Source organism: Vipera ursinii (assembly GCF_947247035.1).
Source record: "Vipera ursinii genome assembly, chromosome: 2".
NCBI lineage: Eukaryota > Metazoa > Chordata > Lepidosauria > Squamata > Viperidae > Vipera > Vipera ursinii.
Genome location: NC_139513.1, coordinates 267176115 through 267320293, shown reverse-complemented (window position 1 = coordinate 267320293; position 144179 = coordinate 267176115). Strand labels below are relative to the sequence as shown.

At 37.8% G+C, this 144179-nt stretch overlaps 1 protein-coding gene across 5 annotated transcripts; it reads left to right on the top strand.

The window, feature by feature from the left end:
- Positions 1–81039: 81039 nt before the first annotated feature.
- Positions 81040–143791, top strand: KIF2A (kinesin family member 2A). 5 transcript variants are annotated; one of them, XM_083352902.1, is made up of 21 exons: positions 81040–81268; positions 97571–97665; positions 99530–99646; positions 104324–104378; positions 106916–107038; positions 108071–108171; positions 111866–111961; positions 112873–112927; positions 122813–122975; positions 125079–125169; positions 127540–127603; positions 129992–130083; positions 130264–130406; positions 130933–131137; positions 135727–135837; positions 136403–136470; positions 137336–137449; positions 138024–138174; positions 140146–140247; positions 141723–141858; positions 143015–143791. In XM_083352902.1, the coding sequence occupies exons 1-21, from the start codon at positions 81205–81207 to the stop codon at positions 143098–143100; spliced, it is 2232 nt and encodes a 743-aa protein (XP_083209028.1). In that variant the 5' UTR covers positions 81040–81204; the 3' UTR covers positions 143101–143791. The 5 variants fall into 5 exon arrangements, with proteins under 5 accessions (XP_083209028.1, XP_083209025.1, XP_083209026.1 ...); XM_083352899.1 differs by lacking the exon at positions 137336–137449 and having other exon boundaries at positions 106916–106981; XM_083352900.1 differs by lacking the exon at positions 137336–137449 and having other exon boundaries at positions 122813–122903.
- Positions 143792–144179: the final 388 nt, after the last annotated feature.

Sequence of the window (144179 nt, the reverse complement as noted above, 5' to 3'; positions counted from 1 at the left end):
TATGTACCAAACAAACAACCCAACACCAATTTGGATCCCAATTTGGCAATTTGCAAACTTTCCTCAGACTGATTAAAAAGCTGTTAACTGAAAGTATGAATCCAAGTCTCACTTCAACAATCTGAATCTTACAAAACATTGTAATTTTATGCTATTCATAAACAGCATTTTCAGCAATAATGGCAACTTATTAGGAGATGAAATTTCCATAATATAAGAGAGAAAACTGTAGAGGGTAATCTAGATGTGCTTAAATGTTTACATTTTAAAATAAAACTATGGATATTTTTTTAAAATTTATTGATAAAATTGGATGAAATCTGATGAAAAAATTAATCTCTTGAATTTGAAACAACCCCTTGAAGATTGAAATTATGTACCTACAGATAATTATACTGTCTGTCATTTTATTTTATTTTATTTTATTTTATTTTGTTTTGTTTTTGGCAATAATACTTTCATTTGGGTTGATCTACACAACTTCCCATGGTTTCATGGATCACTGCAATGAAAAATTACATTTGAAAATAAATTAATTCAAAAATAAACTTCAAATCCAAACACAAATATTTTTATTAGGTACGATCCCAGAGACTCTAAATGAAAGGCATGGCTTTTTTTGTCATAGAACACACCGGAACAGAGTTCCAGCACCTTTTTTCGACAGATTTTCCAGAGTTGCGTTCTTTTCCTATTGTTGTCCTTCCTATCTTCATTTGCTTTTGAAAATTTACCTTGAACAAAATCCTAGTCTTTTAGATACACTAAAATTGAAGGGTTTTTTTTTCAACTACAAAGGTAAGCCTTGTAGTGTAGGCAAGGTGGGTTGTATGACATGTGTGAGTTCTGGCATCTTTTTTTTTTTACAAAAAAGCACTGATGAAAGGCATCATAATTTATTAAGCTATATGGTAACAGCAGCAAGAATCAGTCTGACACAAGACTGAAAAAGAGAAGCCTTGCTGTCAATATAGAATTGGGAGACTAAGACTTCCGGTTCCTGTTGAGCAGCGAAGCAGTTGAGGGATTCGGAATGCCGAGCCCTTCAGCTGAATTTCTTTCTGTTTGGGGACCCTAAATGGGCCAGGAGCTGCCTCGGAGAGGTGGCAATGAAGGAAGGAAGTCCCAGGGACCTAGGAGAGATGGTGGTCTCCCCGAATGGTCCAGGAGAAGCCTTCCAGAGACCAACAGAAGAAAGGCAAGCCTAACTTCAGAAAGAATACTTTAAAAAGAAGCATTTGTTCGAATATGGTTAAAAACAGTGCTTTTTTTGTAAAAGAAAAAGGTACCGGAACTCACACATGTCATACAACCCACCTTGCATATCCTACAAGGTTCCATTCAAAAAAAGGTGCCGGAACTCCATTCTGAGCGTTCTATGAGAAAAAAAGCCCTGGTTAAAAAAATAGAAAAATTTTGAGGGATGAATTTTCCAACTAATATGTTATGCTTCTTTCCTTTCTGTAAATAAAGGGGGGGAAGCTGAAATGACTTAAATAAAGCAAATTTTAGGTACTTAAATGTGACTGAATTTAAGAAAAGTATAAAAAATGTTTTGAATTAGAGTTAAGGGATTAGATGACTAGATCTATTGAATAGAATGCTTAAAGATTAAATAGGTTAAATATATTCTTAGCTATGGTTAAAAAGAATAAGAAATTGAGGAAATAAATATATATTAACTTAGGAGGGATATATATTTTAAGTAGTATGTTATTCCTTATTTCTCATTGCTTTTGTTTTTTTCCCCTTCTCTTTTTCCCCACTCTTCTCATTCTTTTATCTATTTCTCAAGAAGTATAAAAATGTGAGAGGGCTTATATGGAAAAAATAGAATTAAATCTGCCAATGTAAATGTAATTAATCGTTGAGAAAATTGTCACTAGGATTTATGATAAGGCAGCCAAAATGACTAATAAGAAAAGAAATATTATACTAATATGATTATTATTCTTTAGGGATATTGGAAAAACTATATACTCAACTGTTAGTTATTAAAATAATAAGAATTATATTAACCTAATGTTTGCAAAAAAGGATATTTTGGGGAAAGAGGAAATCAACTAAAATTAACATATGGAATATAGATTATAGAAATTAATTGTTAAAGACTGTTCTACAAATGTAACCCAGATAACACACTGTTTACCAATTATTGAGTTTTATTGAATCAATAAAATATATATACAAAAAAAATTGGAAGAGTAAAACTGACAAATACCTGTCAATGAAAAAAAAATGACTATAAATATGTTCACTGTAGAAGCCTAACCAAATTCAGACAAGAATGGTTCCTTTTATTGAGTCATATAGTCATAGGGCTGGAATGGACCTTGCAGGTCTTTTAGTCCAAATCCCAGTTCAAGGAAGGAGTCTTTATATCCTGCTGGAGAAATGATTGTCCAATCTTTTCTTGAAAACCTTCAGCAACGGAGTACCCAAAACTCCTGGAGGCAGCTTGTTCCACTGATTAATCATTCTCACTGTCAGGGAATTCCTCCATATTTCCAGGTGGGATATTTCTCTGCTTCCCTGATAGCCCTTCAAGTAAAGAAGACTGCTGTCATGTCTCCCCTAAGCCTTTTATTCATTAAACTAAACATACTTACTTACCTTAGCCATTCATCATATGGGTTAGCCTCCAGACCCCTTATCATCTTTATTGTTTTTCTATGCATTCTTTCTAGGACCTCAGGTCAGGATTTTTTTTGTCATGGTGACCAGAACTGGATGCAGTATTCCAAGCTTGGCCTCACCTGTGTAGTATAAAGTGGTATTATCACTTCTTGTGATCTTGATCCTATCCCTCTGTTGATGCAGCTTAGGACTGCATTGGCTTTTTTGGCAGCTGCAACACACTACTGACTTATATTTAAGCAGAGATTCAATAGGGCAGATATGTCAAACTCACGATGTCACATGACGTTGCGCAACGTATCAGGATGCTTTTGCCATTGCCGGCAATGGGGTGGGTATGGCTCCTGGATGATGCATCCGGCCCGCAGGCCAGCAGTTTGACACCCCTGCAATAGAGCATGTAGATCCCTCTCATAGGCATTACTGTTGAGCCAGGTACTGTCTATCCTGTGCATTTGATTTTTTTCTGTCTAAGTGCAGGACCTTACTTTTCTCACCACTGAACTGCATCTTGTTGGATAGGGGTCAATGCTCAAGTCTGTCAAAATCCTTCTGAATCTTGAGTCTATCTTCCAAAGAGTCAGGAATTCCCTCCAGCTATGTGGCATCCAATCCATATCCTTCATTATAACTCTTTTTCCAACAGTGGCCAAAGGCAATTCTCTATTCTTTTCTGTGGTACAAAGTATTGTGGGACAATATGTATACAATTCTGTTTATCCCACAGACTGTATCTGTGAATCCTTGTATATGTGTATGCTGAGAGAACAAACAGTATCTTCTAGTTCCAAACTATCTTCTAGTTCCTGACCAAAAAAGGTATAAAGACTTACAATGCAACATTCAGCAACATTCTGAGCTAATGCCTCACTGCATGGTAGCTGGGGAAATCTGGGAGTTGGTCCACATATCTTAACGTTGCTAAGATTGAGTAGCACTGCCCCACTGCCTGACTCACAGAGATTCATTGAAGACACTCTATCACGGGTCTGCAACCTGCGGCTCTGGAGCCACATGTGGCTCTTTAAGCCGTCTCCTGCGGCTCCCAGTCCTCCTCCGCCATGTGCAGTTCTGAAAAAAAAGTGGGAGTAAAAAAGTCCCATTGAGAGAATGGGGCAGCAGAGGTTTGGAGAGCTGCGGCAGAAGTTTGGAGAGCTGAGGTTTGGAGAGCTGTGGTGGAAGTTTGGAAAGCTGAGGTTTGGAGAGCTGTGGCGGAGGTTTGGAGAGCTGAGGTTTGGAGAGCTGCTGCCTTTGTCCGCATTTGTTTCAGGGCCGAAAGAAATGCGGAGGTAGGCAGCAGCTCTCCAAACGGGGCGGCGGAGGTTTGGAGAGCTGCGCAGCTCTCCAAACCTCCACGGCCCCGTTTGGAGAGCTGCTGCCTTAGGCAACTCTCCAAATGGGGCGGTGGAGGTTTGGAGGCCCTGGGGGGAGGGGCAGGGCACTTGGGTGGCTCCGGCAGCACCCAGGCTGAAGGCAGTGCTGAGACCCAGCACCCATCACCAGGGAGACCCACTGCCACCACCGTGCAGGTGCCTCCCAGCTTGGGGGAGACGCGCTGCGGGAGATGCTCACAAGGCTTCCTTCAGCCAGGGAAGGGCCCATTGCCTTGTTATGCACATGAGCGTGCGTGCACGCATGTGCGCGCACATTTTGCGGCTCCTAATTTTTTGTGTGTGTGACGGAACCGGTTCTGAGTGGCTCTTTTGATGTTTCAGGTTGCTGACCCCTGCACTATATGAAGAGAGCCATTGAGTTTACATAAGCTGACAAAAAATCAGAAGGAACCTGGTAGGAAAGACATAAGCTTTCATGAGCTCTAGCTCATTTCATCAGATTGAAAGGTTCATTCTAGGATTGAATCTCTCCCTGCATGAAGGGTGTCATTGAATCAATATCACTGCTGATGTTGAACTGCCTATTGTACATTTATGTTGCTCTGAATTAATATAATCTGTCCTTTTCTCAGCTGCTCTGTGGAACAGAGCTGTAAATTGCTCAGCCGTTCAATGCAACACATTTTTCCTATTAGTCAATAAATCCTTAGAAACTTTCCAAAAGGTTTAGTTGTTCAATTATGACCACTGGAAGGAAAACTAGGTATAATTTAGGTTGATAATTGTTTCTAAATTATGAGGCAATAAGATGTAAATTAATCCTTTAAATATTTTGGTTTATCATATGTTTTGGTATTTGATGTTTTATGCAGAATACTGGTCTATAACCATAAGTAATATTGGATCAGATCTCATTGGAAAAATAAAAAGTATTGAATTCTAGAATAGCCCTTATTTGTTACTTCACATTAGATCTGCTTCAGAGGAATCCTGCTTTGACTCAGATCCCTGAAATCTACTCGAATATCTCAATTTAACTGAGAATCAGCTGAATCCAAAGGTGCTCCTGAGGTTAAAAAAAATAAAAAAATAAAAACACCTTTTGAAAATTTAATTATAATTTCTATCTAGTCTTTCTCTAGAGGGCAGAGCAAGGGAACTCAAACATCAAAATGTGAGAACATAAAACCAGAAAGTATAAAATACAATAACAGAACTAGTAATTAAAATAAGGCAGAAGCAATAAAACAACAAATCCCAAATTGCCTTAATTAAAAATGCCCGCTCTAATCATAATACATATTGAAGTGCCTGAAATGGGCAACAAAGGCTAAACACACCTCTGCCCAGAAGCTGTTCCATAATTTGGGCGCTGAAATCAAAATTGCCCTCTCCTTTGTTCCTGTCTAATTGCTTGGCAGTACTAATTATTTTCACATTGAGTTCCCAGCTATCAGTCTGGGCATTCTTTCTAAAAGATTGCAAGGGCCAGTCGAGTGTAGGCAATACCTGCACTGCACCCACTCATGGAGAGAGAGAAAAAGGACGTCAGAGAAGGCTGGACCTGATCTCTGGCCTCTTCTGACATCCCTAATCAAAGTGAAAAGCAAAGTCTCTACAAAGCCTGTTTCTCTGCATCACAAAACGAGCCACTGTATTCCATCTCCAAATGCAAATTACTGTTTTCACAATCTGCGTCAGTTGTGAATAGATTCACTCACAACTCCTCCCTGTCCCATTTCTGAATTACTCTCGGATGTCAGACAAAATATCTCCATGATCATTTCTATTTCAGTATGCACTTTTGAACAGATTATTTCACATAGTATGTCTTTTCTGGTAAGCCTGTACCTCTAGATCGACTGGCAAAAGTTGTTCTCAAGATGAAAATTGTAGAAAAGGTTGAGAAGGAATGCAGGTTTAGTGTGGAGCTAGGCTCATGGAATGTGGGATAAAAACAAAAATCAAAACTAAAATCCCAATAAAGAATTTATTTATAACAACAAATGTCATTTTAGACATTAAGAACCGCTCTATTAACTATATGTAAATTAATACCTAAATTCATTATGCTTGCCATTTGCCTCATGATTGGTCACAGTAGCAAATCCCCGATTCTGTAGATTCTATCCTAATATGTATTTCGTTCCCTTCTTTTCCCCCGATTGAAAGAAATGAACAAGCCTCCATTTAACACAAGAGACAAAGCTGGGCCAAATCATGCTAGGGTACAGGTAGTCCTTCACTTACAACAGCTCATTTAGTGATTGTTTGAAATTACAATGGGACTGAAAAAAAGTGATGTATGACTGTTTTTCACTCTTATGACTGCAGCATCCCCATGGTCACATAATCAAAATTAAGATGTTTGGCAACTGACTCATATTTATGGTGCTTGCATCTCCCAGGGTCATGTGATCTCCTTTTGTGACCTTCTGACAAGCAAAATCAATGGGGAAGCCAGATTCATTTAACAACAGTGTCACTAAGTAAACAACTGCAGTGATTCACTTAACAAATGTGGCACAAAAGGTCATAAAATGAGGCAAAACTCGCTTAATTGTCTTGCTTAGCAATTAATTGTTGGGCTCAATTGTCACTGAGGCCTACCTGTAATGAGGCAGCTGTCTGTCACAGTGGAGGCATGACTCTTCTATCACTAGCCACGACCATCAGCCTCTCTCAGATGGAATAGGGCAGGCAAAGCAGCCTGTATTGACAAGTGTAGTCAAAATTGCAAGAATGGAAGGGAGGAGAAAAGTTTTTTAATGGGTTTTACCACAAGACCATTGGGAAAATAGTCAACCTGTAGAATTTTCATGAGGACCCAGATTGTTGGGAGTAACTCTGTAATCCACTTAGAGAAAGTTGTAAGATAGATAACCTTTATTTTTATTTTTTACTGTGAGCACATTGGCACACATTAAAGATGAAATTTTGTTGCTTGCTCTCAAAGGTGTACTCATACATAACAAACATTTAAACATGCTATATACAACATACATATAAACCTACATCTTTACACATATATGTGTGTGTGTGTGTGTGTGTGTGTGTGTGTGTGTGTGTGTGTGTAAATTACTAACAAAGAATTTAAAGGGAAACTGAGATGCATTTCTAACTCTTTAGTCTTCATCAGTCAGCTATACCCTTCTGAGATTCGAACCTGGGCTGATTGCATACAAGGCAGTGTTATTTGCCTCTAAGCCACCAGGTCTCTCTCGCTTTTTGTTAGATTAATATATATATATATTAATCACTCTCCATCTTGTCCATAGTAAAGCACTATGAAGCAATATATACTGTAAGTCTAAGTGCTATTGCTATTGCTATTTTCTGTTCTGTCTAGAAAGACACACTAGCTATGTGCATCATTGAGCAAAACACTTTTCATTAGGACCTCTATAAGGTTACAATTTCATATATTGCTCTAGTTCTCAGTAAAACTGCTTTCCAGAAAAAAGATCCAATGACTTAAATGGCTATAACCTTTTCAGTACAGTGGTATCTTGGTACTCAACTGCTTTGAAACTCATCAAATTTGGTTGTTGTTGTTAGTTGCGAAGTCGTGTCTGACCCATCGCGACCCCATGGACAATGTTCCTCCAGGCCTTCCTGTCCTCTACCATCTTCTGGAGTCCATTTAGGCTCATGTCTACTGCTTCAGTGACTCCATCCAGCCATCAAATTTGGTACTGAACACATTTTGACGTGAAAATTTTCCCTTGGTACTCATCATTTGTTTGGTACTCAACACAAAAAGCTAGAACTTGTCAGCATTGGCTGCCTTGTAACTCACTACATTACTCTTTATGGGAAAAATTTGTTTGGTATTCATCATTTTTGGTACTCATCACACCTCCCAGAACCAATTAACGATGAGTACTAAGGTACCACTGTATTTCTTTGTAGGATTTTTGTCTACAACTAGTCAGATTCCAATAAAGCTTGAACAACCTGGTGTAATTGATATGGGTATTGCTGAATTCAGCTATGACTCATTCTGTCTTTGGAGAACATTTGAAGGCATGTGGTGGGCTCACTCCCACAGTGCCATAGACGATTTGCCTATTAAAAATGGCTATAAGGGTGAGCACTGTCATAAGACATCCATTTAATAAAAGTTGAATGCTAGAATGATCTCTACCCATCTAAATGGGAACTTTTGGGGGGCTCAGAGCATCCCTGTAGCTAAATATGATGCTAGAGGTAATTCTGTTTTACAGCATGCCAGCTTCTTTTAAAATAAAACATAAGCATGCAATGGTTCTATTTAAAAGAACTTTTGGAAAAAACCCTGGTAGGACAGGAATTTGATAAGCCCAAAATGAGTTGCAGTATAGAATCTTGGGATCTGTAAGCACTACTTTGCCTACCACGGGTTCACTCATTTATTATGATGATCATTTTAAAAAGTTTAAAGATTAAATTTCTTGTGTTTGTGTTATAAAAAGAATTGAGGGTTCCTTAACTCAGATTATTTAATTATCTTATGTTTATTAAATTATGATTAAATTATTAATTATTATTAATCAGTTTATGCTTTTAATATGCTGTAATCTGACCAGGGTCACTAGACAATGAGATGGACAGCATATAAGTGTAATACTATTTTACAATAATAATAATGATAACAAGTACCTGACCTTACGGAGTACCTTAGGGAACACCTGCTGCCGGCATCAACTTCGCCCTGTGCGTTCCCACAGAGAGGGCCTCCTCAGGGTGCCACGGGTCAGAGAATGTAGATTGGTGGCCCCCAGGGGGAGATCCTTCTCTGTGGGCACCCCGGAACTATGGAACCAGTTACCGGTTGAGCTCCGGACGGTGCCCGATCTTCGCTCCTTTCGCCGCGATCTAAAAACATACTTGTTCGAACAAGCCGGCCTGGCCTGAGGGGGGATTGGTGGGGTTTTTACTGTCATTTTATTGGGGGTTTTATTATGTATTAATTGTTTTTAGTGGGCATGTATTTAATTACTTTTTAACTTTTGTAATTCTGTGTTTTTTATTCTTGCCCTGTACACCGCCCTGAGTCCTTCAGGAGAAGGGCGGTATAGAAATATTAATAAATTAAATTAAATTAAATATAATACCCCAGACTTAACAATTTTCAATAAGAAAGACAAAAAAATCTAGTTAGTGGACATTACAGTACCTGAGACAGTGGAACAGAAGAGAAAGAACTGAAGAACATCACACAATACAAAGTCCTGCAAATAGTTAAAGTGTCAGGTGAGGAAGCAGGAAAGTATGAGTTCAAGTCCCACCTTAGCCATGAAGTCAGCTGGGTGACTTTGTGCTCACTGTCACTCTCAATCCAGCCCACCTCACAATATTGCTCTTGTGAGGAAAATAGGAGGAAGAAAGCGTGTTGGATATGTTCACTGCCTTGAGTTATTTGTAAAAACAATAAAGATGTAATATAAATTAAAAAATAGAAATAGGATAACTATGACAAAAAGAAAGCAAAGATAATACCAACAGTAATAGGTGCCTTAGGTGCAATCCCAGACATCCAAAGATAATTCTCATTGCAGTAGCTACAGGTTACTAAGAAAGAATGAGAAAAATAGCAAAATAGAGATTGAGTAAATATGGGGGGGGGATAGTAAGGATCTCAATCGATGTGATCTCAAAAGATTAGGAAAAACACTTGAACACAATAGGAAGGGGTAAAATCTCAACTCACCAGTTACAAAAAATGTCTGCATTACTTGAAACAGTGTATATTTTAGAATAGTATGTTTAGCTATCCTACATCCTTGGGCAGATCTGATAGACAAAATCCCAAAACTCTTAACAGAAGCTGTAAGAAGCTATTTCAGTCAAGCCTTGTCAGAACATTCTAATATTTTCCTGGCCAATTGTTTTGCATTATTTTGTGAATAATTTTTCCTTTCTCAGCACAGCAGCTTTGAGTTTAATATACAGTCAAGTATGACCTATAAAGCCCTAAATGGCATGGGCCCAGATTATCTAAGGGAGCACCTGCTGCCAGCGTCAATTTCCCATCGTCCTGTGCGCTCCCACAGGGAGGGCCTCCTCAGGGTACCGCCAGTCAAGGATTGCCGGCGGGTGATCCCCAGGGGGAGGGCGTTCTCTGTGGGCGCGCCTGCCCTATGGAATCAACTGCCAACGGAACTCCAGACTGCCCCTGACCTTCATTCATTTCGCCGGGACCTAAAAACCTGGCTCTTTGAGCTATCTGGTCTGCACTGAGGGGTTTTAATGTTTTTAAATTGTGATTTTAATTTTTGGGGGCTAGACTTAATTTTATTTTATTTTAATTTTATATTGTATTGTTTTTAAATTTTGCCTTGTAAACCGCCCTGAGTCCTTTGGGAGTAGGGCGGTATATAAACTGAATAAATAAATGAATAAATAAATAAATAAATAAATAAATAAATAAATAAATAAATAAATACTTAGCATATAAATAAAACTACTACTTCTCTATGAATTAATCCAACTGCAGCACTATAAGTTAATAGTTGCAGGTACAAAGAGAAATTCTTGGTTTCACAATTGTCATTTTACTTTCATGGCTTGCAATCTGTGTGTGTGTGTGTGTGTGTGTGTGTGTGTGTGTGTGTGTGTGCTGCAAATGACCAGACAAATAATGCTTGTAAAGAGGAACCTTCACTGGAGTGCGTATCAAAGCAGATGTAGATGTGCCATCTCGACTTTTGTTTATGATCTCTCCAGCAGCTGTCAGTAAATGTATTTTATTTCTTTTTCATATGATGTGGGAGTAGGGGAGTTTTTGTTGTTCCAGGTCAAAGTACCAATTGACTAAAATTCTAATGTCTAACAACAGTAACAAAAATCTCAGTTTGGCAGTATAGAATTGCGAACAGATCACTTTAGTTGTCCAGTACAGCTGACGCAGTGAAACACAGGGATGCAGAGCTGCTTTCACCCTGATGCAGAATCTTCATGTGGGCTTCCTTTGCTAATACTACTATTCTCCATTCCTATTTATATCAGACCAAGACTACATTTAAAGTATCTTCATGTTCCTCCTTCAGTTCTACCTCAATTACTTTTTGATGGATAAATTACACCTTTGAGTTTCTTTTTCTGAAAGGGTAAGTCTTCCCACTCATCAGTTTCTTCACTTTGGGTTTTTTTTACTCCTTCTTATCCTCTGGAAAGAAAATTACACACAAACACACAGATGAGAAAAGCACTGCTTTGCAAGCAGAGAGGGGCTCGACCTATTATTTTTAAATGGCCTTAATTTGGAGCATGTCTTGCATCAGAGTTAGCTCTCCTTATCCATCAAGGGGCTTGCTCTAAAGGTTATCCAGAAACTGGTAGCTCATTCTTCCAAAACAAGATTGAGAAAATGGTTCACTTAGCTTTCAGAAGAAAAAGAAAGAAGGGGTGACAATATGATAGAACTCTTCAAATATCTATAGGGATGTCACAGAAAAGAAGGTCAAAGACTGCTCTCTATATGATACAGTGTGGAATATAGAATAAAGAGTTTATGAAGATCTCATTATCTTGAGTGACTCTGGACAACAGTATAAACGCATAGATATAAAAACAATAATGTTAGCAACAATTAAATAGAAGGCTAAAAGTAAAAGTGTGGATGGTAGAGGGGTGGACTTTTGTCTCTCAGTCACTCAACCACCTCCAACATAGTGGACTCTTGTTGGGGGGCCCAAGATAACTGGGAGAGCTAGATTTTAAGGCTCTTTTGGAAGGTCAGAAAGCTGGAAGTGGATCTCACATCAGGAGCCAAGGTGTTCCAGAGCATGGGGGCCATGGTAGGGAAGACTCTTCTCCTTGACCCCACTAGCCAAAATTCCTTGACCAATGGGGTTTGGAGAAGGACTCTTCTGCTGGTGTGAGTGGGGTGGGCCAATCCCTTTGGAGTGAGATTGTGCTTCAGATAACTTGGTCCCTATCATGACGGGCTTTAAAGGTGATAATCAGCACCATGAATTGAATTGTAAATGCAGATTTCAATAAAGTAGGTTATGATGGAACTAGGTTTTCTATGGCTCAGGGCACTGGGACAATAAAACCAATTATCTAAGTAGCTGGCTTACTCCCCATTGTAGGATGCATCCAAACACTGCCGGGCCATCTGCCATGGACATATGGATTCTTCACCAAGCAGTGGACTCTTTTCAAAGGGGTAAGTATCCTCTTCTAGCCCTATAATACTTTTTTGGAATTTTGCAGACTCTCTGCTATTCATCTGATTCCTATCTTCTCTGCACTGCCTCTCTTTTCCTTTGGGTTCTTTTCCATCCCCCCTGTCTATGACAAGAACAACACGAAGCAGCTTCTTAATGTAAGGTGATGTGAATTTGTCTCTCTGGGTCTTCATCCTCTTTTAGTCCAGAGAAAAATCCAAAGCCACTGGAATTTAAAAGAATGGCTATTAGTTTTATTCCTGACACTGCACAAAGAGCAGGAGGACAAGAACCAATTATTCTCTAATGTAAATAGCAACTAAATAAAGTGTCCAAAGGCTATTTGATCCATAGATGAATTAAATTTAAAGGCTAAAGAAGTACACCAGTGGAAATTTCAAAAACATGTAGCAGGTGAAATCCTCTTCAGCTTCCCTCCCCCTCCCCTTAACTAAGATAGTTATTTACTAAACCAGTCTTGCCTTCCAAACTTTTTACAGTAATATAAATGCATACAATTACTCATAATAATTTGAATTAAAGTAACTGCTGATGCCATAACATCCTAATTGGATTCCCTTCCATAGTTCAATTAATAATTGGACAGTACTGGCTTGCAAGAAATATTATATCACATACCCTTTCCCCTGGTTTTTAAAATGATCTTGAGCTGCTTTTTTCCCATAGAAGACAGCTCTGGTGCAGAGCTGAAACAGCTGAGCTCAGGGACAATTATCTCCCTTTGTAGACCAAGGTGTCTGAGAAAGGATATTTCTCCAGCATAAGCTAGGCCATTTATGTCATCAACTGTACCAGGTAATCTCAGTTTTCAGAAGTTATGGCAAGTGGATACAATAACTTGACTGTGCTTTTTTTAAGGGGTACCCTTCCCACAAATTTATTTGTTTCTGTATTGGATTGATCCTCTGCCACAATTGTAACACAAACTCTTGATAGTGGTGACATCTATATATTTACTATTTAAGTTCAAATGAAATATTATTTTATTTTCCTGAAGTCAGTGTAAATTGCATTGTGACCATCTGATAATTATGTTCTGGTAGCATTTGTATCTCGGTCTGTTTGCAAGGGTTTTGTTTTACTAAAGATTAATGACTCCTTTTAAATTTCTATAGCATAAGCTACCTTCTGCTGTGAAACCATTTTTGATTCCAACCTACAGTAAGCTGAAATTCCCCTGACTAAACTACACAAGCAATACATTTAACTAAAATGAAAAGGAATACTACACACTTCTAGAGAGAAAGAAACACAAAAGTTGGAATGTGATGTAGACTTATGATTGGTGATTGAGCTTCAACATCTCTTTCTCTCTCTCTCTCTTTCTTTCCCACTCTCCGTAATTTCTCTAAAACTTCTGAAAAGCCAACTATAATAGAATAAGGCATGCAAGCAATGGAAAAAATTGAAGACAGGGAATATAGAACTGCTCTCATTCAAGCTGCACCCTCTAGGGATTATTGGGAGCTTTTAAAACATTACTGTAGTGGTCTGATCATCGAAATTGTCTAAAAAATAGGAAGATAAAAATATGTGATGCTGGACTCAGACTAAGTGTTGTAAGCTAAGTTGGGAGTCACTGTGGTCACTGTGGAGATAGCCTGGAGGGGATTCAAAGAGGTCTTTGTAATAAATATTTCATCCCTCTCTCCCTTCTCATTTTCCATAAATAACCAATATGCATCATCTCTCCTCAGAGATCCAGAACTACAGCTTGGCAAGTCATTGAATGGAAATGACTTGCAGTTTCCTGGTCTGAGACCATTTTTGAGTTCCTGTAGCAAAATCCTAGCTGAGGAATAAGGAATAAAACTGCAGTGCCTGAATCCCAATTGCTTTTTTCAGATTTTTTTAAAAAAATATAGCCCCTTTTAAAATTTTTTAGAAATGATGTTTTTTCCCAGTAAAAACACATTCAACCTGCAGTGACAAAAGACGGATCAGGTTATTTCTGGAACCAAAGAACTGATTGAAGCCAAGGAGCTAACTGAAGAGAAAACAGGCAAATCAGATCTGGGAAACCCATGTCAAAGTGGGATGGGCATTCCAGTAAAGCCATAGAAATCATTATTAGGCTAGGGTCATGAAAACTAGATATGTATATTGGTAGGCAGGAAAATGCCTTTGGCAAACCTGGGAAAAGTAACATGGGAAATTGCAAAATATATGTTCCAAAGAACTTGCAACGCAAGCAGTGATAGAATTCTGGTCTCTTTGCTTTCTACCTCCAGTAAACAGTTAAGTGCCAAAAGTTTAATTAAATTGTAGCATTTCCCCCAGTTTAATTTTAACTACTTAATTAATTTGTATAAAGTCAGCACTGTTAGGTCTGGAGCTGGGCCTGCCATTTATTATTTACGTAATTCAGTAGGGACCCCAACAGATTGTGGAGAAGAAGGCTTACAATTATATCTAGTTAAATTGTTATAAATCTGTTTGTATAAAAGGCCAAACAAGGGTGTAACATCAAAGGTCTGAAACTCTATCAGGTTACACCTGTTCACATCATACCTTGCATCTGTCCCTCGGGTTTTATATTCATAGGATACATAGATATTTATGTGGTTAATAAGGTTAACCTTTTAAAACTGGCTCTGTGTGTGTGTGTGTGTGTGTGATGTATGTTATGTGTACAAATTACTCCAGGCAAGGTACATTCTCTGGATTTCTCTTGGGATGAGACAAGAAGTATTCCATAAAGCAATTTGACGCAGCAATTAAAAACAAGGGAATGAATTACACTAACAACTGTCAAGAAGAGAAAATTAATTCCCTTCTAACTACACTGCTACCATACTTAGAGTACCCTGGGTGATTATGAGTTGATTGCAACTGGAGTATTGCCAAACAAATGTAGGGGGTGAAGGTGCTATCTTCAGCCACTTTTAGAAAGATGAAATAAGTTTTGCATGTGCTTTAAACCTACTGAGCTCTTACATGCCTTTTATTTATTTTTTCTTATGGCTTCCAAAGATGGTATATCTGTGTTCCAATACTTACTATGTTATTCTATATTTTCATGCATTTATTTATGTTATTTATGCTACATTTTTTACTAACTGTTTTGAAATTCCCATGGATTACAGTGGACATTTCTACATACAACTTGCCTACTAGATTGTTTATAAATTTTCCATTGATATTGGAACGAGCATTTTATCCTCCATCATAGTTCTTTGTTTGCTGATGTAAGATAGCCTTCCTCAATTTGAGACCCTTCAGATATATTGGTACTACAACTCCAAGAATGTGCAGTCAGCATAAATTTAAAAAATGAGTAATTCCACATAGGAAACCATTCTGTTATCTAAAAATACTACTTGATAAAACAAACTTATGAAAGACAGAAAAATTCTCTTATATTTCTCCCTGTCAGTTTTTTATTGACTTTGAAGTTCTTTACAAATTCTTTCAAAATAAAGGAGAATTTTGCAGAAACCCCGATGAAATATGGTGTTCTTGTCTTTGTTAAGTTCAAAAAATCAAGAACTAACTGGGAGCCACTTGTATTTCCCTTTTACTTTCATCTCTTCTGCATTCAATAGCCTCATTGGCTCCCCACACTTCCACTGAATCTCAAGGAAAATATATAAGAGAACTCCACCCGTTGGGGATTTTCAGCAGTGTTGATACTACCATTGTTTGGTGAATAGTCTATGCTTCAAAGAAATTCTTTTCCTTAGATAAATTCAAATAAATCATCCACCCATTATTTTTACCATAAAGGAGTTCTAGAAGGGTATTTCACCATTCAGCTTTATTAGCTGAATATGGACCTAGCACAGTCTTCATCAGCCTGAGGCTCTCCAGATATGTACATTTCAGTTTCCAAAATCCTTGGCAAATATGACTATTTTTGAAATTTCTGAAAGGCAAATAATTTGGAAGTGGATCATAATGTGGAGAGCCTTCTTCTATCAACCTGGCTTACATCGTACTACATATTCTACAGTATTTCCTCTAGCATTAATATCCCAAATGCCTTAATCTTTTTTCTCATCTGAAGAACTCTAAATATTGTAACTTTCTCAACAATGTTGCTCTGTTACACTCAGATGCCAAATATTGAGATTAGTTACATAACATGCCTAGCCTCTTTCTCAAATTATTCAATTTTGGGTGCATAATACATAGAACCATTAATTCCAGTATTTACAGAATGTACTAAATCACATGTTTATTACTGGCTTAGTTAAGCATGTTAGTGATAATTATAGGAGTTCAAGAATTTACTCTCAGTTGACATTATTCCTTCTTTTGTACAGATTTCATTCGCCGTCTCTGTTTTAGCAATTAAGTCATTTTGCACCATTTTCTGTCCTCATTACATTTTTATTATAAAGAATTAATATATTTTACCATTTACTATTCTGGTAAAATCAGAAGAGAAACCGTGAGAATGAATATATTTTGTTCCACTTGTCCTCTTTATAATTTTAAGGTATTCTCAAGAATGGATTAACTCAATGCCACTTTTCCCTTTTTATCATAAGAATAAAAGCTAAAATAGTTATGAAACTCCGCCAGGCATTTGTAGGAAACTATTCTCAGCTCACGATGAAGCTGCATCAAAAAAAGGGATGAGGAAGAGATGAATATTTAAAATGTTATATGTGGTTGTATAAATTTATATTAAAAGATTGGATGCTTTTGAGACAAAGCTAAAGAAGGAAGACAATGAAAGACTTGAGCCAACACTTGTGACTATCTCAGGATCATAATTTTGCTCTTATGTTCAGCACACCATTATGACTTTCATTAAATATTCGTTCCCCAACGGACCATAAACCTTGTTAATAAATGGCTGGATTTGTTGACATTAATTTAATACCATGCCATTCCATTTTACCCAAAATATTTTAGGATCTCAGGTGTTAGATACATTTGCAGAAGAAATGTAATTCATAAATAGTATTTTAAGAAACAGCATTGAAATTACATTCAAAGGACAGTTTAAATGCCTTGAACTAATTGCAGAAGAACCAGAGGGGGTCCGAAGAGACCACAGAGTAAAGACTACATTTTAAAAGTTTAAAAATTTAAAAGTTTAATAGATAGCCAAAATATAACAGAATTAGCAATGTTTTTGAAGGGAAGCTGAATGGAAAGTAAATGCTTTGCATGTCAAGGATCTGCAATTCAATTGTTGTCAGCTCTCAATGTCATGGGTCTGAAGCCATAGAGAGTACCTGCCACTTGGTATCAGCAATACATAATACTGAATGATATGATTCAATAAGTCATCCACTTCAGGTCTTCTTAAAGAAACAGCTTTCTGTGATAATTCTAGTGTTTCCTACTTACACTTTTCCAATGTAGGAGAATATTTCTAAATTGTTGATATAAGAAAAAAACTTTATTTGTTTGCATTTTCTGCATAATAGATATGTGGACTGATACATAATAAAATATCCATGAAATCTATTAACATTTTTTAAAAAGAAAAATAAGAAACAGAGCTGCTAAAACCATACAATAAAATGTGAGAATAGCATTTAAATCAGAAAGCAAATTGTACAATATTAAAAGCATGTTGATATATAGCAGAATTTATCACTTGTCAAAATGAAAATAAATAGCACAGCATTCTCAAGAAGATAATGCATTGTTGGAATGCTACTTCTCAATGGAACCGTTTGTGGCACTGATTATTCAAATTTTCTTACCAGTCAAATATACACCGCACAATTAATTATTACATAGGGGTTTATACGATATAAGTACTTTGAATATCCTGATCCCAAGAATTAGCAGAGTGAAAACTGGCACCTTGAATTGTTTCGGGAAGTGTCAACCTGGTTCAATTCTCCTTCTCCTTTGCCTTTTCCCACAAATGCAGGGTCTTTTTTTTGGATCAATGAATGCCATTTCAGAGTCCTGCCACGACAATATATGTGGCTGTTAATCCATTGATTGTGACAGGAATTGACCGGCTTATTGCAGGAGCCTGATGGTGGTTTGTCTATGTTCAACTGAGCATCATATTTATGGGAGAGCAGTTTCCAGAAGCACCAATGAGGAGGAATGAACCTCATCACCAACCTTATTCCATGGCTGATGTATGGTAATTTACAAAGCATATGCTTCACAAAACTCTAGCTATTGTATCTTTCTCTACTTGGATTTCCTGAATACTTTTCAAGAATATGTATTGTATTTTCGAATGTTACGTATGAAAAAATGGACATACTGGAAGCAAGTGTACAATGCCAAACTGTGTAGTTCTTTATAACATGATCCTAACTATGTCAGTCAATCACAATTAGCAAGTTCAAATTGCATGTGTGCAAATATAAGCACTTGAGTCTAGACTCAGTTTCCAAAATCAGAAGGGTTTTAATGAAATCAGTTGTTTCTGACTTCAGCAAGGTTCAGATAATTTAATCCAGATCCAGCCCAATGTTTTATTCAATCTACTAGAAAATAATATTTCATTGGACACCAAAGACAATTTTTCCTAATTTTATCCTCAGTCTAAAGTAATTCTGCTTAGCATAAAAGCATCAAGCTTTACCAACAGGAATAGAGTTAGTTGTGTCTCTTGGAGAAGACCCATAACTCAGTAGCTGAATATTGCTACTGCAAACAATCAAGTTCAAATTTATGTTATTGTATTCTAGTATTTCATTTCTAAATTTGGGTAGTAAACGAACATTGCATTAAAAATTGTTCTTCGGTATCTGGAATTTTTTCTTCTCTTGCAAAGGTCACTTCGGGTTTTCTCTCTGATTCTTGCAGTCTTTTAAATTTTATGTTGGCTTTTTATTTTTTGTAAGCAGCATTGTTTCTGCTATGTGGCAGATGGTTCAATCCTTACTGTTATTTTCTATTTTACATCTCTCTCGATAATTCTAAAGTAAGGAGCTGGTGGGCTTATTTAAAACAATCAGAAATAAAAGTTCAGTTTACCAGAATGCTATTGGAAGGAAATGATTTAAGATTAAGATGGCACAGCTATTTGTGCTATGGCAAAGTTAAGACAAATGTAGATTTTAAAAATCATTTTAATAGATGCACTATATTAAGAATTTGGAATAGATTTACGGCTAATTTGTCTCTTCAAATCCATTTATGGTTGTCACCCCAAGAAGCCTTCTTTAGAAGACAAATGATAGCTAAACAAACATGATTAACTTATGCTGACTTACTGTATTTTTTTCAAGTAGAATTTAATTTAGAACAACAGAAAACTTGGAGATGAAGGTTTTACACATACTTGTTTCCTTATGCTCAGCTTATCAAAAGATTTAAGTTGGATAAGAAGAACTATGGATTTGAAAAGGGTAAACCTGAATCTGATATAGTTTTGTAGAAATGATTATCATATTATTGCTAAGATGTATAAACTTGAACTATGGATGAACAAGGTAACGGTTGTATGATAAAATGGGGAAAAAATGGGTATAACACATAGTTGGAAAGAGTATGGCAGAGAGTATGTGGAAGAAATAGTTGAAGTTTATATTGAATTATAATCAAAGGCAATTGTTATAAAATGATGTACAGTTGGTACACGACACTGGATAAATTGTCAAAGATATATATAAGGGAACTTCAAATATTTGTTGGAAAACTGAAGGATTTTTTTTCATCTTTGGTGGGCATGTGACAAAACTAGAAAATATTGTGAACAATATGTATTTTGATGCAGATTTTAAAAGTAAATTTATAATTGAAACCACAGGCCTTTTTTCCACACATAATGGACAAACAAATTTTAGAGAGCTTTGTTTTTATACATGATAATGGCAGCAAGACTTTAATATGCTCAGATATGGAAGGACTAACAAATACCTTCAATGGTGAAGCTGGTAGAATTGGAAAGATGATGAGACTGACACAGCCTTAAAGAAAGAAAAAACTGACAAATTTTATTTCTACTTGGAAACCATTTTTGGACTTTTTGCAAGAAACTGAGAAAATGAATATTTGGAAATAATGTGTAGAGAAATGTTAATCTTAGAGTAAGAGTTAGATGCATTTTTGTACTTATGTGTGCACCAAAGAAAGTCATAAGTCATTCTTTTTCTCTTTATCTTTTTCTTCTCTTTCTTTTTTTTTTTTACTTTCTTCCACTATTTCTCTTTCCTGAGCTTTTCCTTTTTTCAATTTTGTTTTTCCTGGTTATCTTTTAATTTTCTATTTTTTAAAAAAATCTCTCTCTTCTTTTTTTTTTTCAGTGTTCCAGTTGCAAGCCATTGCCGAGTGAAAACACGAACAATACAAACAATAAACTAAGAGATGAAAAAATGACCTGATTCATAATTGAAAATACAAAAGAGGGTTGTTAGAACCATAAACAAACTCCCAAAGAGGGAAAGAGAGAAAATTTGGATGGAGATCAAATCCTACAACAGCATCTTAATGAAGCAAAAGATTAAGAAAGTTAAGAGCAAACTAAAGGAATATAAAGTTGACCTGTTTGATTAGGCTTAAAAAAGAAATACTTTTATAAAATCTGGGAGCCCTTTATGGATTTTTTGGCTAATCCTGGAGAGAAATATTAATGATTTACGGATTTGTGGATGAATAGTGGGTGAGATGTGGGAAGAAGTGACTTAGGTAGCATAATTTCAAAGGGGGGGTATTTAATATTATGTTAAATAAATCACCTCTTGCTTGTAGTTGTTGAAGAGAAGATTGGAAGTTGCTTCTTTAAATATTTCCTTTTCCTTTCTTCTCTTTTATTTCTCTTTGGTTTTTGTTTGTGTTATTTTTCACTATTGTTAAAATCCTTAATAAAAAGTATTTGTTTTCAAAAATGAAGATTTCCTATATATATTTTTAGGGATGTCTATGAAATATGGAAAGGCAAAATGGCTGTAAGTCATTCTACAACTGGTACAGTATTTGCCTTTCTCCACCATTTAAATCAGATCAGGAAAAGAACTTTTTTCCCATCCAGGAGAAGTAAAAACAATTTATTTTAATTAGAAACAGAGACTGTTGCATTATCCCATCTTGAACGCTCCGGAGGTCATTAACACGTACAACTAATGGCCACTCAGTACTAGAACCTGGCCTGAACTCAGACTGAAAATGGGTCCAGATAATCTGCTTCATCCATGACCTTCTGCAGTTATCTGCCAACCTCACTCTCAACCTAGAAAGGAAAAGATGGAGACTAGACAAAGTTGTCCAATTATGTTGGGTTCAAAGATGACCTCTCGAGAAGGGGGCCCACCACTCTTTCAAGACTGGTGGCCCCATACCCTTCCACAACGAGACACCAATCACTTCTTGGAGCCAGCTTGTTCAGAAAATTGAAAAGAACAACAACAAAAAAAAACCCCACTGAACAACCCAATTTCTAACAGTTGCTCACCCCACCATCAGGGCAAATGCTTTTGCTCAATGCTGGTTGAGCAGATGTGGCAAAAAGAATTGAAATCCAAGCTTCTGAAGTGTGAGGCTATCTCTCTGGGGAATTGTTTCCTCCCTTCTTGATTCTTTGCCATCACTTATCAGCTCTTTCAGTCACATGCATGCAGTCATGGGACAGTCAGCGTGCCATAACTAAATCAACAAAATCTTCCCTCCCTCAAAGATGTACATTGCCCTATGAAGTTAAGGAAATGACTGTGTGTTCTTAGGAGGGTTTTCTGCATATTTCACTCCCCTTAAAAGACTCCATTGCCCTGGAAGAATGGCTGGGTGATGTCTCCTCCATTTGAATTTTGTTACAGGCTCTGTAATTAGCAACTAATAGAATCCCTCCCTTCTCCCTGTAGGCCAGCAGCAGGTGCTCCTATTTTCAGATATATATGAAATATCTGCCAAATCATTTGGCAGATTTCAGGAAGAAATGTGCCAAATTACCTGTCATAGCAAAAACTGCCTTTTTAAAGAAAAGATAAATGGCCTTAGCTCGCTGCTTTTACTGAACAACAGTGCCCCCCAGTGGTTCCTCATCTTGCTCGTAAATCTCTGGATGCTCTCAATTCCTTGAGGAGATCCAGGTCATGCAAGGAACATGCACCTTAGTTTGAGATTGCACATTCGTATTGTCTGGCTGCAGAAGACAGTGTTACAGACAGCTTCCATGGAAAGCTATGACATCCTGAAGTTTTGTCATTTTGAAGGATGAGAAAAATTCAGTTCAGCTTATTTATACACATTTTTTACCTTGTTACTTCTCATCAGACATTTGGCTTTCTTCTTAAAAAAGTGGTCTGCTGCAGATACACCTGTTTTATGTTCTCTATGTCTGATTAAGTGCATGTCTGTTTATTGACCCCAAGAACTAATAGTAGAGATGGACCAAGTTGAATTCAAACTAAAGGGGTCTAACTTTAGTGTTCAAAGTTTAAACCAAGGGAATTTCTTCATTGAAAAACAGAAAACATACAAGACTGAAATTTAGCATCCTTATTTGCACTGATAGATGATCGTGAGATCTAACCTTTGCGTGGAATATCTTAACCTAAAAGCAACATAGGCTTGTAATAGTGGTCTCAATGGGGCTGTCGCTTGTGGTATCCAGATTCTAAAAGTTGTATCTTCCAGCTTAGGAACCCTTAGAAGAAGAAAAAGGATCTAAGAAGCTTTTCTGCATTTCAGGAAGCAAGAGGATGACCAAGATTTATTGATTTCTATCTCTTTACCACATTATAGCTCCTCTAAAGCTGGTCTCCAGAAGACTCCAGAAGATGGTAGAGGACAGGAAGGCCTGGAGGAACATTGTCCATAGGGTCGCGATGGGTCGGACATGACTTCGCAACTAACAACAACAAAGCTGGTCTCAATTTACAGCAGGAATGGCACAAGCATTTCTGGAAAACTTTTTGTTCTGCTGTATTCCCATGACAATGTGTTCATTTTGTTCCCAGCCTATAAATGAGACAGGGGCCTGAGTTATTCTTAACATTATTAGTGTTAGAGTAGTATTTTCTTCCTTATTTGAAGATAATCAAAGGTAGCCTCAAAATATATAATATGGTAGACTTTGCCATCGTAACCTTCGTGGGAGGTCAAGTGCCTGTAGCACTTCGAAACAGAGGCAATAAAGGCAGGATAAGGATTGGCAGTAAAAGAAATGTCAAGCTGGTATTTGTCTTCTGCTGACTCAAAGATTTCAGTTCAATAGCTAGGGGACATATCTGAAAACACTTCATCAGTTCACTTTTAATTAATAAATTGTGGGGACTGACCACATTATAGCAGCATTTTGTGTGTGTTCTAAATATTCCAAATATGCTCCTTGACTCAAAAAAAAATCTGGAAATACAAGTAGAACAATAGTGGCAAAAGAAAGCAAAGACAGTAGCAGTAGTAATGAATGCTATGGATGCAATCCCAAAACACCTGGAACCCTTGAACACCATTAAAGGACAAAATCACCATCAGTCAATTGCACAAGGCAACTTTATTTGAAATAACTTACACCCTACAACTATACATTTAACAACAATAAACAACAATAGATGTAACAGATGGAAAATATGTCATTCTCAACATCTGGTTATCTGACCAAACATAATAATACTAATGCTTTTCAGGACCTAAGTATTAGAACATGTGAAGTTTTATTGTAGGTAGATCAGAAATAAATTAGACACAAAAATTAACTGTCTACTCTGGGATATTATCTGTACACTTGACCAGTGACATTTCAGAGTAGCTTTTAGCATGAAGCTATTTCTTTAGATGGAAGGTAATCATTAGAAGCAGTAAAGTAATTTAAGACCACAGTTCCCCTCAATATGAAGAACCAAAAGTAAGAGAAAAAAGAAATAGATATAAGAGGTGAAATTGTAGAATCAATTGTAGAATTGTAAAAAAAACCCAACTAGGTGAAATATTGAAATGGGCTTCTATTCTATTCTGTTCTGTACCATTACATTACATTCTATTATGTTCTTATTCACTGTGCATTTCAAAATAGTGGGAGACTGATGGCTGCAACAGTGCACAATAAAAACATGCATTACCAGAGAATAGTTAAATGCATGAATATTGAAACCTGGCATACTGCTGAGGGGGAGATCATTCTGCAAATAGATACCATCATGACCAAGGCCTCTTCCCGTTGATGCCTAGAAGCAATCAGTAAACAACATGGACAGTAGCTGTTCTCCTGATAATCATATGCTAGTGTAACTTGAGTAAGGTCTTTAAAATATCATCGTTCCAAATTTAGGCTGTTGAATACCAATACTTTAATCTCAGTTCAGTTTAAGCACACATGCAAGATATGAACAATAAGACAATCTAATCAGTATTGTTTCTGCTACATTTTTATTCATTTTAGTTTCTAAAATAGTACCAAGCTACATCAAGGTTATCAACTCATGTCCAAGCTTATGAGGTAAAAAACAAATTAAGGACATATCCTGTTCAATGCCTTGGGCTTAGTGAAATCTCAGAGTGCCCACTTAGTATGACCTCAAATTGAAGTCACTGTAGAAAATTGTGCTGGAGATTCTCAACGCAATTTCCAAGACCATTTCTACCAATTCCGTAAGGCAAGCTGTGGTTATGTTGGCTGAAAATTTGGGGAGTTACAGTTCTTATATATCTGAAAAATAGCAGTTTGGGAAAAGCTGATATGTACCATTCATTCTTAACTGCAGCAAGTGCCCTTAAACATTTTGTGGTTCACAATTCATATGCTTAAGTCTAATCATATTATTTCCCAATTCAAATGAGTCCAGGTAATCCACAATGACGACAGTTTGGTGTAGTAGTTAAAGCATCAGTCTAGAAACTGAGAGACTATGAGTGCTACTCCTGTCTGAGGTACAAAGCCAGCTAGATAACCTTGAATCAGTCAAATTCTCTCAGGCCTAGGAAGGAGGGACTGGCAAACAACTTCTGAAAATCTTGCAAAGATAACTGCAAGAAAGAACTGACTTGAAGGCTGAATGAATGAATGAATGACAATGAATACCCCATTCTGAAATTTTTAAAAAGGCCTGTTACTTTTGATCCTCAAAACAGAAAAAATATATGGAGATCCTTAAATAAGGCCAATGGGTCTCTAAGCTAGTATAATATTTGTGTGGTGCACTGTTAATCCATTTTTTCTTCAAGAAGCACCAGCTGGCATTTTAGGATTCAGCACTGGTTCAACTTTGAAAACACTTTGAGATTTAACAAAACTAAAATGCAATCTTTAACTTTCAACTCGAAAGAGAAACAATCTGGAAAATATGTATTGAAATTATATGTGAAGTAAGAAAGACATCAAAGAAAGGGGAGGAAAAGAAATACTTTCTGATTAGGTATTTTCCTCACCCAAAGACTTAGATTGTGCTAAGCGTTCATTTGTCATAAGATGCAAAGTTTGTCCATTAATTTGGTGCTCTTGGAGATGATATGACTTTGTTCTGGAAACAAAAATTCCTGAAGCTGGATTTATCATTGCCGGTTACCATATAGCAACAGCATGAAAACATTTTGCCCTATTACCCTCCTTTGGACATCTGGATGGCTAGATTCACAAACTATACAAAGCTAAATCAAGGTCTGTTAATTGAATATGCCACATCAGTCATTACAGTATATTGCTTATTATTATATGTGAACCAAATCATTTTGACTACAACAAATCGTGGATTAGGCTAACGTGTGAATCCAATCATTATGGTTTAGTATAATGTGTGAAGTCAGCTCTTGGATATGGCTGGAAACATTACTGCCTAAATGAACCTTGATTTGATAAGAAAAATTCTTTCTATGTTTGCAATTTTAAAAAAGAGAACTTGAAGTTTATGAAATTTGTAGGCTATCATTTTTTGATAGGAGTATTTTTCATGTAATTAATATAACGTATAGTATTCTACTAAATCCAAAGACGCATTTCAAGTAAACTGATTTTGCAATGCTAAAAATACATAGTAAAATAATGTAAAATAACAATTTATACGGTATAAAAAGTTTATGAACAGCAGCAGATAGCCGAGGTAAAACAACAGTCTTGGGATTTCAAAAGATCATGTAATAATATTGGAGCAGTTGTGCTCAGGAATAATTATTTCAATCATATTCAGCTAGTGTTAAAGCTTTTGAAATTAAATAATTTATAATGTATATTAAGTTAAATAATCCTAGACCATCAACCCAATGCACTCCATTTGGAGGAAAGCATATATTAACCTTATGGGAATAACTGATTCTCCTACTTAACTATCTAGAGCTGCTCGAAATGCATTTAATGTACATTATTGCTGTTGTAAATTGAAAAAGGAGATAAAAATTCTAACATTACTGCTGACCATGACGGACTTGGGATAGGACTGTTTTGAACTGTAGGATATGCAATACTTAACTTCTTTAAAAAGGAAGTTCCAGATTATAGAGTCTAAAGCGGAAAGCATTTTCCTAAATCTAAATATACAGAGGGAATAGCATTACTAGAACATTAATTTTAACAGATGGGAGTTAGCACAGTGAGATAGAACTCAGTGCTACTTCAGAAATATACAGCCCAAAGCTGATATTTATACACACACATATCCAGTGGTGGGATTCAAATATGTGAACAATTGGTTCTCTGTGTGGATGCCGCTTCCGGGAGTCCAGTCTGGGCCTGGGCAACAAAACATTAGGTACCAGTTCTGCTGAAGTGGTGTGAGCCAGCTGCATCCCACCACTGCACATATTCCATATTTATAGGTATCAGCCTATATACAAACCATAGGTCAGTCTTTATATAGAAAATGCTCTTGAAACTCTGTCTGTTATCACATAAAGGGCTACAAAGTCCAACAAGATTGGTTAATATGCAGAGTTAAAACCAGGAAGTCGTTCATAAACTAAAAACATATTGTAATGAATAAAATAAAAAAATGTCTGTGAATTTATAATAAATAAAAATGTAAGGAATCCAAAACTAGATATATGACCCAAAGTAACATATGACCATCAAGTAAAAAAATATACCTACCATTTGTACATGTGCATATGCATGCATACATGTGTATATGTAAGTACACACATACATGCACAGGTACACACACATAATATATAAAATAAAAAATGGCTAGTAAGATAATAGATGGATTGGTTGACAAAAAATACCAAAGAAGAATAACATATTAATTGGTAAATACTATAAAATAGAATAATGGGAACCAGTACAACAGAACAGAATGTTGGAATGGTCAGTTGACCCTCTATATCAGGGCTTTTCAACCAGTGGTATGGGTACCACCTGTGGTACATTGCCACGTGGCAGGTGGTATGCATCCATCCTAGAAAAGTGGTAGCGGGGGAGGGGAATGAGCTGAACCAGTGGCAGCACCACACAAGCCTGAGTGAGAGACAGCTGGAGCTGCAGGGCTGTCAGAGCTCAGCGGACGCACCAGTATCAGCACTTCTTCAGGGTTGTCAGGGCTCAGTGGAAGCACCAGGATCAGTGCCAGTCTCCAGCTGGAGCTCAGCACTGATCCCGGCACGTCTGCTGAGGCCAGAAGAAGCGCCAATCAACTGGAATGTTGCAGCATCTCCAAGGTCTTGTGATTTACATTCAGATGCTTGGCAACTGATTCATATTTATGATGGTCAGTGTCCCAGGGTCATGTGAAGTGACCAAAACCTGCTGCAACTACCCAGCAGACGGGGGGGGGGAATAAAAACCAAACACCCACCCCACCCCCACTGCCAATCCTCAACAGAAATGCTGACAACAATGGAAACCTCGGACACCCCAGAGTGCTGCTGGGTGGGCAGGCAGGTGTCTTGCTCGGCTGTGGCTTGGGGGGCACTTTTTCAGTTCCATTGTAAGCGAACTGTTGTAACTTGAGGACTACCTGTACTTCAACACTTTTTTCTTTTTTTGGTCATCAAGTTTTTGACACCTTGACTGGTGGTACTCGGATGTTGCCATATTCTAAAAGTGGTACAAAGGGTGAAAAGGTTGAAAAGGTTGAAAAGCCCTGCTCTATATAACAGCAAGAAAAAGTCAATATCCATACAAGGCATCATTAGAAAAAAGAGTTGAAAATAAAGTTGCCAATATTGTAATGTAAGGACTTCCTCAAGCTGTCTATGAATCCTCTTGACTACATATATCCAAGTAAGTTTGGGGCAATGATATGGAAGTGGATTGTGTCATTACATACATACTATGAGGTCAATTCGATGCAGCCACATATATCAAAACTATAGAGGGAACTATTCAGCTTATGAAAATGTAGTTATTATTCCACAGTAATTATGTTTATGTTCCAAAATAACATGGTTTTCAAAACAATAAACAGGGTTTTTAGAAGTCATTGGCAACATATCCAAGACTTTAATGTAATTAAGATTGCTTATATTATAGAAGATATTACTTTGCACAGAGAAAATGCTTCCTTTGTTCAACACACCTCTATCTCTCTTTGTTCTCCTTCACCTGGCTGGTAGAATTATCCTAGTTCCATGAGCTTTAGCTTAATGAACTGGCTAATATTTCAAGTGTGTGTGTGTGTGTGTGTGTGTGTGTGTGTGTGTGTGTGTAATTTTTTATGCATAATAACTTTTCAACAAAAAGACTTGTGCAGAGAAAGCAGCTAATTCTTGCCATTCCATTTGACCCTCTGCCATTTTTTGAACCAAAGAATATTTTACATGCAATTTCAGGGTCACACATAATATGCTGTGTGAAGCTGCATTATCTGCATAATAACACTGTGAAGATTCAAGCAAGGTATCTATTGTGTAGTGGGTTCTTGGAGAAATTAACCAGACCAATTTAATGCAACAGGTTTATTTGCAGCATAACAAAGCATTTGCAGCATAACAAAGCATTTGCAGCATCAGAAGAGCCTTGGTGGAGCAGTGGGCTAATGCCTCCTTAAGTAACATCAGCTGCCTGCAATTAGTGCAGGTTCGAGTCCCACCAGGCTCAAGGTTGACTCAGCCTTCCATCCTTCCGAGGTAGGTAAAATGAGGACCCAGATTGTTGGGGGCAATTAAGCTGACTTTGTAATAATGCCGCTTGGGGGGGGGAAAGCCCTAACAAGCAGGCATATACATAGAATGAAGGCTACTGCTAAGCTTGTAAGCCGCCCTGAGTCTTCGGAGAAGGGCGGGATATAAATGCAATTAAAATAAATAAATAAATAAATAAAATAACAAAACTGAACTCAATCGACAGACTGACAGCTATTTATACGTGCTGCCACTAGGTGGCGACCAATCAAATTGAAAGCTGGTTTCCCGCTCAAATACAAGCTTCAGTTTCCCTCCAAAACAGTTGGAGACACATTTTAATCAAACACATTAACTGTTAGTATCAGTACATAACAGTATCAAAGAACTTTTTCTTTCTGAATTAAATAAGCAGTGTGAGTCCTGTCTTTCTGTCTTTCACCAGCAAGATTTAGTCCTTTCTATAGATGCCACAAATGGTTCTTTGACATCCAGAAAAGCATTTTATACCTATAAGCAAGGCCTTAGGTCAACATGTCTCTTAAGAGCCATGGTGGCGCAGTGATTAGAATTCAGTATTGCAGGCTAATTCTGTTAACTGCCAGCAGTTTGATTCTGACCTGTTCCAAGGTTGACTCAGCAACCTTGGGGGCAATATGTTCACTCTGTAAACCATTTAGAAAGGGCTGCAAAGCACTCAAGCTAAGTGCTATTGCTATTTACATCTCTTTTCTATTTTACTAGTTTTGTTTTGAGTAAATATCCACTAATTAACAGCTGCTTCCATATTATTATTATTATTATTATTATTATTATTATTATTATTATTATTATTATTATTTATCATATCACAACAACAACAACAACAGAGTTGGAAGGGACCTTGGAGGTCTTCTAGTCCAACCCCCTGCTCAGGCAGGAAACCCTATACCATTTCAGACTGGTTGTCCAGTCTCTTTTAAAAACTTCCAGTGTTGCAGCATTCACAACTTCTGGAGGCAAAAAGAATTCTGGATGATTTCTCTCCTGTCCAGAAAGGGTCTCCAATCAGTTGGGGCCTAATAGTCACTTCTTCAGCATTTCTGGCTTGAATAGGAAGTCATCGATTTTATTCTTGATATGGTTATAAGTTTAAATTACGGTAAACCCAAGCTTTGGCCAATACACCTATTAAATTAGAGCTAAAATTTCTGAGATTTTTTTTAAAACCATATTTCTAAAATGTGTTGTCTTTCTTCCCTTACCAATTTCCTCTGAAGATCCGAGCATATTATTCAGCAAAATGTGTGCATATAAAAATGTCATTTCCCTTTCTTTCCAAAAAATTATGAAACAATGAGAACTAAATATATTGTGAACATTGCAAACAGTAACTCAGATGACTACACAGACAATAGAGATAAATAAAAATAAACAAAAACTTGGTTTGGATAGAAACCCCCACCTCTTTCCATTCCTTCGATGACTGAGAATTTTTCCATTCCCTGGAAAATAATGTTCTTTGATTAAAAGGTTGAATAATCTTGACAGAGCTATTTGTGAAATCTGATAAGATCACTCTCATGTTCCTCTTTCTTAGATTTATGCTTTAACAAACCCTGATCAGTTTTCATCTCATTGATTAAAATGTGATCCCATTGTAGTTTTACTGAAGTTTTTTAAATTATTAAATTGTGAAATATCTAATTTGAGTTTAGGAAAAGTATTGTTATATATTACAAATAAGGTGTTCTGTCCCAGCCTACGTACATCCTTGTTACTTCACAAGGCAACCCCTCTTGTAACAGTAGGCTGGAAAAATAAACCCTTTTTTATTCGAGTTACTTTGTCCACAAACAAAACGGATCATGAGCCAAAACAGGAAATAACTCACTGGTAAAATAAACAGACCATCATCTCTTGACACAGAAGTTCTTTACAAACGGTTGCCTCCAACAACCAGCCCTGCCCACACATTCCCTTTTTGTTGCGCAGCCCCCAAGGCGTGGCTTCTCACTGCTTTTTCTTTCTCCCCTGGAGTCGCCCCATTGCCTCCCTCTGATTTACTTGTGTGACCTGTCTACATTTACGTGCGTCTCTGAGGTCTTCCAGCCATGCTTCCTCAGCCTCCCAGCACAGCTGGCTTTCAGCTTGATCACAAGTGGAGGGGCCAGGTTCTTCCTCACTTTGTAAGTCTTGTAACTCATCAGAGCCTTCCTCCGACTCTGATGGCTCCCCAGGCCCCTCCTCCTCTGATTCCCCGGACTCAGCTGCTGGGATCACAGGCTGGCACGGAATCACAACATAAGGCATCTTTTCTCTGAATGCTGCTGGAAAGTTACAGCTACATAAAAAAAGAAAAGAATTCTAAAATAATGCATCTAAAAAACAAAAATAAGATTACCGTCTTCCGTACAAATTTAAAAACAACAGCACAAAAGAATAAATGCTGGAGATAATTACCTTAGCCTGCTATATGGTGAAGCTAGTCTTGAAAGTGATTTTTCTGACAAATCATATTTTTTCCTGGTTTGATTGTTAAGCCATGTAGCTCAAGTAATTAATTCCTAATTATTCGTGTATTGCATTTTTTTATTCTCCCTCGCCTTGTAGGATGCTTAGAGCATTGTACAGAGTTCTCTCCTGTCATCCCAATAATCTTATATAGTAAACGAAAAAGAGGATTGTGGCAGGGCTAAGATCAACCAGTGTAGGAAATAAAACAAGAACTAATTCAGATCAGATGAAACTATTGATTAAATATGGAGTAATATTTCCACTGTTGGTAAAAGGTGGCTTGAAAGGCTTAAATCTAAACCCTGTCAGTGTTGGTGGGAGTGGCCTTGGTGGTTCTTTAGCTAATAATAAGCAGGCCAACCAAAGAACCACCAAGACCATCCCACCAACATTGACAGGGCAAGCCACGAGAGTATGAAATGAGAGCAAACCCTACACTCAGTGGTGGTATTCAGCCAGTTCGCACCAATTTGGCAGAACCGGTAGCTAATTTTTTGTTGCCCAGGCCCAGAGTGGACTTCTGGAAGTGGCATCCACACAGAGAACCGGTTGTTCACATATATGAATCCCACCACCGCATACACTCTACTAGTCTGGATGATGTTACCTAATTTGGGTGATGAAACATCTGAAAGAAAACAACCAAACTCAGACAGCACCGAGGATATATTAGGAGCTAGAATTTTCCATGGCAGGGATACCAATTATGTCAAGAATTAACTGCTACCTAGCACCAAGCCTAAAAAAAGCAAATCAGCCTGTCTTTTCAGAAAAAGTAGCATCAGGTTTAAAAATGTAGTGCATTTTGGTGGCTGCATCCTCATGTTGACAGAAGGCAATCAGCTGCTTTCAGTGGGTTTATCCTGCTATGCAGTATTCTTATCTAGATGTAACATGTAGAGTGTTGGAGTCCCTTCTGTTTGAACCACAAAACCTCACAATCACTATTTCCTCTGCAGCAAGAACAAAATTGACAAACTGCCCAAATAGGTTAAACTGGCCAGATTGGACAGTTCAGAGGTAGTTAAATATGTTGGGTTTTAGTGTTCTCCAGACATGGCTCTTTTCTTGCAGATATTTCATTACCAGCCTATTTCATCAGTGTGAGGAAAAGTGGGGTTTGCCTGCTATTAAGATTGCCCTCTATTCTAGATTGCCTTATTGATGGTTTCTTGATTAAGGTATTGTTTTTCTTTTCTGTTTGTTTATTAGATACTGTTTTGTGCTTATCTGGGTGTTCATTACTGGAGAGAAAAACTGTTTTCTTCATACGCTTTCAAGTATATCTTTTATCTCTGTAGGACCATTAATGGCTGTATGATCTGAATGCCAGGTTTCCATGAATTTCCTAGAATGTTTGGATTTGGCTAGATCTACAATGTTAGCAGTTTCATGCATTGTAAAGAGCTGGCAAATCCCTTTGCTTCCAAGTTGCTATAGTGGCCACATAAAGAATATAATTTCTGGGCAGTAGTGTTAAAATCACTAGCTTGAGATTTGTATGTTTAACAACCACCTGATCAGGATGGTAATTTTTAGTCATAATTTGAACATTGGGAGAAAGGGTTTTTTTTTCTCCTGCAACTGATTTGAAGGGCTTATCTTACTTAGTATCAATTGATATTATTATACTATATTAGCACACAATAAGGTCATATTAATTTTTTATACATCTCTAAAAGCAGGACCCTTTTGAACTAATATCTCAATAAGACCATTTGCCCAGCTACAGGTCAGGTCAGTGGTAATCTGAAATGTGTTAATATAATACAAGTCCAGTTAGTACTTCAGTGTTACAGCATTCCTACTGCTGGCTCATAGAAAATGTAATAGGTTTCCTGCACTTTTCAAGATGCACTTTTGACCTTGGTCTCTGAAGGGAATTCATAGAGGCCAGTCATCCATGGACAGAAAGAAATTAGTATTTCTGCTCTAGGATGAACTGCTTTAGCTGGTATATATCTAGGGATTGTATGGGGGATGCAATATATTCTGAAAGCTAATGTAGTAATGGAAGATAGATTTGCATGGCATCCTTTGAAGGACTTGGGAAGGAAAGAATAATTGCAGTTTGCTGCCCGAAAGAGATGAAGCATGGAAAGATGTATGATACATTTTTCATCAGATAGCTATTTCAAAGTAGCAGCTCTTGAACTTAATAAGAATATCTGCTATTCCCATTAATTTTTTGCTATGGTTGTCAGTGGTGGTAAAGTATTTTTCATGGATATGCTAGCTGGAAGAGATCACCTTCTTAACCATGTTAGCAACAAGGTTCACAGAATTATTAGTGGGACAAATCCTCTTACTTGAACAGTTGTACATTCGAGCTGTTTATTCATATAGTGCCAGATTGAGTGGGATGGAGAGACATTTCCTGCCTCGATAGGGTCAATTTCAAATAAAATTCTTAACAATGTATGCTCTCAAAGAAATTAAATAAAATCTATCCCTTTCTCTTCAATCTGTGATGTTAATTCAATCTTTGGTAAGGCCACACTTGGAATACTGCATACAGTTTTGGTCACGATGTAAAAAAGATGTTGAGACTCTAGAAAGAATGCACAAAGAGGAAGTCAAGCTATTTTCCAAAGCGCCTGAAGGCAGGACAAGACTAATCAAAGAAAGAAGCAACCTAGAACTAAGGAGAAATTTCCTGACAGTTAGAACAATTAATCAGTGGAACAATCTGCCTCCAGAAATTGTGAATGCTCCAACACAAGAAGAGACTGGACAGCACCATGGTGGTGAACCTATGGCACGCGTGCCACAGGTGGCTCACAGAGCCCTCTCTGTGGGCACACGCGCCATCACCCCAGTCCTAGGCCTTCAGCTGGGTTTTATAAAACCTTTTCACTTTAGGCCTCTGCCATTGTGTGCAAAAAAAGGTTTAATCAATCAATCAATCAATTTCAACTTCTCGTGGGAAAAAAAAGATCTCAAAAAGTTGGAATTGATTGATTGAACTTTTTAGTCCCACCCAGTCTGCCATTACCACTGCAGCCACGCCCACCCAATGGGCCACCCCCACCCAGTGGGCCACGCCCACCTGGCACCCGACAATACATAATTGGGTTTTGGCTTGCAGTTTGGGTACTTGGTGCCTAAAAGGTTCACCATCACTGGTATAGGGTTTCCTGCCTGAGTAAGGGGTCGGACTAGATGACCTCCAAGGTCCCTTCCAATTATTATTATTATTATTATTATTATTATTATTATTATTATTATTATTATTATTATTATTATTATTATTATTAATTTCCCAGACTTCAAAAAGTTATTTCTTTGAATAAATTTGGCCACCTTCAAATTTTACTAAGTTGCAGAATGCAACAGTTTAAATAATCCCTATCTTCCCCTGATGTCACGCAAATGTTATTAGCATCCAAGTAGTCATTAATTAATTAACTAATCAATCAATCAATTCAGCTTTATTAGAGTCCTGTCTCATGTGAAAATCAGTATCACTTCATTGCTCTGGATTGGTTTTCATGTCTTCCATTCATTATATCTTATAGAAAATTGATAGATCAAGGCAAGGTCCAGGGCAGGTGGTTGAGTTTATACTGCAGAAGCTGTATCTACTTTAAATGTCCCAGAGCAAACACCTGATCTATTTTTAAATACTTTTTATTAAAGGGTTTTACAATAGTAAAAGATAATAAAACTGGAATCAGAAAAAAAAGAATAGAAAGAAAAAATATAAAGTAAAAAAATACCTCCTCCATCTTCATCATCATCATCATCATCCTACTACTTCTCTAATATAAGTGATGGCAGACAGTACCTAAAGCATGGAAACAATGTGGGGGGGGGAACCACAGGAAGAGATAAAATTGCTTGTTGCACCAAATCACTGGAAGGAAGAGAGGTTGTCTTTTTTGTCTGCTGAAAAATGAAATACAGATCAAGTTACATGTGTTCACTAAGTAGTCTGTCCTCTCCTTGAACATCTCTCAAAGTACAATACACTATTTGAAGGTGTCCTCTGTCTGAAGGGATCTGTATTACAGTCTGGTTTGCAAGTTAAGAATTATAACAAGGGACAACAATGCATCAGCAGTAGACTGAAGCAGAACTTAAGTCCAATGTTCCCTAAAGTAGATGTACAAATGATATGCAAATCTATTTTATCATCTTTGGTCTCCTTGTGTTTTAATATATTGTGCAAGGGGCGGAGATTTCAGATTCCAGCTTCCTTCGAGCAAACATTTGCTGGTGTATTAGGCTAATAAAGGACTTTTAAGGTAAACAATGCCTCAGAGTCACTTGAAAAGCCCATACGTCAGAAACTTGACATCAAGCTGGAATCTACCTACTTTTTAAACTAATTAGGGAGTCCTGACCTCCCCGTCGCTGTCTCCAAGTTTGGGAGGCAGTCTGGCAAAGAGTTGGGAAAGATCCCACAATGGAGGAAGAAAAATTGCCTGAAGCCAGCTCTCCAGCACTGGCAGCCACCCCTGTGGGGGAAGGGCCAGCGAAGAAGCTGGCAGGGAAAGAGCTCCAGCAATCCTCCCAGCTGAGAGCTAGACCCAAACAACCAGGAGAATTGGTCTGGTCGTCAGAGTGGATTAAGCCCAGTGGAGACTCCAGGAGCCTTGGAGCAGCCTTGCCATCCCCAAGGGCTTCAAAGGCAGAGGAGGTAGGATGACAACAAAGAGAATCCTGTACATTTTATTCCCCAGACTGGTGGGGAGCAGCCAGGCCAGCTGAGATTGAAGACTCGGTCGAGTGGAAATATCCGTCCACAGCCCAAAGCCAATCAATTGACAATTTAGCAGAAAGGTTTGAAGAACTAGAAGTGAGAAGCACAGAACAGCTCCTGCCAAACGAGGCCCCCAGCCCCCTTTTCGCAGAGCTAATGGCCCTCCAACTCCTGGAGTTCCCTGCTAGGCCCTCCAGTCCCACAGAAGAAGAGGAACTAGGGCCCCCTCAGCAGTGGGCACTGTGGCAGCCCCCACAGAAGGAGGGACAGCAACCTCTGAGCCTAAATCAGTTGATAGAGGCCTTGCAGCAGATTGGGGTGTTGCAGAAGCCTGGAGAGCAACAGCCAATTGGGGGACGACAATCCCAGGGAGACTGGTCACCACCCCTGAGTGCCAAGCAACCACTGAGGGGGCCGCAAGTGAGGGAGGCACCACAGCCTTTGAGACTAACACGACTGTTAGTAGATCAGCAGCAGAGGGCGCCACCATTCCCTGCAGCCAAAATCCAGAGTAGACAACAGCAACCCCTGCCCATCCAACAACCATTGAGGGGCTTACAACAGCAGATGGTGCCAACACGTCCCACCAACCAACAGCACCCTCCCCTCAGACAACCACAGCAGGGGAGGCAGCAGCAGGGCCCAAATGTGCAACCCCTGGGCCTACAGCAGCACCAATGGGGTAGACAGCATTTGGGAGTCCAACAGCAGCAGTGGGGGCCCTGGCAGCCAATGAATCAACAACCAGTAGGGGGCCAGCAAGGTGCCTTTTAAAATATGGACAGATCACAAAAATTTAGAGGCACTAAAAATTCCTCGCAAATTGTCCCCAAAACAAGTACGATGGGCATAGTACTTCAACTGTTTTAACTTTACTCTAAAGTACATACCAGGAAGGAAAAACTTGCTAACTTATGCACTCTCCCAATTGCCACAGTACAAAAGCGAACACAAAGAATTTCACGAGGCAATTATCCCCGGTCCACAAACTGCGGCCCAACTCATACCTCGCAGGACCCCTAATCCTGATGACCCCAGGGTAAAGAAAATAAAGTGAGAACTCCTCACTGATCAATGGTTTAAAGACAATCAGACATCCCTAACATGCAGGGATGGTCTGGGTTACGAGGGGGCGGAATTGTATTTGCCTGAAGCTCTTCGTCTTAATGCCCTCAAACACAGCCATGAGACATAGAAAACTATGTCAAGAGCTGTACTGTATGTGCCACCATGAAAAGAATCCCAGGAAAGACCCCTGGGTTACTGCAACCGGTGGCTGAACCTTCTCAACCATGGGAAGAAATAGCTATGGACTTTATAGTAGACCTACCCGACACTAGAGGAAATACTGTCATTTGGACTGTGATAGACCTATTTTCAAAACAGGACTTCCTGCAAAGGACTTCCATCGGCTCAACACCTAAGTTGTTCCTAAAACATATCTATCGACTACATGGCGCCCCTAAGCGAATAATTTCGGACAGAGGGGTGCAGTTCACAGCGAAATTTTGGAGAAACTTTCTTAAATTAATTGGATCAGCTCAAGGCCTATCAACTGCTTTTCACCCGGCTACTAACAGAGCCACAGAATCCGCCAACAAATGGTGGAACAATACCTTAGATGCTACGTCTCTTACCAACAAACAAACTGGACCGACCTCCTCCCTTTTGCAGAGGTGGCTTACAATAATTCAGTACATAGCAGCACCGGCTACACTCCTTTCCGTGTAGCCACAGGGAAAGAATTCAACCCCATACCGGAATACCCTGTTACCCTCCGCTTCCCAGACTCTTGATCATTGGGTGAGGGGTTGGGAAGAAGTTTGGAAAAATACAAAGGTGGCCTTAAAAAAGACTTTTGAGACCTACAAAAAGCAAGCTGACAAAAAGAGAGCTCCCCAAAGAACATTCCAAGTTGGGGGAAAGGTGTATTTGTCGACCAAATACTTATGCCTTAAACTACCCAATAAGAAATTGGGACCAAAATTCTTGGGGCCTTTCCCCATTGTGTAAATCATCAACCCGGTCACAGTAAAATTGAAACTACCCAGACTTTTGGGAAAAATTCACCTGGTGTTCCATTGTAGCTTGCTGAAACCTTTTCGAACCTCCACTTTAAGACCTCCTCCTAAGCACCTGGACCCCTTGTGGTAGCAGGTAAGACCCATTATGAAGTGAAACATATTCTTGACTCTAGAATCTTTAAGGGAAAATTGCAATACCTAGTACAATGGAAGGGATACCCATTATCTGAAGCCAGGTGGATGAAATCTACTGATGTGAAAGCTGGCAGACTTATCAAAAGGTTTTATGAGAAACACCCCAACAAACCAAAAGCCAGTTCCTAACTTGTGTTTTGTTTACATTACAGGATCTGTCCTCTTTGTAAGGGAGGGGCAGATGTCAATGCTGCTAACATTGAATGTTATTGCTTGACAAGAAATGAAGAAGTAGCCATTTCATATGTTAAACTTGTGTATTGCTTTAAGAGATGTAAGTTTAAGGTTGGGAGGGGGAAGAGGAGTATTGTACCTTCAAGGCCATCTGAATTTACAGAAGATAAGACCTTGGCGGGTTTTCTAACAGAAGGGAAACTGATTCTTTAAATTAATTGGAGTATATGATTAGTGACAAAATTAGAAAGGTGGAGAATTGTGTTTTAATATATTGTGCAGATTCCAGCTTCCTTTGAGCATGCATTTGCCAGTGTATTAGGCTAATAAAGGACTTTTAAGGTAAACAATGCCTCAGAGACACTTGAAAAGCCCATGCGTTGGAAACTTGACAGCAGATTTATCAAATACGTGTTTGTTTCAAGAAAGTTGTAGGTGCTGCTGATCACAAATTTGCAGTTATAAACACAGAACAATCTTTCCTAATCAAAATGCAGTAGCTATGTAATGAGAAAAGTAGGGTAACAAACCTTTGTCCTCCAGATTTTGCTGAATGACAGGCATTTCTCAGCATTGGCTATACTGCTGTTACCTTTGGGTGCTCAGGTTCATGAGAACCTGGAGAATCAAAGTTTCCCCAGCCTTACAATTGGAGAAAGATGCTGCTTTATTTGTCTTGTCTATCTATCCCTTTTTATCTGTTTTAATTAGCAAGGGTTGACATTTTTCACTCTATCTACAGCAGGGACCTTCAAACTTGGCCCTTTTATGACGTGGACTTCAATCCCAGAATTCCTCAGCCAGACACATAAGAGGTCCAAATTTGAAGACCCCTGATCTCCAGAATAACCTAATCCAGGCATGTCAAACTCCTGGCCGACGGGCCAGATGCATCATACCAAAACTGTGCCCACCCCATTGCCAGCAATGGGGGAAAAGTCCGATACGTCACACGACATCACATGATGTCGCGAGTTTGACATGCCTGACCTAATCCATCTGCTTTCAGGGTGCAAGCACTCTGTTGCTGAGCTATGATTACATCATACAAGTTGCCACCTTTCTTATTTCATGGAGCCAAATCCAGGGGCAATAAGAATCATGATAGATTACAATCAGAATTCTCTGTTGAGATGAACACAAAGTTAAAACATGTTTTCACACATGACAGAATCACAGACAAATGCTCTGTATTTAACCATAAATCAGATGTGTCAGAGCCACACTTCACAAACGAAAACAAGAACATTACCATGCCAAGCAACCCTTTCTGAGATTGTTCCCAAATATTTTTTGGGGATTTCATACTGAGATGGTAGTGCTAAATGTACTGTCTAATGGCCATGAAGGAAAGAAGCATCGATGAACTTTAACACAGTTTAAAAAAATAAATAAATTGTGATGGCTAAAAAGGTTAAATAGCTGTTGCCATAGTAGTCCGCTTTAGGATGCATGTGATCCTACAATATTATAATAAAATTGAGAGTAGATTTGTTTTGCAGGATTTTCTGTTTCTCCGGTGAGCTGGAAACTGCTAGTCCATCAATAGAGAGATTCCTGTTGAAAGGAGCTATTTTTAATAGCAGTTATCAGAGATGACAAACTGGCTGCTTTCTATTTTTTTTTATTTGAGAGTCACAAGGAAACTGTGATCTTAAGGTTGTCTGTATGGAAATGTTTCATGTGTAAGATGAATGTAATGTGGGGATGTACATACTGCTGATGAACTATGTAAGTAGTTTTTCACAATTATGTAAATTAGTTTTTAAAGTATTTTTAGTATTTGGAATAACTGGAATAGTTGACGTGCTTTAGAGAAAGTCAGCAGAGCTGGAGGAGGGAATGCTAAAACTGTGCCTATTAGAAAGCCTGAGAAATGCAGCTAATGTGCTAGACATATTTACTAGACAAATGTAGTATACACAAACACACACAATTGAATGGTTGTTTTAGCACAAATTAACAGATTATTTTCTTTAAAAATAATACACTGATACTCCGTCAGATCTAATGCAACAGGGAAGCTCTACCCTTAGGTAGAGAGAAACACAATGGAAAGAGGATTTTGAGCACCACAACGGGGCAGGAAGTTCTTAGGCATTAGTGAGCTTTTGTTATCAAGAAGGGAGAAAATTGTTTGTACAATTTTATGGCTTCTGCACCAAAATATTTATCTAGTTTGTTACTAGATGCCAATGGCCTTAAACTTTGAGTACCACATGAGGGCTTGTTCATTAGTCCAAGATTGCAGCACTGAAGCTTTTTCATTGTATTGATACAAGAGTCTTTAATGTAGACATGTTCAATGTGCCACATACAGTCCACTGACATTTTTTTTTGCACACTCAATAAATTCACCACTGCCAAACATTGCCACCTCCAGGAAAAATATGTTACTGCCACCTCCCTAAAATGTGTTGTTGAGCACCCCATCAGCTCCATCTTGCCGCTGCACTTAATTGATGCACCAACTATTTCTTTTGTCCCTGCAGTTATTTTTAAATCAGCAGTATGGCCCTTTCCCCTTTATGAGTTGTGCAAGCCTGCTCTAATGGCTCAGAATTGGTAATATTTATTAAGTAAAAGCCTCTAATCCTCCCCTAAGTTTGTCACATATCTTGTATTTGAAATCCAGATTTGAACTAGCTAGAGTTATTCCCTCATTTTATTTTTAGACAAATGCTAAAATGAAAAGAAAAAAAACCCCAGAACATTTGTTTCTACTGTAAATGTATTTAAATGTACTAAAGCATGCACATTTTCTGTGTGGATAAAGCAACAAATATGAGATTAGGGAAGTTAGAGTCCTAAACCAACTATAACATGATTTTGGTATATTTTTCTGGTATTTTGATTTTTCACTGCCCTACTTTTTATCAATTTTAAGCTATTTTGGTTGGAAAATGTATATTTTTATTTCAAGGGATTTTCTTACTTTTTGCCAGGGGATGAAAATAAAACCCATTTTCAAATAGGTTCTTTTGCCATGCATTGTCATCAACAGAAAAAATTGTATGTATTTTTCCTGAGAAATAAATAATTCTTTTGAGATGCTATCAATGGAAAGTTGAAGGGGCAAAGAAGAAACCATACTCTGGGGAATAAAAATGTCCTTTCTGAATCCAGCTGCATCAGGACTACATTTCCCAGAGTACCAATGGGGTGGAAGAGCCATCAAAAACAAATAGGATTGCTCAGATGTTTGTTCACTTTGCTGAGTAGCTCTTTTGTGCTGTGACAGACTGATTTAGTCCCTGGCACTGAAGGAGTAGGAAAAAAAAATGACAATCAAATGTGAATGTGAAAAAAGAAAGATCAAATGTCTTTCCGGTGAGGGGGGCCAGTGAAAAAAACCAAACAGTTTTTGTTTTTTGTTATATCATTATATATAACAATATATATTGCACAATATATAAATATATTGTATACATGTCTGAGAGGGGACAAGAGAGAACTATTCTGCTCCCATTTCTTGCACGATAAAATGTAAGAACCAATTTGCAAGAACTGGACCAAACTGGCTACATAATACTCTTAGACTAAACATAGCTGTCCGCACATATGTGTTACACATGTGACAGGCTTTCTGGCAGTCCCAACTAAAGTGTGGTCTGCTCATGCATGCCAGCCTTCCAAAAGATACCATTGCTTTGCTTGCACTATCCTACTTCATCAGACATTTTCCCCCCGCGTGCTTTGAACAGCCTTTCTGTTAATTCTGTAAGTTGCTGAGCAAGATAGCACATCCATGAGTGCCGGCACTGTTACTGGTAAGAAATGGTGAGAGTATCAGTTGACTAACATTTGGAGCACTGCGTGCTGTCCATCCTTATTTCAGGCAATTTCATTTCCCAGTGCAAATACAGATGGTCAATCTCACTTAGATTGCAAAAGAGAAGTCATCTCACACCTCCATTACAATCCTGATAAAAGTTAATCATCTACCAAACCTGTAATTAGTTCATTTTTTTCAGATAATGTCTACTTAGATCTCAGTGGCAGAAATGCTTGGGAAACGTTTAAGCTGATAGCATTTTAGGTGTGGCATAACTGACAGTAGGAGCTCCAATATTATAATGTCCTTAAGTAAAAGGTCCACTTGAAACCATCTAGTTTCAGCAAATGTGAATTAGGCTTGCAGGAGTGGTATTACAGTATTGCTTTTTTAAAAAAAAATTACCTAAAGAGAAGCTTTTGATTATATATAGTACTGTAGCCCACTTCTGTAAAGTACAAAGAAATGGAGACCAGGAGGCACTGTTTTTTGGTTGCTATTTCAGTCTCACAAAACACTCTTCTCTTGGAATTAAGTTTTGCCCTATCCCTTGTGACTTTCTGGATGTTGCAGAAGACAGAATGTTTCTACAGGGTGTCTGGAGTTTACTTTGCTATTGTCATCTTATCCTATTTTTATTTTCAAATTAACTGATCACTTTTATGCTTGGCAGTATAATTTTTAGCTATTATTCTTGATTATTTTGATTTTATTTATTTATTCAACAAATTTATATGGCTACCTCATCTCACAAAAAAACCTTTGGGAGTCTGGATGGTAGACAGCAAGACTAAAAATCAATTAAACTATAAAATGATTATGATAATGATGATTACAAAACTTTAATAAAACATAAGTCTTAGACTTAGAGAGAACAGCAAATGTTAAATCTACCCATCAATTTCTTCCCATGAAGCTAGGATGTTGCACTGAATTCATATAGTCCATGTGCAGACCTAAGCACTGTGGCCTTTTGTAATTGACAGATGGAAATTTTGTCACACTGGAAGAAGCCTTTGACAAGTACAAATTTTTCATTTCCATCCACCAGTTCTGACTTCCACTGATTCATTATTTTTTTCACAAAACATTCTCATGTTTTGTTTTATTTTATTATTTCTATTTTTATTTTACATTTCCTGTAATCATTATTTTTTTTACCACAGATACTTTAATTGTATGGTTTTGTATATGGTTATAAGCCACCACGAGTCTTTACTGATATTGGAGTTTAGAAATAGCAGTTTAAAAATGAATAAAACATAGCCTGTATATTTCAGTCAGTTAGAAGATATTTTTTTTTCTCTCACTGAAGTTGTTTTCAAAGAAATAGATGGAGCAGAATTTTGGAGATTGGGACAAAGCAAGATAATATTTTTTATTTTATTTTTTTAATTCCATTTATATCCTGCCCTTCTCCGAAGACTCAGGGCGGCTTACAAGCTTAGCAGTAGCCTTCATTCTATGTATATGCCTGCTTATTAGGGTTTTCACACACACCCCAAGCGGCATTATTACAAAGTCAGCTTAATTGCCCCCAACAACCTGGGTCCTCATTTTACCTACCTCGGAAGGATGGAAGGCTGAGTCAACCTTGAGCCTGGTGGGATGCGAACCTGCACTAATTGCAGGCAGCTGGTGTTACTTAAGGAGGCATTAGCCCACTGCTCCACCTATATTCTTAGAGAAGTCACAAGGTCACACTCTCAGTGTTCTTGTCTTTTGCCTTTGATTTAGTTATGGAGTGTTAAGACTTTTTCCCTTAATTAAAGAGGGCTGCTTGAGCCTTGTATTTTATTTTTTTTTACTGACTTACGAATTCATTTTGTCTAAGAAAATGCAGCAAAGCTGAATCTTGAAAGCTGCTAGGAATACGAGTAACGCTCTGGAGGCTTGCAAAGAAGTCCTAAAAGTTTGTTTCCTTGATTGATTAAGTTAGTTAGGTGTTGCTTCCTCCATTGATTAAGAGGCCCCTGCTCTGGAACTGTTGCATGGCAAAATGCCTACTTGACTGCTGTAAAGTCACTATCCAGGAAACTAATCCATGGAAGTATCCAATGCTAGAAAAATAGCCCAATCTTAAAGTGTTCTAAAGTTGAAAATAAATCAGTTGGTCAAAATTCAACCTGGGCATCATTCTAATATTTTTTTATTTTATATTTCATAAATATGTTCATATTCATCCATCCATCCTTGCAAAGAAAGTGGCATGGATTTCCCCCCCCATAACTCAGATGAAAGTATTGATTTTTATATTCTGTGATTCTGAGCACAATGCTAAGGAACTGAATCTTTTGTGTTCTATATTTTGTTGTTGAGTTTATATTATTCTTGTATCCTATTTTTGAGCACTTTGATTGAGCCCCTGGTCCTCCTGATGCCAATCAAATGATGTCAGTCTTTTGCTAGGAGCTTTTGGACTTGGAACTTTCAAATACCAATCTGTCTCTCTGACTATACATCCTCTGTGCATACATGCACAAGTATTAAGTGGTTAAGTTTACAAATAAGTAGAGTATAATTTTTAGCCAATTTCATCCTACCAGGCTAAATGTACCATGGTATTAATCAGGGGCATATGTGGCTGCAGAGGTAAAGAAAACGTCAAGCTAGCAGCCACATCCATGCTATTGAAACCCTGACTATTATGGTGACATGAAAATAGGAAAAAGCTTCAGTTCCATGCTCATGGCTGCCATCTTGTCTTTTTTTTACTTGCCTGTGGGTGACCTTGACCTTAATCCATCTCTGGTATCAGTGTCCAAGATTTCAAGCACATCCAAGACTTGGAGTTGAGTTTCACATGGGGAAAATATATGCACAGAAAGCTTTTTTATGCAAGATAATCCTAATGTTCTAGCTGTCTTTTATATCACCATATTATGCATGTGGATATTTTTACCATATTAATTTTTCAACATAACATTGAACAATTAATTTACAAATTAATTTTAAGAACACTTTAAAGCTATATATAGGACTTGTGTATTTAGTAACTACTGTATAATACTTCTCTGACATCTCTTATTCCCCACAAGGATTAGCTTTAAAAGCCATGGCATAACTACTGAAAACAGCCTTACACTGGCATATCCTCTAACCTTTGAAGAGATCAGCCTGACCTTAAAAGATGGAAATTCTGTCTGACTGCCATTAAACAGACTTCTACAGAAAGGATTGTCTGATAAGGGCAAATTGCAAGGAAATGTTTGGTTCTGTAAGCACAAAAGCAACATTAAAACATGGAGGGAAGCATTACAAAATCAAATAATGTAATTCCATGATATTGTAAGAAGACAAGGATAGGAGGGAGATAGACAATATTCCAGTTTGCTACTTGTAATCAATCAGCATTCATCCAGGGAAGGGAGAGGGAAAGGATAGGATTATAGAAATTCGTGTTTAAAAAGCATTACCTCATCTTTGTGGCAAGCATGTGAAAGGTGGGGGAAGACATTCACCAGAATTTTGGAAAGAACTATCTTATTCTCAGTTTTCAGATGTTTGTAATCAAAATTATTAATACATAATTGATTGATAAATAATTTCCAACTTTTAATACACGCTGGTTGCCAATGTAATGTATTCTAAATTGAACAACCAACTTATCAGCACAACTGTGAAGTATGTTATGGTATTGGAGAATGATTTTTAAGGAAACTTGGGTAAGAAATTACCTGATGCCACATACTCTATACAAGTGTTACTGAATAAGTGAGAGGTTTTGAAAAAGATGAAATTATGGACCAATCATTTCTCATATCTTTGGGGAATGTCTCAATGTAGCAATACCAATAGCAAAAACAATAGACTTATATACCCCTTTATAGTGTTTTACAGCACTCTCTAAGTGGTTTACAGTGTCAGCATATTGGCCCTAACATTCTGGGTCTTCATTTTACCAACCTTGGAAGAATAGAAGGCTGAGTCAATCTTGAGCATGTCAGATTCAAACTCCTGGCAGTAAGCAGTGAGCTAGTCTGCAATACTGCATTCTAACCACTGCACCACCATGGCTCTTCATAAACCATTTAAATTAAAATGGAGACATTATCATACAATTAATTGAACTACTGAAGTCTGTGTCCGTAATCCTTAAAATTTCATTTCTAATGAAAGAAACCATTGTTCTTTTATCTGGTCATCTAGCTGCCTTAGAACATCTTTTGATAGTATTTTTCAATTAACTTTATTCTGTGGCATCATGTAAAATGCTGCAGGTGCATTCACAATTACAAACATCTCTGTTCCTTTGTAACCATTTTTTGCTCATGGTTCCCAGTATAAAAATATGCCAGAGAACTCTATTATTTATTTTATTTATCTATCACATTTCCACACTGCACATCTCACCAAAGTGACTTTTTATTTCATGGGAATTATGTCTTTCATGGGATTTCATCAAATTATGAGACATCTGGGAAGATGTAAACTGTTGAAGAGAGGATGGTATGGTGAAAGAAAGGACATTTGCACATAAGACTCAGCCATTTCATAAATAATGGAATACCTCACCCCTGAGTGCTTCATTAAAACATTATTCTCCTTTAGAATATAACAAACAAAATCAAAATTAATGGTCAAAATGCAGAAGAAATTCAGCCTACCACTGGAAATAACAAGTAATGAACAACTGTCGATGCTTTTTTGTTAAATATCTAGAGCACTGTCTGAGAATTATGCATTTGAAAGAATACTGTAGCAAGAGCTATAAATGGAGGGAACAAAATCCCCCTTTTTGGAAATTATTGGCTAGTGTAGCAAACTAGATGTCATGCAATTCATACAATTATTAGCTGTGTACAGTATATAGCTTTTTAAATGTAAGCTGTAATCATTGAGGAAAAAATAATCCATGAATTGGAGAGGTGTGTGCCAAACGTTATTTTTATTAGGAAGCTTTTATGTACAGCTTGCCTTTACATTCTAGGGAGTATTCAAGGTGGCCAATAAAAAGGTAAAAATTGAAATTGCTAATTAGATCCAAGATTGAAATCAACATTAAAATAATTAAAGGTAAAGGTTTCCCCTGCCCAGTCATGTCTGACACTAGGGGGCAGCGTTCATCTCCGTTTTTTTAGCTGAGGGAGCCAACGTTGTCTGAAGATGCATCTGTAGTTATGGGGCCCACATGACAATACACATGGAATGCTGCTATTCTCCCACTTAAATGGTACCTATTTATCTACTTGCATTTGCATGCTTTCGAACTGCTAGCTTGGTAGGAGCTGGGGCAAGCTCACCCCATTGCATGGTACTTGGGCTTGAACTGTTAATCTTCCAGTTGACAAGCCCAATATCTTAACCATTAGGCCATTGTACCCCTATTAATGCAAAATCAAGTCAGTGCTAACTCTTAGAGACCATATGGACAGACCTTTTCCAGGATTTTCTGTCCCCATCAAGGTCTTAACGTCTCCCAATGGTGTATTCATTGCAGCTGTAATCAAGTCCATCTACTTTGCTACTGAACATTCTTTCCTTCCAGCTTTCCCTTCCAAACAGCCAAGTCTTTGGATAATTTGTCCAAAATATGATAATTTGTACCTGATCATTTGTTCCTCTCAAATGAGATTTCTCAGTTGATTTATTCTGTGATTCATTTGTTTCTTTTCTTTGGCTATCTCCAACACCAAAGTTTAAATCCATCAGTGCCTCTCCTATCCATCTTCCTCAAGGTCAAACTTTCACTTTCATAGAGAGTTACAGAAAAAAACCCCTAAGGTATAAATGTTATAAGTTTAAACTTACAAAATTTTGCCCAAATGCAGAATTAGGGTTTAATTTGTTTTCAATATCTGTATTTGTGCATTCTGTTATTTATGTCTCTGTTCACCGCCCTGAGTCCTTAGGGAGAAGGGCGGTATACAAATCAAATAAATAAATAAATAAAATAAAAACATTGTAAATAACTTTGTATTCTTGCTGTTATTGTTCATCCCTGATAAACAGAAGGGCAAGTACAATAATTTGTTCTGACTTAGATACAAATTTGAGTTAAAAATAGAGTTAAGGAATTAACTTATTCTTAACCTTGTATATTTGACTCATTTGTATATTTGACTCATTGTTTTTTTATTGTTGGCTCCTAATGGATTGCCAACTTGTATTTTTTTAAAAAAGAACAGTCTATTTTATTTGAATTATAATATTTTGTCCTCCAATGACTTAACAACAGCCCTATGATGTAGACTAGACTGGGTCATCTCTCTTGCTTTAGGAAATCCAATACAGTTCATAGATAAATAGAGATTTGCATTTCTGTTTAATCCTTATGTTTGCATTCTCTTTGTAAATATGAGGATTAAACAGAAACAGGGTTCTGTTAGCATTTTATTCTGAACTCATATTGGTTCTGTAGTAGCACTTTGCAGCTGTGGTTTGAAAATAAATTCAGCAGATTCCCTAAGTAGCAAAAGGAAGCAAAACAAATGTTACAGAATTACTGACAATATTGGTAATGCTTGTGCAAGGATTGACTTCATAAAATACAAAAGTAGCATTAAAACCCTGTTCAGAAAAGAAGGCATCTTGAAACAGACTCCTTGTCCTTTCTTAGCAATAGCAATAGTAACAGCCACAGCCACAGCAACAGACTTACATACCACCTCACAGTTAGACCTACATACCACTTCACAGTTCCTTACAGACTTCTCTAAGCGGTTCAAAGAATCAGCATATTATCCCCAACAATCTGAGTCCTCATTTTACCAACCTCAAAAGGATGGAAGGATGAGTCAACCTTGAGCCATTCAGGATCAAACTCCTGGCAGTGGGCAGAATCAGCCTGCAATACTGCATTCTAGTCACTGCGCCATTACGGCTCCTATGTAATGATATGTGCTAAATCATTTTGTTCATTTCTGATTTTTCAAAACTTAGACTCTATACAATCTTGAATACTTTTTGTGTTATTGTTCTTCAAGGATCTCTTCTTCTGAGATGAGATTCCCTAGTTTTCATAACAGCATCGTTCTCATACTGTTCTGTTATGTCTCCAAGTAGATGCAATGAAATCCATTGTCTTGACATTTTTTTACCTTAAAGTCCACTCTCACCATGGTTCCCTATCCTATTTCCCAGTAACATCTCTATTATAACTGAATAATATGTCAATGTTTTGCTTCAGATTATTGTTTTTAATAGTTTAATGTCATATCTCCCCTATTTTGGCTACTTTTGGTGCCTTTCCATTAGCTGTTGCATTCAAACAACATGATGTTAGTTATTCCATTACTAGAATGATTATTCAGTAATTCAAGGCACATTCCAAACAATTTTTCTAGGCCAAGAAACAGTTTTTACTAGCCTGTTTGATTAAATTTTACCTCAACATTCCTCACAGGACCTGAGGGTAAGATAGACACTTCTCTTCCCAATTATTTACTTAATAAATAATTTCCTGCCCTAAAATATACATATTTCCAGTTTATTTACAAAAGTGAGAGAAACCTGTTGCTCCTATGTATACAATTAAACATATGGCCCAATGTCACATAGGTGCTTTTTTCATGAGGCAACTGGACTTTCTTGTTTTTCTTGAAGACGTTTCGCTTCTCATCTAAGAATTTTCTTCAGCTTTGATTGGATGGTGGGGAATGGAAATTTATTCTCCTTGCAGACAGCTGATCATCTGCATTCTTTTAGTCATTGAAGTAATTGAAGCCCCTAGAGGCTTATCTGTGTCATCAGGGTCATCTGAGTAGTGCAAATGGGTGTGGAGCCTTCTTGGAACTGTTGAAAGGACTGTGTTGTAGACTGGAGAATGATGATGTGCATCCCTCCCCTTCTGTTGAGAGAGGGCTATTCAATTTTGACATAGATGGTCTCTTTGACCCCTCTTTCAAACCCAAGGATACACTAAGGGAGAAGCTTGTCCACCCCAAGGATAAAACACCCAGAAACAAACTGAGCAACGTGTTATATGCAGTACAATGCAGTGAGCCATGTGCAGATCTGTACATTGGGGAAACAAAAGAACAACTTCATAAGTGTATGTCACAACATAGGAGAACAAACCCATCAAGACAAGAGTCAGCAGTCCATCTGCATTTAAAAGACAAAGGCCACAAAGACAGCAAAGTCCACATTTTGGACAGAGAGGATCACTGGTTTGAAAGAGGGGTCAAAGAGGCCATCGATGTCAAAATTGATCAACCCTCTGTCAACAGAGGGGGGTGGATATGACATCATATTTCTCCAGTCACCCATTTGCACTACTCAGGTGACCCTGACAATACATAAGCCTCCAGGGGCTTTGATGACTTGCTAAAAGAATGCAAATGACCAGCTTGTCTGCAAGGAGTATAAATCCTGCCTTTCCCAACCATCCAGCCAGAGCTGAAGAAACTTCTTTCTTGGATTCTACTTAGCCTATTTCTTGGATGAGAAGCGAAATGTCTTCAAGAAAAACAAGAAAGTCCAGTTGCCTCGTGAAAATGGCATATTTGGGACAACCATGACCTGGATAACTAAGAATCTCCATAGACATACAGCCCAATGGTTACTAAGATACCCAGGTTTGCAAAAAGGACAAATGAACCAATGTAAAATAAATAAAGGCTGACTGATCCATTGAGGTGATAAACATACGGTAGACTAGAAAAAAAAATTATCCTTGTCAAGATTGAGGGAAGTAGAAAAAGAATATAACAATGGATGGATGGAATGCAAGAGATTACAGGAAAATGTTTGTACATCGTCACCTTATCTTATTTTACCCCTAAGAGTTGAAAGCCACATACTTCAAGGTAGTCCTTGACTTATGACTATAATGGAACCTGCCGATTATGTATCTAGGATGTGACAGTCATAAAATGAACACTAATTTTATTTTATTTTTTTGTGGTGATGGTGGTCATTAAATGAACTCCAAGGCCATAAAGTGAACCCTTTGTTTACTATGGAACATTTTTGCTGAAAAAAACATCGTAAATTGCAGTCATAGGGACACTGTGTACAGCCATAAATACAGGTCAACTGCTGAGCACCCAAAATGTGGTCATGTGAGAAGGTGGCCATCGGAACTTCGGAACAAGATCATAAGTATTTTTTTTGGGGGGAGGGGTCTTTTGTAACTTTGAACAGTGGCTAAGTGACCAGTCATAAGTCTAGAACTATCTCTATCATGCTCTCTCAGTCTCTGTGCAACTCTTTGAATAGTTGGGACAAAAAAAGTAGCATTTGGCCAAAATGGAGGGAAATCAATTCAAAACTGTTTTACATGGGGGAAAGAAAAATCCTTCCTAACTACTAGAGGTCTCTATTAAAACAGCTTATTATAACTTGTCCATTTTACAGGAGCAGTGAGTAAAAATCTATTTCTCTTTCCCCACAGGACTATAAATCCACTTAAAGCCAGTGAATTTACTGAGAAGTAAGCAGGATATAGTACTGTGAAAGGTTTAAAGTGACAACTTAAAGAACTGGTAGTTAGACTAGCTACGGTGCTAATTCTTATACTGTCAACACTTTTGAAAACTTCTATTTTAAAAGAAGGATTATTTTTCCCCCATGTGAACCATTAAATTTCATAATCAAGGGAAAGCTGCCATGGCGGCTACACAGCCATCGGTGGTGACTGAGTATCTGCCGCTTCTCACCAGTGGGAATAATTAGAGTAAAATGAAACTGCAAACATCAATAACAAGGGAGGGAGGGAGAAACATGAGGAATTTCACTTAAACATCCTGAGATTTGTTCTTGCTTCTTATGTGAAATATAGATTTTAATGCTCTGAAGATTTTAAACCACAGTCCCCATTCTGAAGTTCTAAAGTACAAAGGCTTTCAGTCACAAGAAACAAGAGAAAATCTAGAATATGCAATGGCTTTATTAAGCCTTCTATTCCTTGGGAAGAACTATGGACAAAGGAAGGGCAGCCCTAGAGAATTACAAAGACTGGATGCTTCATCTCTCTCTCTCTCCACTCCCCTCCCTGTCTCCTTGTGTTTGGCTTTTTTGCTGAGCTAGCTTGTACCCAGCTGAGGTCAATGAGTTTGGGACTCCAAAAAGGAGTTATGGTTTGGTAGAGGGATGAGTCAATATTTTCACACAACAGAATCTGGAAAACTGATAACACAATCCCCTCCAATTTGAAATATTGGTGCATCATTCAAAGAAAGGATCATTAGATTCATTCTCTCTCATGTACGGTAGGAATTCAAATTAAAGCATCTTTCAAACAGCTTTCTCCAGCCTCTATCTGAACATAGCTAGGAAAGGGAAGCCCACCATTTCTCTAGGTAACTGGACTTGTGTTGAATTGTTTGTATTATTAGCAAGGTTTCCCTGGTGGTCAATTGGAGTCTGCCACCCATTAATTTAAAAACATTATTCTACATATCATCCTATATTTTGTGATAATACAGAATAAGTCAATGACTTTTTCAAATGCTCCTTCAATAGTTCAGAAGCACTATCCTAGCTAGTCTTTTACTCTTATGGAGTTTTTGCTGTTCTCTGAACTTCATTATTTGTTTGCAGATGTTTTATTACATAACTAGATAACATCATGATACCTCATTGGGTAATGAAACATCTGCAAATAAACAACCAAGTTTGAAGAGCACCAAGGACTCAACAATTCAACCTTGAGCTACAAGTTATCATCTGATAGATTTGCCTTATGCTAAACTTATCCACTTCTCCCAGTCTTTTAATTTAGGACTTCCTTTCCAATCCCTTAATCATCCTTCTTGTCTTTTTCTTACTAATATAAAGCACATTCAGCATTATTTCACTGATTATTATGTTTATATAAAAAAGTAGCGAAGCTCTGGAGTCAAACTTGACTCCTAGTGAGTACATAAACTCAATTATGCAGGTTTTTTAGAAAAGTAATTTTACAATATGGAATGTATTGTGAACTTCCCTATCCACCCTATAAGTCTGGTGTTCCCAAGTGATCCTCCATCCAAATATATCTAAATCCAAGCTTCTGAGCCCAAACAAAATTCATCCTCTGGTACCTAGGCAGTGAATTGGGAGATCTTTATCTTGGAATTAAGTATTTTGTTATTCTAAAATAAAAAAGGACAAATAAATGGAGCAGCTTCTTAATATATATCCTCACTTACATTTAGAGGAACTTTGGGGAACATCCTAACCATTGAGGTAACTGGGAATTTAATAAATGAGAGTGCTTAAAGTTCAAGGTGGGATCAGCAACTTTAAAGAGATTAATAGTAAATTCTTGATTGCTTCTTTGAAACATTTCTCCTGAAAATTTGAGTTGCCCCAATATTACGGAAATTTAAGAAAACAATCAAAATTATTTTAGCAGGTCTCTGAGGGGGAGATGAATTGAGAGACATTTTTTTCTTTGTATATGACTTCATTGTATATTCCTCAACCTAGGAATACTTTGCTATGATTGTGTGAAATTTGTGGGTAGTGTGTTATTTATCTGGTATTATTTCTTAGTTATTTAAATCTTGTTTGGTTGACTTGCATGGTTGACTTGTAAGCCTTTCAGAACTGGTTAACAACTGGAGGACTTCTGGGGAAGAAATGGTGATTTGAAGATGGCTCCATGAAAAATGGAGACGACAACCATAGTGGAATGAAGATGGGAAGAGTAAACAAGGTCTTTGATAATTTGATAATTCTTTTATAATAATAATAATAATAATAATAATAATAATAATAATAATAATAATAATAATAACAACAACAACAACAACAACAACAACAACAAAACAACAACAACAGCCTTGGGGACAATCCTAAAACAATTGGAGCACCACTTGAACACCATCAGCATTGACAAATTTGCCGTCAATTGCAAAAGGCGGCCTTACTGGGAACAGCTTCCATCCTGCGATGATATCTGTAATACCATCAGACATCCACATCTGCCTATCCCAAGTCCTTGGTAAGGACTCGAAAGGTAGACAAATATTCCAAATCCACTCTGAACATTTGGCTGACTGTGTTGTTGTTGTTGTTGTTGTTGTTGTTGTTGTTGTTATTATTATTATTATTATTATTATTATTATTATTATTATTATTATTATTGATGATGATGTTGAAAGGAACCCTGGAGGTCTTCTAGTCCAACCCCCTGCTCAGGCAGGAAACCTTATTCCATTTCAGACAAATGGTTGTCCAGTCTCTTCTTAAAGGTTGCAAGACAACAATCTTTGGCAAGTTTAGAGCTTTGGAAGACAAGGGAATAGACATTTTGCTTAAACTGTGTTTAGCATCTTTGAAAAGACAATGGACTTCCATATTTCCTTTTCTAATCACTTTTGGAAATTGTTTGTTAATTGCTTTTCAGCTATTAGGAATCAACATGTTTTACAACACCAGGTGAGTTTCCTTCAGTCCTAAGTGAAAGACGTTTTAAATGAGAGTTTAAGGGCTTTTAAAAATATTTTTGAATTAATATCAAAAGGATGAACAAAACTTTGATGTTAGAAAACTATTTGTGGACTAAGGGTCTAGATAAACCTGATATGAGATTTTGGAATTAATTATAAGAATACTTCCTGTGGGAAAATGCTTTTGGGTTTTTTTTGTTTTGTTTTTAAAAATACATTGTAAGCCAAGACCTGACTCTATTATCAAACCTGGGGATCCCAGTGAACTACAGACGTTCTTAGATGGCTCCATTGTTCAGCTGGCTATTTTTATTCCCTCTTTGTCTAGGGTTAATATCTCTATTTTATAATTTTACTATTAATGTGATTTTTGTATTTTTTGTACCTGTGATTTTTTTAATATGTGGTTTTGTCTGCTGTATGCCACTCAGAGTCACCTTGGATAAGATGGGCAGCTATATAAATGTGATTAGTAAATAAACAAACAAACAAGAAATGAACAATTACTGTATCAATTGGTATTATTAAATTCTCTGTAGATCCGTATTGTTTGCTGAAGATACATTATATGTAGTCACATCCTTAGATGAACTCTTTTGTTAAAGTTCTATTACCAGAAGTGCTATATTTCTAGTTAATTATAAATGTGATAAAATTGCTATTCCTAGCATATTTTTTTAAAAAGAGCAATGAAGAAATACTGCTATGGCGATATTTTTCTTAATAAAGTAAATCAATATCAAATAAGGGGGTCTTAATTGAGCTAGATCATTGTTTACCATCAAACTCCATCTTTTAGACTAATGATGAGAAGGTACGGGAATCACCAATTTCTCAATTTGTTATAAAATAGCTAGTATGCACAATAAGAAAGGAACAAAGAATTCTGTGGAGGTAAGCATATGTTGGCTTTTACTATTTGATTATTCCAGAGACTGTTCAACTGTGACTTGGGGGGCACTTTTTTCAGTGCCATTGTAACTTTGAACAGTCACTAAGTGAACTGTTGTAACTTGAGGACTACCTGTACTTCACTTTCTTTCTTTTTTTTTGGTCATCAAGTTTTTGACACCTTGCTAGGCGACTGGTGGTACTTGGATGTTGCCATATCCTAAAAGCGGTACAATGGGTGAAAAGGTTGAAAAGCCTTGCTATATCATCATCATCATCATCATCATCATCATCATCATCATCATTATCAGTAGTAGTAATAGTAGTAGTAGTAGTAGTAGTACCTTTTGCAAAGTCTCTAAAACCACATCTATTTGTGAAAAGCAAATTTGATTCTAGAACATTGAGAGACTACGGTAGTCTGTACAGAAAATATTTAATAAGCATATTAATAATGTAATAAACTAATAAATAATAGATGGAAATTAAAGTGGCCTTTTTTGTGTTACAAAACTCTTCCAGAGTATGTTCTGTCACCACTGGGTGCCTTTGAAAAATGTCATTTTGGTGTATCACCTAATTAAAACACTGTTCTAGCGCCTTTTTTTCTCTGCATTCATAAAAGTGTTACTCCAATAGAGACCAAATGGCTTATTTTCAGTGCTAATTTAAACTTTCAAGCATTTACTTTCTGATATTCAAAATTGGAATGGACCGAAACATTTTATTTCTCGGGATTGTAATAATCTTTTTTTTTTCTGTGAAGAGTTACAGCGCCACCATCTGGACATATGGGAAATGATTGTCAGTAGACGCTTATCTTTGTCTCCAACAATTCTGTTAGGGATCCGTCTGTCTTCAGATTAAAAGCTGAAAACAGGTATCCAGTCTGAGCGAAGCAAGGGCCAAGCCCAGCAACAGCAGGAAGTAAGACATTCACTTGAAAGAGGGATGACTCAGGCATTTAGTCAAGTTGATAGTACCATATGGCTTTTGTAACTGGCTCTTTCTACAAAGTAACATTTGCATCTTCTACCTTTGTCTCTGCCTGTTCTTTTGTTGTTTGATTACTGTACTTTTACTTTTGGAGGAGCTCTTTACAGCCTTTGCTGCCTGGCCACCATCTTGGCTCACTGTACTTGAAATCTTGGACCTGATATAGATTATACTTGCTTCTTCCAGAGTCTCTCTGACTTTTCTGAAAAAGTAAGCTCTCATGCCTCTTTTCTATGCCAGAGGTTTTGCATTGTGCCTAAGAGGCTTTGCTTTGCATTGCCAAAGATTTTGCATTTGTTTTGTGTTAACTCTGGTGAAAAAAAAATGATTGCAAGAAATATGCTGATTTGTTATCAAAAACTGGCTGTGTATGTAAGTGGCAGCATAGAACATATTCTGGAAAAAATATGTGTTACATATTTATAAAAAAAATTAATGCTTTTTTTTAAAACAAGTGAATAAACAGATCTAAATGTTTGCAACCCTCACCACTGAAACAATTTAAAGACTTCCCTATACTTAAGAGAGGCTGTTTGTCTATCAAACCATAATCCTTTTTGTAACATCTAAAATTGGGTTTGGTTTTGTTTCCTCTTTCTTTTCCTTTCTATACACCCACACCTTCCATTCAGTGGCGTAGCGTGGGGGGTGCAGGGGGGGCCGGCCGCACCGGGCGCAACATCTGGGGGGGCGCCCATTAAGCTCGCCGGAGGGGGACGATTCTGCTTCGCCGAGGGTCGGAGGAGCGAGCGAGTGGGCGGAGCATAGAAAGCAACCGCATTTGCTGCGCCCAGCCAGAGCGGGATCCCGTCCTCTCGCGGCTGCGGATCGCCTCCTTTCTCGGGTGGGGGTGGGGAGGCTTGGCGGCGTCTCGCCTCCCTCTCTTTCTCCCGCCGCGGCTCTCCTCCGCTTGGCTCTCAACCTGCAAGCCCAGCCCCCCCCGACCCAGCTCCCGCCCCCGTCTCCTTTCCCGGAGGTAAAGGTAAAGATGAGATCCCCCCATCTCTCTTAGATTCAGAAGACCCGGTTGCTGAAGTCGTGAACTCGCCAGGTCGCGCCCGTCTTCACGGGGCTACAGTCCATCGATCCAGGGGCCCCAGAAACGAAATCAATCTGCATTCCAAAAGGTCCGGTCCTTGCATTCTTTGCGAATCTATTGGATCTGCTCTGGCTTGACCTGCAGAGCGTTCTTGCTCTGTCAGCAAAAACCTAGAACCGACCACGGGTTCAGAGTCCATTGCGCGCACTCTTTTGCTCTGAGTCGGCAGCCAAAGGCCAGTCCCCTGCAGGAGGCTGGGACCCCCAATTTATGGGGCCTTAATGAGGGAAGGGTCATGCCCAAGACCCCTCCCCCCACCCCCACCCCCAGGCCTCTCTTCTCCCCTTGGAAGGTTTCTCTCCTGCGGTGCTTTCTCTCCTGTCTCGTTTTATGGTTTCCCTTCGAAATGCGGGTGAGGTGCACAGCCAAAAGGCACGAAAAGCACCGCCAGGCTCTTGCCCAAGCCCGACCCCCCCCATTCAGCTAGCCGGGGAGTGGGGGCCTGAATGAAGGCGTCGGTGTTAAATCTAAATAACCAATCCATCACCTTCCATTTAAGCAAGAGGAACGGATAGGCGGTTCTCAAAATCACTCGGCGGCTGCCCCTGATCTTGAACTTCCTCTTAACCAAGACAAACGGGAGCTCCCAGGTTGAGAATTCGGAGGAGCTTCCCCTCGGCCGTGGAAGTTCACTTTTGAGACAGCCGCTATCTTTGGGCAATTGGTTTCACTGGGTTTCTATTGTGGGGTAAGGAGGGGGAGGGGGCAATGTACCTTGTCCGGAAGGTATTGAGGAGAGGAGGAAGGTGACTGGAGACGGATGGAAGTCCAGGTAGCGCCAAGTTCCTGAAATCTCTGCCAGAAAAGGAAGGAAGAGAACGGCGCTTGTCCTAGTCCTAGTTGGGAAGAGGAATCTGCCTGAAATTGACTAGTCAACGGGACTTCAGAGTTTTCCCTTTGGGGGGTAGGTCCGAGAAATTGACAAGACCCACTCTCGAATCCGTGTTGAATTTAATAAGGTCACTTTATAGTCCAATCCCCTCCGTGCTGAGAAGTAGCCGAAGCAAGTTCCGTGAGATTCATTCCCAGGTAAGCAGAGACTTCCCAGTACGTTCGACTACAGCATCCCTCATCCTTGATTGACCCTGGACGAATTGGTGATGACTGGGACTTGAAATCCAGGACATCGAGCGGGTTGGGAGGGGAAAGGGGGAGGAAGGGGGTAGCCTGGACTGTGGGTCTGCAGGAGGCAACAATCTGGAATATGGACAATTTGGAATAACCTTGGGAAGCTGAGGCATTGTAAGTTGGAAGTCATTGTTTGTTGCCTAACATGTTGGGTCACCCCACACCACATGCTAAGCCATAAACCGTGGTTGGTATCCAGGGTTTAGGACAAGATGGAGAAAACTAGCCAATTGTGGGATCATAAATCTTGATGAAGCCCATCATCGCTCCATGTGATGTATGCACTCAATCTACAAACGTAGTCCAAGCCTATTCACATCTGTTGTAAGGTCATTCTCTCGTGGGGTTTATCCTGACGTCCACTAAGAGTGGAACAAACATGCCCCATTAACCATTTTCAACGCCATGTCCTCTCTTTGTCTCATCCTAAATCACAGCTGAGGCACCTTAAAGTTGCCTTGTTTCAGTTTTAAACTAGCATTTTCCCTCTTCTCCAGAGACCCTTTTTTGCCTTGAACCTAACTCAAGGGTAGGCAACCTTGGCTCTTTTATGACTCATGGACTTCAACTCCCAGAATTCCTGAGCTAGTGGAAGAGACTCGAGTGCTAAAATCCACGGGTTAGGGGGCGCAAATTACTTGCCTTGCCCCGGGTGCTGACAACCCACGCTACGCCACTGCTTCCATTTCTCAATTTTCTTTTCTTTTTTGCCATTTGTACTAGAAGGAAAGAAAAATGTGTGTGCTTGCTTACATGTACTTGTGTGCTTTGGGTGAAAGAGTAGTTAGGCACTTTGAGGTATATAGAGGTCAGAAAAAAAAGAGAAAGGATTTCATGAATGGTTCTTTACTGTTGTTGGATAAAATAAGAAAATTTTGAAAGCTTGCCATTATGAACTCCTGCCTCATAGAATAGGAATAGGAATAGAATAGCTCTATTGGTCTAGTGCTGGGGTAGGCAACCTCGCCTCTTTTATGACTCATGGACTTCAACTCCCAGAATTCCTGAGTCAGCTGTGCTGACTCAGGAATTCTGGGAGTTGAAGTCCATGAGTCATAAAAGAGGCGAGGTTGCCTACCCCTGGTCTAGTGTAATTGGAACCCAAGAAATTTGTTTCCAGTGCAGATGCTGTCAGTGTACATACAAACAGCAAAGTAATATAATCATAATAATGATACCAATAAGGTAGGAGAAAAAGACAAGAAAGATAATAGTAATACCGCCATTGTTGTTGTTAGCTGCGAAGTCGTGTCCGACCCATCGCGACCCTATGGACAACATTCCTCCAGGCCTTCCTGTCCTCTACCATCTTCTGGAGTCCATTTAAGCTCACGCCTACTGCTTCAGTGACTCCATCCAGCCACCTCATTCTCTGTCGTCCCCTTCTTCTATTGCCCTCGATCTTCCCCAGCATTAGGCTCTTCTCCAGGGAGTCCTTCCTTCTCTTCGCCATACTGCATGGGCAAATATCCATAGACATAAGACAGTATTGTGATGGTATTCTTTTGAATTTCTCATATCTTCTTTACCAGGACTGGTTTGTTTTGACTTTTATTGTGTCTCGCATTCCTTCATTAAAGTTATCTCACCACTGGGCTTGTAATACATATGTGAAGACTGTGCTGCTACCATAGTTCAAAATGCCATTCTGGGCGGGATCAGCTATTTTATTTATTTACCCACTTATTTATCTCATTTTTAAACATCTCCCTCACAGGATGACTCCGTTACTGGACATTGGGCATGGTTGCCCTTTGGATTGATTTTTATTTGTGGCTGGGGAAAGGGTTACATTTCTTTCAATTCCATAGAACAATCGGTGCCTGCACAATCTTTGCAGGTATAGGCACATCCTGGCATCTGAATATCTTCTCTGAGGTCTTCATTGCTACTCTACCAAATTCTAAAGTGTTGGTTCTTTACTGTCAGTAGTCGATCTTAAAAGGCAGAAAATAGCCACTGCTACAATATCTTTTAATTCTAAAGCTGGTTTCTGTAATTGCTGCAATTGGTTTGGTCTTTTTATATTTAATCTTAATCTTACTTTATACTTTTGTCTATGACTTTAATTATAGAGCTTGCAGATCATTTCCAGCTATCAGAGAAGTATGGTACGCACATTGCAGGTTACTGGTTTCTTTCTCCAGTTTGTGCTCATCTTCTTTTAATCCAGCTTCCTTAGATCTATATTCAGTTTTTAGGGAGGTTCCTTTTGCTTCTGTCAATCAAACTAACCCTAGACTCAGTGAAGCCCTGATAAGTACTTGGCACAGTAAGTTTTTTTTTTCTTGTTTACTAACAAAAAGACATGTTATACTCAATGTGTATTACACAGAACTTCAAAGGAGTAACAAAATTACAAATTACAAACAATAATTAGATCTGTGTAGAAACTAGAGAATGACCCTGATAGAAATGTGCACTGTTGTCAAGGAAACAAGGACTGAAACATTTTTTAAGTTCAGAACATCAAGATAATGTTCAGAAGTGACTCCTCTCTAATTCTCTGAACTATAAGGAAGATGTACAGCACAATTAGATTGTAAGTTTCTGTTATTATAGCTAACCTCATAAAGGTTGTTTTAATTTTAATTTAATTTAATTTAATTTAATAATATTTCTATACCGCCCTTCTCCCTGAGGACTCAGGGCGGTTCACAGGGCAAGAATAAAATACAAAGTTACAAATATTAAAAGGAAATTAAATAATTGCCCGATTTTAAAACAATTGATATATTACAATTATAAAACCCCAAAGATAATATTAAGAATACAAGAATAAAAAACCCCACCAATCCCCCATCAGGCTAGGCCGGCTTGTACAAACAAAAACGTCTTGAGATCGCGACGAAAGGAGCGAAGATCGGGCGCCATCCGGAGCTCTACCGGTAACTGATTCCATAGTTCCGGAGCGCCCACAGAGAAGGATCTCCCCCTGGGGGCCACCAATCGACATTCTCTGATCGGTGGCACCCTGAGGAGACCCTCTCTGTGGGAACGCACAGGGCGCAGGGAGATTGATGCCGGCAGCAGGTGTTCCCTGAAGTACTCCGGCCCCCTGCCATGTAGGGCTTTGAACACCATTACTAGTACCTTGAATCTCACCTGGAAGGCAACTGGTAACCAATGCACCTCACGGAGCAAAGGTGTAACGTGGGAGTATCGGGAGACTCCCAACACAACTCTCGCGGCTGCATTCTGTACCAGTTGGAGCTTCCGGGTGGTCCTCAAGGGCAGCCCCATGTAGAGAGCGTTGCAGTAGTCCAGACGAGAGGTCACAAGCGCATGAGTGACCGTGCATAAATCATCCCGGCTTAGATAGGGCCGCAACTGGCGCACCAGGCGAACCTGGGCGAAAGCCCCCCTAGTCACAGCTCCTATATGGTCTTCCAAGGTGAGCTGTGAATCTAGGAGGACTCCCAAATTGCGAGCCCTATCCACGGGGGGTAATAGTTCACCCCCCATAGCAAGAGGTGGAATGTCCGAATAAACCCGGGATGAAGGTATGCAAAGCCACTCAGTCTTGTCGGGGTTGGGTTGAAGTCTGTTCCTCCCCATCCAGACCCGAACCGCCTCCAGGCAACAGGACATCACGTTGAGGGCATCACTGGAGTGGTTTGGGGTCGAAAGGAAAAGCTGGGTATCATCAGCATACTGATGATACCCAACTCCAAAACCACAAATGATCTCACCCAGCGGTTTCATGTAGATGTTGAACAGGAGAGGCGAGAGGACCGACCCCTGAGGAACTCCACAAACGAGAGACCTCGCGGTCGACCTCTGCCCTCCTGCCAACACCGACTGCGAACGTCCCTGGAGATAGGAGGAGATCCACTGTAAGACCGTGCCTCCCACTCCCAATCCCCTGAGATGCCGCAGCAAGATACCATGGTCGATGGTATCGAAAGCCGCTGAGAGGTCTAATAGGACTAGAACAGAGGAATGTCCTCTGTCCCGAGCCCTCCAGAGATCATTCACCAGCGCGTTTTAGCCTTCTTAGATTGATTTGTCTGGTCTACCTAATGAGGGTAGCAGTTTCTATCTCTGTCTAACCCAATGTCCTATATATTTATATTATATATGCTATAATCCTATGCTATAGTCATAATCTATTATATTATTTAGCCCTATATTATGCCACTATGCTGCTAATATCCTATTCCTGCTCTACTTTGATTCCACCTTCCGACTCCCCCCCCCTTTCTCCTGGAATCTGCTTCATCATCTGACTGTTAGTGGTCTTGCCTTGTTGAATTTTATTAAACTCGTTATCATCCCAATAGAGACCAGTAGATGGTGTTCCTGAGTCTTTTTTAGCATCCTCTGCCTTCTGATTTCTCTCACACAGGAATGTCCTTGAATCTTCCCACTTAGTTCCCTTTGTATTTGGAAGAGATTTACCTTTGAGAGGAAAGAATGGTGGGAGAAACAAAGAAACAACACAACACACACTTCCCCAGGCTTCCTGCAGAAAATCCCCAGGAGCTGTCACTTAGTAGAGATTTCAATTTGTGCAGCTTCCTTTGGGATCTTATTCTGTTTAGTCGCACAGTATTCTTTTCTGGAGAAGTCAGCCTTATTTTTGGTAGGTTCTGTTATTTTGATTCCTGAATTCTCAGTTCAAAACACTAATATGCACACACATCATCCTTCTCCAACTTCCCCCACAGCCAGTCTGTGAAAAAAAAGTTGGGAAAAGACAAAGGGAACCGAGGGAAGTAGCATGCAAGTTTGCCAATGCTCAGATGTTTTTCTGCAAGGTTGAATGAATGGATGGATACAGCCTTGTCTCGCTTATTTGCCAATCTGAAGCCAGTCTATTTTGTCACCTTTGGTTCATGCTGTGTTGTCCTGACCTGAATTCGCATGAACACAATGAGTTGTTCTGGGATACTCATTTTTCTAAGCACATTCCACAATTCAACATTATTAAAGGCCTTTGTATAGTTAAATTCTTTGGCCTTCTCAATTATCCATTGACCATGAGAAAAATTTGTTACTCACTCATTTCTAAAACCAGCTTCTATATCTGGTATTTCTCTCTCCATGCAAGGTTCTAATTTGGTGTGTGATAATCCCAAGCATTATTTCCCTAGCAGGTGAAATGAAGGATATTGTGCAATAGTTTCCACACTCTGTTGAGTCTCCTTTCTTTGATTTTGGTACATAGACTAAGCTCTTCAATCTGATGGCCACTATGACTTTTGCTTCCACTTTACCATTGACTAGAACATAGAGTGGGATTAACAATACATTGAAATGCTTGCCTTGAATTCAAATTGATATTCTATCATTTCTGGCTTATATTTAATAATGACTATGACATCCTTTTTGTTAGTAAAGACAGCTACCCCATTTTTTCCCATTGTACTCAGTAGATCTGATGCTCCTTTGATGTTAAGTGATCCGCCCCATTCCATGATTCCTAGGTTATCAGTGTTTAATATTTTTGTTCACACAGCAGCACGTTTGTCTTGATTCTGATACTCCATGTACCATGGTGCACTTTGCAGTAACTTTCTTTGATTCTGGACACATTAGGACATCCTTTTGGCTTTAATCCAGCCATCTAATAAGAACCAGTACTACTAAGATTTCCACTTGGCTCTTTTCCAGTAGCTTATTCTGACCTGAGGGAGGCTTATCTTTCAATAACATGTTCTAAATGTCCAGTGATGCCCTCGACGTGATGTCCCATTGCCTGGAGGAGGTCCGGGTTTGGATGGGGAGAAACAGGCTTCGTCTCAATCCTGCCAAGACTGAGTGGCTGTGCATACCGGCATCTCGGACTAACCAACCTTTTCCATTGTTTACTATGGGGGGGTGAGGTGTTACCCCCCGTTGATAGGTCCCGCAACCTGGGCGTCCTCCTGGATTCACGGCTCAGTTTGGAAGATCATATAGGAGCTGTGGCCAGGGGGGCTTTTGCCCAGGTTCGCCTGGTGCGCCAGTTGCGGCCCTATCTGGACCGAGATGCCCTATGCACAGTCACCCATGTGCTTGTGACCTCCCGGCTAGACTACTGCAATGCTCTCTACATGGGGCTGCCCTTTAGGACCACTTGGAGGCTTCAGCTGGTGCAGAATGCAGCCGCGCAAGTTGTGATGGGAGTCTCCCGATACTCCCATGTAACACCTCTTCTCTGCAAGCTGCATTGGCTTCCAGTTGCCCTCCGGGTGAGATTCAAGGTGCTGGTGATGACCTATAAAGTCCTAAATAGCATGGGCCCGGATTATCTGAGGGAGCACCTGCTGCCAGTGTCAATTTCCCATCGTCCTGTGCGCTCCCACAGGGAGGGCCTCCTCAGGGTACCGCCGGTCAAGGATTGCTGGTGGGTGATCCCCAGGGGGAGGGCGTTCTAAATATATAGTCATATTGTGCAATTCTTATAACCCCATTTTAAAATCAAAAGTACAAAAGAAAAACCTTTGTTTACCTTTGCTTTTTTAAAAAATAAGAGTATTTTTCAAACCTTCAGTATTATTTGAAAGGAATCCTATGTTTGTTGCTTTGAAGGAAAGGCACTGCAGAATCAGAAATTAAAGTGCAGTTTTATGATTTCAAACTTACTAAGCTTTAAGGGACACACACCCATCTAAATGGCCAGATTCATATCTTACTTGACCGTTTGAAGTTTCTTTTTAACTATATTTTATTGAATAATTTACAATAAGCTGGTTTTCCACAACACAACATGCTAAGTCATGAACTGTGTTTTATACACCAATGTCCAGATTACAGTAAAACAGCAAAGCCCAAAACAAACCAATTTATAGCTGTGATAGGCAAGCCCTCGCAAACTGGTGAATTGGCAAATGTTTTAGGGAGATGAAGTTAGGGAGGTTTAATACATTTTTTTCTAAATTTTATTAATTTTGCATGTTATCACTATTTCTCTAAGCTGTATCTTTTACAATAAAAGAAAGCCAGTATAGTTATTTTATGGCCCTGAAAATACCAACTACTTACAAATAATGACATCTAAAAATGAGTCAAATGTGTAGACTGGGGATAGAGAACAGAGGCATAGTCTCTAATTTCTTAGTATTCTCCTTTGCAGCCAAAATGACATGCAATAAATTTTGCGACAGATAAAAAGTCTCATTAGTGATTCTGGATTTTAATCTAAGATAGATTCACTTCAGTGAAAGGTATACAAGGGCAACGGCCAGAACCAATGCAATAAATATAACATAGTACAACATATGAAGACTATAGCAATAAAACTAAACACAGTTACTGGTAACTACTTCATTCCTGGTTGGTAGCTGCTCCATAACATTGAAGTTCCCAAACACTTCCAGACATCTAAGGCTTTCCAAGATTCTGAAAGGCCACAAAAGGAGGAGATAACTTCATCTCAGGGAAAAGGCTTTCCAGACGAGAAAACTATTGGAAAATAACTGCGTTGGGCCCCCTCTTGTCACACCATTTGATAGGTGAGGACCTTTAATGGCACTCTACTATCCCCTCAGGCCAGACAAATAGCATCTTCATGGAATAGACAGTTTCAAAGATATCTAGCCATAAATATTCAAGTAGTAAAGCAGTTAAGTCTGACTTGAAATTAAGAATCAAAGAATAAAAAACAATAAATCAAACACCACTGTATTTCCAATATGAAAGGGAGAAAAGCCACTATTTATAATAGGATTATCTAAATTGCTACCAGAAAATGATAGTTATTTATAAAATTTCCACAAACTTACTAATGGTGATCTTTGAATAGTGTACAACACTGTCCACAGGAAAATACTGTTCGATCTTTTTAATAAAAAAAAACCCCTATAATGTAGCTCTTAGAAGCTGGGCAGTCACAGACCAAAGCATTTATTGAACTACTGCTGGGTTGATGTCTTAGATCTATCTTGCATAAACTAGTGCTCTCCAGATATCCATGCTGCTGCAAATCACTGGGGGTTTATACATCATCACATCTGCATGGCAAAGGCTTAAGGACCTTATTATAAATATTTGAAAATATTTCAATTTTACTACAGAACTTTCATAGCCAAAAGCTTTTCCTCTTGGAAATGTTTTAATATTATTTATTCCACAATCCCTTCCACAGCTTCTAATTTTCATTCTTCATTCCTTCTGATGTTTGCAATATTATAGTTATATCGGCTAAAATATAAATACAATACTTTCGGGAGTAGAGTTCTCTTTTATTGTAACTATAACACAATGACTTATTTATAAAATAATTTATAAAGATACACTAAAATTGCTTCAAGAAATCTGCTACCTTAAATCTGGAATTCTGTCCACACATACTAGGGATAAGTCCCCTAGTACAAACCAAATGAGATTTATTTCCAAATAAAGAGGCCCAGGATGAAGCTGCAATTGTTGTTGTTAGTTGCGAAGTCGTATCTGACCCATCGCGACCCCATGGACAATGTTCCTCCAGCCTTCCTGTCCTCTACCATCTTCTGGAGTCCATTTAAGCTCACGCCTACTGGTTCAGTGACTCCATCCAGCCACCTCATTCTGTCGTCCCTTTCTTCTATTGCCCTCAATCTTTCCCAGCATTAGGCTCTTCTCCAGTGAGTCTTTCCTTCTCATTAGATGGCCAAAGTATTTGAGTTTCAACTTCAGGATCTGGCCTTGTAAAGAGCAGTCAGGGTTGATTTCCTCTAGGACTGACCGGTTTGATCGCCTTGCAGTCCAGGACACTCAAAGGAGTCTTCTCCAGCACCATAGTTCAAAGCCTCTTTGGCACTCACTCTTTCTTATGGTCAAACATTCACAGCCATACATTGCAACTTGGAAAAAAATAGCCTTGATTATACGCACTTTTGTTGGCAGGGTGACATCTCTGCTTTCTAGTATGCTGTCTAGATTTGCCATAGCTTTCCTCCCAAGGAGCAAGCGTCTTTTAATTTCTTCACTGCAGTCCCCATCTGCAGTGATCTTGGAGCCCAGGGAAATAAAATCTGTCACTACCTCCATTTCTTCCCCATCTATGATCTTGGTTTTCTTAATGTTGAGTTTCAAGCCAACTTTTGCACTCTCCTTCTTTACCCGCATCAAGAGGCTCTTTAGTTCCTTTTCACTTTCTGCCATTAGAATGGTATCATCTGCATATCTTAGGTTGTTGATATTTTTCCCGGCAATCTTAATTCCAACTTTTGATTCATCTAGCCCTGCCTTTCTCATGATGTGCTCTGCATATAAGTTAAACAGGAAGGGCAACAGTATACAGCCTTGCCGGACTCCTTTCCCAATTTTGAACCAATCAGTGGTTCCATGTCCAGTTCTCACTGTTGCTTCTTGACCTGCATATAGGTTTCTGAAGAGACAAATAAGATGATCTGGTACTCCCAACTCTTTAAGAACTTGCCACAATTTGTTGTCATCCACACAATCAAAGGCTTTAGCATAGTCAATGAAGCAGAAGTAGATGTTTTTCTGGAACTCCCTACCTTTCTCCATGATCCAGTGTATGTTGGCAATTTGATCTCCAGTTCCTCTGCCTCTTCGAAATCTGCCTGTAGTTTTTGATCCACATACTGCTCGAGTCTGGCTTGTAGGATTTCAAACATAACTTTATTAGCATGTGAAATGAGTGCAATGGTGCGATGGTTTGAACATTCTTTGGCATTGCCTTTCTTTGGAATTGGAATGTAAACTGACCTTTTCCAATCCTGTGGCCACTGTTGAATTTTCCAAATTTGCTGGCAAATTGAGTGTATCATTTTTACTGCATCATTTTTTAAGATTTTGAATAGCTCAGCTGGAATACTGTCACCTCCACTAGCTCTGTTGTTTCCTAAGACCCATTTCACTTTACATTCTAGGATATCTGGCTCGAGGTCAGTGACCACCCCATGGTGGTTATCAGGGATGCTAAGCTCATTCTTGTATAGTTCTGTGTAATTTTGCCACCTCTTCTTAATCTCTTCTGCCCTGCCATTTTGGTCCTTTATCATGCCCATCTTTGCATGAAATGTTCCCTTCATATCTTCAATTTTCTTGAAGAGATCTCTGGTCCTCCCTATTCTATTGTTTTCTTCTATTTCTTTGCACTGTTTATTTAAGAGGACATTCTTATCTCTTCTAGCTTTTCTCTGTAATTCTGCATTCAATTGGGTGTATCTTTCTCTTTGTCCTTTGGCTTTCGCTTCCCTTCTTTCCTCATCTATTTACAAAGCTTCCTCAGACAGCCATTTTGCTTTCTTGCATTTCTTTTTCTTCAGGATGGTTTTAGTTGCTACCTCTTGTACAATGTTACGAACCTTCGTCCATAGTTCTTCAGGCACTCTGTCTATCAGATCTAATTCCTTAAATCTATTTTTCACTTCTACTGTATATTCATCAGGGATATGATTTAGTTCATAACTGAGCAGCCTAGTGTTTTTTCCTACTTTCTTCAATTTAAGCCTAAATTTTGTAACAAGAAGCTCATGATCTGAGCCACAGTCAGCTCCTGGTCTTGTTTTTACTGACTGTATAAAGCTTCTCCATGTTTGGCTGCAGAGCACATAGTCAATCTGATTTCTGTGTTGAATGTCTGGTGATGTCCATGTGTAGAGCCGTCTCTTGGGTTGTTGGAAAACAGTGTTTGCTATGACCATTGTATTCTCTTGACTGAATTCTATCAGTCTGTGCCCTGCTTCATTTTGTACTCCAAGGCCAAACCTGCCTGTTATTCCAGTTATCTTTTGGCTTCCTACTTTAACATTCCAATCCCCCATGATGATAAGGACATCGTTTTTTGGTGTTGATTCTATAAGGTGCTGTAGGGCTTCATACAACCAGTCAATTTCATCCTCTTCAGCACCAGTGGTTGGGGCATAGACTTAGACTATTGTGATATTGAATGGTTTGCCTTGGATTCGCACTGAGATCATTCTGTCATTTTGGGGATTGTATCCCAGTATTGCTTTTCCTTCTCTTTTATTGACTATGAAGGCTACTACATTTCTTCTGAGGGATTCTTGCCCACAGTAGTATACCTGATGGTCATCTGAATTAAATTCACCCATTCCTGTCAATTTTAGTTCACTGATTCCTAAGATGTCGACGTTCAGTCTTGTCATCTCTTGTTTGACCACATCCAGCTTGCCTTGATTAATGGATCTTACATTCCAGGTTCTTATGGAGAATAGATCTTTACAGTATCGGACTTTCCTTTCACCACCAGATGCATCCACAGCTGAGCATCCTTTCAGCTTTGGCCCAGTCGCTTCACTCTTTCAGGCGGTACTACTTTCCGGCGCGATCTCAAAACCTACCTCTTTGAACAAGCTGGCCTGGCCTGATGGGATGGGGTTGGGTTTTATAAATCTGTTTTAACTTTTTAATGTGTACTAATTTATTCATGGGCATTGTTGTTTAATCGCTTTTAATTTTTGTATCTTGTTTTTTAATATGTATTGCCCTGTTCACCGCCCTGAGTCCTTCGGGAGAAGGGCGGTATACAAATTAAATTAATAAATAATAAATAAATAAATACTAGTACTAGCCCTCTGCTCTTCCCCAGTAGCATATTGGACATCTTCCTACCTGAGGGGCTTATCTTCCAGCATCATATCTTTTTGCCTTTTGGTACAGTCCATGGGGTTTTCATGGCAGAGATAGTGGAGTGGATTGCCATTTCCTTCTTCAGCGGAACACATTTTGTCAGAACTCTCTGTTATGACCTGTCCATCTTGGGTGGCCCTGCCTGGCATAGCTCATAGCTTCATTGAGTTACACAAGCCCCTTCGCCAATTAGGTGTGCTTTTTTATGAGGAAATCAAAAAGGGCAGATTATTTATCCAGCCCAGTATTACCTATTCTGATAACATTGTACCTCTGGTTTCCAGTACTGAAACCTTTATTTGAGATGGCACAGATTAAACTTAGAATTTTCTGCATTCCGAACAAACTTCCTCAAAATATTGTTTTACGTTATTTTTTATTTTTAAATATTGACGGTTATTTTACTGCATATGCCTGTACTGGAGAAAGTTGTATGACATACTCAAATGTAGATTCATGTATATTGGCACAGTGGTTCTCCTGGTATCACTAGATGGCACATTACTGGCTATGGCTTGAACTAATGAGAGATGAAGTTACACAACAACTAGAGATCTCAAAGTATAGCTAGAGGACGACAACTCTCCTGAAGTTGTCTAGATGAGAAATCTAAAGGAAACTTTCTACAAAAGAAATACTTACTCCCAAATAAAGAAATAAACTGTCCTTGCCAAGCATGAATCAGGCCCTGTGATGCTACTCACACACTTTGGGTAGACTGCTGGCATATAAGCTTTTGCATTTTAATGCTCTTAATTCACATGAATCACTAATGTACTTCAAAATTCCAGAAAGGGAAACAGTGAAATATATTGGAGTTGAATTATAAACTTCCTCATTATGCTCCAAAGAGCTTTTCAACTTGCCCAAGTCAGTGATAATGGAATTATGGTAATCATTCACTGCCACTATTAATAAATAAGGAAGACATTACTTTCAACTGTATTATACTTCTGTATTATTATTCAGATGCAGAAACGAATCTACAAAATTTCAAAGCAATCACAATATTCCTTGTGCCAAGCTAGTTTGAACAGAAATTTCTATTGCATAGCTGCCAACTTGTAGTTTAACATTTCTGTATAGCCTCCAATGCCATTGTAACTGACACATGCAATTGTTTATAGTATTTTAATGCAGCATATTCATGTTTGCCAAAAATGAACCTTTCCAAGGGCTTGTCAGTTGCCATAAGAAATAACTGTAGTCACAATCATACCTAAGTTTACTGCTACAGACCAATCTTTATGTTAAAGTCACAAGGAACAATTGAGGAAACACATTAAAAATGGTAGCTATGTTAAAGAGACTGTAACTCATAGTCTTTCTACTAAAAATGTGTATGTATGATGGTGTTAGATTCAACATGTTCAAATATCAGTAATCAGATATTATTTCCATGACTGTTGCAAAGCATAGCATGCCACCTTAAAGGGTGTCCTACTGTGTCATACTGTGACATTCATTCATTCAATTCAATTCAAATAATAAATGACACACTGGGCAGAATTCAAAATTGAAAATCCAATACAAATACAAATACAAATACAAAAACACTAGCCCATGATGCCAAAGTAAATGATTCATAACAATAATAAAATCTCATCAACAACAGAGTTTGTCTAACCTCCTGCACTTGTAAAGAGCCAATCCAACCCAATCTTTAGTGTGAAATCTTGCCAAGGAAACTGCAGAGACATCCAGGCAGCTGCCTGGAGTAAAAAAGCTGACTTGAAGGTACAAACATGCACAACACAGAACCCGGGTCACATAGTTTCTGATCTATGGATAAATTTGCTATTCCTGTCTTTACCATGAAAGCCAGCTGAGTCCTTGGGCCAGTCACTCTCAACCCATCTCAACTCACAAGGTTGTGGTGGTGGTGACATTAGGAGGAGGAAGGTGTGTTGTATGTGTTCATTTCCTTGAGTTGTAAAAACAATAAAGGAAGGGGCGATAAAAACAAAAAACAAATAAAAAGTATATCATCTTTAAAAGTCCAAAGCTCTACTGTCAGTGTCCAAAGTGAGATGAAAGCATTACGTTCTTTTCTATTTATGTTTACAACTTTCATCTCATTGAAAGAAAAAAGCAAGTTTACACCATCCCTATAGAATTAAGCTCTGCATACTATCTTGCGTACAGCTGCTCTACTGTACCTAACAATCCTTGACCTGTTGGATCAATGTTTCAGAAATATTTCCTTTTTTAAACAGAAACAGAATGACCAAGAACAACAAGAAAAGAAAAAGAAAAGAAAAAAACCCAGCAGCAGTGGAAATGACTTCTGATTTCTTGCTGGCTTGACTCCGGCTGACAGTCTACCTGGCCTTAGGAAAGGATTGGTCTACTGATACTCTGGGCAGTGGCTGGGCAGCATGGCAGCACTAAAACAACCACAAATTGGAAATATAATAAATGTATTACCGTATATATGTATTAAACAATAGCTGAGACTGGTAGCATATCATACTGAGTTAAGAGTTTAAGAGAGATTCAACATTTTGCATTTATTGAGGGAAAGAGCAAGTTTAAATAAAGATGGGAAGCAGAGGATTTTAACACGATTTACTTTAATAGAAATATATGAAGAGAATTCAGCCACTGACAGGAAAAGCAGAAAAATAAAAATGTAATTTTAAAGCTGCTTGCCACAGCAAAGGTAAGAAATTTTAAAATGTAGCATTCACACATATCGATGCTAAAACAGAGGCACTGGATGTAGCTTAGGAGGAGAATAAAGCCTGCTTTCTATATGAGAGAGGCAAAAATGATTTTTGGTTAACAAGAGAAAGAAACAAAAAGAATAATGTTATGAACAGTGTTGGGTCATTTTTGCTGGCTAATATAGTAGAAAATGGCTTAGCTTCTTTTTCACTAAAGAAAACAGGATAGAATGAGAAAAACTTGCTCAACTGAGCAGGAATTCTAATTCTTCTCTTCTGACCTGCTGGATAATTTTTACACATTCCCTAGGCAATTTGCAAATTAAAAAAACAAATATTCACTACAGGATTTGGGCAACTATCCGTAAAAGATCAGACAGAAGAAAGATTTCCCTACTTTCTCTTCTTAGTCTGAGGGAAAATAGAAAAGAGGAGATTTTTAAACATAATGATTAGCGATAGGATATTGTCAATAATTATTCTAATAAAAAGTGTTACAGTACTGATTTAGTAACATCAGCATGACAAAAACTGGAATTAACACTTAATCAAATGTCTCAATAAAATGCATGTATGTATGTGAATAAAACAACCCTTCTCTTTTGGCTTGAACAGGAAGGTTCAAATTAGCATAACTCTTACTTGGTAAGTACTCCTTTTCTTACCTTCAGACAAGATCTGCAATTTTATAAGCCTTAATCACAGGATGGAAAACAAGGTCACTGTGGATTGGAAATGTTTGCACAAGTTGACATACAGGTCTTGGAGATAGCTTGCCTGAATGTTAAAGGTTTCTTCTTGTGGTTTTGACAAAATGAAATAGAAACTCTTTTCAATTGCCCTACCTGGACAAAAATTACCTGAGAATTCCCTTTCCTTCTGAAGTACCCTGTGGTAATATCCAGTGGGCCAATACTCTCATACCAATTGCATTTAATTTTACTTTATTTATATCCCATCTTTATTATTTTTAGAAATAACTCAAGGCAGCAACCTTCCTCCTCTTATTTCTCCCACAGCAGCTACCCTGTGAAGAGAATTGGGCTGAGAAAGTGACTGGCTCAATAAATGGTCAAAGATTAACATAATAGATGAAATGCAACAGGATGCTTTTCTCCACCAAAAAGATAAGAAGCTGTTTCTGCCTGGGTAAAATATGATTAATACTTGAACAACAAGATCAATAATAGTACTTCAATTTCTAATTCTTTAAGACATCAAGATTCGAAGGAAGGGAAATGAAATTATATCCTAGTACATGAAAACAATTGTTAAGTATTATGGAAAATGCAAGATTTCAGTTCAGTGTCAGGTTTGAACTTTTTGTTAGATTTGTATCCTGTCTTTCTTCCAAATAGGAACAAAGGAATATGGATGTGCTAGAGAATGTAGATATTTGCTTACTTACTAAATCGTCAAATTGTCAAAAGGACTTTCTAGACATACTGAATATAATTTTTCTTCAGCTGAGGCTGCCATTATCTTGCTAAAATTCAACAATCATTCTCCCAAATAGGGAGGCTCAGAGGTTTAAACAATTTAGGTCATGTCCTCTTTGGAAAGATCTTCCCTAGTCCTATTTAATATTTTATTAATGGCTTGGTCAGAGACAAACAGTGAGCCAAATTGGAAGATACATTAAAAGGACAGATAAGCCAAACATTTCCACAAATAATCACTATTTCATAAACATGCCTGGTACGCATTTAATGCATTTAGATGATAGATGCTCTTTTTAAAAACTTCAAAAGTAACTTTAAATTGCTTAACTTTTTAAAAGATTTTTGGAACACGTTCATGGGTCTAAATCCAGTGCAATTCATAGCTAGAAAAACCAGTGATTTAAAGCAATCACAAAATTGATACTTTACTTTGAAAAATAATTGCTTTATGAAGCAGGCCTATTCTCAAGTTCATTTTTCTGTTTGAACAGGAACACACAATGATTTTTAATGCTCAGACAGAAGAAAGATTTGGACTGTGTCCAATGTGTTGGGACTATGACTTCCTAAACTGTCGGAGAGCATATAGATTGATTCATTGGCTCTAACGTTAGCATCAACAGATTTTAGGAGCAACAAGTTGGAGAAAGCTGGTGGAAGATTTTAATACTAATATTATTAAATTATTAATTTGAATAAATTATAGTATTGGGCTTCAAGTTAAAGTATATAGATTTTAATATTTTCTCAGCTTGTTTTTAAAAACTTGTTTCATTAATGAAATTGGTAATGAAGATATTTATTTCTTCGAAAAAGTAATCAAAATATTTGCTGATATTACCAAAGCTTCTGGAGCCACATGAATCTTTTAGAACCCTGTTTTCTTCTAACAAGAAATCAAATTAGAACTTTCAGGCTTCCGGTTCTGCACATTTTAGTGCAAAAGCCAAGGGGTTGTGGGCTCCGCACCCTATGGCTGATTTCCCTCTGTTTGGGGGCCCTAGATCGGCCAAAAGCTGCCCCAGAGAGGTGGCAAGGAAGGAGGGAAGCTCCGTTCGATCCTGGGGAGACGGCGGTTGATCTGGACGTCTGCGGAAAGCTCTCCAAAAACCAACAGAAGAAAGGCTAGCATCATTCATGAATCTAGCCCAGGGGTGTCAAACTCAATTCCATTGAGGGCCGCATCAGCATTGCGGTTGCCCTCAGGGGGCCAGGTGGGTATGGCCAGGGTGGGCGTGGCCTAATGGGTGGGTGTGGCTAGAGTGCGTATGGCCTACTGGGTGGGCGTGGCCAGCTCTACATCGTTCGCATCAAGGGTGCCTATGGGGGCCTGGGCAGGAGTGGGACAGATCTGAGGGTCTCTGGCAGGAGGAGGGTCTCTGGGCCAGGGCCAAGGCAGTGGGGGCCGTTCCCTCACTGTTTCCAGGATGGCTTCGCGGGCCACATGAAACCACTTTGCGGGCCGGATCCGGCCCCCGGGCCTTGTGTTTGACATGTCTGATCTAGCCCAAGCTACATGCAGCCGAAGCCAAAAAGCACTAAACTAAGCGTGATTGTAAACAGCATGACTGAACTGGGTAAGAATATTGATTTTTTCTCTTCTACCTGACTGTTTTCCTGAAAAAAAGAGAAAAACCCCAGAAGTAAAAATCCTCTGAAAGCGAGGGAGGAGCATCTTTGTTCCACCCTCCTCTAAACTGAAGCAGGGAATTAAGTTTACAGGGGGAAAAACTGAAAGATGGACTGGTGCTGACATCTAGCTGTGGATGAAACTACTGCCCTAAATATACAGCCCAGAAATAGAAGCCTGTTGTTGTGACCTTCAAGGTGTTGATTAAACAAAGAACAGCTGGACTATCTACAAATTGAGAACTACAAAACTTAGAAAAAATTGACCTTCCTGGATTATAAATATTTTTTAAATTGTGACTTTAAAGTGATTGGCAGAGAAAAGGCTTTTGGTTATTATGGAGCATCAGAGATCTGCAGAAAGAACATAACAAGAAAAAATAAATACTTGCCAGGAGGAAATGTTTGTTCTGTTACAACAAATGCAAATGATATTAACTCAAACCATGAGGAAATTAAAAATGAATTTGAAAATTGAAATGAATGTATTCTAAATTTAACGTCATAACAATCAAAAGATCAGAATACAAAAAATGAGAGAGATCACGTAAAGCAGACAACTGAACATAAGCTAGTGGAGATTCACGTGGAGAAGGACTTACAAGAATCATTGAACATTGAAAAGATAACTCTAAGATCACAAAATATATTTGAGGATAAGGAAAAAGATTTGACAAAATGGATTGCTGAGCCATTGGGAGTACCACAAGAAATGGGGAGTCAATGGATGATGAGAGAAATCTTCAATGAATATGAAGAGGCAAAATCTTTTTACAAAGACATGATGTTTGATTTGTCTACTATATTCACAACATTTACAAGATTATGGAAAGATTCTTTGATGCAACGGAATATATTGTTTGGGAGATGCTTGGCAAAAGAAGTGGGCTAAAGTGAGAACCGAGGAATTAGATGATGAGGTGTATCAGAGAGAATATTTAAAAATTAAACACTTGTTTGAATATAGCTGAAGAAATTGAAACGTTTTAGTTTAAGAGGGATGAACTCTCTAAGTAAGAGTACGGTATCTTTTTTTCTTTTGTTTTTCAATATGAGAACTATAAAAATGTATGGGATGATTAACATAAAGGAAATGTTTTAGATATTTAAATGTAATTGATTTTAAGAAAATTCCAATGGATAACTAAAAATGGGGAAAATGTTTTGAATAGAGTTAAAAGATTAGATGATTGGATTTATTAAATGGAACATTTAAAGATTAAACATAAGTTTAATTATGGGTAAAAAGAACAGAAAGAATTTGGAAATAAGTGTATACTAATTTTAAGTAGTATATTATTTTTTTCTTTTTCTTTCTTCTTCTTTCCCTCTCTCACGTCTTTTCTTTTTCTGTTTTTCTTTTGTGTCTTTTTCTTACTTACTTTTTAAGATGTAAAAACAGATTTAAATACTTTAAGGTAATTAATTCTGGGAAAATTTTAACCAGTAGAAATGTTTTGAACATTGTAGGGAAAATAAATTTAAATAAGAATTGTAAACAGGATTTGTGATGAGGCAACCAAGATGACCAGATAGAAAAGAAGCATGATATTGATGAATTATTGGTAGAAATTTTAGAAAAACCTTTATATTTGTTTCTTATCAAATTACCGTAATAAGAATTGTATTAATTTAGGTTGCAAAGAGAATACTATTGAAAGAAGAGAAAATCAAGCAAAGCTATAATGTGGATTTTGGAATATAGAAATTAATTGTGATTACTTTGTAAATATAAACCCAGACAACACACTGTTTACCAAATATCAAGATGTTTATATTAAAAAATCAATAAAATATATTTTTAAAAAAATTAGAACTTTCAAATACATAAAGGCTATTGTGTTTCTAAAAGCAGAATGCTTAACATAGCAAACTTTGCATGGCTACAGTTAACTGAAAAAGCAAAAATATTGAAAATACAGTAATAATTGAGATTATTAAACACATATTGCTGGAAATTATTTTATATTAAGCCAGGATTATTTTCCCTTGTGCTTTGCACTATAATACAGCTCAGTTCAATTTATTTGTTTCCTTCATAAGCTGTAGCAATAGAACACTTACAGAAAACTATGGAAAATAAAATTCACCACATTAAAGTACACATATAATAAAGACACTCAAATGTGCAAGGGATTTTGTGAGTGGTGGGGAAGTGATCTGCAAGCTTTGAAAGCATAATATAGGGTTAGAAAGTTTGATTTATATTTCCAAATGGTGTACATCACGTCTTCACATTCTGCACATGCCAATCTACAAGAGGAATGGATCTACTGTATTTGTCCATAAGTCAATAGAATTCAAGGTGGGTTGTACTTAGATCTCTTGTGGGCACAAAGGGACTTGAGACTGATGACGCATTTGACCTCTCCATCAGGCTCATTCTGGTAATCTTCTACACTATCCCCACCAATGTGAAAGGACCTTCTATACTCTAACCTGGCCATATCCAATTCCAGATAGATTATCCTACATTTACAGTACCATTATCACCAATTTCCTGTAGAAAATTTCCTTGAAGGAAGAGCAAGGAAGCCAGAAAGTAGTTGCACTCCTCCGACCCAACTGTTCTGTGAGAAAGATCTTGAAGGAAGAGAATTGAGAACTATTCCAAAAGCTTGTATACAGTAACTGTTCCGGATGCCCCCACTCCTAACTTTGTCAAATGGCCTGTGAAACGTTTCCCTGAGTGAGGAGGCAGTCTAGAGGGGAGTGTGTGGGGGAGACTATCCCACAGTCTAGAGAGAAAGGAGTCACCTATGTTGTATAAGTTGGGCAACTATATAAATGTGTTATATATATGCATATATGAATACAAATGTTATACCAAATGTTTAAATATTGTAATACCACACACTTATTCTCCCTTGAAAGAAATGCAAACACTGCATATACAGTATGTTGCAGTAGTGAATAAGTATCAAAGGTAAATTTGGATTAGATTTATTGCCCTTCAATCTCTTAAATGCACTGCTTTAAAATGTGTATATAGATCCATATGGTTTTCACAGATCCATTTTTTATTTCTAAAAGTAATTCTGGAATTGTATATGGCTATATCAGAAAGAGATTTGTAATACTGCAAAGATGGAAAAATAAAAAAATAAAAAAATAAAAATAAATTGATTAGAGTGTCATCCAGTGTGAACCAGTAAGTATGCCTTCTCTGCTGTAGTGCCTTAGCACTATTCCACCTGAGATTAGTTTAACCATAATCTTGCTGGCCTTTCAGTAAGATCTTAAGATTTGGCTGTCCTCAAGCATGAGGGTCAGGAGGTCATTGAGCCTGTGAGGTGCCATTAGCTTACAGCTGACAGTTTATCATCAATTGTTGTTGTTTGCTCCTGCTTTTTTAAATTGTTTGTTCTTATATTGATGTTTTTATTGTTCTTGCTGGCCAGAGTTGCTATAAGAAGAGCCATATAAATAGAATAAATAATCCACTGAAGAAATGAGTATATAGTTCAGCTTGCTATGTTATACTTTTGCTATATTTTAGAATATGGACTCAGAAAGATTGTGAATTTAATATAATTATCTTTTTTTTAATTCTAGTACTTCAGTGTATACAGTACTGTGCCTAAATTCCAAAATTAAGGTTCCACAATACCCCAGATTAAAATAATTCTTCCAGCCTTTTGCATAACCTACACAGCATATTAGGGGAGGGGGAGCTTTAATCAATCTGCCCCTTTTCTTTCTGAGAAAGAGCAAATTCCATCAGGAATTTGTCCTAATGTTGCCATTATCATTTGTGGCAGCCTTATGGGAAGCCAGTGTTGGGGTGAATACACATTCCTGGACAGTGTGGTGCACATCCTGACAATTCCCCCATGGATTTTATTTTTGGGGAAAAAAATCAATTTTAACCAAAAGGAAAAAAAAAACCTCGGAGCATTTCAGCTTTCCATATAAAGCCTAGGTCTAACTCAATACAGTAGCTACAGTCTATTGATGTCTGGAGGTGATAAAATGATTTGAGAAAATGTGAGGGATCAGACATCTCAAGCAAGCACAATTTAAAAGTTGTAACAGCGGCTCTAGACGGGGTTTAGCCCAGAACTAGTCTCAAAACAAACTACCTCACATAATTTCTGGGAAGGTAACAGGCTTATGCTATTAAGAGGGCAGGTGGGGTGAGGTTTCAGCATTTTAAATATAATAAATAGGCTCAACTTGATACGACCCTTTGGAAGAATGACAAGTAAGAGTTGGGATGAAAATGCCTTAATGAAGGGGCTTCTTCAGCCTTCCATCCTTCCGATGTAGGTAAAATGAGGACCCAGATTGTTGGGGGCAATAAGCTGACTTTGTAAAAATGCCGCTTGGGGGGGGGACCCCGAAAGCCCTAATAAGCAGGCATATACATAGAATGAAGGCTATTGCTAAGCACATTGATTTGTGCTTTAGATTGTAAGCCGCCCTGAGTCTTCGGAGAAGGGCGGGATATAAATGGGATTTTTTTAAAAAAATCCCACATGAGGTAACCACGGACAGGACGAGAACTGAACCCGTCTTCCTATCGGGTTCCTGCCCGGCTGTCCGCACTCTCGCGGCCTCCTCTGCAAAACGGGGAGTGCAGTAACCTCAACTCCGCAACCCAGGAGTCGGTTCGAAGGCCCAAGGCCCAAATGCACCCGGTCGGATAGACGTCCTCGTAAACCATAAGACGCTACCGACGAGGAAGCGAAGCAGGGGCTGGAGTTCAGAAGGCGGAGAGCAGAGTCCCCCCCCCCCCCGCTCAGCGCGGCGGCGCCGTAGTCAGAACAGAAAGCACCACCGAGGAAGCGCCTGGAAGGTGGCGGGCGGCGACGGCGGCCTCCTCGGCGCCCCACGCCAAACTCTGAAAGCCCGCCGCCCGCCTCTGCTCCTCCCACTCTCTCAACCGATCCTGCCGTGACGCCTCCATTGTGTGCGCAGCGGCACCGGCTCCCGGCGACTGTTGTATCCGGCCGGCGCCTTTTTCTCCTCCTCCTCCTTCCTTCCTTCCTTTCCCCCCTCCCCTTTCCCCGTAGAAACTGCCGTGGCCGCCGCCGCCGCCGCCCCTCCCGCTTCTCGTTTTCCTTCAGCCGGGCGGCCCCCGCCTCATCTTCGGTGTCTCCCCCCTCCCTTTCACTCGATGACGCGATGGCAACGGCCAACTTCGGCAAGATCCAGATAGGGATCTACGTGGAGATCAAGCGCAGCGATGGTGAGCCGGGGAAGGGGGAGGGGTGGAGGCAGAGGATAGCAAATCGATGAATGGGTGGAAGCGGCGCCGGGGAAGCTGAGTGGAGCGGCCGCCCTCCGCAGCAGGGACGGCCGGGGCCGAAAGTGGGCGCGGGCCCCGAGAAGGACCGGTGTCGGCGTCGGGGCCTGTGGCGTCGGCCGCCGTCGTTAAGGAGATTTTTATGTCGCCTCTTGCGGCGCGGATGGGGCGGTGAGGCAGCCGGGGCGGCGGAGCTGCGCTGTCGCCGCTGGGGACGGCAGAGAAAGAGGGAGGTTGCTGCAGTGCCGTGGGGAAGGGAGGGCGCGGAGCCGCGGGGAGGATTCCGGGGGTGCGGAGTTGTAGGGGAAGCCGCCTCAGGGCTGGGGAGGCACAGGAAGGGCGTGGCCGGGGCCCAGGGAGGCCGCGGCCGGCCAGTTGGAAGGGCTGCCACGCGGAAACTCGGGGTAGCAACAGGAGTATTTTCGGCGGGCGATGGGGAAGCATGTGCGGAGACCCGAGGAGAATGCAGGCAAGTCTCACGTGCGGCTTCTCCAAGGTGTAAGCCTGTATTCTGAAGCCCGAGTACGTGTAGCTTTCCTTCTATTTTTTTTTAAAAAAGCAAATGGAGCGACATCCCACTATTGAGAACAATGCCTCATAGTGCGGTATTTCGCTAAAATAAATGTAATTGCTAACCTCCCGTTGGGATACCCGCGTGTTTGCATACTACTCCCCCCGGGGAGGGTGAAGGGCCTGAGTCGATCCCGCATTTTTCCATTTCTGCCCTGGGTCTCGTGGCAACCGTGTGTGAAAAGCTTTCTAACGATGCGGATGAAGTTTGTAGGCGTGGGAAGCTTGGGGTGAGATTACACTTGCCTAGTGTGGATACTGCGTGTGGAGGGTTGCAAAATGAATCTCTTGCTCAGCCATGATGAGTGAAATGCCATTGGATGTTCCTAGTTAGTTTTGATGACGCTGGGATGAGGTCAGTTTTAAATTCGTTCTAGAAGGGTACCTATCCGATACTGCTTAATATTTGCGAAATTCAGGAGCTCATCACATGTCTAGAAATTAGGTTTTCATGATTGGTCTAAAACAGGGGTCTTCAAACTTGGCCCTTTTGTGACTTGTGGACTTCAACTCCCAGAATTCCTCAGCCAGCCATGCTGGCTGAGGAATTCTGGGAGTTGAAGTCCACAAGTCACAAAAGGGCCAAGTTTGAAGACCCCTGGTCTAAAAGGACTAAGAAATAAATACTATTATTAATTGTGCTTTCTATTTCAGCATTTCTGTTTGCACTTAATACACTTTTTACTCTGCAGTTCTAACTACAGGTACTTATTGTTAGAGTTTGCCAGAGGAACCTGTCCAGTTAATCAGGCTTAAACAAATGAATTGGCTTAAAATTCTTGGTTGTGTTATATTTTCAAAGTGATTCAAGGAATTTGTTCTTTACCACAGGTGATAAAAATGAGTATGTCTTAACAAATGTTTCTGTCTGGGGATCATTGTAATTTTTAAAAAGATTCTTGTATTCTACTAATTATAAGAAAGAAAATTATAGAGTTGCTTACTACCATCAGTGGAAAGTGGGATGAATGGAAATCTGTGAGTATCTTTGGTTGGATAGTTCCTGACTGGCTTTAAATAGCTTAATATCTATAGTATCAAATACTTTTAAGTATTTTATTTTTGTAAGGAATCCTAGATTTAGATATTTCTTGTTTTGTGGAGGGTCATTGTCAGCCATCTGCTTATCTTTTGAATTTGTTTTTAAAATTAGTTGACTTGTTGCCTGCTGTTTGGAAAAAAGTATAAATGCTAGCTCAGAAATATAACTTTCGGTAGGTTTCATTCCTTCTAATTCTATAATGAAGCAGGAATTGGAACAACAATATTTAACTTTAAGCAGGGAAGTTGAAAAAGCATCCTGAAAGAATGTAGAAGCAAACAACTTCCTTTCTGTTGCAAAGAAAACATAGATGGGATATCAAACTGTGGCATATCGTGCTGGCAATGGAGTGGGTGTGGTTTAAGCATGAAGGCAGTTTGACACACCTAACATAGATGAACTCACCATCAGCCAAGCTCAATGTGGATGCATTGCTAATATAACTATGACTTGCAGCTTTAAGTCATTTAGGGAATTAAGAAATAGTAAAATATATATGCTGGTGAGATTCAGACCTTTGATATCCCTTTGTAATAAGAGACAGCACATACTTATTTTAAAAGATTTTTTTCACTAACAATGATAGTTTACAGGTAGTCCTCACTTGCTGACCACTTATTCAGTGATTATTTGAAGATAATGTACAATGGCACTGAAAAACAAGTCTTACGGTTGATGTTTGAAGTTGTGGCTATCATATATATCCCCATGGTCACGTGATTGTAATCTGGGCCCTTGGCAATCAGTTCACATTTATAACGGTCACAGTATCCCATGGCTACATGATTTCCATTGTGACATTCACAGCTGACTTGGCAGGCAAAATCAACGGAAGCTTAAAGGAAGTCACTCATCACAGTCATGTGATGTCACTCTTAGTAACTTGTGATAATTTGCTTAAAGACCGCATGGGGAACTGACCCCTTGAGTTGATATCACATGGTATCACTCTTAACTACCATGCCATTTAGCATCTGGCAATTTGCATTGTGCTTGGTGAGGATTACCTGTATAAATGTTGATTAAAGATTGGTAAAGAATTGAATAATAGTTTTTATTGTTTAAGCCTATTTAACTTATTGCATTGTTTTAAGATACTTCCAGACATAAATTGACTAAAGTTTGTAATGCAGTGAAGTTACCATTTGTATAAGAAATTGATGTTTAAACCAAGGAAAATGCTTGAAGGTGCTTACCAAATAAGATCTTAAGTTTTGTACCACACACTTGATAGGTCAGTGCCACATGAACGTGCCATCCATCAAATAAAAAAGGATGAGATTCTGAGAAAGCATCTAAATATAATACTTACATTTAGAATTCAGGTAATTTAAGTTTATTTATAGCAAAGAACTGACAGGCAGAGAAAAAGATTAAATTAAATACTCATTTCCACTCCTTATTCTCTGATTTTGATCCTTTTCTTGAAGTAGTTTTTCCTATTTAAAAGGAATTATGGAAACAGCTCTCATCTACAATAGGAGGATAGGAGAGAATGCCACTATAGCTTTTGCACAGAATATCTGACTGGATAGTCTTTTGGCCTAATCTTTTTCCATTTTTTAAAATATTCTAGTAGGTCTATATACAGTGCTACTGTTATTCTACTGAATACTGTATCATTGCTCCTCGAGTGAAGAGCCAATGCAGAGACATGAGTTCAGGACCAAAATTATGGCTTTGCATCTCTACTGACATTTGGGTTTAAGCTGTGTTAATTTCAGTAGAAGTTGTAGATGTACATAGATTCAAAATTATGTTGAAATGAATCCTATTAAAACTCTCAAAATTGTATGCATTTCTTTATAAAATTTTAAGTAATAGGGCTGCAAAGATCATTGAGGAGTGCTTTGTAGGAACAATTTCACTGAATTTTAGCAAAGCCATGTGTTTGCTGATTCATTGCAGTACCAAAACCAATTGAATTGCTTCTGTGGATGTACATATGAACTGGGAAGGCCCTCAAAGCAGTCAGGGATTATGACTCAGTTACACTTCATTTGCACTTAGTTGGAGAAACATATTTATACTCTCAAAATGTTAGTTTCAAATATACTCATATATTTTTCACCCAAATTTTGAATGCAAGCTGTATTGCAAAAATGGAAGAAATATGCATTCTAAAGAATAATGGTATTTCATTACACATTTTAGTCAGAGAAGTAAAAGTTAGATTAACTAAGATGTGAACCAAATAAGAATTCTCAGTTGTCTTTAATGGATAGAAATCTCTTTAAGCATTGTATTTCTACTGGTAAATAAAAACTACCTTCTTTGCGTGTGTTTTTTTCCTGAGTGCATGTTTCCCATTTCTTCATCTAGTTCCTTTCATTTGAAAGATTAATCTTTTGATATTTAGTAAATTATTTAGTCCATGATTTGTATCTCTGAGGTCAAATGTAATGTACCTGTCAATACAAAATGGCAGAAAAGTTTATTAAGCTCTCTTAGAATTGGAAGGAGGACCGTACCGGGCCACAGCATTGCCACCAACCAGTCTGCACAAACAAGCAAAGCCTGGTCCCTGGTATCCAAATGGTTGGGGACCTCTGATGTAGGCCAGTCATAATCTGTCATCCTGTAACATCAATTGATTGTCCTGCGTCTGGAATGAGAGAAAATAGGTCTTGACTTTCTTTGTGGCATGATTTTGTGTATTTGAAAACTGATTTTTTTTGTGTGGCTAACTAAACCAAGATCTTTCTATATCTTATAGGACTTATTTTCAGCTTCCTTATTCAACATCATCCTTGCTCTTTCTCTAATAGTATTCTGAACCCTTAAAACATAGCGTCCATAATTGGATAGATCATCCTAGAATCCTAATGTCCAGAATTCATGAGTGTTTCTAGTTCTCTTACCAGTATTAGTACGATGGTTCTCAGCTCTTCCAGCTCCCTTTCATGGATCATTTGCCCTAGAAAAAGTGCTGCCTTTTAAGAGTTACTTCGATTTGCTGGATTGTTCAGCTACAGTTATAGGAAAATCCAAAATAATAAAACCTGATTTTCCTGTCTAGGTGCCTCTACTGAATAATTGCTAAAATAACAGAGCCTATGAAATAATATAACCAGATGTAGGTATAGGTATAAATGATGGCCAGTCAAATTTTCATCCATTAAGATGAAAATTAATTAGAAAATGCTCTAAACTAGAATATGTTACTGAAGGAAAAAGTTGAAGTCAGAGAAGCAAAGCACACTATTATTTCTCAAATTACTGGCAGATTTTCAACATACTTTATTTCCTCAAAATTTAGATTGCTTTCCACAGGTTCCTCTTTGCCAGTCTCTGATGATTCCTGTGCTCCATTGCTTGCTATGGATTTTCATTTGGGATTGGATCAGCTTTGTCTTTGGACCATCAGGTATATTTCAAAAGAGCTCCTCTTATTATCCGACAGTGACATTTTGGAGAATAGAAGCAATTTGTTATTTAATTTTCTTCTGTGATTTAGGGACTCTCCAGATCCCTAGCATTCTCTCTTCCTTTATTCCCACAGAGCATGTGTTAAGGTTTTCGGCAAGTAAAAAGTTCAGAAATAATAAATCCTCCCAGCAAATGCAGTATAAAATTGCAAAGCCTGACTGCAATGTATGGTATTCTTGTTTCAGGTTTGTGACATTTGAACTATTTTTACAAATTATCATGCCCTAGATCACGGGTGTCAAACTCGCTGTGTCATGTGACGTGTTGCTACGTATTGTGACTTTTTTCACATTGCCGAAGCTGGGGTGGTCGCTGCCTCTGCATGATGCGACCGGCCCAGAGGCCAGCAGTTTGACACCCCTGCCCTAGACTCATTTCAATATTTAGCTTAGAAACAATGGTGAGCATTCTGTTTAAACATTAATGCCTAAAGATAGGTTTGATCTTTAAGCATCTTTTCACAGGCACTATTGCAACAGATTTAGCATTCATTTTTGAAAATGTTCTTTGGGGAATATTTCATTATTACTATAAAAGTCTTATGCTTGCCAAAAGGAAAAAAATACCATATTTCTTCATAAAGATGTGACCAGAATAATAAGTCTAGGCTTGGAATTAAATGTAGAAAGAATTGACCATATTGTAAGGAGATATTCCTTAGATAAAAGCATCTGGATGTGTTAAAGTATCATTAGAAACCTCATTATTGGATGAAAACTGAAATAGACTTGCTAGGTATCAAGAGTCATATTTTTCTCAGAAATGTTTTAGTGATTACCATACTTATTTTAATCAAAGCCATATACTTTACAGCTTTCTGTGACCTGTAAAATTGTTGTTCAAATGCAAACACACTAAGTATTGGTAGAAACTTAAGATCTTTTCCAAGTCACATAGTATAAGTCATTTAGCAGAATTCTTTGCTCGGTGTAAGAATCGGCCAAATCATCCTCTTACAAGTAAGCTATCCAGCCTTCACCTGAAAATTTCCAGTGAAGGTGAGTCAGTCAAGCTTTCTGAGCTGATAGTTGCAGTATTTAACAGTTACTGCCATTGAGAAATTCCTCTTAGTATTTACCTTGAATTCTTTTAATTTCAATTTCTTGATTCTAGACCTGCACTCACTTTCAGTAGAGAGGCAGTTCTTCATCTTGTTCAGGGGTGTCAAACTCGCAACATCATGTGACGTGTCACGATTTATCCTGATTTTTTTGCCATTGCCGGCAATGGGGTGAGTGCGATTTTGCTATGATGCATCCAGTCTGCGGGCCGGCAGTTTGACACCCCTGATCTTGTTTTTTGTGACAGCCTTTTAGATATTTGTGGATAGCTACTGTATCCTTTCTTAGTCTTCTCTTTGGCAGGTTAGGTATGTTTAGTCAACCAACACCGTTCTTACAAACATTTCCAGCTTTTCTGTGTCCATTTATATATTTAAAATTTTGCAAAAACTTGTTTAGAAAAAGACTCAAAGGTAAATTAAAATATTCAGTTAAAATACTTTTTAATGTGTACTACTATAGTCTTCACTTTTTAATACGTCTTATTTTAATCAATTCTTCAAGCATAGTCTAAGACAGGGCTTTTCAACCTTTTCACCCATTGTACCACTTTTAGGATATGGCAACATCCGAGTACCACGAGTCGCCTAGCAAGGTATCAAAAACTGGATGACCCCCCCATAAGGAAAAAAAGTGATGAAGTACAGGTAGCCCTCGACTTACAACAGTTCGCTTAGTGACTGAAGTTACAATGGCACTGAAAAAAGTGCCCCCCAAGCCACAGCCAAGCAAGACACATGCCTGCCTGCCCAGCGGCGCTCTTCCACCTGTCCGAGGTTTTCATTGTTGTGAGCATTTCTGTTGAGGATTGGCAGTGGGGGTGGGGTGGGGGGGTGTTTGGTTTTTATTCCCCCCCCTCTTGGGTGGTTGCAGCAGGTTTTGGTCACTTCACCTGACCCTGGGACACTGTGACCGTCATAGATATGAATCAGTTGCCGAGCATCTGAATGTAAATCACAAGACCCTGGAGATGCTGCAACATTCCAGCTGATCGGTGCTTCTTCTGCACTCACCAAAAGTGCCAGGATCAGCGCCGAGCTCCAGCTGGAGCCTGGCGCTGATCCTGGCGCTTCCATTGAGTCCTGACAGCCCTGAAGCTTCAGCCATCTCTCGCTCAGGCTTGTGCAGTGCTGCCACCGGTTCAGCTCATTCCCATCCCTCGCTACCACTTTTCTAGGATGGTCGCGTACTACCTGTCAGGTGCCAATGTACCACAGGTGGTACCTGTACCACTGGTTGAAAAGCCCTGGTCTAAGACTCTAAGCATACTAGTCTTACATCTTAAAGTTGCTAAGATTTAGACACATGGGTCTAACCTGTACAAAGTATTGTGGTATTTATTACTTTCTTTGATCTCGATGCAGTGATTTGCTTAATGTGCACCACTAGTACACCAGGGTTTTCTTTTATACATTGTCAACAAGCCATAACTTTCAAATTTAACTCTGCAAATTTAATAAGCAATTTTATTGACATTGCGAGTTTGACACCCCAACTCTAGGTCATTTATAAGGATGGGGAATAGTATTGGCAGTGGAGGGTGTCCTACTTGATATTTTATCCCAGGATGATGTAACTCATTTATGAAGAAAGTATGAACACCATTGTTTAAGTAGTTGTACATTTACTGAAATAGAATACTACTGTTTATAGTTTAAAATCCATTTTCTTAATTTTTATTTGGCACTTTTTGCATAAAATGAAAGAACTAAGCTACTCTGTCTAGTAGTTCTTAATGGATGAACCTATTGAAGCGCTATATTTCTGTTTCATAAGAGAAAAAAGTTGGTTTTTTTCTGTAACATTTTTCTAGGGGTTTGTCACCATTTTTGACCCTTCTAGAACAACTGAATTATTTTTTAGCCTTATGGCTATATTGAGTGGTATACGTCCAATAAAAGATAGTGGTGAAGATATTTATCAGAGGATGTTTTATCTATTTGAATTTATTTATATTTATAGAAAGAAGTATTAACATAAATTATTGTTTTTATTTCATGCAATAATATATTAATGGTGGTATAATAGTATCATAATATATTAATGATATTAACAGAAATAAGGATTGATTGGTCTTGGTTTAATTCTTTTATGCTATATGAATTTAAGCCTCACTTTAGAGCTTGTTTGCTACTGAATATTTTTGATCACAATTCAGTTGTGAGCAGTAACTGGATAGAAAATCGAGGTTACAAAAAATATGGTTGTGTATTCATGGAAAAATGCTTGTGTCTTGGGCTCTAAAGGTTGTCTTATTAATTTATACTGAACCAAAAACATGACCAGACAAGATAGTCTAGATTTGTTTTTTTAAAGTTGAATCTTAGTATGAAATTGGATAAATTTATATCTATTTAATAGGTTGATGTATTTTTCTCTTTTTAAAAGTATGCATTTAAAAGAAATAATTTACGTTAGGGTTTTATGAAATCTTAGTGTTGGATAGTTGGTTTTCTTATTTTTATTTTCTATGGGGGTAGTCTTCCCCCCACCTGTTTTGATCTCTGTTAGGTATTTTAAAAAAAAATTTCATTGTATAACTTTATTTTATATAATAGTAATGCAGTTGTATAGTTGGTACAATGTTTTTTAAAAGTAGTAATAAATGCACAGAGAATTTGCCCTATTATAGAAACTAAGCTCTCTGTGTTTGTGTGTGTGTGTGTGTGTGTGTGTGTGTGTGTGTTTTCCGGTGTTTTTTCTTGCTGAAGTTTTGGGCTATCAAACTTTTGGTTACTTTTTCCCCAGACTTGAGGGTTAGAGACATCTAGTCAATGTTTCCATAATTATTCTGTCTGGCCTGAAAATTGGTTCCTACCTTGCCAACTTCAGCCTTTACAGGGATTATAAAGAAATCCATGGACTAGATTGAGAAGATGAAAAAACTGATCCTATAAGGAAGGTACTGGCAATCTACTTCGTTATTGCTGCCAAGAACACTAAATGGGTCTATCCATGTTGTCATCAGGAATCAAGGTAGACTTGATGGAGTTTTTCCCTTTTCTCACATAGACTTTTGTGAGATAGTCTCAATGAAAAGTTACTTCCTAGTTTGATAATTTCTTAGAAATTCTTCTGCCTACCAAAGAACAACACAAAAGCATGATCATCAACATATTTTAATGAAAATCTGATCTAAAAGAAGTTTGTCTTGGCATCCCTGAGGTGCCTACAAATGGCAGATCTACACTGCGAATGGGACAACTTGCTACAGCCAACTCAGTGTGGCCAACTCGCCATGGCAAAGTTGCCATGGGCAACTCGCTACAGCCAACCCGCCACATCCAATTTGCCATGGGACAACTCGCCATGTCCAACTTGCGGTGGGACAACTCACTGCAGAACAATTTAACTATTCTATTTAATTATTTAAAATAAATTAAAAATTATTTAAATTTGTACCATTTACATTACATTTCATTCTGTTCTTCCTTTTGCATCCTTTCCCATAATTTCTTTGATATTAGTGTAACTTCATCCCTCAACAAGTTGTCCTGTGGTGAGTTGGCCTTGGAGAGTTATCCCATAGTGAGTTGGCCATGGTGAGTTGGCTGTGGTGACTTGGCCATGACAAGTTGGCTATTGTGAGTTGGCCGTGGAAAATTGTCATAGTCCTGATCTATACTGGTGATGTGCTGCTTTTCTGGTTTTGCTTCAATTACCTAGATCAGGGGTGTCAAACTCAATTTCATTGAGGGCCACATCAGCATTGCGGTTGCCCTCGGGGGGCCGGGTGGGTATGGCCAGGGTGGGCATGGCCTACTGGGTGGGTGTGGCTAGAGTGCGTATGGCCTACTGGGTGGGCGTGGCCAGCTTTACAACGTTCGCATCAAGGTTGCCTATGGGGGCCTGGGCAGGAGTGGGACAGATATGAGGGTCTCTGGCAGGAGGAGGGTCTCTGGGCCAGGGCCAAGGCAGTGGGGGCCGTTCCCTCACTGTTTCCAGGATGGCTTCGCGGGCCGCATGAAACCACTTCGCGGGCCAGATCTGGCCCCCGGGCCTTGTGTTTGACATGTCTGACCTAGATGTTTGAGATTCATTTCCATGTAGAAATATTAATTTCTACATTTGTGATCAATTCCATTGAATTCCTCTGTATAAACGATAAATGTATCCAAAGTGATGGAATCTCTTTCAGTTCCTTACACTGTGTGGATTGTTGAGGGCCAAAAATATTGGTGTTCCTCTCCTGTCTAATGTGTCCATTTTTGAAACTGATAATTTTAAACTGAAAAGGCATTGTTGATACTGGGAGAAGAAATTCTCAATTTGTGATAGGGCAGTCGCCATAAACCACCTTGATTTTGAAAGTTCTGGAAGTTATTCTTTTAAACTTTTATTTAATGTCTTTTATGAATAGGGACGCGGTGGCTCAGTGGGTTAGGACGCTGAGCTTGTCGATCAGAAGGTCGGCAGTTTGGCGGGTCGAATCCTGAGTGCCGCGTAACAGAGTGAGCGCCTGTTACTTGTCCCAGCTTCTGCCAACCTAGCAGTTCGAAAGCATGTAAAAATGCAAGTAGAAAAATAGGGACCACTCCGGTGGGAAGGTAACAGCGTTCCTTGCGCCTTTGGCGTCTAGTCATGCCGGCCACATGACCACGGAGATGTCCTCGGACAAGCGCTGGCTCTTTGGCTTTGAAACGGAGATGAGCACCGGCCCCTAGAGTCGGAAACGACTAGCACGCATCTGCTGGGGAACCTTTACCTTTTACCTTTATGAATAGTTATGTTCTTAATATGTATATACTAAAAACTGTAATAAAATAATATTCTATTGCAGCAGAGTTCCCCAACCTTTAGAGCTTTGGGCTTGCCTGCTGTTTGTGCAAGTGGGGATGCGCACACCACCACTTTCCCACTACTTCCGTGGCCTGGTTCCAAATGGCTCAATGCCCAGAAGTAGGCCTTGGCCTGAGGTTTGGGGACCCCTGTATAACAGAGTTCACATAGGATACTTAGCTTTCCTGACAACAGAACATACTACTTAATTCTTATGGCAAAAATGCCAGTTATTCTAAAATAATCAACTTTAAAATTTTATTGGTATTTGTCTTTTCTGTTACATATGCTTATTTGAATTTCAGAATAGGTCACTTCACCCAGTTTTAACGTAGTGTTCTAGCTTCTGTGGTTATGTTAGTGGCATAACTTAAAATTTCTGGCTAGACTTTAGCAACTGAACTAAGTTCATTCACCAAGAGAAAAATATGTTTTGTCTTCAGTAGTTATTTTGAATGAGTGTATCAGAGAAACAAAGAAATAGATTCAAACTGAGGAAATGAGCCTGGCTTCCTTACACTTCTCCAGATAAATCTGTAAACATGTACAAAGGACAGAAAATTCCCCAAAGAAAAACAGCTGTTTATGTGATAAATGGGAAAGCAGAGCTTGATTGTCTGTTTCAGCTTTGTGTATTGGGTCATTTAGAAAATGATTAGGTATGATTGCTTAGTGTCTGAAATAAAAGAAAGTACAAACACTTCCTTTGGAAGAATCATGGTTCTTAATAGTGTTTTCTTGCTAAGTGTAAATCCTATAGAGATAAATATTGAATGTTTGTTAGCCATTCCATGGGGTAAAACAATTTAATTATATTAATGTTCATGAAAAAAAAGTCTGCAGTTGTTAAAATCATCAAAGAACCAATTTTACTGTCTGGCCAAATGTTCCAAATACTGAATGTGTATGTGTATGTTTATGTAAATATATATTTTTACTTTTTTAGTAGTTTTGAAGGAAAAATACTTTTATTTTTAAATATCAGTTTCTTTTATGTACTTTAATAGATTTGTAAATGTTCCTGATTAATTACTGATGGCAAGCAATCCCTATCATTCAAGAAGCAAGCAAGCATGTTTTTTTAAATTGAATGGTGGTGGAAATTATTCTCTCATATTTTTTTCCAAGAATCAGTATTAGGATTGTTTGACAGCTGCAATTTTAAAGCATCCGTGTGATTCAGAAAAAAGATCTGTCTGCTTTAATGAGTTGACTCACTAAATCTGCCATGTCTAAAAATAAAATTTTGGATATTTTAAAGTGGTGTTGTGTTCATTCTTCCATGCATTCTTCCATGCATTCTGTAACTTTTTTTAACGTGTTGAAGCATGTTCAATCTTATTCTCTCTTATACTTAGCACAATATATGAGGAATAGTGTATAAGCTTTATTGGCTTATACACTATTGCAAAAATATTCTTATAGATTTTAATACCAAAAGCCAACGTAAGGACAAGGAAATTATATACTTAGCCAATGTTTAGTTTGCGATTTCAAAGATGCCAGTTCCTGAAGTGCAATTTGTGTTAATGATGAAAAACCTCAAACTGATTCCTTGACAATTTATACAGTATTATTCTCTTTTACTTTATATTGTTAACACAGAGTTGCCCTTGATGTTCAAGCTAATTAGCTAATGGCATGGATTAGCCATTAACAAATATCAGCATACCATATATAACCTCAAGGAATAACTGAAACAATGTGAACTGAAACCATGACCCCAATCACACAAAAATGCTGACAACCACCACCAGCCAAATACATCTTCATTACACACCTCACCCATTTTTTATAAACTCATGCCTAATCTTTAACTTGCCTTACTAATCAACAAAAATCCAATAAGTTATCAAAAATACCTAACATAAATATATAGCCCCATTTTCTATTTAAAATCAAATCCAAATACCTCTCTTTAATAATGAAAATCTAATTCTAATTAAGAATTAAACATTACAAAAAATCAAAATTACTAAGCATTACCAGAGCTAATTCCATATATATATACATACATATATGTATGTATGTATGTATGTATGTATGTATGCATATGACATTTCAAGGCACTGTACAGGTGAAAGGTACCCCCATGGGGTCCCCCATCTCTGGTGTCATTGCAGAGGGAGTCCTGTCCACGTATTGCCCCAAGTTTTGGGTGAGATACGTGGACGACACCTTCGTGATCGTCAAAAGGCAGGACAAGGACAGGCTGATGAGGAAGCTCAATTCCATCTATCCTGATATCCACTTCACTGCGGAAGAAGAGACCAATAGGGCTTTGGTCTTTTTAGATGTGTTGTTTAGACGTCAACCTGATGGCTCGTTACACACATCGGTCTACCGTAAATCCACCCATACGGACAGGATACTTCATTACGAAAGTAAGCACCCCACAACCCATAAGGCCAGCTGTATTAGGACCCTCTTTAGATGTATAGACACGCATTGCAGCACGAATAAGGCAAAAAGGGAAGAAAGATGCGTGTCTACAGAAACAACGGGTATCCACCTAACTTCATTAAACAATACAGCAGGCCAGGTGAACCTACCCGCCATCAATGTGAAAACGCCTTAACATCATAAATAACACTGCCTTATATCCACAGTGTATCCGAGGCTACAGCGCGCATACTAGCCCCTCACAAGGTTGGTGTTGCCCACAGACCTGATCGGACTTTACGAGCTTGTGTCATGCACCCTAAAGATCCACTCCCCAATGAAGAAAAATCCTCGGTTGTGTACAAGATGTCATGCCAGAATTGCAATTGCAATTACATTGGGGAGATGGCAAAACGACTGAGGACTAGAGTGCACAAACACAAGCTCGCTATTAGAAGACAAGAACACCATTCACAGGTGTGGGCACACATGGCTACACATAACCACGTCTTTAAGAGGGACTGAGGCAATTGCCAATGACAACACTAAAGGCGGCCGCTTGTTTAAGGAAGCTTGGTTTTCAAACCACTCCTCTATCAACTGGCACATAGACCTCCCCCCTGCATACCAGGCACTAAGGAATTGGGAAGAGGAACGACGTGCACGATATTGAGGCAAACAGCGCAAGCACTTACAGAGCGCCTCATTGTATCAAAATCAAGATCGCACAAACATACCACCACCCTGCATTGTAGAACACAGGGAAGAAGAGAAACAACTATTTAGAACCTCTGGTATAAGAACATGGGCAATGACTAGAGCTATGGCTATAACACACAGAACTGTCAGCAATTTACTTTTGACAACAGACACCCAGAGACAACTACATCCCCCAAAATTGGATGTGCAACAACTCAAAGGAATACAGCCGGCCTCAACAAACAGACCGGTGACGCGCTCCATGAGCGGAGTGCATACACCAACAGTAGAAACACGATCTCCCCACACCAGCGTTTCCATCCTGATGACGTTGGCAGTTAGCCAATGAAAGCTTGATCTTAACAATAAAAACTGTTTTAGTTTTTCTTATTCCATCCCAGTGTTCGCTTAGTTTGTTAATTTTAATATGCCTGGGTTTCGTATTTTTAATCTTATCAAGGAAGGAAGATAGATAGATAGATAGATAGATAGATAGATAGATAGATAGATAGATAGATAGATAATACATAGATACATAGATACATAGATAGATATGGATATGTATGTATGTACATATATAAAAAAGGAATACATACACACACATACACACATCAGGAGAAATGATATATATTGCAAACCAACCATTACATCCAAAAACAAAACTATCCAATCAAAATGTCTAAACAGCATCAGAGTTTGCAATCTATTATTTAACTATAATCAAATCAATGTTGCTTTTTTCTTCCCAGAAGTCTTTAAATCCCATACATAAAGTACATATTGAATCTCATATTCTAATTTAAATAAGTAATCTACATTGCTCTTTTGTTATCTTATTTGTGTATCTCTGTTGATTTTTAAATAGTATTCCAGCTCCATATATTAAAACATAATATATTTCAAAGCCTTCTTATCAGTAGCTTATAAACAAATTATTTCCTGTAGGAGAGGATAGTTTTGTTAATTTCCATATCTTTAAATAAATTTCATCCAAATTCTTAGTTTTTTAAAAACTTTCAAGAAACAACACTATAATCGTTCTGCTGTATAATACAAGAAATAAAAGCTTACCAAGCTGGAAACACATATTTTTCTTTCTTTTTAAGTGGATTAAAGAGGGACTCATTCAGTGAACTTGCAGTTTTGAAGGCTTTTAAATCTTGAAGTCAAAAGAAAATTAAAACGCAAGGTGATTAAAAAGATGGGACTTGGTTGAATTTTAAAATGGGTACATTAATGGCTCAGTATGATGAAACCCCACAACTCCCAAGTGATCACAAGTGACTGCAAAAATACCAGTTTCTGCTGTTGAGTCACAAAAACACTTCCAATTGACTGGAATACAGAAAGGTGATCTCAAGAACTTTAATTCTGAGAGAATTATTGATAGTCTGGATTCCACATCCAGCTGCTTTTGACTGCAATGTCTCCCACAAATCATGGGTGTCAGTTCATCAGCTCACTGGAAGCATTCTTCCTAGCAGGGCTCATTGATGAACACCAACCAGCAGTCAGAAGACTTGATGAAAACTCTGTAATCTCATACCCCATGGATATTAACCATTATTTCAACTGGGAAACGGTGAGCATCCTAGATTAAGCTAAATCCAAGAATGCTACGGAATTCCTAGAACCTTGGCATTCAGACAGGTCAGCTACCCATAGACACATAGAGATAAGTACTTTATACATTATTCAAAGAGGACCATAAAAAGCTAAGAAGGAAACAAGAAGTCCAGAACCCATGCTCTCTAGCAGCCTACAGCCAGAAAAGCACACAAACTATTCAAACAGAAAACTACCCTAGTCAAGGAACTACAAAGGAGAAAACCACACCCACCAACATTGGCAGGGCAAGCTATTGTATATAAACAAGGTGCAAACCCCACAGTCACTAACACTGAAGATGTTGTCTAGTCAGGTAATGAAATGTCTGTGTGCAAACAGCCCAAGTTCAGAAAAGAACAAGGATTCAAAAGAGAAAATATTTTCAGGGAAAATATATGGAAGGTGGAGTAATTACGAGAGTGGTAGTTATGCTATATAATGATACTTTATTTTCTAATATCTGTTTAGGGAGAAAAAGTCTCCCAGATAGAGCATAATGGCAATTAAAGGTCAGCTTGGTTTCTTCAGTTGGCTGAAGAATGAATCTTTCACAACCTTCTATCGTTTGTCAGAGAAAATAGCCTGGGTATTAAGAACCATTGTATTGCAATATGTTGTGACTCTTTTTAAGGATCATTTGATCATATTTTAAAACTTAATATGCTTTCCTTCCAGGTCGAATACATGAAGCTATGGTAACATCTCTAAATGAGGATAATGAAAGTGTTACTGTAGAATGGATTGAAAATGGTGATACTAAAGGAAAAGAGGTATGTCTTTGTAACCATCTAAATGTTATGAAAAATGAATTTTTTCAAACAAATACAGTATCACTTTGTAGATGTATTAAAGTTATGTAATATGAATTGCATTCCATGAAAACTGTAACAGTATGGTTCAGTGGTATTATGTATGCTTTTTAAAAATCAGTCTCATGGAAGAATTAATTAAAATTTCATCACCAGTTGAATTTGCAAGAAATAGCTTGACCCAATCCTTTTATTTCTGTTGCTAAGCAACTTTGCCTTTACTTGCCAGAAAGTAGCAAAGGACAGGACATTGCAACAGTCATAAATAAGAGTCAGTTGCCAAGTGCCTGAATTTTGATCACCTGTCCATGGAGATGCTGCAGTGGTCATAAGTTTTGAAAATATTCATAAGTCACACTTTTCAGTGCCATTGTAACTTTGAACGGTCACTAAATGAACGGCTGTAAGTTGAAAACCATTTACCACATTAGCATGTTTCTTTTTTGATTATCTGAAATGTTATTTACTTTATTCAAGGAAAAAGACCTGGAACCTGTTGGGAAGAAATATAGTCCCCTGTATTATCAAGATAAATAGTAATTTGTTTGAGTAGAAAGGCACTATATCAACTAAATAAAAAGTAAAATAGAAAAGTTAAGAGTTATATCAGGCAATGTTATATCTCTGATGAGACTATGCTGATCAAGAATGTAAATGGGCCAGCTTTTTCAGAAAATTGGCAATGAGATGGTCTCCCTTAACTCAAATAATACATACAAGAATGAAGGGAGATATATTTGATGATTTAAAAACACTGGTATGGAAGCCTGGTTGGCATAAGAAGAAAGCTAGAATTAGGTTGAAAAACTGGGGCCTTTTGATTTATTACAGTGGACCTTAATTTGTTAGCTAGTAAGCAAAAGGGAGATTTTGAGATAAAGGGAAATTTGATTATTAGATTTAAAATAGTTGGAAAATAGCAAAAATAAGGGATTAATCTGCTTAATATTGAAGATTTAGTTGTACAAGTCTCATGTAAACTAACTATTAGAAAATAGGTTTGAATTATTGACTAGCCCAGAGAATATGATCAAGGTGGTGATGTATTAGGATGGGAAGTAGCAAATGTTTATGGAATAGAATAAGAATATAGTTAAGTAACTAATATGTGTATTTTAGATATTATAATTTTCATGAAATGAGATAAAGGAAATTTGGGTCACCTGAAAGCTAAATACTGCAGATATTAAAGATCAAACTGGAAATATATAATTTAAAAAATTAGGTAAAGTTTAATAACGGGACAATGATTGTTTATCGAGATTTATCAAGATATGTATTAGCAAAAAAAATGCATTACTGCGATAATGAAGTTTATACTAAGTTTTGATACAATTAGAAATTTGTTAGCTTAAATATGAAATAGCAAATGTTAAGGGAAACAGAGAAGAAATATTTGATGTTGTAACCTGAGATACTTACCAAAGATTGTATTATTGAACTATTGTTTAACCCAATTACCACATTACCTTCTAAATACTTATATGCAAAACTGGAAAATCAATAAAATATTTTTTTAAAAAAAGTGTGGCAGAAGACAGCAGTCTAAAATTCAGAATTCAGAAAAAAATTCAGAATTGAATTTTTGCTCAGAATTGAGCAAAAGAGCACTTTTCTATGTCAGTAATGAATGTCAGCAATGCATTTTGCCCTAATTTGTAAGGTTCTGCTGTTTTAGAAAAAATGAAGACCTTTATGCCTTATGATTGAACCAAAATAAAACAAACTTTAATTTTGGTAGTAATATTATATAAGATTTGTTTGTTGAGAAAAGGCAAGTAAATATTTCAATATATTTATTTTAAAATATTTTTTCTTTTAAAAGATTGATTTGGAGAGTATATTTTCGCTTAACCCAGACCTAGCTCCTGAAGAAGATGATCCTAGCCCAGAGACTCCTCCACCTCCCACACCTTCAGCAAAAGTAAATAAAATTGTGAAGGTTGGTAATGTATATAATATTTATTTAGTTGAAGTCACTGTTCTTCATTGTGTCTATTGGTTTATGATGTTTTAGAATTGAAAATTTAACAATGTTCTGATTTTTTAAAAATAAATGTTAAAGACAATGAAATAAGATTTCTTTAACTGGACTTGTCTTCTGGTCTTAAAGTATAAGTTGCCTTTTCCAAAATCAATATTTCTTGTAAAAAATTTTCCACTTGGGTTAAATCATACTTCTTTGTTGTGTTAAGTTCCATCTTTTGAGTATCTTCGAATTTGTGTTCAGTTATCTGTTTTATCTGCTCCTTCTCTCTTGTTATTTCCTGGAATTTTTTTGTTGTAAAGTTAAATTGGAGATGAATTGGTTTATGTTTTCTAAGTTATTTTGGATTTATTTGTGGTTTGAAGTCATTGTTGTTTGAATTAGTTGCAGCATCTCATATGTCTCCTCTTGAAAGTTATTTTCATGTTCGGAGGTTTTTTGCTTCTTGGGAATTTCCCCCCCCCCCAAGAAAGTTAATAAGTAGGATAGAGAAAATCGATGATCTTACCCAGATTCAAACGTACTGTTCACAATCAACTTAAAATAGTGTTTTTCTTGGGCTAGACTCTGAAGTTAGGCTAGCCTTTCTCCTTTTGGTTTCTGGAAGGCTTCTCCTGGACCGATCGGATCGACCGCTGTCTCTGTGGTCTGCGGGACTTCCTTCTTTGCTGCCTCTTCAGGGCGGCTTCTGGCTCATTTAGAGTCCCCTAACAGGAAGAAATTCAGCCAAAGGGCACGGAGCCCCGAAATCCCTTGGCTGCTGCGCTACTGCGCAAGACCGGAAGTCTGAAGTACCTTTTTGTATTTCAGATAATTTTTCTGAAGTTGTATAGCAACAATACATTATTTTATTAAAATTTTCTTTTAGATCATAACATAATGTGAATGTCAGTCATTACAACCAGCTGTTTTCCCACTATAGATTCTTTAGGATTTTTTTATAATTTATTTCATCTTTACAGACCTATCTTACATTCTTGCTCATTTTTAGTATTTTTGTAATATTTCTGGGATAATTCCCTTTTCTGACAGTTGCTGCAACAATCTTCTCCTTCCCTTACCATGTTTTGTAACTTTTTTGGCGGTTGCCATTCTCTTATTTATAATCCAAAACTAAAAGTAAGTCTGTTACAAAGATGAAAGTAAAAGGCAGACTTCTGTCTCTCCCCCACCCTTTAGCCTTCTCTTTGTTCTTAAAACTTTAGTCCAGTCTTTCCATAGTTTTAATAACACAGCCCATCTCATGTTACATTGGTGTCCTTGCTTTATAAATTCCATCAATTATCTTTTCCCTTTGATGTTTTTTTTTTAAAAATCAGCATTCAGAGGAAGATCTGGCCTGTTTATTTAATTAATTCCAAACAGTACTAAAGTACTTTCATCAAAATACTACTCTTTCAAATTTATACAGTCCTGTTTAACTGTCTATAACTTTCTTAAAGAGTCATAATCTTATTAAGCTCTTTGCTGTTGTTTTAATGTTTTCTAAAAGTATTTCCTCTTTGTTTTACTTTATGTAATTTGGAAGAAAGGCTGGCTCTCCGAGAGACTATTTTCTTTGTCCGGCTGTTTTCAAAGACCTCTTTTCAACTGTAAATTGATCATATCCAAAAGTGATTAAGAAAGTGAGGCTTTGGTCAAACTTAATGTCCTTTAGCATTGTATGTGCAAGTGCAGTGTGTATGTAAGTGTGCCATTTCTCCCTCATCCCCCCAACGCTCTACTCATGAGACGACCGTAAGACTTCCATCCCACAATCTCACAAGAAACTGCAATTTGGGATGCAGGTGGGTGATCTCACAGTCAGAAAAAAACCTTTGTTAGCTATGGCTGCTGTTCACTTTGTAGTGCTGTCTTTGCTACTTCAGAGACATCTAGTCCACCATAGAACCTCATCTGGAAGCTCACCAACTATGCTTTATAACAAATTACTAAGTGGAAAAATATGATCAAGCTGTCCGGGATATTTTACGTCAAAAGTTCATCTATATTGAAATCATTCCAGTCTTACAGAAGATAGTAGCAGTACTCTTTATGTAAAAAGTTGAACAACAGGAAGTAACTTTGATATGGATTGTAGTGTCAATGTGTTCATAGCAAATTGTAAGGCTAAATTAAATATTATTAAATAAAAATAACCTTATCAGCTAATGAATTCATTGATATGAAGAGTAGATTTTTCATCTTCTCTTTGGTAGGGAAGAGAGAGAGATATATATTTCCCTGGTCAAGTGCAGGGCAAGAATTAAACTCTCCTATTATTGATTGAATTTTATTTGCTACCCATTTGTAACAACAACTCTGGGCAGCTTCTATAGCATTAAAACATTAAAAGTATAACAAATAAATGTCTCTAAAATAATAATCCTATAATGTTGAACTCCTTTGTGATTGCTATTTACAGGTATAAAATGATAAATACTCATTAATATCTTGTCCTATTTGCATTTAATATAAAATTAATTGAGCTTTCATATTAAATCCGTATTGACCTCTTGTATTGTGCTGGTATTCCAAATACAGCTGCATCATACATACATGAACCCAAAATAATTTGCAAGTTATACAGGTGAAACTCGAAAAATTAGAATATTGTGCAAAAGTTCATTTATTTCAGTAATGCAACTTAAAAGGGGAAACTAATATATGAGATAGACTCATTAAATGCAAAGCAAGATAGTTGAAGCCATGATTTGTCATAATTGTGATGATTATGGCATACAGCTCATGAAAACCCCAAATCCACAATCTCAGAAAATTAGAATATTGTGAAAAGGTGCAATATTCTAGGCTCAAAGTGTCCCACTCTAATCAGCTAATTAAGCCATAACACCTGCAAAGCCTTTAAATGGTCTCTCAGTCTGGTTCAGTAGGAATCACAATCACGGGGAATCACAATCACGGGGAAGACTGCTGACCTGACAGTTGTGCAGAAAACCATCATTGACACCCTCCATAAGGAGGGAAACCCTCAAAAGGTAATTGCAAAAGAAGTTGGATGTTCCCAAAGTGCTGTATCAAAGCACATTAATAGAAAGTTATGTGGAAGGGAAAAGTGTGGAAGAAAAAGGTGCACAAGCAGCAGGGATGACCGCAGCCTGGAGAGGATTGTCAGGAAAAGGCCATTGAAAAGTGTTGGGGACTTTCACAAGGAGTGGACTGAGGCTGGAGTCAGTGCATTGAGAGCCACCACACACAGACGGATCCTGGACATGGGCTTCAAATGTGGTATTCCTCTTGTCAAGCCGCTCCTGAACAACAAACAAAGTCAGAAGCGTCTTACCTGGGCTAAAGAAAAACAGACCTGGTCTGTTGCTCAGTGGTCCAAAGTCCTCTTTTCTGATGAGAGCAACTTTTGCATCTCATTTGGAAACCAAGGACCCAGAGTCTGGAGGAAGAATGGAGAGGCACACACTGCAAGATGCTTGAAGTCCAGTGTGAAGTTTCCACAGTCTATGTTGATTTGGGGAGCCATGTCATCTGCTGGTGTTGGTCCACTGTGCTTCATTAAGTCCAGGGTCAATGCAGCCGTCTACCAGGAGATTTTGGAGCACTTCATGCTTCCTTCCATGGACGAGCTTTATGGGGATGCTGACTTCATTTTCCAGCAGGACCTGGCACCTTCCCACACTGCCAAAAGCACCAAAACCTGGTTCAATGACCGTGGGATTACTGTGCTTGATCGGCCAGCAAACTCACCTGACCTGAACCCCATAGAGAATCTATGGGGCATTGCCAAGAGAAAGATGAGAGACATGAGACCGAACAATGCAGAAGAGCTGAAGGCCGCTATTGAAGCATCCTGGTCTTCCATAACACCTCAGCAGTGCCACAGGCTGATAGCTTCCATGCCACGCCGCATTGAGGCAGTAATTGCTGCAAAAGGAGCCCAAACCAAGTACTGAGTACATATGCATGCTTATACTTTTCAGAGGTCCGATATTGTTCTGTGTACACTCTTTGTTTTATTGATTGTATGTAATATTCTAATTTTCTGAGATTGTGGATTTGGGGTTTTCATGAGCTGTACGCCATAATCATCACAATTATGACAAATCATGGCTTGAACTATCTTGCTTTGCATGTAATGAGTCTATCTCATATATTAGTTTCCCCTTTTAAGTTGCATTACTGAAATAAATGAACTTTTGCACGATACTCTAATTTTTTGAGTTTCACCTGTATATTTTGTCTTTAATTTTTAATAACTTTTACATGGAATTTCACCTCTACAGTCTTCATTATTGTGTTGATAATTTGGTTGTCATCCCCATGTAATTATATGATACATTTGGGATGGGATAGTTTATTTAATTTTCACTTTTCTGAACTGCCCATCTCCCTGAAAGAGATTATAGTTAGGAAATACTTCATTTTTACGTTTACTGACATTCAATCTCGCAATTCTGTTACGCGTTAGGGTTCTTAACAAGTTGTTGAGAATTCTGTTACGCATTTGTCTGAAGCGTAGAGCTTCTTTTGTAGATGGTTATGAGAATACTTTAGGGACTTCCCAAAATTTATAAGTTTTGCTGACTTGCTATTCCTTTTACCTGCTGAAGGGCTGCAAATCTCCCAACAAGTTTGTTTGGATGTGGATAATAAATTACAGAATGTCTGTCCTTTCTCTAGAATCGAAGGACTGTGGCTCCTTCTAAAATTGAAGCTCCTGCTAGAGACAACAGAGGTAAGTTAGTTTGCATATTTTTTTTATTTAATTCCAGGTTAAAAAAATCTATCTGCCTTACTGTTCTGTAAAACTTTGCATGCGAATTTTATTTTCCGTTCCAAGTAATACATTCCAAGTAATACAGATCCCAATATAATTATAGTTAGCTGGTTTTTGGTACCTTCCTGGACAGAGGTCATGGAGTGATAGGCACTATATTGCAGTGATGGTCTGGTTCCAGTTGGTGTAAAGGGGTGAACTTGAGCTGAGACTTCTGGCTTATGGTATTTCAGTGATGTTTTCCCAACTTCTACTTAACATGCACACAAGGATGTTAGAGATTGATTTATTGATATGAGATCAGTTATCAATATGCTGATGTAACCCAATTTTATATTTTCACCCCTAGTCAAACAGATGAGGCAGTCTTGTCCTGATTGTCAGAAGTTTATAGGATCTGGATGCACAGAATAAAGCTAGACAAGATCCCAAATTGAGTGATTTTGGTTTAGGAAACCATCTGACTCCAGAGTGATTCCCTCTTAAGTTCTGGACTTTTCTGAGTAGAAGGCACTACTTAGTCACTCATGCATTGGTTACCTCTTGTTTGGACTGTTGCAATGTATACTACCTGCATTTGAAGACCACTTGGAAACTACAGGTAGTCCTCGACTTATGACTATTTATTTAAAAACTGTTCAAAGTTACAATAGCCTTGAAAAAGATGCTTTATGGCTCGTAAAGCCCTTTTAGCTGCCATAAAACATTATGGCCTCCCCTGCAGTCATGTAAATGGGATTTGGGAGCTTGGCAACCTGTTCGCACTTACAACTGGTTGCCAAGCACTCTGCGATCATGCGATTGCCAATTGTAATTTTCTCTGCAGGTTTCCCCAGAAAATCAATGGAGAAGCCAACAGGGAAGATTGCAGGCTACTGCCACCTGCTAAAAGACTCCCTCTCATTTTGTCAGACAAAGAACTGCTGGCTAAGGGGAACTGATCTCCTCTGGCATGGTGCAGAAACATAGCTCAGATCCTGAAAATCTGATCCTGTAGTGACATGTCTTGCTTAACATCACTTTGCCCAACTATTGAAATTCCTGACTCAATTGTGGGTCCAAGTTGAGCACTACCTGTACAGCTCCCAAAGATGCTTTTTCATGAGGCAACTGGACTTCTTTGTTTTTCTTTGAAGACCTTTCGCTTCTCATGAAGAAGCTTCTTGGATGAGAAGCGAAGCATCTTCAAAGAAAAACAAGAAAGTTCAGTCGCCTCGTGAAAAAGCATCTTTGGGATAACGTATGACCTGGATGACTGAGAATCTCTATAGATGCCTGTGGAGTTAATTTAGAATGCAGTAGTTTGAGTATCTGTGTGTTTGTCATAATTTCCCCGCATAACATCATTACTTAAACAGCCCGAGTTTGCTTCTAGATGTAATTCAAGGTGCTAGATATCATCTTTAAAACCTGTGTCGCTTGGGGACTGCTGTCATTTGGTTATGTCTGCTTTCAAATAAGATAAGGCTCCTTTGGAGCCTCTTCATTTCAGGGACCTTAGAGGGAGGTCTTTTCAATTGATTTCCCCCCTCCCCAATTCAGCCTCTCCAGGCTTACTGGGCTGCAAAACATTAAAACCTGGCTTTTCTAGCAAGCCTTGGGAACAGATGGTCCCTCTTAGGATATTCTCTCTGGCATACAATTGTAAGTTGTTTGTTACTTGCTGATTTTTATGCTTTTTAAAAAAAAATATTTTATACAATAGGAGATAAGCAAGCTGCACAGAAACAGTTATAATTGGAGTAGAATATAAGTTGAGCAATGAATACTTATTTATTTTTAAAAATCTTGAACAGTTTCAGGAGCACAAGTGGTTCAGTGAGGGATGATCTGAAGGTCTGGAATTAAACTTTTATGTAGTACATTTCTGCTTATGATTCTTGCATTTCCCCCCATCTCTACCAGAGGATTAATACTCCTCTGCTTCATTGGCTGATCACCTCCCATTACTGGTATGAATATTTTTATTGGAATAAGGTGTGGGACTTCTGTAATCTGTAATGCTTGAGCTAATATGTAGACAATGGGGCCTAACTGGTTCTTATGGAACATATGAGTAATCTACCATTACATCTTATCTATGACTTTTTAAAGTTATATTGGTGTAATTTGTTTTTGTTGATTGTATTGTCACAAGAGAAGATCCACCAGAATAAGTCTACTGGCCCTGAAACTTAACAGTTCTTATGCAGTTCTGCCAGAGTGACACATGAATTTTACTTCTTACATAAATATTGATAATCATTTGTGAAAGATTAATTCAACTACTGATTTGTTATGTAACCTATTCTTATGTTTTAATTTGTCACCAAGAAGTATGCTGATTTTTCTCAACTATAATTTGCTTCATGTTTAAACAGTATCAGATTTAATAAAGCTGTATAATTATCATTAACAAGTCACTGAATTATGAAACAATTGCACTTATTTCTTTTCCATTTGCCTCATGTTCTTAGTAAATCTTTTTTATAAACACTTTATTTTGATCTTTTCAGTGATTGGTTCTGCACGTGCACGACCTACTCAGCTTCCTGAACAGTCGTCATCTACACAACAGAATGGTAGTGTTTCAGATATATCTCCAGTTCAAGCTGCAAAAAAGGAATTTGGACCCCCTTGTATGTAAACTATGTATCAAGGACTCATTTATTTTAGGCATTACATGTCGACTCTCTTGGGTGGTTATATAATGCTTAAATAGAGATTTAACTATAACATTATTATATCTTGTAATACGTTGTGATTATTTTTCAATAGTCCTGTAAGAATAGACTAAAAATTCTGTTCTAACTAACAAGCTGATTTTAAAATCAGCCAGATCTTATATTAGGACAAACCAAGAGAGTAACATGTATTAGTAAGTGACTGTTTCTGTGTTGTCACTTTTCATTTTCCGTTTCCTGCTGGCCTAGGTAAAACAGGTAGACACGCTACCTTCAAGCTGAACTAGCCCTTTAGGTGAGACCTCTAAGTCAAGTAGTCTTAATAGAAGAGAATTCAAGTAGTCTTCCTTGTGGGAAGTGGGGGGCTCTGCTCTCCTTGTTAAGCAGTCATGCTATCTTCTCTTGTTCCTCCAGGACCAGCAAGAATGATTATGACAAAAACAGTATAAAATAAGTATTGAAACATTTCACTGGAGAGTCCCCTGTTCCTTAGCTAGGCCAACAGATTTGCAAATAAAAATTTATGATGTATTTGTTAACTATTATGTAACATGCCCATGATAAGATAACTGCTTAACATTACAAAATAAGGGAAGAGGGTGGGACTGTTAAAAAAAGCATTGGTTGAAGGATTATTTTCAGCCAGGATTGGTTAAAAAAAAACTCTCTGGCCTATATTAAAGTTCTGTTGCTGAGAGAGCAGCCAGCAGAATTTGCTAATTTGCAGGTGGTGTACAAACTATGGTGCAGCTCAGTAGCAACCAGATTATATTACAGGCTGGCTATGTGAACAATACATTGTCAAGCTCTCTAGCAATTTCTTCATACCATCTCCCGCAACTCAAAATGGTTATTTAGAAGATGGTTATATATTTGGAATTTTTAAACCCATTGATATTGGATTAAATTAACATGGACAGTTCTCAGACTTACTAATTAGAACACTTGAAATACATTGTATGACAAAAGTTGTCTTTCTTTTTTAAGCACGTAGAAAATCAAATTGTGTGAAAGAAGTTGAAAAATTGCAAGAAAAGCGTGAAAAACGAAGATTACAGCAACAGGAAATTAGAGAGAAACGAGCACAGGTTTTAATTTTTTCATTAATAGTACTTCTGTGTACAGTTCATATTTTTCTAACCATTTAAAACAATGCTTTGAATTGAATCCTCTTCAGAATCTTTATTCTGTTCCAAGCAGCTTCCAAATGATTTTCACATCATTTTCCATTCCCCTAATTGGGAGATTAATCTATTTTACAATGCATCTTAATGCAAGAGTCGTACTTACTTTCTTGCCATCCTTCTATGGCTATATTTTATTAGATCAGTTTTGACTACCATAAAACAGTCTGTCCCGCATTCACTCTCATAAGCTTCATTAATTTCTCAGTTTTTATCAGTAATTATGATACTAGTCATACCATTCTTAAATTACTTAATGGTCCTCACCCATCTCTTATCTCCCTTAACAGAATAATGTGGATCTTATTCATTGAGAATATTAAGACATTTTTTCATAAAATTTTCCCATTGATTATAAATTTCTGTAATGATCATTAATTAGAGAATAATATACAACTATCAATCACCCATGGATTGCTAGTTCAATATGCATCTATATCAGGGGACTTCAAACTTGCCCCTTTTCTGACTTGTGGACTTCAATTCCCAGAATTCCTCAGCCAGCGTGCCTGGCTGAGGAATTCTGGGAGTTGAAGTCCACAAGTCATAAAAGGGCCAAGTTTGTAGACCCCTGATCTATATCATCCTAGATTACACCTATTCATAGTAATATGTACAAGCCCTTAATTCTTTCATAATTGTCAGACACAAGCATCCAGAACCATTCACGAACAATCTCAAGCAGAAGTTTCATTATTAGTCAGCCATGATATAAGAATCTCACCAGGCTGAACGCATTCCTTTGGGATTGGTCAGATAAGGCTTTAGCGATTGTGGGGGAGGTCAGGCTTGCAACTTCCTGCAGTGCAAGGACTCTAAGCCAGGCCCTCTCTTAACACCTCCCTCCAGCCTAGCTGGAGGTTCCACCCCGATATTTAAATCTTCCCAGCATGTCTTCTTTGTTCAGATCTATTATAGCCTTCCCCTTTCTGTTAGTTGTACAGAAATTCAACATAGTTGTTTTCTTGCTGTCATTTCACTGTTAAATCATAGTTTTAAACATTTTATTCTTTTTCCATTTACTGTGGTCATCATTGTATGGGTTGATAGTGAAGATAATGACTTTTGTTGTTCACCGTGACTTTTTTTTTATAAAGCTTTTTATTAAAATGAAGAAGGAATAGGAAAGGTCATCAGGCTTAGTCCAATCCAAGCCACATGCACTATTTTCCCTGACCATAATGATGACACCGTTGATCATTCTAATAAAAAATAAATGCTAATAATCTTGCAGTTGTAGCCAAGATGAGCTTTAGCATGCTCCTGTCATTCGATCCAAGCCAGGATCTCAAGATAGTCTGATAAAGAGGGTTATTTGCAGATCACATATTTTTATTGTTGCCCATATCCCATAATGCAGTGAAGTGATTGATTCTTTGGGAGTTGAATTCAAAACTTCCTTGTCTGGTTTTTGGAAAGTCTTTATGATATAAACTCAGGGTTTTAATGTTGATGACTTTTATACTTTAAATTTTAATTATTGCTGTATAGTTTTATTAACTGTTTAGAGCAGGGGTCCCCAACCTCCGGTCCGTGGACCGACACTGGATTGTGGCATGCCAGGAACCGGGCAGTGCAAACAAGTGAAGCCCCATTCGCCAGATGCAGGCAGCACACAAAACCATGCCCCCTCTGGTCCAGGGAACTGGTCCCTGGTGCCCAAAAGCCTGGGGGCTGCTGATTTAGAGCAATGCTTCCCAAACATTTTGCTTCATTACCCAAACCACTTATGAGAAATTCATTTTTACCCAATGTGGGTAAAACATTTTAAGGCAATTTAAATATCCCTGTGTGTTTGGGTAATATGTTTATGTGTTATTATCCAAAGAAAAGCCACTTATACCCAATTCTAGATAACTTACTCAGGTTTAGGAAGCCCTGGTTTAGAGGCTTTAAAAGTTTACAGTGTAATAAAATAAACAGCAATATTTCAGATGCTTGTTTGAACTGAAGATCCATAATCATTCCTTCATTTCACTACTTTCAAAATGTGCAACCAAATAATTGGATGTGGGTGGTGAAATGTTACATAACCATCAGGTTCATGAAGTCAAAGCTTTTTGGTCACTAGCACTTTTTTATGAAAAACAGCATTTCTCATTTCCCCAGTATTGTCAATACCTAATCTGGCATAGTTGCTATTTAATAAAGCCGCTGTAATTTGCCTTTTCCAGGAAACTTTGGGGATCTGAGTTGAGAGTAGGGGTTTCCTCACTCTCACAAAGAATAATCATTTTTTTGGGATATGATTGTTCCTCAGTGTGAGATGAAATATATCATATGAAATGTATATTGTTATTTTATTTATTTATTTATTTATTTATTTATTTATTTATTTATTTATTTATTTATTTATTTATTTATTTATTTTATTGCATTTATATACTGCCCTTTCCCTGAGGACTCAGGGCGGTTTACAGGGAGTTAAAAATCAACCATACAAAAGTTAAAAACCAATTTAAAAAATATTAAATCAACCCTGTACTATTAAAAACCCCAATTAAAATAAATTTCTCCTCAGCTGGGCCCGAGAGCTCAAAGAGCCAGGTCTTCAGGCCCCGACGGAATGATTGGAGGTCGGGGGCAGTCCTCAGCTCCACCGGCAGCTGGTTCCAGAGGGCAGGCGCTCCCACTGAGAAGGCCCTATCCCTGGGTGTCACCCGCCGGCAATCTCTTACCGGCGGGACCCTGAGCAGTAGTACCTGCTTATGGTACTACATTCTAACCATTTTAGTACATTGGAATGTATGCTGCTTAGGGTAGTTTTGCCAGAATCACTTAGGTGGAATCATCTTCATTCTAGCCATTGTCTGTCCGCTGCAGGATGAAGGCCTCCATGTTTCCACCCAATACAGTCTTGAGCTTTCTTTTGCCAGTTGGGCCAGCAATACCTGCTGATGTTGTCTCTTTTGTGGACACTTTTTATCAAGTGGAATCCATTCTATGACTCCCTTAGTCCACCTGCCATCAGTTCTTGCTGTGTGACCAGCCCATTTCCATTTTAATTCTTTTACTCTTTTGATGGCATTGTATAGTTTTGTTTGTTCTCTAATCTGTGTGCAGGTCTTTTTATCTTGTCTTGTGATGCCGAGCATGTATCTTTCCATGGCTCTTTGTGCCACTCATAGCTTTCATGTTGATAGTGAGGTTAGTGCCCATGTTTTGCTGGCATGTGTTATTTATTTATTTATTATTTATTTATTTGATTTAGAGCAGGTAGCACACATGAAGTGGGATAGATGTTGTAAAAATGTGGTGACTGAATGAATATATAAATAAAAATAAAGCCTGAACAATAAATTTTATTACTCCTACATTCTTTCCAGAGTAATAATAGCTAACCATATGCACAACATGGAGCTATCCACTTGCATCATTACCCCATCTACTGCCAAAAATGTTCATTGCAACAGGCACCAAAAGTTTGTTCATTTTTCATTAAACATATATTTGAATTGTGAATTGGATCTAATATAAATTTGAGAAGAAAAATGGATATTTACAAGCCTATTATCTCCAGGATTCTCTTGTAATATTTATAATTATGTCTTACAGTGGCATGAACAATATGCTTTTAGTAATAATTTTTTTCTCTTAGGATGTAGATGCCACAAATCCAAATTATGAAATCATGTGTATGATCAGAGATTTCAGAGGAAGTTTGGATTATAGACCACTAACAACTGCAGATCCTGTAAGTTTTGTTAATATGTAATCATTAAAAGAGGTTTCACATACATTTTGAATAATAACATATGGCCAACAGGGAATAAGTTGTGAAATTGGAATAGTATTTAAACAAATGTTCACTTTTAGTGATTTCTTTCCTAACAAATCTGAGAACTGAAACTTAATAAACTTTTACACTTCATTTCAAAGAGATAATTCACGTTATTTTTTTACTATTTGAGAGTTTTCTTCAGTTAACTTCTTTAAGAAAACTTTGCAGTAAAGTTTTGCCCTTAACTCTGAAATTAACTTTACGCTTAGGTTATTAGAAAGTTTCACCTTCCTTCAATTCACATCTAGGTTTAGGAACCAATTCAGATATTACTTAAAGATATTTTTGTGTCTCATTGTTGTTACCTGCTGTGAGGGGGGAATTGGCAAATCTCAGCCATGGGAACCTATGCTTACAGAAGAACTTCAATGTACATTTGAGATTAGGATAATTAAATAGAGAATATAAAATTATGTCTCTCTTAAGAAATATTTTTGTATTAGAGATAAAACTTACCACATCTTTGTTTTGGAGTTGTAGTTTTTACAGCAATATGAATAATAAAATATGTCACTCATTCACCCTTGTTGGATGAGGTATTCAAATTGTCCAAAAGAATTAGCCTAAACTACATGGAGTGTTTTACCTTGAAAACCTATAGGAACCTGTAACTAATTTAAACATATTTCACTGTGGAATGTTATGTATACATAACAATGACTTTTAGCTCATCAGTATTTTTAAAAGTAGACAATTATATAACCTTATCTACAATTGCTTGAATATCTTTCTCTTTGAGTTTTAACTTACTCATTTTGACTTACTCAAAATTTTGACTTACTCATTTCATTTCCACTTTGTTTCTTTTTTTGTAAAACAAAAAGATTGATGAGCACAGGATATGTGTATGTGTTCGAAAACGACCACTCAATAAAAAAGGTATGGCTCATTTTAACATACAGATTTTAAGTGGGATCATAGGATAGTTTTCAAATGTGTATAATTTTGAATCCATATACACAGCTGAACTTGATTTTAGAATGTGTAAATAAGTTTTAAGTTGTTACATTTTAAGTTTTTTGTTAAAACCCAGCCTTTTTGAAGTTAAATAGTTAAAATTTGTTTAGAGATGAGGTAATCAAAATTTTATAGAAACAGAATGTAATAATTGTAGCCATAGAAATGCATTTGCTCAATTTTTTAAAGTTAATGAAAATATACATTTGAAATCTGAGACTGGTAACTGGACTTTTTTTTTATTTGACCACCATACTAGAACGAGAAAGGACATATCTTAGTTCTGAGATAAATGATGGGATAGCTCAAGCTGTAATCTGTAGAAAAGCTGAATTATGGTATTAGAAAATGGAAACAATTTTGGAATTGTTTATATTGTGAAATGAAAAAATGTTTTAAAGAAAGAAGATATTTGAAGGTGGGAGGGAAAATAAATTTATTAATAGCCTTATAAGAAAACTTGTTTTTATTAACTCTTCAAAATTGTAATCAAAATAGATGACAAACTAAAATTGTATTTACCTGAAACTTTTGAATTTAAGCTACTAATAATAGAGAATACGTTTTGCTTGTTTATCAGTTCTGGAATGTGTATGTATGAACAAGTTAACGGGCTGTGCTTTTGAAGGATTTTGGACTGGGTTTAGGAAACTTTTATTGGTTAAATATAGAAATGCTTATTCTGTAGCAAGTTGTACAGAGTTCAATAGCTATTTTGCCAGGAAAATATACTTAGAACTTTGGTCTGTCCATTGGGCAGCAGTACACTGTGTACACAATTAGTAGGCAAGTTGTATTTTGGAGGATTAATTTTCTTATTGAACAGCTACAGTGTTCTCGGTCAATCCAAAATGTTAATAAACCTCAAATCTGAATATTTAAGAGTAAAAGTGAGGTTTTGGCTTTCTTAGGAGAATAGCTATGTATGCACAGTTATTGGGCAACTATTAGTGTGTGGAATTATCATGCAATTAAATGAAAAAGAAAAATTTGCCCATCTCATTTATTTGCATCTGTTAAAGTGAGAATAATAAACAACTCAAAATGTACAAATAAACATTTCTGACATTTCACACACACACACACACACACACACACACACACACAAAATCAGTGATTAATACAGCCACCTTTCTTTTCAATAACAATCATAAGCCTTCCATTCATGGAGTCTGTCAGTTTCTTGATCTGTTGATGATCAACATTTTGTACAGCAGCAACCACAGCCTCTCAGACACTGTTCAGAGAGATGTACTGTATTCCTTCATCATAAATTTCCCGTTTAAGAAGGACCCATAAGTTTTCAATAGGGTTTTGGTCAGGTGAAGAAGGGGGCCATGTCATTATTCTTTTATCTTTTAAGGTCTTTACTGGCTAGCCACGCAATGGAGTACTTTGATGCATGCGATAGACCATTGGCCTGAATACAAATCGTAGTCTTCTTGAAAGATGCAGACTTTTTCCTATGCCACTGCTTGAAAAAAGGTCTTCTAAAAATGGGCAATAGGTTTGGAGTTGATTTTGAGTCCATCTTCAACCCCAAAAGGTCCAACTAGTTCATTTTTAATAATACTAGCCCATGCCCCACTTCCATTTTGCTGGCGTCTAAGTCGAACTCTGTGACCGTTACCGATCCAGCCACAGACCCATCCATCTGATCCATCAAGAGTCACTCATCTCATTAGTCCATAAAACCTTTCAAAAATCTGTCTTCAGATATTTCTTGGCCCAGTCTTAGCAAATCTTCTGAAAGACTTTTTTACAATTTTTGACTTTTCAGAGTCAGTTCAATCTCTTTTTAGCCCATTTTCTGTGAGGAAAAGAAGCTGCCTAATAATTATACAAAACTTGATATAGGGTGTTGATCTCCTTAGGTCATACCCTCCCTCATTACACAAACACAAATCATCTGATATGCTTATTTCCACTAAACATTCAAGTTTATACAGCTTGGAGGTGGAAAATATGCATGAAAATGATATGGTCAGAATACTCATTTGCCTAATAATTGTGCACACAATGTAATATAGGAAGATACTAGAGGTAAATGATAAATTCAGTTACAATAGCAAGAGCCATCATTTCACACTATGGGAGAAAGCATTAATAAACCACACTTATATTTTACCCAGTAAAAGATATGTTGCTTTTAAGCACTCCAGCTGAGCTCCTACAGGCAGGAATCTCACCAGGATATGCTATTTACCATAGCTTGTGGTTCTGTAGCTTGCTTGATAGCTCTTTTGCCTCACTGCTAATTATTGTCAATCTCCAAAGGTCGCCTCCTGCTTCCCTGTCTGCTTGCTATTTTTTAAAACTCTTTTTGTTCTACACGCCCCCACACACTTTGTCTTTTGTAAGCTTAAGGGCCTGGGTGGATTGAGGCTGCCTCTGGAAGTTGGCACATCCTTGAAAATGCCATGGTGTAGTTCATTTAGCCAGGCAGCTGGAACACCAGGGCAGATGCTTGTAAGTAAACTTATGAGTGAATGAATGAATTAATGTATGAGCCCATCTCTCAGGTTTTGGGAGCTGTAAACCTTTACAGTTCTTTGGGCAGAAGCATGAGCTGTTAGAGAAGTAGGGTGAGAACTGTCTTTGTTTGGCTGCAACTGTTTTTTCCAAACAGCAGACAAAAATCCCAGTTTCACTTCCTCAAACTAATCAACAGTAAAGAGTAAAGGAACTAGCAGTCAAGAAGTTTACTTGGAGGGCAATGTAGCATTGAATTCTTGGAAAAGATACCTGTATGTACCAACAAGATCAGAATTGTACAAGCATTGTTTTTCCCTTGGCACTTTATGAAAGTGAACATTAGAACTTGAAGAAACAGTATAGAACAGGTATCAATACTTTTGAATGTTGATGTTGGAGAAGTCTTCAAGAACGCTATGGATAGCCATGAAAACACAAATAGATCATAAAACAAATTAACACTTGAGGCACAAATGACTAGAGTCCAATTATCATATTTTGATATGTTATACACAGACCTGGCTCTCCTGAGAAGTCCATAATTTTGGAAAATGTGGAAGGAAAAAAGGAGGAGGGCAGCCAGGAGCAAAGGTGGATGGGCATAATTACAGCAATGATGCCTTCGCAGTTGGAAAACTGGAAGAGCCTGTTTGGGGACAAATCATCCGAAAGAAGATATATTTATGTGGTTTTAAGAGTCAACACTGACTTGACAGAATTTTTCTTATGCTTATGCTCATGAAGTCAATGGGATATGAATATCTGTCTTCTGCTTACTTACATCAGTTTCTCACTCTTTCATTCTTCCTATATTTGTATGTGATATATGGGATGGGTTATAATTTTGTCTCTGAAAAAATAGTGTGTGTATCAGCAGATGGACCAATTTTTCAAAACGGGATATCTTTTTTTACTATGATTTCAATTAGTAGTCATTAGTTCAACTAATTTTATCCTAGTTTTTGTCCTGCCACTACCTATTTTTGGAGTGTGGCCCTGTAGAGGACAGACTGCCTGAGCAGGTGATATCCACCTATGCTTCTTCTTCCCTCTCCCTCCCTTCTTGGTGCTCCCCCATCATCAGGATGACCCAGTTGCCAATCAAACTGCAAGGCTGGGCAGGAGGTGAGAAGAAGGGAAGACAAAATGGCTGCCTGCGAGAAAAAAGCTCAATAAACTGAGCCAAAGCCCAGGAGATGAATAAAGAGCAAATTGAAAGATAAATTCCCCTGATAAAAAAAGAGAAAGTGAAAGCAGCAACTGAAAAAACTGGAGACCGAGAAGTGTTTATTTTTGTCACTCAAAACTGGTATGAAAATTGTTCAAGCCATGGAGTAAATGTTTGGAAGAAATTTAGAATTAAGAAGCCCAGTGAGGAAGAAACAAAATGAAAAGATAAAAACTTTTAACAGAATAGAAAGATAGCACTGGTTCCTAGTGGGGTTCTGGGTACAATTTAAGGCATTTTATTATTATTATTATTATTATTATTATTATTATTATTATTATTATTATTGTTGTTGTTGTTGTTGTTGTTGTTGTTGTTGTTGTTGTTGTTGTTGTTGGAAGGGACCTTGGAGGTCATCTAGTCCAACCCCCTGCTAGGGCAGGAAACCCTATACCATTTCAGGCAAATTTCTGTCCAGTCTCTTCTTAAAAATTTCCAGTGTTGGAGCATTCACCACTTCTGGAGGCAGGTTGTTCCACTGATTAATTGTTCTGACTGTCAGGAAGTTTCTCCTTAGTTCTAGGTTGCTTCTCTCCTTGATTAGTTTCTATCCGTTGCTTCTTGTCCTGCCTTCGGGTGCTTTGGAGAATAGCTTGACTCCCTCTTCTTTGTGGCAGCCCCTGAGATATTGGAACACTGCTATCATGTCACCCCTCACCCTTCTCTTCGTTAAACTACACATACCCAATTCCAGCAACCCTATATGTTTTAGCCTCCAGTCCCCTAATCATCTTTGTTGCTCTTCTCTGTACCCTTTCTAGAGTCTCAACATCTTTTTTACATCGTGGTGACCAAAACTGGATGTAGTATTCTACGTGTGGCCTTACCAAGGCATTGTAAAGTGGTATTAGTACTTCACGTGATCTTGATTCTATCCCTCTGTTAATGCAGCCTAGCACTGGTTTTTTTGGCAGCTGCAGCACACTGCTGGCTCATATTGAAGTGATTGTCTACTAGGACTCCGAGATCCCTCTCACAGTTACTACTATTGAGCAAGGTACCACCTATACTATACCTGTGCATTTTTCCTGCCTAAATGTAGAACCTTACTTTTTTCACCATTGAATTTCATTTTGTTAGATAGCGCCCAGTGTTCCAGTCTGTCCAGATCCTCCTGTATTTTAAGCCTATATTCTGTAGTGTTGGCTATTCCTGCCAGCTTGGTGTCGTCTGCAAATTTGATGAGTTCCCCATCTATCCCCTCATCCAAATCATTGATGAAGATGTTGAAGAGCACTGGGCCCAGAACAGAGCCCTGGGGCACCCCACTACACACACCCTTCCATGTAGATGCAGTTCCATTGAGGACCACACGCTGAGTATGGCCTGTCAGCCAGCTACGAATCCATCTGGTGGTGATGCTGTCTAACCCACATTTTTCTATCTTATCAAGTAGTAGGTTGTGATCTACTTTATCAAATGCCTTACTGAAGTCCAAGTAAATTATATCTACAGCATTCCTCTGGTCCACTAATTTTGTCACTTGGTCAAAGAATGCAATAAGATTTGTCTGGCATGATCTGTTTTTGACAAACCCATATTGACTTTTAGTGATGACTTTGTTCGCATCAAGGTGTTCGCTGATTTGTTGTTTGATTATCTTTTCCAGAATCTTCCCAGGTATTGAGGTCAGGCTGATAGGTCTGTAGTTTCCTGGATCTATTTTTTTGTCTTTTTTGAAGATGGGAACTACATCAGCTCTCTTCCAGTCCTCTGGTAGTTCCCCAGTGCTCCAGGATCTTTGAAAAATATAGTTCAGTGGTTCTGAGATCATGTCTGCCAAGTTCCTTGAGAACTTTGGGGTATAATCCATCTGGTCCTGGTGATTTGAACTTGTCTAGGCTGGACAGGTGCTCACCATTTTCTTGCCTATCTTAACTTGCGTTTCTATTCTGTTTTTTATGGCACTGGTTTGGGTAGGTTGGACTGTTTTTTCTCTTTGTGTAAAGACAGATGCAAAAAATGAGTTAAATAGTTCTGCTTTCTCCCTTTTGCTTGTCACCTTCTTGCCACTTTCCCCCACTAATGGACCAATCATTTCCTTAACTTTTTTCTTGTATTTTATATGTTGAAAGAAGCTTTTTTTGTTATTTTTGACTTTGGTCGCAAGCCTTAGTTCATTTTGAGCCTTAGATTCCCTCACTTCATCTTTGCAGGCACGGGCTATTTGCTGATATTCTGCCTTAGTTATGTACCCCTCTTTCCACTTCTTATACTTGTCCTTTTTATCTTTCAATTTATCAGAGAGTTCTTTAAGCAGCCCTGCTGGTTTCTTTTGAGAGCTGTTATTTTTCTTCTTTGTTGGTATTGTGCTAGACTGGACCTTTATTATCTACAAATAATAAATAATTATTATCTATAAATCTACATTGTACAGGTCCAGGTTATCTGCAAGACCATTTGTCTCCAATCATCAGATTTTTCTTGAGTGGATAGTGGGTGTTTAAAAATGTTAAATAAAATGACAGTGTTAATTGAGTGGCTATATAAATTATAAATGGTTCTTTTAGCAAATATTAACATATGCTTTAAATGTTTGGCATGCAACATTTAATGAAATTATTCTAATCATTCTAGAGAATGTTGCTCTAGATAAATTCACTAAAAACCATTAGTAAAAGCTGTAGATTTTATAATTTTTAAATTTTATTTATTTATTTTACATTTTATTTTATTTTTAAAAAATTTAAAGAGCAAGGTTTTCCTTACCATTAGCTATTTCCTTTGGTGATATTCCTGTGTACTTAATTTGCAAATATTGACCACTAGAATTAGTTTTATTGTTTAGTAACTGTAATAAAAAACTGAACACATATACATCATTTGAAACTAAACTTCAGTTGCTTCAATTTCATATAATATCAAAAGAGCATAGTTGGAATATTTATTGTAAAACAATGTATTTTGTATGAAAGAACCTTCAGTGTGTTTACTTTTATGCCTAGAGCAATATCTTCCCACAGAAAAAGGATATATGAATGTATTTGATGGTACAAAGCATCTTTTGTTTGCATTTCTTTTGGTACACTGGGCTTTTTCCATGTTTTTGCTGAGCCAGACATTTCATACAGTTAACAATTGGTGTTAAGAATTGTACAGCACTAGATTTTGATAAAATCATGAGGGATAGTTTTCATTTTCTGAAATATGTTACTGATTCATACATTGTTAAACACACTTTTTAGAATATTGCATTATAAATGGATCAGGATTAAATTGAACTATGTCTGATAATGTAGGATATACTCGCCTTCATTCCTGTGGCTGATAATGTTTTAAAGATTTTAAAGATTACACTGCTCAAAAGGCATAAAGACCAGTTTGATGTGGTAGTTAAGGCATTAAGTTACAAAGGGAGGGGCTGAGTTCTAGCACACAAAGCTAGCTGCCTGACCTTTGGCAGTCATTTTCTTTCAGCCCTAGGAAGAAAGCAGTGGCAAGCCACTTCCAAAACCTTACTAAGAAAACTGCAGAGTAGTCTGGGAGTCAACCTGGAATTAACAAAGATTTGAAGACACACATGTGTGCGTGCTACACACACACACACACACACACACACACACAAATTTTACCAGTGAAAAATAATAAATGTAATTTACCAGAATGTAAGTTTACAAACCAATAAGAATAGGGACCAAAGTATTGATAATGAATCCCACCTAACCATTGGTGTCCAGTTTTAAAATAGAGAAGATGGTTATTTTAGGCGGGTACATTCATCATGATGAAGTAGTTGTGCAGTTTGGAATGATCCGTGGAGAAGTGTGTTGCATGGCATGAGTGCAGGAAGGCCAGGGAAGGAGGGTGCTGGTGGGTGTGTACAAGCACAGGGAGGCAAGGGAAAGAGGTGTGGACCTCTGGTGGCTCCATAAATGTGTGTGAGTGCAGGAAGGCTGGGGAAAAAAGATCTGGGGTGCGTGGCCCAAAGGAGGCTTGGGAAGAAGGACATTGGTGGGTACATAAATATGTAATAAACTACACTAACACAATTATAGGGTCCTTGGAAGGAGGGAGCCCATTCCAAGGAGGGGGGCAAGCCCAAAAACAAAATAACAGTTGGATTGGAAGGGACCTTGGAGGTCTTCTAGTCCAACCCCCTGGTCTGGCAGGAAACCCTATTTCAGACAAATGGTTGTCCAGTCTCTTCTTAAAAACTTCCAGTGTTGGAGCATTCACCACCTCTGGAGTCAGGTTGTTCCACTGATTAATTGTTCTAACTGTCAGGAAATTTCTCCTTAGTTCTAGGTTGCTTCTCTCCTTGATTAGTTTCTATCCGTTGCTTCTTGTCCTGCCTTCAGGTGCTTTGGAGAATAGCTTGACTCCCTCTTCTTTGTGGCAGCCCCTGAGATATTGGAATACTGCTATCATGTCACCCCTAGTCCTTCTTTTCATTAAATAGCAGAGTCCAGAGCTGGATTCTGGAAAGGGGAAGAGATTTAGGATAGCTACTCCCTTGAATCTCCCAGACTATATCCATTATATCTAGGATAGTATAAGTTTAGTCAGGCAAGAGGCTGTCTGTATGGTGTGAGCAGATAAAAAACTGGACCATATTGCATCACTCTTGGACTAGGCCTGACAGCTTGTGAGCAAACAGGAAAAGGAAGGTGCAGTATGTATAAGCAAAGAGAGACTGGAGGCTTTGGGGTAACTTACCCAACCGACTTTTTTAAAAAAATCCCATTTATATCCTGCCCTTCTCTGAAGACTCAGGGCAGCTTGCAATCTAAGAAGCACAAATCAATGTGCTTAGCAATAGCCTTCATTCTATGTATATTATGCTTATTAGGGCTTTCACCTCCCCACAAGTGGCATTATTACAAAGCTTATTGCCCTCAACAATCTGGGTCCTCATTTTACCTACCTCAGAAGGATGGAAGGCTGAGTCAACCTTGAGCCTGGTGGGACTCGAACCTGCACTAATTGCAGGCAGCTGGTGTTACTTAGGAGGCATTAGCCCACTGCTCCACCAAGGCTTGAAACCTTGAAACCTTCCTTGCCAGCTTCCCCATTGACTTGTGGGAAACCAGCAGGGAAAGTTGCAAATGGTGACCACATAATTTGCAAGATCCTGCAATGCGTCATAAGTACAAGCTGGTTGCTAAATGCCTCAATTTTGTTCACAAGTCCATGGATGTACTGCAGTGGTCATAACTTCGAGGACTGGTTGTATGTCCCTTTGTTCAGTGCCATCATAATTTTGAATGGTCACTGAACAAATGGTTCTGCCTTGAGGATTACTGTATGAAATTCATTCTCAGTGGTTTGTGCTCAGTGCTGTTCATTTCTAAACTTGGTGCAAGGCACTGATTTGATTTTGTTTCAATCACAGACCAGTAGAACAAGGTTGGCAGACTTGTTTCTCTAAAGGATCAGATCCACTTCACCTCTGCAGGTGCAGCTGGCAGGTCTGCAGACCAATACGTGTGACGGCCATTGGACAGTGCTGGCCTGCTAGCATGAAGGCTGCCACCACTGTCCAGGAAAATCTACCTCTTGCCCCAGAAAGTTGATTGAGCCTTAGCCCTGGCAATCTGCTGCCTGCCTGGACATTTACAGATTTGATCTTGGGGCCATAGTTTGCTGACCTCTGGATTAGAATGTAGAAATACTGAGCAAAAAATAAAGAATGGATACCTAGGCGATGACTACTTTGGATCTGGAAAAAAGCCAGACATATTTTAGGTTCAATTTCGTAAATTCCTTAGAATTCTTGTTTTCATTCAAACCTTGTGGTTTTTAATTATTTATATTTCTAAACAATGTATCCATTAAGTGTAATAAATAATATATTAAATTATAATTTGTAGATGTCTTTGCATAAAGGTGAAACAAATGGCAAAATGGCAGCATTGTATAATTTGTGCAAATTTTTCTGCATAGTTTAATTTCTAAGGAAATTCTTATTTGGAATGAGGCCCGAGAAACATACATAATTTTTATCAAAAATTCACAGAATGATCTTTATATAAAAAGATACTATAGCCTATTTCCATATGGGCTACAGTACCTTTTTACATGTCAAATTTTACTGTCATATGAATGTTTCAGTTGTTAAATTCAGATATTCTGAAGATTAATGCAGTGTTTCACTTCCTCTCTAGAAACTGTAATGAAAGACCTTGATGTCATAACAATTCCAAGCAAAGATGTTGTGATGGTACATGAACCTAAGCAAAAAGTAGATTTAACAAGGTACTTAGAAAACCAAACATTCCGATTTGATTATGCCTTTGATGACAGTGCCCCTAATGAAATGGTCTACAGGTATGTATTGTTTGTGTGCACTGTAAAACCTGATGCTTTCATATTCTGCAAGTTCATGTTACTGTCCAGTTTGGATATCTGACTCAATGTATTGTCATTGATATTGATATCTCTTTTCAGTATCATCTGTTAAGCTATTACAAACTAACAGAGCAATTGTTTGAGAGTCTGCAGGAAAATATGCTATATGATAAGCTGGCAAAAAGCCCTGGAAGCTCCAGGCATGTCACAATGATTTTTTTTAATTTTTCACAATGGATGTTTTATTTCATGTAACCTTCCTTGAGTTCTGGGTCTGCAGCTAGTACAGAGAAAGCTAAAAATGAAAGTGGTATTGATTCCAAACTAGCAAGGAAAGTTTTAGACAGACATACAGTGGTACCTCGGTACTTGATTGCTTTGAAAGTCATTGAATTTGGTATTCGAGGCATGATAACATGAAAATTTTGTCCCGATCCTCACGGTTTGTTTGGTACTTGAAGCGTAAGCTAGAACTTTTTTTTATCCGCTGCCTCGTGACTCACTGCTCTTTCCAGCCAAAACAAAGGGTCATGTATTAGTAATGTGATACGTCTTGCCTATGCACATCCCCTTGTGGTCTTATCTTAGCTTTTCTGGGCATTTTGTGTATTTTTGCACTTCTGATCATGGGTCCTAAGAAAATGAGCAGTGACACCGCTGAGCAGAAAAAATTACATTGCACATTGAGCAAAAAAAAAAAGAATAGACAAATGTGAAAGCAGTATTCACATTACTGATAATGCTAGGGAATAGCAAGAGCCTCCACTGTCATTAAGAATAAAGAAATGATAAAAAAAGGCTGATGTTGCCAAAGAAGTTAAAGCAATATTAAAGCAGCATTCCCAAACATTCAATGGAGTTGAAAGGCTATTATTAATTTGGGTAAGCAGTTAGTGGGCAACAGTGTGTCAGAAGACATGATATGTCAAAAAGCGAAACAGTTACATGCTAAGGTAATTTTAAAAAGAGGACCAGGTATCCATAGTGTCATAAGGCATGACAAGGCAGAGGGTGCTAATAAAAAGGCTGCTGACAAAATTTGTCTGTGGATTTCATGACTATAGAAGTTGAGGATTTTATTCCCCACAAAGTTTTTCACTGTGATGAGACCGGGCTTTTTTTGAAAAAACAACAACAAACAAACGATAAATAGAACTTACATAACAAAAGAGGAAAAGGCATTAGAAGGAGAAGGCTCAAAACCAATGAAGGACAGGTTGTTGTGTGGGAATGCAGGTGAGGACTTAAAAATTAAACTTCTGCTATTCTATCATAATGAAAAATCATGACTTTTCAAGAAGCATAATGTCACAAAAAGCAAACTCCATGTTATGTGGAGGGCAAACAGCAAAGCTTGGATCACAGAGAAAAATTTCACTGAGTGGATAAATGAAGTGTTTGGTCCCTCAGTGAAAAAATATTTGCTGGTTAAAGATTTGCCTCTGAAAGCTCTCCTACTTTTGGACAATGCGCCTGCTACCCTCCAGGTTTGGAGGATGACTTACTGGAGGAGTTCAGCTTCATCATTGTAAGATTCCTGCCTTCCAACACTAGTACTCTTATTCAGCCCATGGATCAGCAGGTCATTTTGAATTGTACACCAAGGTGCTTTTCCAGAAATATTTTGAGATCATCTCTGACATCCAGTTGATCCTCACAGAATTCTGGAAGGAGCATTTCAATATCCTGCATTGCCTTAATCTTATTGATAAGGTCTGGAACAAAGTTTCTTATAGGACAATGAATTTGGCATGGAAGAATTTGTGGCCAGAAGCTTTTATTTATGTCACTTTTCTGCTCTGAATATAAACTCTCTAATATACACATAACTTAACAATTTTTGGAATTTTAAGCTAATTGAAAAGATGTGTATAGATGGTAGAATAAGAGCCTGTTGTATTCAGTGGTTGTTTAGTTTTTCAAAAATAATTTCTGATCATAACTGATTCTCTTAAACTCAGCTATTGAAATCTTGTGTAAGAATTGAAGAAGAATTGTAGCAAAATGTGGACTGTACGGAACTTCACTAGCTTTGAATTAAATATTAAATATAGTTGAATGTTATTTTCTTTTTTGCTGAAGGTTTACTGCAAGACCACTAGTGGAAACTATATTTGAAAGAGGAATGGCTACATGTTTTGCATATGGGCAAACAGGCAGTGGAAAAACCCATGTAAGTTTTCCTGCTAATTTCAACATTCTTTGACTGACTCGGAGTCTTAGTGGACAATCACTTAAATATGAGCAAGCAGTGTGCTGCAGCTGCCAGAATAGCCAACACAGTGCTAAGCTGCATTAATAGAGGGATAGAATCAATATCACTTGAAGTGTTAATACCACCTTACAATGCCTTGGTAAGGCCACACTTGGAATACTGCATCCAGTTTTGGTCACCAGGATGTAAAAAAGACGTCGAGACTCTAGAAAGAGTACACAGAAGAGCAATAAAGATGATTAGAGGGCTGGAGACTAAAACATATAAGGAACTGTTGCTGGAATTGGGTATGTCTATTTTAATGACGCGGTGGCTCAGTGAGTTAGGACGCTGAGCTTGTCGATCAGAAGGTTGGCAGTTTGGCAGGTTGAATCCCGAGTGCCGCATAACAGAGTGAGCGCCTGTTACTCGTCCCAGCTTCTGCCAACCTAGCAGTTGGAAAGCACGTAAAAATGCAAGTAGAAAAATAGGGACCACTACAGTGTGAAGGTAACAGCGTTCCGTGCGCCTTTGGCGTCTAGTCATGCCAGCCACATGACCACGGAGACGTCCTTGGACAAGTGCTGGCTCTTCGGCTTTGAAACGGAGATGAGCACCGGCCCCTAGAATGTGCGGGGGAACCTTTACCTTTACCTTAGTTTAATGAAGGGGACGCGGTGGCTCAGTGGGTTAGGATGCTGAGCTTGTCGATCAGAAGGTCGGCAGTTTGGCCGGTCGAATCCCGAGTGCTGCGTAACAGAGTGAGCGCCTGTTACTTGTCCCAGCTTCTGCCAACCTAGCAGTTGGAAAGCACGTAAAAATGCAAGTAGAAAAATAGGGACCACTACGGTGGGAAGGTAACAGCATTCCGTGCGCCTTTGGCATCTAGTCATGCTGGCCACATGACCACGGAGACGTCCTTGGACAAGCGCTGGCTCTTCATCTTTGAAACGGAGATGAGCACCGGCCCCTAGAGTCGGAAACGACTAGCACGCATGTGCGGGAGAACCTTCACCTTTACTTGGTTTAATGAAGAGAAGGACGAAAGGGGGCCATGATAGCAGTGTTCCAATATCTCAGGGGCTGCCACAAAGAAGAGGGAGTCAAGCTAGTCTCCAAAGCACCTGAGGGCAGGACAAGCAACAATGGATGGAAACTAACCAAAGAGAGATGCAACCTAGAACTAAGGAGAAACTTCCTGACAATTAGAACAATTAATCAGTGGAACAACCTGCCTCCAGAAGCTGTGAATACTCCAACACTGGAAGTCTTTAAGAAGAGATTGGACAGCCATTTGTCTGAAATGGTATAGGGTTTCCTGCCTGGGCAGGGGGTTGGAGTAGATGACCTCCAAGGTCCCTTACAACTTTATTATTATTACCCTTATAGCATCTGGCAGTAGGTTCCTCAGTGTGAATATATCTTCTGTAGAGAATGATCAGATACTTGTAGCACTCCTGTATTTTCAGGGAGTTCCCATTCATATTATAATTCCTCTCTAGGTTTGTTAATCTGAATTCTGATATGGAGAGCCCCTCTTCTGTTTTTGAGCTTTAGATTTCCTCATTTTCTTTGGGGCCTCAGTCAGGAATTCTCTGGGGATCAGGCAACTCATCCCACAACTATTGTGTTTGAGTGATGAGAGCAGGAATTACCTTCAAGAGCAACTTCAGGTTAGGGAGGTCTTGTCCTAGGATTACACCAGTGTGGTACAGATCCTTGCAGACAAAGAGGTCTACTTAGACCCTAAAGCAGACATGTCAAACACAAGGCCCGGGGGCCGGATCCGGCCCATGAAGTGGTTTCATGTGGCCCGCAAAGCCATCCTGGAAACAGTGAGGGAACGGCCCCCACTGCCTTGGCCCTGGCCCAGAGACCCTCCTTCTGCCAGAGACCCTCAGATCTGTCCCACTCCTGCCCAGGCCCCCATAGGCACCCTTGATGCGAACAATGTAGAGCTGGCCATGCCCACCCAGTAGGCCATACGCACTCTAGCCACGCCTACCCAGTAGACCACGCCCACCCTGGCCATACCTACCTGGCCCCCTGAGGGCAACCACAGTGCTGATGCGGCCCTCAATGAAATTGAGTTTGACACCCCTGCCCTAAAGCATTCAGAGATGGGTTGCTATTAAATTAAAAACATCCATAGTTACCTTAAATTTTATTTCATTTGGGGGGAATATTTACTTATCGGCACTATAGAGGGAACTTTAGCATCTTTAGAGAACAAATTTGTTATTTTACACGAGTCTGCTCAGTGAAAACGATAGTCATGCTTCTTTATCAACAAGACTGTGAATTTACATAATTGTCCCTCTAATATTTCTCATTTCATTTTTGCCTTAGACTATGGGTGGTGACTTTTCAGGAAAGAACCAAGACTGTTCAAAAGGAATTTATGCCCTTGCTGGTAAGAAATTTTAATACTACTGAGAAAATCTGTGGTTATAGTTGAAATTGCTGTAAACATGCCATCAAAATTGAAAAGAAACACTAGCTGTGTATTATGGATCACTTTGGGGTGGACCTTGGAACAATCTTAGCAAATGAACATTTGTAGAAGGAAGTTTTTATGATTTCTCCCCATTGCTACTTCCCTTTTTCCTTAAAAGTTACTGAACCATCGGTAAAATGTCTCAGCCTTTCCATGGCCACAGCAATCCTCTAAGGTGGTGTTTGAGAGGCTGCTGAGGCTTTTTATTGGGATAGAGGGATTGATAACCCAAAGCAGCATACATAGGACTTAATCCATTTTTTGCCACAAGGACACTAAGTATGGATTAATCCCCCAGTAAACTTTCAGAGTAAGTACAAGCCTGTATTTCCTCAACATGGTGCCCATTACTGTATTTCTTTTTCTTATAATTAGTTGATTCTAGTATACAGGTTTTTCAAAATGTGACCATTTGTGGCTTATGGATAACACCCGTCAATTTAAATGAATTGCTAGGTATATGGGTTGCATGCTGATCTTGAATTTTAATTCTGAAAAGCTAAGCATATGTGGGTCTGATTAATAATCAGATGGATGCTCACCATATTTTATCAGAGCTACATAGGCTAGACTAGAAAGTTTTTTAAAAAACAGAAACAGATAAAACAAAATCACTTTCATGTTGTTTGCTATGAAAGCTATGTGGACTGCAGTGTTGATCCTTTTCTTTCTCTTTTTCCATCTCTCTATCTCATGTCCCTGCCCTTTAAAAATGTTTTATTTTATACTACCTTACTACCTTTCCCCCCAATTTTCCCTATTTCCGTAACTTTTGGTAAAAAATAAAATAAAGCTTACAGGTAGTCTTCCTGTAGTGACCACAACTGAGACCTGCAGCTTGGTCATTAAGTGAAGCAGTCACTAAGTGAAATCATAACTTGCTTATGGTTTGAATTCAGCTTTGCTTTGCTTTACAGATCTGCAAAGGCCACAAATTCAGGGACTGGTCATAAAATTACTTTTTCATCATCCTTATAACTGAACAGTTACTAAATAAGGCAGTTAAATAAATAAATCACATTATGCCCTAAAATGAAGTATGAATGAAATATATATAAGTATGTACACCTCCTAAACTGCTCTACTACATTAGAGGAGCCTTTTAACTTAAAATGGAAAATAAAAGTCTTTCTTCATTCAAGTGGGCTAGGACAGAGGCTTCAGTTACCTCTATATTTACAGTCACACTTTCTCATACTCTAGTATTTTCATTGTTTTACTAGGGCTTTAAAAATGTTTCAGTAACATTTAATTTCTCAAGATGCTAATTCATCTAGAAATATTGGCTTAATAATAATAAACAATTGCATAGATTTTGATTCATTTGATATCAGATGTAGCAGATTTCACACAATAATGGATCTTTCTTGGTGAATCAATCTAAGCAATATTCATACATCTTAGGTAACATTTTACATTCATTACATACTACAGCTATATCTGTGTAGACAGAAAGAGGGGAAAATAGTTTTTCTGTCCTCTCCCAATTCTGAAAATTGCTTTTGGATAGAGTTAAAGGTCTGTCATGAGTTAAAGAGGTGGGAACATATTTTGGGGGGATTTTGCCATGATGCATCAGGCCCATGGGCCAGCAGTTTGACACCCCTGCCTTAGGGTAAAACATGTTGTTTTACATTGTAATTTGAAACTTTATTCCAAAATAAGTGCTAATTGCAACATTCTTAATTTGGTTTTAGAATCCATGCAGAGTTTGGGGGGGGACAACAAATGGGACATATAAAATGTATACAGAGCCCACATTTGTTTTATGCTACATGTTTACGTGAAAAGTTATCCCTTTCATTTTATTTTTCTGGAAGGGAAATAACCAATATCTAGTTCATCTGATTACCTAGCTTATGATATGTGAATCAAGAAAATTAAACTCTAGTTAATAGCTCAGCAGTTCAGGACTTTGGACTTTTTAAAATAACTAAGTTATGATTCCTGGTTTAAATTACAATTTCAGATGCACATACAATGCAAGCTGGGAATTGGGTCATGTGCCACTGATGTTACAGACCTTCTTCAAGCAATTCTGAAGGAAGAGGGATGGGAGTTGGAATAGCTCAAGCCTGTTATTTATGTTTCATTCTGTTTGTGCCTTTAGCATCCAGTTCCATATTACTTGTGGACTCTCAATTTGTAGATAAAGCATAATGAACACAGAAAGCGTTTTATAAATTCCAGCATTTTTTTTAGCTGATCACTCAGTATAGTTAATAAATATATCCATATGTGAACTGTTGTGCATTTCTGAAGTTTTTCTGTTTGCCATTTCCTGTAATTCTAATCTATTTGCAGCTAGAGATGTCTTTTTAATGTTGAAGAAGCCAAACTATAAAAAACTGGAACTTCAAGTATATGCAACGTTTTTTGAGATTTACAGTGGAAAGGTACGTGATTTATTTCTAAAATATAAACGTATATAACTTCTGAATCTTTATCTTCTGTGTTTATGCTTATTTTCTGTTTTATATAAACAGCTGTTTCAACAGACAGAACTATATTAATGCTCCAGAAATTCGCTAGCTAACATACACATCTCTTCTCCCTCCCTCCCACTCCCCCATAAGGTTTTCGACTTACTGAACAGGAAGACCAAATTAAGAGTTTTAGAAGATGGTAAACAGCAAGTCCAGGTGGTGGGATTACAGGAGCGAGAGGTTAAATGTGTTGAAGATGTACTAAAACTTATTGAGATAGGCAACAGTTGCAGGTATTCTTTTTTCCCCCTCTTTCACATTATGAACTTACAGTAGATAAGATTTAAAAAATTAAATAGTTTGATTTTTTTTTAAATGTATTTTCTTGGAGTACAACCTAAATGAAGTTTCAGAATTGCCTGTATTTTAGAAAAAAAGTTTTTGTTTCACAGAATTTATCAACATAGATTTTTCCTCTTTGTATAGGAAGCATTTTTAATATATTCAACTTGGTGTTTTCAAATGTATTAACAATTATTTTAAGCATTGTCCCATTTTATGTTCACATGTTAATATATTTTTTAAAGAATTACGGAATTTAGAGATATTGTACAATTTGTAGTATAAATGGAAAACATGCTAGTAATGTGTCTCAACCAAAATTGTAATTGAAGAGGACAGCATAATTGTAATAGATATCTTTCAAATGTTTCTTACTTTGATGATTTTTAACAGAAATTCTAACAGTATTGAATACACTAATCTTGTTAATAACATTCAGTGACATTTCATTCTGTCTTTCCCACCTCTTTGTTAAAGAACATCTGGCCAAACATCAGCAAATGCACACTCATCTCGAAGTCATGCAGTGTTTCAGATCATCCTCCGGAGGAAAGGGAAACTACATGGTAAATTTTCCCTAATTGACTTGGCTGGAAATGAAAGAGGAGCTGATACTTCCAGTGCAGATAGGCAAACCCGACTAGAAGGTGCTGAAATTAACAAGAGCCTTTTAGCACTCAAGGTAAAAGAAATGCTTGTCAGCTAAACTTGTTAACTTTCCACCTTATATCAAATGCAAACTTTTCAAAAACATTTATTACATTAATGGTTTAGTATAGATGATGGTTATTCCATTTTAAATGCTTACATATAGCCACTGTATATGGTACACGCCAACATAAGTATAAACGATAAGTACTGTGAATTGATTATGTCATTTCAAGTTGTTTACTTCATTGCTAAGAATAGATACAAAGTTGATGCTGGAACATCTAAACAGATTTGATTAATTATGAAACTAATTTGGTTCCTTAGTTTATCAAGGAACATTGGAAAAATAGAACTTGTACATTGTTTGAAAAAAGGCTGAAAGCAAGAAAATGATGGACTACTAACCACTTGAGCTTTTATACCAGTTGCCAGCTGCTTAAACCTGAATGTTTAGTCCCTATAGGTTTTTATTTTTTGCCTGTTTTTGTCAATCCAGTATTCTTCTTTAAAATGTTTTATTTAATTCAATTGGTACTTCTTCAAGTTAAATATGTAATTGTAGTTGTATTATTTTCTGCATATTGTAAATGTTGTTAGAGCCAGATAAGAGAAAACATAAGATGGGTGAAAAAATAGAGCATAGTCATATACCCTCCTGCTCTTTCTCACCATATTCTTCTAATTAATATGGAAAGGTAAATAAGCTTTAGAATAATTGTACATAGAACACCTAAGTTTAGCTGAATATTTGAAATGATCAGATGGATAAGTATTTTTCATCTACAATAGTACAAAAATCTATTATTATATATTCCTGACAATTATTTCAGTATATTGGGGTGCTTATATATACCTGTCAGGACCCACCCCAAACCACATCTTAGGAAGACAAAACTCTTGGAGCCAAATCTAGTCCAAAAGGAATCTTTACTATGACATGCTTGGAGTTCCCAGTTCAACCCCCCCTAACCCCATTTGGTCAGCCCCCCATCATTTACCTCGTATCATCCCTCTTGTGGGAAAAAGGAACTTAGGATCTTTTATGTTTATTGCTCTCTTCCTTGACACAAGCCAGATGCTACCTACCCTAGCCCTCCCTTTTGTTCCCCTAGTTCAAAAGGCTTCTCTTTTCCTTTGAAATGCCTTTTCCTTTTTCGTTCCTTCCTCCTCAGGAGATGGCAGAATCCAGGAACAACGTTTTAAACATACATTTATGAATATGATATAAATGGATTCTGACAATACCCATTTACTTTATTGGGTTGATTTCAGTAGACAAAAGAAAAAAAAATACATGAACATGAAGGGGACTGAAATGGATATTCTATTTCTGTGTTATGTTAAGCCTTAAATAATGGTCTACTTAGACAAGTTTGAAGCAATATATATTTTTTTGCCTTGATACTGGAGGTTTTTCAGCCCAAATTCTGCAAGATGAAAAGGATACTAGATTTCAGTGGGTGGAAGAAGATGTACAATTTTATGATAGACATTTCTGATTTTTGGTCAAAAGTTTTTGGAGGGACCTTGAAAGCTTTTAGAGTGATTTCTCTGCTCATTGCTCATAATTGACTGCCTGTTCTAGCAGGGGCTAACACGTAGGGCCTTTGTGTCTTCCAAGAATGGCTGGGAAATGATGTCTCGCTGCTGTCTGTTCAGTAGCTGGCTGACACCAGACTCCCCAACTTGGCCACTTAGTGAATTGGTATTTGTTTTGTTTGTTTTTTCTTGCTTGGGTAGCCTTTTGAGCATCAGGTATGTTGAGTTTCACTGAATCTTCAAATTCTAACGTGAGCTGTGCTTCAGGATTCCTGCCTCTGTTTCTTTGTCCAGCAACAGTTGGCTTTTACACTCATAGAGAAATACTACTTATCCCTTCTGTTGGCATCTAGCAAAAAGGGGTTGGACTTCGCTATGATACTAATGAGGGGTAGGGTCGGAAGGTTGAGAGATGAACTTGCCATTTATGTTTCTGTCTCTTTAAGAAACAAGAAATACATTTTTTTGCATTTAAAGATAAAGTACAGAAGTAAATTGAGATGTCTTTGATCTGACATGCCCCGATGCCTAAAAAAACAGGGTTTGCAGCATAGTTGAATGAGTATTATTCAGTGTCTGTTTGTGAATCAATGCAGGCATGTACAGAACACAAAGAGCTGTTTTTTTATTCATTCTTACATCTTTCTTTGATAGGCTTATGCTGTCTTTGAATTTAGTTTTAAAAAAGCTTCAAATACTATTTTTTTGTTGATACTTTTTGGGCCTAAATTAGAAGAAAATAAAATAATAAGCTTCAAATGCTGTTCTCTGTTTCCTTATTCTACTTTCAGTATGTCTTCTGTTTGCCAGGCTTCATTAATGTAAAAGGAGTGTAATATCAAAAAGTAAGAAAGCTTAGGGCACATATTTGATGTACCTATTCTTATCAGAGGAAAAAATTACTGAAGACTACCCAAAATGAGGCAAAAACATTCTCTCTGTGTGAACTGAGACAATGGGCAGGATTGTTCCAGAATTCTAAACTTAGAGACAATTCCCCCCCCCCCACACACACACACTTGTTGAGCCAGGTTTTGTAAATATTTTCTGTACACAACTTTATTGAAATTGTATTTTCATATATAGAAGGTGAAGAGGAGGGGCATTCTATAATAATATAGATAAATAAAAGCATCCAAAGGTTGGCTGGGAAGAGCTTTCCTTTTGTTTTAGAGCATTGTATTTGTTAGTTTATAATATAGATCTTTTATTTACTTTGTTAACCCCCAAAAGAGCAATGGAGTCTACACTGATTTGTGCTAACAAAATACAGTTTATGAATGATTCACTGTGAAAACAGTGGTTATGAGTAATCTGCATTATGCTGGAAGCATAATATTATATTGTTTTGGACTTTAAAGGAAGGTGCTGATTGTATTCATTCAAATCAGTATCAGTCCAGTTACAAATTGTTTTAATCACATATTTCTCTCAAAGAAAAAGACTATAATTAGTTTGCAAACATGAACCTCTGCTCTTTATTACTTGCTGTTACCCCTACATAAATATGAAGTAGTCATGTTGTATTTGAATGTATATGTCTTTTCAGCTTGCATATGTACACGAAAACACTAAATTATTGAATTGTTGCTGTACTTTGTCATCTTCTAAATGATGTTAATAACGTAGACAGCAGACCCCAACCTTTGCAGCTTGACGGCCCAGCCGGGGAGGAGAACTGGGCCGCATGAGTGTCAGGCCAGCGCACACAGCTCAACTCATGCGAGCGGTGGGCCGGCATATGTACATGCATGCACATGCAGCTCAACTGCAGGTTGAGCTACATGCCTGTGTATGCCGGTCCAACACACACAAGTCTAGCTGCCTGGCATGTGTGTGCAGGCCCACTGCTTGCGCAAGTCGAGCTGTGTGTGCATGTGCACTGGTCCGCGGGCCAGTTACAAATAGTCCATGACCTGATAGTGGACCAGGGATTGGGGACCCCTGACATTTGAAATTAAAAATAAGCCTTCATTTTTTTCCAGCAGTCTTTGTAAATAATTCAAAAATAAAACAATCAGGTCAGTTAATTAAACATTCCTCAATCTGTTCTTCAGGCATTTAAATCTTTTTAGATATAAACTACATCTCATTTGAAGTGTCCTGAAACATTTCTCCTATTATTAAAATAATTAACAATCTATAATTGTTTTAATTGTTTAAAGTTGAATATATAGATTCTTCAAACATTGATATATTTTGCCAGTGAATGAACTGACCGGGGCCAATATATTTTCATCCATTTCAAAAGAAATATCCCCTCTATACCTGTCTGTACTAGACCAGATTTGCCCATACTGAGTTTATTTCCTGATAAAAGCCAGCTATTTAAAATAAATATTTTAATTGGTTAGATTCAAAGATGAGCAAGCCCATCTTCTTTTCTATTGTCATTGAAGCTGGCTGAGGTTTGACTGTTAGATTTAATTTGTTTATTATTTATGAGATTGTATATGAGTTATTGGTATTCTTGCAAAACTAGAAAACCTTGGTGGATAGGATAAGGTATGGATGGATGGATGGATGGATGGATGGACGGACGGACGGACGGACGGACGGACGGACGGACAGACACAGACAGAAACAGTGGTAGAGATTTCCTTAACTTCTAATTTCACTTGGTAAACATTTTATATAGCAAAAGATTAATCTTGAGGAAGTGTCAGCTTTCTTTAAAAAGAGATCCTGTTTGCAGAACTGTTAACAGTGATTGCAACAGCAAATAATATGTCAAGTCTTCTTCAATTTCTGGTTGAAATGATTTTAATACTGCAGGGTGGAGTGCTCTATTGATCACAAGGTGCAGTAGCAATTAAAAGTATATGCCCATGTCTCTATATTGGACCAGAATCAAATGGAATTTCAGTCTTAACATTTGAATGTGAACAGTACATAATCACAATTCTATCTTTAATGTATAATTCATATTTTCTTAATTGAACATATACTGTAATATTTTAAGAAGAACATAGGGGAATATGCAGCTTGTCATCCATTATTTGTTATTCAAGTTTGCAGTTGTTTTAAAATAAATTTTGCATTGGTTCTGAGGAAAAAACATAAACATCTTTATTCTTACAGGAGTGCATCAGAGCCTTAGGCCGAAATAAACCTCATACTCCATTTAGAGCAAGTAAACTTACTCAGGTCTTAAGAGATTCATTCATTGGAGAAAATTCTCGCACCTGTATGGTAAGTTAGGCATGTTGCCCAGTGTTTTCACTGCATGAAAGATCACTCTTGGGGATTGTATACAAATAAGTTATATATACTTGTTGGAACTCAGTAAGTGCCTGAATGGGAAGGATTTCATTTCCTTAAACTAAAGCATAGTTATTGTGTGATTTATGAAGATGTTACTGGAATATCTTTATCCTGGACAATTTTTCTGGTAGTATACCAGAAAATATACCAGTGGTATATTAATTTATATATAAAAAAACTCACTTAAGTTACAAGATAATGCAACCTTCTTGCTTAAGTTTTTAGAAAATATAAATTTCAGTCCTTTTAACCACCTCTCCCATTGCTTCCTCTGTTTGTTATAATTAAAATGCTTAGCCCATTTTATCATGCATTCTTTAACTTTTTCTTCTCCTGTTTCAAATTTCGGTAAAGCTTATACTATACATTTTAACCGTCACATGTTCCTTAAAACCAAGTATTCTTTTTTTTTAAAGTATTAATTCCAATCAGTGTAAGTGTATACATTTGTTATCCTTCAAGAAAATAACTTCTGGCATCTTTTTACTCTCAGATTGCTACTATTTCTCCAGGGATGGCATCTTGTGAAAACACTCTAAATACACTAAGATATGCAAATAGGTAAGAGGAGTATTTGTTTAAAATATTTACATGAAACTTTAATTCTTGTGCTTTGCTTTCAGTATCATATTGTTAGACATACATAATCTATGTAGTTAGAAAATTCAGATTTAACATGGAAGTAAAAAATAATAATAAAAGTACAGATAAACTATGAAGAAAGTTTTTCAATTAACAACTTTTTTAAAATAGAAGTTTAAGATTCAAGTCACTTTGTGTACCTGTATATGCTGAACTATTAGCCTCTTTAAATTGAGGTTTGACTGTCTATTAATGTTCTTAGGTTCTACAGATGGCAACTGTTCAGGGCTCAGAAACAAAGTAGGGAGTATCTAGTTGGAAGAGAACTGCCAGGCAATATCAGGCCTATGGACAGGTTAGAAAATTGCAGGAAGAAGGTGATACAAAAACTTGTGAACTACTTCCCAGAAAACTACATGGATATATCTGGATTGGAGCCTGACTGGAAAGAGACTTGACTTATGTTTAATATATAAATTCTAGTTTTCAATGAAGCATGTTCCAAGCATGTGTAGTTAGAGAATACTGGTGGACACAATATAGGCAGTCAAACCTGCTATTTTTGTTTCGCTTGATGAAGTTATATAAACGAATCTTATGTTCAGAGGTACTTCGTAGGCCATTAGTGGGGAGATAAGATCTTTATTCAGTTCCAGCCTTTAAGATCTTCAAGTCTCCATCCACTACAATTTCCTACTAGTTTTTTTCCTCTCCTAGAGGTTTAGCAGAGAGTTAAGTCTAGATCAATTGTGAAGTGTTTTGTGCAGTTGCAAACATAATTTTCATTGTTTTTACAAGAACACTTTCTTTTAATTTCTCTGCTGTATCTTGCTGCTTGCTGCAGAGTAAAGGAATTTGGAATTAGTCCTTCGGACATTCCCTTCTCACAGGGTAGTGGCAGTCGCTCTGATCTCTCTCCTTCCTATGAGTATGACGACTTTTCTCCTTCAATCACCAGGTCTACTTCATTCTTTACATGGAATGTTAATTTTAGTGGTTTATTTTTCTATTCTGATGTGTAATTTTACAGACATCCTTCCACTTCTTTTCTCCCCTGAATCATCTTCATTTTTTATTTTTATTTTTTGGTTTTCATTCAGTTTGACAGATGGTAAAACTGCATGGCCCGCAAATCATCTTCCGAATTAGCATTCACCTGTTCTAAACATTTCATACCAAAGTTTTTTTTGTTTATCTCAGTGTGTAAGAGGTGGTGATGTCATCTTTTTGTGCTAGTAGTTCCTCATCTGATTAATAGGTGTACAATACTGATTCATTTTATATATGGATATTTTGTGTGTGCAGGTGTGTGTGAGAGGTAAGAAATAACTATAATTCAATGTTGTGCTTGACTGCAATTTTCTAATTAATATATTGTGATTGAGTCGTAATAATACAGATGTACATGCTCATGAAGTTGACATCACCACCGTTTATGTAAATTTCCTGTAAATTGATGAAATGATTTCCCCCCCCCCTGCTTAAATTCAGATTATATTAATTTTAAAATGAACATTATCTTAAAAATGTAGAGTCAAGGAACTAACAGTTGACCCCATTGCTGCTGGTGACATCCGTCCCATCATGCATCACACTCCAAATCAGATTGATGACTTGGATGCACAGTGGGGTGTTGGGAGCTCACCTCAGAGGGATGATCTTAAACTACTTTGTGAACAAAATGTGAGTATCTCAGATATCATAGCTCTAGAAGTACACATTTTAGTTAATTAGTTTTGGTCAAATTGTGTAAACATCAAATTACAATCTTGTTTAGCATACATTCTTCCCAATCAAGCTTAGATATTTTTGAGTTTGTGTGGCTAGCAAAACAGTTTTTTTATATTCCCGTTTGAGTTTTTAAAGTCTATGTACTTGTAAAGTACATTCAAAGTTTGTCCAGTTGCCATGATTCAACGTTCTGACACATTTGCCTAGATGACTGAGAGTCTTCATTGACTGCCAAAGTCCAAATTGTCTTTGATTAGACCTTTTGGGGTAAACTCTCCCCCCCAACATTCTTAGATTTTGTTCATCAGTATAAAACAAAGAATTGAGTCAGTAAACAATGAACACTGGAGCATTCTAGTATCTGCTATTATGATTATTTTTGTTCACCAGATCAGTCTAGCTAACATGGAAGTATTGATGGAGCCGACATAAAAAAGTTAATTCTTCAGATAGGAAGGTATGAGCAAATGAACCTGGTAGGAAATCTCCCTTAAGTTTTGAATCCTGTATTTTTAGAGAAGAGCATTAGTGCCAGATTCATGATGTAGAATCAGTCAAGGAAGGAAACAATACCAGATGACAGTCAGCTGGATCCTGCAGAATTTCAGTGATAGGAAAGAAGGAATTCCCTCTCCCCATACTTTATAGCTTGTTAAGCAGGGAGTGGGTGAGAACCTCCAAAAGCAGCACAGTCTCCTCTCACGTGTCAACTTCATTGCTTCTTTCCTCATTGTTTCTTCAGAATGTTCTTTTTCACAATTGATTCTTTTTTTTACAATTAAAATATATCAAAAATTGGACTGAATTCCTTGTTGTGGAATGCAGAGACCCAGAAAAAATGTAAAGAAACTGAAACTCTTTATCATATTTTTTTTCTCTGAGGACTTCCCCCCCACCCAAAAAATGGGAAACAAATGGTTATATAGTATTACTCTTTCATAAATGATAATTGTTGTTAAATAAATTAATCTCCATATGGATATCATAGATCAGTTTAAGCTGTAAGCTAACATGGGAAAGAATGGAAAAAATGTTTCATTTAAAGAAATCTTTCTTTCACAAGACCATGAAACAGATCAGATGATTAAATAAGATATCAAGAGAAAAGTTGATAGTGATAGGAATTTTAAATTAAGCAAATAGCTTTAAGCTAAATAGCTTAAATTTGGGAAATGAAGTTGATGAGACAGTTTTTCATATTGCAAAATATATGCTCTTAGTCTTCCTTCATTTTCTTTCAGAAAATGTCTGCTTTTTGATACAGTAGATAATATTTAGACCTCTTGGTTTTAGTACAAAGGTGATTATTAATTGTTTTCAACTTTTTTTCCTGTGTGCTCTAAACAGACTAAAATGAAGGCTGCATTTCTTAAGAGTTCAGCTACTTGTGGCTCATTCTGTTTAAAACAATGTTTTAAAAATCTTTCGAGCAATACATTTACAAATATTAACTAACATATTGCTTTTTAACGATATAGCTCAATTACACCTTTATAAACCAATCAGGCTCTACATAAGGTATTTAATTATGTTATAGATAAATATGTATCTACAATATCTTTTTTTTTCTAGGTAAAAGTTTTCCCCTCTCCCCATTGCTTCAAACTTTCTGGGACTAACATCTCAAATCTTGCCTCAGAAAAATCCATTTAGGTTTTTAGCATTTGATTGACTCTGGGAATATTTAAGGAAGTGCAAAATTGCTGCAGCCATCTCTTTGATATTCATTCTACCTGCTGGCTATCTGTACCACCAAACCATGGTTGGCAAATTATTATAGGATAGGTTTATCATTGTATAGCTTCAGGTTGATGAAAGAGTAGTAAGTTTCAAAATACACTCATCCATTTCTCTCTTCAAAATGTCCTTTCCTCTGCTTTCCATTTTGAAACACATTACAGTCACGTTTATTGTTTCTTAAAGGAGGAAGAAGTTTCACCACAGTTATTCACTTTTCATGAAGCAGTGTCACAGATGGTGGAAATGGAAGAGCAAGTAGTAGAAGACCACAGAGCTGTCTTCCAGGTAAATGCTACATGAGAGATTGCACAATATAAAATAATCTCCTGCACTAAGCATAATAGTGGAACTGAATTGCCTTATAATTGGTGTAGCAGATTGTATGCCCCTGCCAATTTGGTGAGAAGGGAGTGCTTGGAATGGGATGTATGTCTGCTTTGAGACACTGTTGGAGGTAATTGGCGTTACTGAGTGTTTTAACACAGTAACATCCCAGAAATCCAGTGGAATAGCTTTCTAAATAAACAATTCCATTATCTTAGATTTGAAGTGATAGAACTTTCAGAAATAACTAATGAAAGAGCTTATGGATGTAAAATTCATTGGCATGCTTTTCTCCTCAACAATGCTAAAATGTATTTTGAAGTCACCCCTGAAATATTTGAAAACTAGACCTGAACTAGAAACAGTTATTTTCTTTTTACATTTGTGTGTAGTTTCCAAAGTACCTGAATTGGATTTTTTTTTTCATAGCAGTTTACAAAATGAGAATTGTTTAATTTGCCAGTTCTTGTTTAAAAAACAGCGAAGCTTACTGCATATTTTTAACCTGGAAAACTAGTTTCAGTATTTGGTAATTACAAAGAAAGTTGGCACTAGGATTATTTCTTTATCCAAGGTAGCCTGATATACTTGATTTGGCTTTTTCAAATAGTTACTAAGTTTTTGTGACATAAGGGGAAGCTTGGAATTATAAGGAGTTATGGATTAAAAAGTTACTATTGTATAGAGAATTTTGTTTTGGTTTTAATTCAAGATACGTGAACCAACTAAAGTACAGGTAGTCCTCAATTTACAACAGTTCATTTAGTGACTGTTCGAAGTTATAACAGCACTGAAAAAAGTGACTTCTGTTTTTCCCGCTTATGACTCTTGTAGCATCTCCATGGTCACGTGATCAAAAATCAGATGCTTGGCAACTGACTGATATTTATGACCGCTGCAGTGTGCTGGGATTATGTGATCATATTTGTGACCTTCTGACAAGCAAAATCAATGGGGAAGCCAGATTCACTTAACAACCATGTTACTAACTTAACAACCGAAGTGATTCACTTAACAACTGTGGAAAGAAAGGTTGTAAAATGAGGCAAAACTCAACGGATGTCTCACATAGCTACAGAAATGTTTGGCTGTATTGTGGTCGTAAGTCGAGGACTACCTGTAGATGAATTACATCATGTTTTTTCTTTATTGCTTTTTATGAGCTTAATATCACCAAGCTAATATTATTATTTTTGGCCACTTCTTTAAAAATATACGCTTTTTAAAAAGAATACTAGAATTTTAAAAATCATTTTTGAGATGATTAGTTTGATATTATCATTTAAATCGATTTAAAATTCTCTGATTATTTTAATTACCTTTTTCAAAACAAATCTGGTAATTAAGAGAGGTGATAAACCACTTCAGCTTTATATCTGATAATTCTTTTCCGTGAACCAATTATTGTATTTCTCTCTCTTCTTTGATGCTTTTAGGAATCAATTAGATGGTTAGAAGATGAAAAGGCGCTCCTGGAAATGACAGAAGAAGTAGACTATGATGTAGATTCATATGCTACACAACTTGAAGCAATTCTAGAACAAAAAATATACATTTTGACGGAACTTCGAGGTAGAAGCTTTTATTATTTTGGAATGCTTTTTGTATATATGAGAATATTAGATTTACAGCTACCTTGTTTTGGAATTTAGATAGTAATTGTTAATCATTAAATGACTCTTTCTTCCTCAGCACAATAAAAAAATAGGAAAATCTTATTAGGATCAATAGATCCATAAACATACATGTAAATGAAATTCTAGATGGTACAGACAAGATTTTTCAGTTAAAATCATATTGTAGTATAATATCTCATTTTGGTTATTATTGAAGATTAGAGGATAACATACAGACACATACCATGTAGTGGTACATAGTAACTATTTTTTTCTGTCTCAATATATGGCAATTTTTTTATTACAATTTCAGTGAATACAATTTTTTCTTGTTCCACTGGGTTTTTTTCAAACAATGCAACTATTGAAAGCAATGCTGTCTTCCTCATGAAATTCTTCAGGGAAAATGTAAAATGACTGTCAAGCTACAGGCACTTGAATGATATTCTGAAAAGTCTTCTGCAAACTTGTGTACTTGGCAGGCATATACTGAGAAATAGGCTAGTTAGGGCTAGACATAATCAGAATATTATGACCTTGTAGCAGAGTGGCTGAGCTTGTAAGATAGAAAGTCTTGTATCAGCTCTCAGAAGCCTTGGGGGGGGGGGTTACCCCCACCTTCAATGCCAGTTTTCGTTAAGAGGTACTTCATCAGGCATTCTCAACCCTAGTTTGTGAGAGGCCCCTTACAATTTTTCTGACAATTAAAAGATAAAAATATTTTTAAAGAAAATATTTTCTATAATGTAATTTCCTAACTGTAACTTAGAAATATATGATTAAAGGTTTTAGCCCTTCCTCCTCAGGTTAGTCTTTACTAGAGATAAGCAAAAGCAAACTTTATTTAAAAATAAAGAAAAAAAACATGTCTGAAATAAGACAGACTGCAGAATGACATTGGTCTGTTAGAAACAGACCTTGCCCACTTTAAAGCATTGGAGTTATGCTTTATAATTCAAGATTTTGTTGAAATGGTATAACTTCATGAATACACTTCTCTAATTTATTCAGAGAAAAGAAAGATAGGAGATTTTTGTGCGGTGCAGCAGTACAAAGATTAGCATTGCCAAACATTCCTTGTTAAATGTTTTTACCTACTTTATTTTTTTTAGATAAAGTGAAGTCCTTTCGTACAGCACTACAAGAAGAAGAACAGGCTAGTAAACAAATCAATCCGAAGAGACCACGTGCTCTTTGAGGCAAACCTCTGCTGCTAAAAGATGCCTGAATCTTCATTGCTATACCATGCAGCTGGTTGGAAATGAAGTAGTAAGAAGTCTCATCTACTTGAAAGATCTAAAACTTTTGAAGTGTCTGTAGAAATGTTCCATTTCTTCCTCCCCCAGCCAACATTTCAGTTGTGTGGATCGCTCCTGAATGTCTGGAAAATGCATCTAGACCAGATAGTACAACCAGGCACGTTTGGGAGCTGGGAAGCACTTTTATTTCAAATGTTTTAACGTACTCAAATTGTGAATCTTTTATGTTTTGGAAATCTTTGCCAATTTTTTTTAAATAATGAAGTACAATGGTGGACTTGTAAAAACTTCACAGACTTTTGTTTCATTTAGTCAAATTGTTGCAAAGAACAACTGTGCAGTTTTGTATTTGTATGCATGCCCACCTCATCAGTGATTGTATATACCTCTTCTTCTAAACAGCTGTGCTTACCTCTATGTGTTTTGTGCCTTGATCAAGGCAACCTGATCTTAAATGTCCTCTCTAAAGCACAGCCTTAATAAATGCCACTCCTTATTTGTCATTGTAAATTACTTTTACTATTTGTACATTTTAATGTATGTTGTTTTGTTTTTCTTTTTGTGAGTAGTTCTTCATTTCATAGTTATGTGCCATATCATTGATCTGGAATTAAAAACTGTCAGTGTGGATTGACAGTGAGCCATTTCATTTTTTTTCTCTGTATAAATCGGGAATCATGGTTTCTTTCAATGCCATAAAGAGTGAATCTAACATCTTCTTTGTAAAGAAGAAAATTATAAATTAGTGAATATGTAATAAAAAGGTTCTGGTTTATGAAGGAGAGTTATATCTAGAGTAGTGCAGATTTACAATATGTGTGCTAGAGGGTTGTCCAAGTAAGATGCAACCTGATCTCTACATAAGAATAGAAGAGGTATCCAAAAATAGGATATCAAAATAACCCTTTTTCTTCCTATTGAAATTGGCTTTTTGATGCATGACAGTTTACATGTGCATTAATTGTAGTTTGCAAGTAGTTAGTACTGTTGCTTTAAAAGAAAGTACCTAATATGTATC

Bases quoted from the DNA above. Each gene is read 5' to 3' on its own strand.
- KIF2A (XM_083352902.1), top strand. From the start codon at position 81,205: ATGGCAACGGCCAACTTCGGCAAGATCCAGATAGGGATCTACGTGGAG. The intron at 108,172-111,865 runs GTTTTAATTTTT...TTTTTCTCTTAG, and splicing joins TTAGAGAGAAACGAGCACAG to GATGTAGATGCCACAAATCC. The intron at 125,170-127,539 runs GTAAGTTTTCCT...TTTTTGCCTTAG, and splicing joins CAGGCAGTGGAAAAACCCAT to ACTATGGGTGGTGACTTTTC.